The following is a 116,092-nucleotide window of genomic DNA, read 5'->3' as shown; positions in this document are numbered from 1 at the left end:
AAATCATTCCTGATCAGGATTGTATTCATTAGAGACCAAACGAAAGAAACCGGACTGAAACGGTAGGACTACCTGGACTCATAACAAATGCAAAAAAAAAAAAACATTGCAAAGTCTTTTCCATTGCGTGCCCTAATGAACATGACCCAGTCATTGCGATTGTATTAATTGCGATTTCATCAATGTATTTTCCCCCCTGCTGGTGTAATAACCTGCATAGGCTACAATTATGTTAACAAACCACCTTCTCTCCTCTCCTTCAGGGCCCATTGTAAAACAGCAGCAATCATACAAGTTATGACCCAATGATCTTTATTAAAAGAACGAAATGCTAGAAAAACAAAAACAATTAAATAGATGATCCTTAGAGTGTCTATTACAAAGCGTATAACCCAGGGCTCAGACTCCTCCTTTCTAGGAAACTTCTAAATGTAGGGACACAAGAGTCTAGTGTTGACCAGAGCCCTATGGGCCCGATCAAATGTAGTGCACTACATAGGGACTAAAGGTACCATTAGGGGATGAAATACCCTGTATAGCAGTTCCAGATCTGGGACTAGACTATTTGTATAGTATTTAGGGGCAATTTACCTACTCCCAAGTTTACGTACTCCCACTGTGGGGAATGCACTTGGGATGCAGACAATGCAATCTGATGTCTGGTAAGGGGCTATTTCTACCTCCAGTGACTTGGTTGTTATTCCAGAAGGAGGGAGTCAGGTGTCAGAGGGGATGGAGTCAGAGAGGATCATGGGAGATCCTAGCTGTAGTTCCTGCTGTAGCGATTCCAGGTCAGCCGGAGTCATGCGGTGCACCTCCAGCCAATCAGAGAGCAGGGAGGCCGAGAGGGGGCCTGAGTCATTGTAACTGATGGAGGAGAAAAGAGAGTAAGGGTTTGATAAACGTTCCCTTGCTGGTGCTAATTATCTTTTTGACTGACAGTACACCAACTCCAAATGTATGTATGGTATAACATTTGCATCTACAGTGGTTTCTGGGGTATTCTTGTTTAAACTGTGTTTAACATAAGCAAATGAATTATGTTTTCATAGCGCACTGATACACAAATGTGTTAGACTTGTTAGGGTACCTGTAAATACACAGTCAAATCTATACCCTTTTACACAATAGTGCCGACCTGAAACTGTACTATGCTGGCTGATCATTTATTTTCAGTCTTTCGCAGCACTGTTCCAGGAATGATGGTGTAGGTGTAAAGCTTGACTCACCTGTCTCTGAGGTCTGCGTGCTGGAGGTCAGTGAGGGACTGGTTGAAGAGGTCATCCAGGTCAAATCCCACTCCGTACCCTGCCCCACTGCCCTTAGGGGTGACAGAGAACACCGGAGGCAGCACATCTTCCACCTGAGAGAGGCAACGAGACATTAAAACCTGGCATCACCAACATCTATGTTGTTGATGTAAAGAATATTTGTTGGTCTGTGGTGTGTAATGAGGAGCAACCAGATGCTACACTTGACACTTATGAAATTGCTTATTCCAGTTTCTAATAAGCATGCACTGTAAAACTTAAATCCCTGTGGATTGATGAGGAATTGAAAACTTGTATGGTTGAAAGGGATGAGGCAAAAGGAATGGCAAATAGGTCTGGCTGCACAACCGATTGGCAAACGTACTGTAAATTGAGAAATCATGTGACTAAACTGAATAAAAAGAAGAAACTACACTATGAAACAAAGAATGATGGTAAAAATCTTCGGAGCTCCTTAAATTAAATTTGACAAAAAGGCAAAGGTTCCATCATTCAGTGAATCAGATGGCTCACCGATATTGCCAATAACTTTTTTTTTTTTAATTCCATTGGCAAGATTAGCAAACTTAGATATGACATGCCAGCAACAAACGCTGACACTAAACATCCAAGTATAACTGATAAAATTATGAAAGACAAGCGTCGTAATTTTGAATTCCGTAAAGTGAGTGTGGAAAAAGTGAAAAAATTGTCTATCAACAATGACAAGCCACCGGGGTCTGACAACTTGGATAGAAAATTACTGAGGATAATAGCTGACAATATTGCCACTCCTATTTGCCACATCTTCAATCTAAGCCTATTTGAAAGTGTGTGCCCTCAGGCCTGGAGGGAAGCAAAAGTAATTATGCTACCCAAGAATAGTAAAGCCCCCTTTACTGGCAAAAATAGCCGACCAATCAGCCTGTTACCAACCCTTAGTAAACCTTTGGAAAAATGTGTGTTTGACCAGATACAATGCTATTTTACTGTAAACAAATTGAGAAGACTTTCAGCACACTTATAGGGAAGGACATTCAACAAGCACGGCACTTACACAAATGACTGACAATTGGCTCAGAGCAATGTATGATAAAAAGATTGTAGGAGCTGTTTTGTTAGACTTCAGTGTAGCTTTTGACATTGTCCATCATAGTCTGCTGATGTAAAAACTTGTTTTATGGCTTTACACCCCCTGCTATATTGTGGATAAAGAGTTACTTGTCTAACAGAACACAGAGGGTGTTCTTTAATGGAAGCCTCTCCAACATAATCCAGGTAGAATCAGGAATTCCCCAGGGCAGCTGTCTAGGCCCCTTACTTTTTTCAATCTTTACTAATGACATGCCACTGGCCTTGAGTAAAGCCAGTGTGTCTATGTATGCGGATGACTCAACACTATACACATCAGCTACTACAGCGAGTGAAATCACTGCAACACTTAAGAGCTACAGTTAGTTTCAGAATGGGTGGCAAGGAATAAGTTAGTCCTAAATATTCCTAAAACTAAAAGCATTGTATTTGGAACAAAACACCCACTAAACCCTAAACCTCAACTAAATCTTGTAATAAATAATGTGGAAATTGAGCAAGTTGAGGTCACTAAACTGCTTGGAGTAACCCTGGATTGTAAACGGTCATGGTCAAACCATGTTGATACAACAGTAGCTAAGAAGTCTGTCCATAATAAAGCGCTACTCTGCCTTTTTAACAACACTATCAACAAGGCAGGTCCTACAGGCTAGTTGTCACACCTGGACTACTGTTTAGTTGTGTGGTAAGGTGCCACAAAGAGGTACCTCGGAAAAGTACAATTGGCTCAGAACAGGGCAGCATGGCTGGCCCCTTAAATGTACACAGAGCCAACAACATGGAAAATGATACTTTTCAACATCAAAATGATACTTTTAACTATGTTTTCTAGCTATACAGCGTTTACAATTCCATTGTTTACAAAGTGAGGTAAAAACAGTTTATAATTTGGGGTTTTGATAGGGTTTGACAATTTAACTCATAAGGCATTAAAAAGGTATATTCTTTGTATTGTTAATACCTTTAACCCATGCTAAGTCCCACCCAGTTGACTTTCAGTATTTTGCTATCACTATTTTGTCCCAAGTTCCGCCCTCTAGCTTAGTGGTTTAGTTAATCTACTTTTATAACCCCCCCCCCCCCCCCCCTAAACAAATGTTGGGCCCACCAGACAAAATATGGCCAATATTCTGATTAGAATAAAATATGAAAAATACATAACTACAATACTGCTAAGAAAATATATAACAGGGGGAGGGGGGGTCTAGGAGAGGGTGAGATTAGGAAGAAAGGAAGGTCAGAGACCCTCCACTCAGACCCACCTGTGACTTTGAGAGCTGCAGTGTGACCGTGTGGATGTCAGGGGCCACAGTGTGCCCCGGCTGTCCGGTGTCTGTGAACCCTAAGCTGGGCTGAGGAAGGGACGGGGCCCCTAAGGCCCCGCAGAGAGGGCTCTGCGTGTGGGACCCGGGCTTCTCTCTCAGAGCCGAGCACAGCTTCTCCATGGGCCCGGCCCCACTAGTGACTGAGTTAGGGTGAGAGTTGATGTTGTTCTGACCACCCCCTGTTCTCATGTTGCCATTGGTTTCGCTCGATGGTAGTGCTGGGGCTTTCGTCAAGAAAGTCCCCACGGGGTGCGGCTGAGGCTGAGGGAAGCTTGTCTGGCAGGCTTGGGGTGATCTGTTAAGGGGTAGCTGCTGTTGCTGGGAAGTCCCGGCCCCTACCTGCTGCCCGGCCCAATTCCCCAGACAGTTGAAGATCCTTGGCCCTTCATACTCACCCTGCGTCGGTTTTAGCGTGTTGTTTTTAGCTAAGCCACAGGAGGCTCCATCCACCATGTCCATCCCTCTACTCACAGCCACACGCCCCATCTCCTCTCCCTTTGTCTGGCCCAGAGAGAAAGGCAGTGAGCCCTGGGTATTTAGTGGCTGGAACATGCCTGACAGATTGGGCTCTATTTGGTGTACCGTCTGTTTGTGAGTCTGAATCTCCCCTGCTTCCTTATCCGATTTCGTGTGGTTTACAGCCATTGCCGCCTGGGTGTTTTCGCTCGATTTCCCACTGAGGTGGGAACTTACTTTGCAGCCCTTAGTTTTGGCTGCGTCGACATCGGGGTTCTGTGATTTGTCTGCACGGCTGTCCATCATCCTCTTCCAGCGTTCCAATAGGCTCTTGTCATTGTCGCTCAGGAGAACCCCACCCAATGAGTCCCCTTCTCTTCGCTCCTTCTCTTTCATCTTCCTCTCCCGCTCCTTAGCTCGCTCCTGCCTCCTCCGCCTCTTCTCCTCCCTTTCTCTTTGGCGCTCCTGGGCAGTGACGGGCCGCCGTAGCTCCGGAAGAGAGAGGGAGGAAGTTAGGGAGCATGTCAGACCTGCTCCACCTGTATCCATGCTCAGCGCTGTTGGACCTCCATCTGAAGAGAGAACACAAGAAATGTTCTCGTTAAAGGGTAGTGCAGACAATATATATATTTGTTTCCTTACATTGAAAGTAGTCAATGGACAAGGAGAGACTAATATAAAAGTCAATGTTCACCAGTTTCCATGTTTAAAATGCCCATACTGAACTATTCCTTTAAAATGTAACACAGTAAGACGCAAGCACGTCAGCCCTTTTTAAGAGGAGAGGAGACTTGGAAGTGTAGACTTGTACGATTTACCTCTGGCTTTGTTTCTGAGAGCCGACTTCCGCAAGGCCTCCTTGAGCGCTGCTTTGGTGTCCTCCGAAATGGCTCCATCTTTCCTGGTCCCTTCCCCTGCCCCCGCTGTTCCCCTCGCCCCCTTGGACAATGACTGAGTGAGGGACTGCGAAAGCGACTGAGCTTGGGCCTGGGAAAGCATGAGAGAAGGCACAGAGTTGGGCAGAGGGGCCATGGTGTTGTGTGCTAAAGTGGAGGACACGGAAGACGCAGTCTGACCCTGAGACATTGGCTGACTCTGGGTGACTTGGGTCAGAGGTCCCCCCTGGCTGGTGGGTACTAGCTCCTCCACCTTCGAGCTTTCCCTCAGAGCTTCAGATGGTGAGGTGCCCTGGGAAGAGACTGGCGTGATCAGGTCTATGATCTCAGGCTGCCCGCTGTCCGAGTTGGCGCTGGGCATGTCCACGTCCTGGCAACTCTCTGTCTGGGTCAGGGGAGGCAACGTGTGGGTCAGACGTTGGGATGGGGTCACCTCTAAAAGGGACGGGGCTTGTTTACTAAAGGACGGCAGCTGATTGGCAAAAGTTTGGCTCCCTCCTGTCGTTATATGATGCTGATTGGCTTGACTCTTTGACACTGGTTGCGGCTGCATCGGCGATACCGGTGTCGGTCGTGACATGGAAGCCAATGAGTTATTGGTCAGGTTGACGGTGGAGGTTTGAGCAGACCGTTGGTCACCACCACCACCCTGCCTCTGTAAGGGCCTGAATTGGATCCTCTGCCGGTTGTTCTGCTTCCGCCGGTGGAAGTCCTGGATCTCCACCAGGATGGCCTCTTTGATCTGCTCCCGGCTCATGGGCGCCTTGTCGAACTCAAAGTCGAAGGCGGGCACGCAGATGGGCTCATCGTCCTGGTCGTGGTACTTGGACAGGTAGGGGTGCTCCAGTGCCTGGCTCACATCAATCCGCTCGCGAGGATCGAAGCGCAGCATGGTGGCCAGCAGGTCCAGGGCAGCAGGCTCGGCCTGCGGGTACAACTTGGCCAAGGGCACAGGTGCGTGCGACGGCAGGCTCCGCACATACGAGCGCACCCGATCGGCCCCGATGGCCCCGATCACGCCCTCTGGTGGTGTGCCCAACACAGACAGGATAAGCTGCAGCTGGTGGACATAGTGCTTCCCGGGAAACAGCTGCTTGCGGCCCAGCATCTCGGCAAAGATGCAGCCCACGGACCACAGGTCGATGGCCAGGCTGTAGTGGTGCAGCGAGAGCATTAGTTCAGGGGCGCGGTACCAGCGCGTGGCCACGTACTCGGTCATGAAGGAGTGGGACTCCTCGGGATGTGAGCTAAGGCCCCGGGCCATGCCAAAGTCACCGATCTTCAGCTCGCAGTTCTCGTTGACCAGCAGGTTGGAGGGCTTGAGGTCACGGTGGATGACATTGGCTGAGTGCACGTACTTGAGACCGCGGAGGAGCTGGTACAGGAAGTAGCGTGTGTGCTCTGGAGTCAGCGGCTGCCGGGAGTGGATGATCTGGTGGAGATCACTCTCCATCAGGTCCAGAACCACATATCTGGAAGAGGAGAGACGAGGACAAAACAGAAAAGATGGAGAAATTTGTTGTATCTAGTCATTTGTAAGTTATGTTTTTTTCCCTCGACTTTACAACAACAAAAAAGTACTTTCAAATAAGGAGCATCCAGAAATCTAATTAGGAATAAGAGTTACTTACACAGACTTGAAGTGAGGGAGGCTAGGCTGGAGGATGTCTTTGATGGCGATAATGTTGTCATGTTTGAAATGCTTGAGAATCTTCAGCTCTCGTAATGTACGCTTAGCGTTTTGCACCACCTCAAAAGCATTGGGAATCTTCTTAATTGCCACTTGTTGACCTGTAGATAAGTTACCCAGATGAAAAAAATATACTGAACAAAAATAAAACGCAACAATTTCAAAGATTTTGTTACTGAGAAGGAAATTAGTCAATTTAAATAAATTCATTAGGCCCTAATCTATGGATTTCACATGACTGGGCAGGGGCACAGCCATGGGGGGGGCCTGAGAGGGCATAGACCCACCCACTTGGAGCAAGGTCCACCCACTGCGTAGCCAGGCACAGCCAATCAGAATGAGTTTTTCCCCACAAAATGACTTCAGACAGCATTGTGATGTAGGAATGGTCATTTTCTTGTCCCTAAAAACATAAATCAATAGGGGAGCTTTTCAAGCTGGGCACTGGGAGCGCTGCCTGGGGAAAGGACAGCAGGCTACACCCGTCATCTGCTAACTTGTTTTCATGACAGGACAACTCGCTGCAGTAGTAGGCCTACATACTATTTTATAAAGATTTTGCAAAATATCTTAAATAAACACATCCTCTGTAGGGTAATGCAAAGACAACGTATCAAATAAATTGCTGGGAAAAGTTTGGGAGGAGAGAGAGAGCGAGCGATGGTGTGATCACATTGGATGGTGATGTTCAATTGATACATTGTTGCACAGGACAGGCAGAGAGATAAGCACAGTGAACAATAAGATCCAAATGAGTTCACAACCATTCGAAAAATCACTTGGCATGCAACGATTAACTTTGACATGCTGATGTGCCGGCTAAACAGTGTTGTTACATTTAAATACACGTTTCTATAGTATTCTTCATTACATGTACATTTTAGTATTATTTGCATTTGCCACTATGACAATAAACTCACCATGAAGGCACTGAATGATCTGTAAACACATTATACAGCGAGCAGTAGAATGTGTTAAATGCTGTGATCATTTAGTTGATTGACAGGTGTATAACAATAAACACTCAACTATGTTTGCCATCGATTCATAGTTAATTGTTAGAATTATCGTACACAGGCCCTTAAAGGGACATTTACATTTTTAAACTTCATCTCCAGCACCACTTCAACATCAACATGTGAAAATGGCAAGTTTCTATGTTTTGTAGTAAAAATAATCGTGGAAGATAAGTGTTTCAGATGACATCATCCACGACATAATTATATATATATATATATACAATTTTTTTTTACTTTTATTAAACAAGGCAAGTCAGTTGAGAACAAATTATTATTTACAATGACGGCCTACACCATCCAAACCCGGACGATGCTGGGCCAATTGTGCGCTGCCCTATGGGACTCCTAATCACAGCCGGTTGTGATACAGCCTGGAATCAAACCAGGGTGTTTGTAGTGACGCCTCAAGCACTGAGATGCAGTGCCTTAGACCGCTGCGCCACTGGGGAGCCCATTATTGGTGTGGAGAATCGATACAGTTACATATTGGGATATTATTTTTCACGATATATCATATCGTTTTGACAAAATCGCAATATTATTTTTTAGCTAGTTTGCTGTACCTGCACCAAAACTACACTATTTTCCTTCATAGCTTGTTCTACTTATTTATAAGAGGGAGTCAATTTGTATTCATGAATTTTATTTCCATGACCGGTCAAAACTCATCTTATGGCTCTCTCTTGTCCCTCTGCAGCAGACATATGGTGTGTTACATTTGGAACATCGAATCGCAATAAAATCACAGTATCAAATCACAACACAAATGCAAATGCATAGTGATAATATCAATAAGTATCATGATAATATCGTATCATGAGCTTTCTGGCAATTCCCAACCCTAATAGAAACATGCTGTTTTCACCTATGTTGGTGTGGTGATGGAGATTATGAATATGAAGTACAAACATTTTGAAATGTCCCCTTAATTGATTATTTTAGATGGGTAATTTCAATCAAGAAACATGTTTTTTTTTTTGTTTTTTTTTTTAAATGTATTGGGCTGGCAATATTTTAAGGTAGGCCTATAGGAAAAGTGGATGGGCCCAGGCCCCTAGGCCCAAGAACCCACAAGCCAATGGGAGAAGAGGATCCAAGGTTCTCCCTCCATTGGACCTGCTCCTACAACGAGTTTGCGAGGATTTGATACAACAGGGATGGAGCAAGCAAGGATATGACAACTAGTATTGTTTTCAGTCACAACCCAAAACTTCAAAGCAGCCTCTCACCATTGTCCCGCCTCCTGGCGGAGGACACGACGCCATAGGCCCCTGTGCCGATGGTCTCTATGATGTCATACTCCTCGCCAACCTCAAAATTCACATCCAGGGAGTGGGCTTTGAGCAAAGCCAAGTTCTTGGCTGCTGTGCTGGTGTCTGCCGTACTGCCTGTTTCGTTGCTTGGTTCCACGTGCAACCTCCCTACTTCATCATGATGGTTCTTGTGGTTGTTGTCCCTGCCATTGTTGATGACCATTGAACTCTGTGTTGCCATAGCCCCAGATTCAGCAGTTTCGCCTTTTCCCCCCTCCTTGGATGACATGATCCTAGAGGGAAGAGAAGAGGAAACGGAAGGGACATGATTAACCAGTCAGAAGCTACATCTATTTTTGAATCAGGCTGTGCAGCTGAGCTCCAACTCATTTCTTTACATTGAAAGCAGTTGATTCAAAGCTCATTTCATTTGATTAAAATCTCATTCCTCCGGCAGGTAGGCATATCAGTGTCCAGATATAGTGCCTTAGCAAAGGGATCTGAATACTTTACTTTTTCCACTTTGTTACATTACAGCCTTATTCTAAAATTGATCACCCCCCCCCCACCACAATTTACACACAATACCCCATAATGACAAAGCAAAAACATTTTTATTTTTTTTATGTTTGCACTTAATTATTTTTTTTAAACAATGTAAATATCACATTTACATAAGTATTCAGATCCTGTACTCAGTACTTTGTTGAAACATCTCTGACAGTGATTACAGACTTGAGTATTCTTGGGTATGATGCTACAAGCTTGACACACCTATATTTGTGGAGTTTCTCTCATTCTTCTCTGCAGATCCTTTCAAGCTCTGTCAGGTTGGATGGGGAGCGTTGCAGCACAGCTATTTTCAGGTATCTCCAGAGATGTTTGATCGGGTACAAGTCCAGGCCACTCAAGGACATTCAGAGACTTGTCCCAAAGCCACTCCTGCGTTGTCTTGGCTGTGTGCTTAGGGTCGTTGTCCTGTTGGAAGGTGAACCTTTGCCCCAGTCTGAGGTCCTGAGCACTCTGGAGCAGGTTTTCATCAAAGATCTCTCTGTACTTTGCTCGGTTCATCTTTGCCTTGATCCTGACTGGTCTCCCAGTCCCTGCCGCTGAAAATCATCCCCACAGCATGATGCTGCCATTACCATGCTTTACCGTAGGGATGGTGACAGGTTTACTCCATACGTCTTGGTTTCATCAGACCAGAAACCATGTTTCTTATGGTCTGAGAGTCTTTAGGTGCATTTCCAAATCATGTCCAATCAATTGAATTTACCACAGGTGTACTCCAACCAAGTTGTAGAAACATCTCAAGGATCATCAACTGAAACAGGATGCACCTGAGCTCAATTTCGAGTCGCATAGCAAAGGGTCTGAATACTTATTTAAATAAGGTATTTCTGTTTTAGATTTGTAATAAATTTGCAAAAAGTATGTTTTTGCTTTGTCATTATGGGGTATTGTGTGTAGATTGCTGAGAAAATATAAATATTTAATCCATTTTAGAATAAGGTTTTAACTTAACAAAATGGGGAAAAAGTCAAGGGGTCTGAATACTTTCCAAAAGCACTTTTTCCTCATTGAGGAAACCAGTGGTCGTTAGAAAATTGAAATTGAAATCTCAATGCCATACAACTGCAATGACTGCAACATGGGTTGGAGGTTAAATAAAATATAACGTTTCTTTAAGCTATGTCTATATAATACCTGTGCAAGGAAAAGGCCTTGACTATCCTAATCAATAGCCCTATTCATAGGAGGTTGGTGGCACCTTAATTGGGGAGGACGGGCTCGTGGTAATGGCTGGAGTGGAATGATATCAAACACAAACACATGGTTTCCATGTGTCTGATGCCATTCCATTCGCTCTGTTCCCGGCCATTATTATGAGCCGTTCTCCTCTCAGCAGCCTCCTGTGGTATGGCATAGCCTAAAGCACATATTGAAAACTGCCGCATGAAAAAGAATAAGGCCTATGTTATATGAAATATTCGCAATATCTCTAACATTTGAAATTGCATAATCATATCAAAATAAGCAGATCTTTATTATGTTATAGATGAATCATTGGCTGATTAGTCAAATATCACACAATCAGCTCTGAGATATTATAGCCTAGTGGATTGCATTTTGGGGTAATCCAATAAATCATCTCATCACGAGATCAGCTGTTACAATAGGACTCTGATACCCACGTAATCCTTTTTATGCACGGACAATGAGGAACAGTGTACTCTCTTGCATGGGCGTATCGGTATTAGCCTACCTGCGTCTTCAGAAAAGAAAGCTAGCCCCACAACAATGGCCAACAAAACGACTGCTTCCATGAGTTGAGCTGAAGCCTTTATCAAATATGCCTGCCAAATGCCAATCCTGTTTTTAATGTTCACCTGAAAATAAACTACAATAGCAGTACGCTACATTGCATGGCAATTTGTTGTTATCGCGACTGTAAATACACTTCCTTGTAATCTTCCGTTTTCTTCTTCTTCTTTGGGATTTGGTTGGCGGATCGCATCCAAGTTTTAGGTGCGTAGACCGCCACCTACTGTACTGGAGTGTGAGGCCAGCCATGTTGTGCGGTCCAAACACCAAAAAAAAACACCCTATCCCCTCAGCCGTCAAATTAAGTGGACACTTCTGATGACGTATCATGACGTCTGACGAGTTTACACTTGCAGGGCGAGGGAGGAAGGAATGATTTTTAATTGGACCACCTGGGCGGGAAATTCGTCACTCGTTCATCCTGCGCAAATATGAGTGTATGTCTACTTATATTAAATATATCATTATTAATATACGCCTACTATATGATAACTAGCAAATTAATTAGCTAACTAATGTTAGCCTGCCTAGCTGGAACTTCTGAAGGAAAATGTTTTATTTCTACAATTTCCAAAAGATACCCAAACAAAAACATATTTACTTTTTACGAGACGCATTTATGCAGTCATGTACGTTAGTAGCACAATTTCTAACTTAATTGCATTCATTTTCACTTACACTTGTATGCTGACTTCTCTATAGATGTTGTTTTTAAGTTTTCACTGACTTTTCTTAGCGGATGAACAATCGCCACGAATTGAATTATGGGGAGTTTCAGGTCCCGGAGTGAACATAATTGTACACTCGCAAAGCCGACTAAAAACGAGGGCTGAGGGGCTTATGTTGTAAACTTCCCTTACTTGGCTAATCATTTGGATCACCCTCCAAGATGGCGACAGGGATTCCCCCAAGGGCATAAGGCGAGGGTAAGTAGACGAGGGTGTGTCTTTTAAGTGTTTGGACCGCAGCCATGGCCTACATACATAAAAGTATCTTCATTAGTCCTGTTCCTCTAAGAAAGTGAAATGTAGCCCTAGACACAACCACATAAACTCATTAAAAACTCACTACCCCATTCCAGTACTTTGACTCTATCTGCTCCTGCACCATGCCAATGGCCTGGGAGGGCGGGACACCATCACTCAACACCTCCTGTAAACTCTTCTGAAAACAAATCTTGTTTATCCAAATACATCTCTGCAGCTGCCACCACAACATCTATTTTCTGTGATTTACATTCCATTTCTGAGGTGCAGTTGATAACCATTGTTATGAACGCTAAGAAGATAAACTTATTGAAGCATAAATCACTCGTTGGCCTATCCCTCTGTGCAAGCACAAATCTACTACTCACTGGAATCCTCTCAGGATCGCTCACCCTTTACCCATACTACTCTACTCTCTTCACTGCCTCAGCATACGACACCCTCTGCACTACTCTGATTCTTGCCAGTTCAACCTGCCTCTCTCGCACCGAACACTTCCGATCCCTAGCAACATGGGCACCCCTACAGTTAACACACACAACTTTATCCACTGAAACCACACAATCCTCTGTCTCATGCCCTCCTGCACACTTCCCACATCTTGGAATCTCCTTCCTACACACTGCTGCAACATGACCATAAACGTGGCACCTGAAACACTGCAGTGGATTCGGCACAAAAGCTCTAACAGGATAACTGATACATCCTAACATGTCAGGTAGAGACTCTGACTCAAAAGGACTGATAGTGACTCCTCTGTTTCACCACGCTCCCCACCGGGTCTGCGACGCACTTCCGTGTTCTTTTCTGAGTGACAGGAGGAAAACCAACCAGATTTTGAGCCTCTTCTTCTTCTTTAAATTTCTATTGGCGGATCGCACCCAACGTTCAGTGCCGACGTCGCCAACTACTGTATTGGAATATGAGGCCTTCATCTATTTCTCTTATCTAGCGCTGTGTTTCTGCCTACTGTTCTGGAGAGTGAATTCATTACACTTAGTAACCACCAACCATTTCATGCGGATGAATTACCTGACGCATGAAAAAAGTCACGACTGGGCTAATGGAAACATGAAATGCTGGTACATTTTTATAAATGCCGACGGACAATTTGTTCAGTTCGACATGGTGGGATGTTTATGTGTCGGTAAAATTAATTATGCAAGAAATGGCGGTGGAAACACATTTATGCTTAAATATTTATATATAATAACCATCATATTGAAGTAAACTTGGAGTCACACGATGATATGTTGTGTGGTCCTCCCACTACGACTCAGGAAAGCATTAACTTTATTAGGATACAGACTAAATAAATGATGATGAACTTCACAGGCTGGTGAATGTGCAAGGTGATGAGCTTGATGCTCCATTCCAATAAATACCGAGGGTCTTATTCTGGTGACATGATGATCGATGCCTGGCTGCCGTTTGACAAATACAAATAATCTCATAATTTTCTATTTAACTAGGCAAGTCAGTTAAGAACAAATTCTTATTTTCAATGACAGCCTAGGATCAGTGGGTTAACTGCCTTGTTCAGGGGCAGAACAGCAGATTTGTACCTTGTCAGCTTGGGGATTTGATCTTGTCAACTTTTCGGTTACTAGTTCAACGCTCGAACCACTAGGCTACGCTGCCACCTCTATATAGGTAACCTACCTGCACTGTATTTGCGAGCTATTGGCTAGAGCACAGGTGCCAAAACCAGAGCACATTTGCTATAAAACACAACAGTTTTTGTGACAGTAGAGCTGAAAATGCGATGGAAACACATTTAACTTGTATTTTTAATTTGGTACATGGGAATTGAACCAGCAAAAGTTATTTTTATGTGCACTGCGTCATGACGTACAGCCTTTTATCAGTAAAAAGTCTGTTTGATGGAAACACATCGCTGGTGGGAAAATGCGCATATTGTTTTTTGCAGATTTTAGAATATTTGCATGAAAATCTGTTGCGAATTGGATGGAAACCTAGCTAGTGACACAAAAGGGAAGGGAAAAGGTAAGAAAAATCCTACACCCATTAAAATCTAACCACTATTCCACTACTTGGCCCTACAGTGCCTTCAGGAAGTACTCACACCCCTTGACTTTTTCCACATTTTGTTGTGTTACAAAGTCAGCAATCTATACATTTGTAAAGATTAAATAAAAAATAAAACACTAAAATACAGTATCTTGATTATGTAAGTATTCAACCCCCTGAGTCAACACATGTTAGAATCACCTTTGGCAGCGATCACAGCTGTGACTCTTTCTGGGTAAGTATCTAAGTGTTTTGCACACCAAACTCTATCAAGTTGGTTGTTGATCATTGCTAGACAGCCATTTTCAAGTCTTGCTATATATTTTCAAGCTGATTTAATAAGTGAAAACTGTAACTAGGCCACCCAGGAACATTCAATGTTGTCTTGGTAAGCAATTCCAGTGTATATTTGGCCTTGTTTTAGGTTATTGTCCTGCTCAAAGCTGAATTTGTCTTCCAGTGTCTGTTAGAAAGCAGACTGAACTAGGTTTTCCTCTAGGATATTTCCATAGTCCTTGCTGATGACAAGCAGACCCATAACATGATGCAGCCACCACCATGCTTGAAAATATGAAGTGTGATACTCAGTGATGTGTTTTGATGGATTTGCCCCATTTTTTGACACATTTTTTGCAGTATTACTTTAGTGCCTTATTGTAAACAGGATGCATGCTTTGGATTTTTTTTATTCTGTACAATTCTTTTCACTCTGTCGATTAGGTTAGTATTGTAGAGTAACTACAAGGTTGTTGATCCATCCTCAGTTTTCTCCTATCACAGCCATTAAACTCTGTAACTGTTTTAAAGTCACCATTGGGCTCATGGTGAAATCCCTGAGTGGTTTCCTTCCTCTCCAGCAACTGAGTTAGGAAGGACGCCCGTATCTTTGTAGTGACTGGGTGTATTGATACACCATCCAAAGTGCAATTAATAACTTCACCATGCTCAAAGGGATATTCAATGTGTTTTTTTTAAATTCATACCCATCTACCAATAGATGTTGCATGGTCGAGAACGGACCTGCTGTGTATCCCCTGCATACAACTAATACAACTTGAAATGAAAACACTGTAATTGATTCGGGACAAAAAGTCTCACGGGATAACTGACAAATCCTAACTTGACGTTGTCAGGTAAAGACTTTGCATCAAAACTTAGCAGACAGTATCTTCTGTGTTTCACCACGCTCTCCACTGGGTCTGAGTCGCAGCAAACGGCGGCCGTCACAGACACCAGGAATCTTCCATTTCAGTTTGTCCTCCTCAACACTTAACGCCACTCCAGTTATCAATCCTTTCAATGGCGCTCTGCTCCGGAGAGCAAAGCAAGTCACATGTCTTGTCCTGAGGCGCGTGGTGCGGAGTGCCCGCTCCTTCTGGAAGGAAGAAACACAAAAAGTTACTTTCACCAATTAAACATTCCCCAACCTCTTCTCCACCAACCTTGACACCACATATAGATCAGCCAGAAGGCAAGGATCCGTTCTCTCCAAAACATCTCACTCCCATTGGACCAGAATCATCCTTGTCGTCATCATGACGGGGCCCAAACTCAGTGGTCTTCACCGCACCTGCCACCTCAGGTCCTCACTCTTGTCAGGTTCAATTATCTGAGCTACGAGAGTACGTTTTTTTTAATCTGGGTACCCTGTTCTGGCCAACAGCGAAATCGGCTCAAAACAACAGTGATGTAGGTGAACCAGGTGGAGTAACAAACAGGATTCAGTGTTTTTTTTAAGTGTTTGCTCTCGTGATAAAAATGCATATGCCAGGGACTCCTGAGTGGGGCAGCGGTCTAGAGGCATCACTAAAGACCCGGGTTCAATCCTGGTTTGGATCACATCTGGCTGTGATCGGGACTCCCGTAGGGCGGCGCACAATTGGTGCACACTGCCAACCCTACAGGACACATACAATGCCAGTTGTTGCAGGAAGGCCAAGAAGACCCCCAGCGTCATTCGGGTTTGGTCGGGGGGACTTTACTTGGCTTATCGCCCTCTTGTGGTGGGTTGGGCACCTGCAGGTTGACTTTTGTTGTCAGTTGAACCGTGTTTCCTCCGACACATTGGTGTGGCTGGCTTCCAGGTTAAGCTGGTGGGTGTTAAGAAGTGCGGCTTGGCGGGTCATGTTTCAGAGGACGCATGACTCGACCTTTGCCTCCTGAGCCTGTTTGGGAGGTGCAGCAATGAGACAATACAACAACAAAAAAACTGCATAGGCCTACGTGCTTTATTTGCCTTCCCAAGTATAACTTGTTTGAAAATTCGACCATACACTTTATGGAAAAGACATGTTGTGTGTTTCTGAACGAAGAACCATGTTGACTAAATGACTGGGTTGCACAGATTACTGTTGGATTTGAAAAGGGTGCTCCTCCCTCACCGTTTATACTTCTATTGGTCCATTTATAAACTAGGACCAAGAGGCCAGGTTTCTGGTTGGAAGTACGCCATCCCATGTACCCAGAGGAGACTGGCGGTACTGCAGTTTAACTAACACCGAGCCCTGAAAGACAATTCCAATAGATGCCCCCATAGAGAAGTCAATTTTCACAATTCATAAAAAGACCGTTTCGTTATCACATTTGTGGCAAAAATATCAGTTGAATTTTTCAATTAATTGTCTTCCATGTCAATTTTTTTCGTTTCTATGGTTTATTTCGTTGTGTCGCAAATCACACGCTTTACGGCAATATTTTCCGTCAAATGGACGACTCTACGTGCAGTGTGGAAGGAAATTTGCAACACAAACAAACATGGAGGAGAGTGCACGTGACATAATGCACGGAGACACGGAGCTCGTACCTAAAAGAGGGGCTACTTCGGTCGCATGGATGTGGTTTGCATATGAAAAGAATGACACGGACTAGAAAACAGTCCTCTGCAAAATATGCCGCAGGCCGGTCCCAACAACAGGCTCAGACACCACTAACCTCTTACCACCTTGCAAGAATCATGTGAAACAGTACAGAGAGAGTCTACGGATGAGACCCCAAAAAGTACAGTCGAGTGCTCAAAACAAACCCCCGACTCAGGCGATGCAAGAGGCTTTTACCCGCGGCATACCATATGGCAAAGAATCACGAAGATGGAAGGAGGTAACAGCTGCCGTTACAACTTACATCTGGAAAGACATGGCCCCGATTTGCACGGTCGAGAAACGGGGGTTTCGTGAGTGAATCACGCCAACCCGGCCTCGACCCAAGGTACCAAGTGCAAATTGATATGTGACACGTATTAATGCCTAAATAACATGCAAAACAGACCTATTGACAGATTAGGAATCACTGGCCACTTTAAGGACATGAAACGCTAGCCACATTAATAATGTCGACGTATCTTGCATTACTCATCTCACATATATATAAACTGTACTCTATACTATTCTACGGTATCTTAGTCACTTTAATTGTGTAAATATTGCATCACCCATCCCATATGTATATACTGTACTCTATACTATGCCACTATCTTAGTCCAATGCCGCTCTGACATGTGTATATATATATATTCTTAATCCATACATTACTTAGATTTGTGTATTTTGGGGTATATGTTGTGAAGCTGTTAGATATTACTGCACTGTCGGGGAGCTAAACTCAGCAAAAAAAGAAACGTCCTCCCACTGTCAACTGCGTTTATTTTCAGCTTACTTCACATGTGTAAATATTTGTATGAACATAAGATTCAACAACTGAGACAAACTGAACAAGTCCCACAGACATCTGGCTAACAGAAATGGAATAATGTGTCCCTGAACAAAGGGGGGGGGGGGGTCAAAATCAAAAGTAACAGTCAGTATCTGGTGTGGCCACCAGCTGCATTAAGTATTGCAGTGCATCTCCTCCTCATGGACTGCATCGGATTTGCAAGTTCTTGCTGTGAGATGTTACCCCGCACTTCCACCAAGGTACCTGCAAGTTCCCGGAGATTTCTGGGGGGAATTAAATGTTCCGTGTTGTAGTGTCCCTGTGTGTCTGCTCCTACTGTCACAATGAGGTCACTGAGCTGCTGGTGAGAAACGGGGCATTGGTCAACATAGCTGACCTGTGGAATTTCAACCCTCTCTTTGAGGCTGCAGCCAAGGGCAAATAGCCAAAAGATCTGCTGATGCTCAAGGTTAGTCTTCCTTCCTGTGCCTTTCATATTAGCCCTAGAAAGATTATTGTTTGATTGACTGAAGGCAACTAGGTTGCTTCTTTTTTTTCTTCTTCTAGTCAGTACCGTGCAATATGTGTAACGGTAACTTTTTACGTAAAATGCTTTACATACATCTTCTATCTCTGTGTATCCCCACCAAGAAGAACTATGATGATAGCTTGTCTTTGGACACGGGCAGCCAGGTCCTGCTGGAAGGAGATGCTGCCCTCCTAAAGCACAGGGCTGATGACAACAATCAGGCCTCATCTCCCTGCACAACACAGCCTCATACAGCGTGAGTCACTACAACGATTACATCAGGCCTCTGAAGACGTTTTACATGCTGTATGGTGTGCAATAAAGTTTTTACATAGACAAAATGCAAACAAAACATATACGCTGTGACATTGTGGCCTATGTAATAGCTTGGATGTCAGCAGGCTTTAGAATACATTGTATGCATTGTTTTTAGGTTACAGAACCTTCCAGAAAACCATCCGTCACATAAAATAGCGTCACCCATACTGTGATGAAAGAGCTAGTGGAAAGTCTTCATATTTATTAGTGTGGATGTCATTGGGCAAGTCATGAGGATGTTAAATCATGTCCTCGGGTCTCTCTCGCTCCTCTCCTGTCTCTTCTTTCCTCTGTCACGTCTCTCCTCTACAGCACACGCATATTGTGGCCCTCCTGATCAAGTTCAATGCCCGTGTGAACGCCACTGACAGGTAAGCCTATAACCCCCTACACAAAGCAGTTCAGTAGGTAAACATAGGGAATGTGTTATCTCTCTAGTTGCACAAGTGTTTGACTTACAATGACGTAGTCTAGTCACAATAATTCCCATCTAATATATTTTGACACACATGGCTAGGGAAACCCCTTATCACCCTGCCCCTCTCCCTCTGACCATATCCTCCTCCTTTCTCAGGCTGATGGTATCTCTGCCCTGTTGATGGAAACTATGCCCCCAGATGCAGAGGAGGAATCACCAGCTCAGCTCATCAGTGTCCAATCTCTGGAGGGGACAACAGACATTGCTTAATCTGCGCTTGATTCGGCCCATGGGCCACCCAGCAAAACTGACTAATTCATAAATCCTTTAGCTATTGTATTTTAACTTTTTGTGTGTATTTCATAAAGCTTGCAGGTTTTTACAATATTATTTATTTGTAACTCAGACAAATCTGTAATCGTTTCCTGTAATTGTGTCCCTCAGGGCTACAATGTTAAAGGACAGTGGACCAGCAGCAATCAGTATGTAGCCTGACACCACTGGAGGTGTTGATGGTATTTGTGTAGAACAAGAAAGAAAACAACTAGTTAACAGCAACATGAATAAGTAGCTCAGACAGCTCCATCCCAACATACTCTGTGGACTCCCATCCCACTCCTCCTGTATGTCATGCTCGCCCATCAGGAGGTCCCGCTGAAGCTCACTAGTCTTCTCCTGCGTCAACCCAGGGTGCTGGTGGAGGGAAAATAGACAAAGCAATGTGCTTTTCACATTTGTTTTTCAGGGTTTGGGGGAGCACTGGGTAAGCCATCCTCACATAAAACATAATAGCCCTGGCCTATTTCTGTGTTTATTTCACCCCTTGGGGCAGTTATTTTTTCACAATGTCATTGGCTATACATAATGTGAGTGTCTTATAGAATCCTGGTGAAGTTGAGAAACCAATAGTACAAAAATCTTTTATCAAATATTGTGTATGTCTACATTTTTGCTAATTATGTGATACAAGGTGACAGTATTGATTGCTAAACTGATTAATTGGGACACAACTCAAATTACGAGCTTGGTTTGTAAAATGGACATTTCATAACTGCATAAGTTTTTAATAACGTTTTCAAAAACGTAATTGCGTTGTGTCAAACAGAATATCATACAATGGTCTCCTGACGTGCACATATAGAGCAAGCTACAACACTGTCCTGTTAGTCCCCAATAACTTACTTGCATACACAAAATGTTGTTCATGTTTCCAGTGGTTGTGTGCGTGGTGCTTTGTGCCACCATATTTCCCCTCCCCCAGTAATCCAGATCCACGACCCTGCTGTTAGCTCATGCTGGAATGCACGTTCACGCTTGTTGTGCTGCAGTGCTAGTGCCCATGTACTAATTGGCTCCTCAAACCTGAACTAGCAAGATGTCAGCGCCCACGAATCCGGTATATGCAACCGTCAGTAGATTACATTGAAAAAAAACATCCGACCATCTTGGAGGCTGTCTAGTTCTTATTATAGCTCAATGGTTTTGAATCTGAATTTAAAGAACTGGACTTGAAAACGGAATCTCAATGCATCTGAGAAGTTGAATATGTGAAATTTTGATCAACTTAAAATTATAGTTTGTAAACTTGATACACAGACAATGAATGCAATATCTACCATACTGAAACTGAATACATACATATTGAATTAAATTGAATTTTAAAACGGAATACAATATTCACTCAATTCCATTTCAAATCATGAATTCTAATAAAATGAAAAATTATGAAATTCAAACACGTTGGCACTGAAATCGCTCCATAGTAGAGTTTTGTTGAGTCAGAACGGAATGTATATATTTTAAATAACATTCTTAGCACGTTCTCTGAATGTTACTAATGTTTTCTTGTTTTTTTTTATGGAAAGTTTTCCTAATGTTCTGAGAACATGACTTTAAATAGAACCATGAGGAAACCTGCAGAAAATGTTATGAAGTACTGAAATTCCCACAGAAGAATGTTGTTTCTGAACGTTCTGAGAACATGACTTTAAATAGAACCATTAGGAAACCTGCAGAAAACGTTATGATGACGTACTGAAATTACCACAGAAGAATGTTAACGTTCTCTGAACGTTCTGAGAACATGACTTTAAATAGACCCATCAGGAAACCTGTAGAAAACATTATGCTGAAAAACATTGTTTCTGAACGTTCTGAGAACATGACTTTAAATAGAACCATGAGGAAACTTGTAAAAAACGTTATGCTGAATTACTGAAATTCACACAGAAAAACGTTTAACGTTTTCCGGACTATTTGAGTACAATCCCAATGGCAAACCAGTTAGAGAACATTGCAAGAACATTAACTTAAATGTAATCATGTCGAAGACGCTTGGCCCTACTTTTTAAAATATTTTCTGTGGTATTGAACACGCACCCATAAAGAAAATGAGAATTAAAAACAGGTTCAGACCCTGGTTTGACCGTGATCTTGTAGCGTTACTCCACCTCAAGAATTGCATTTGGCGAAAGGCACACGCATACTCAGGCTGACTGGCTATCGTTCAGGCAAATGAGAAATAAGCCCACTCAGGCTATCCGGAAGGCCAAAGTTCGTTACTTTAAGGAGCACTTCTCTCTCTCTGGGTCTAACCCCAAGAAGTTCTGGAAAATGGATAAAGACCTGGAGAATAAACCCTCTTCACAGCTGCCCTTGTCCCTTAATGTTGATGATGTGATTGTAACTGACAAGAAGCACATGGCTGAGCTCTTTAATCACCACTTCATTAAGTCAGGATTCCTATTTGACTCAGCCATGCCTCCTTGCCCATCCAACATTTCCTCATCTCCCACCCCTTCTAATGCGACTATCCCTGATGCTTCTCCCTCTTTTACCCCTGCCCCGCTACAAAGTTTCTCCCTGCAGGCAGTCACTGAGTCCGAGGTGCTAAAGGAGCTCTTTAAATTTGACCCCCAAAAAACATCTGGGTCAGATGGTTTAGACCCTTTCTTCTTTAAGGTTGCTGCCCCCATCATCGCAAAGCCTAACTCCGACCTTTTAAACCTGTCTCCTTTCTGGGGAGGTTTCCATTGCTTGGAAGGCAGCGACAGTTTGTCCTTTATTTAAAGGGGGAGATCAAGCTGATCCTAACTGTTATAGGCCTATTTCTATTTTGCCCTGTTTATCAAAAGTGTTGGGAAAACGAGTATTCTCTTGGGTATGCAATCTGGTTTCTGCTCAGGTTATGGATGTGGCAACGCAACCTTATAGGTCTTCAATGATGTCACAATTGCCCTTGTATCGAAGCAATATTGTGCTGCTATTTCTATTGACTTGGCCAAAGCTTTTGATATGGTAGACCATTCAAATTATTGTGGGCTGGCTAAGGAGTATTGGTGTCTCTGAGGGGTCTTTGGCCTGGTTTGCTAACTATCTCAGAAAATCTGCTGTCTCAGCTACTGCCTGTCACCAAGGAAGTAACCCAAGGCTCAATCCTAGGCCCCACGCTCTTCTCAATTTACATCAACAACATAGCTCAGGCAGTAGGAAGCTCTCTCATCCATTTATATGCAGATGATACAGTCTTATACTCAGCTGGCCCCTCCCTGGATTTTGTGTTAAATGCTCTACAACAAAGCATTCTTAGTGTCCAACAAGCTTTCTCTACCCTTAACCTTGTTCTGAACACCTCCAAAACAAAGGTCATGTGGTTTGGTAAGAAGAATGCCCCTCTTCCCACAGGTGTTTTTACTACCTCTGAGGGTTTAGAGCTTGAGGTAGTCACCGCATACAAGTACTTGGGAGTATGGCTAGATGGTGCACTGTCCTTCTCTCTGCACATATCAAAGCTGCAGGCTAAAGTTACTACATCTAGACTTGGTTTCCTCTATCGTAATCGCTCCTCTTTCAGCCCAGCTGCCAAACTAACCGTGATTTCAGATGACCATCCTACCCATGCTAGATTACGGAGACATCATTTATAGATTGTTAGGTAAGGGTGCTCTCGAGCGGCTAGATGTTTTTTTACCATTCGGCCATCAGATTTGCCACCAATGCTCCTTATAGGACACATCACTGCACTCTACTCCACTGTAAACTGGTCATCTCTGTATACCCGTCGCAAGACCCACTGATTGATGCTTATTTATAAAACCCTCTTAGGCCTCACTCCCCTCTATCTGAGATATCTACTACAACCCTGATCCTCCACATACAACACCCGTTCTGCCAGTCACATTCTGTTAAAAGTCCCCAAAGCACACATCCCTGGGTCGCTCCTCTTCTCAGTTCGCTGCAGCTAGCGACTGGAACGAGCTGCAACAAACACTCAAACTGGACAGTTTTATCTCAATCTCTTCATTCAAAGACTCAATCATGGACACTTACTGACAGTTGTGGCTGCTTTGTATGATGTATTGTCTCTACCTTGACCTTAGTACTGTTGACTGTGCCCAATAAGGTTTGTACCATGTTGATAGCATGTTGTGTTGCTACCTTGTTATGTTGTCTTAAGTCTCTCTTGATGTAGTGTTGTCTCTCTTGTTGTGATGTGTGTTTTGTCCTATATTTATATTGTATTTATATTTTTAATCCCAGGCCCCCGTCCCCGCATGTGGCCTTTTGGTAGGCGGTCATTGTAAATAAGAATTTGTTCTTAACTGACTTGCCTTGTTAAATTAAAAACATTATAAAATGTTTGAACTTTTAGGAAACGTTCTGTTAAAGTAATGAAATACCAAGAAAATATAGTTTTTTTTTCGTCAAGTTCTTTAAATGTGCTGAGAATTTTTCAAAGCCAAACAACTATCCTGCACCAGTCCGAGAAAGTTGTGGGAATGTTGTACGAAAAATAACCATAGGACAACCACTCACCAAGCTCTAAGAAACATGTGTTTTTCAGAACGTTATGTGCTAGCTGGGCAGATAGCCTACATCGAATTCCCTGCACCAGTTTTGCTGTTGCATAAAGTAGACCTATGCACCTTTTTATTTATCTTAACTGTTCGTTTGGAAGTATGATCCAGCCCATATTCTACACTTGTGAAATACGTTTTTGTGTGGAAAAATAGAGGTAGATGAGGCCAACTGTTTACAGCAGTCGTCATATTCATCCACAGCCTGCAGATGGCAGTGTTGGACTGAAAACTTAAGGCTGAATTACCTGGAAGTAGCTGTGCTTCTATATGTAGCCCTGGATGAAGTTGGGCTCAATGCTTACCTCAGTTTATTTATGCCATGACATGTTACCTGCTAGTTTATTTACACATTCTTAAAGTTGTGCTAGTGTTATGACGTCACCTTGATTGCTTAGCAAGTACCACTTCCCCCTCGATTCGGCTCATACCTGGCTCGAACAAGTCACTAGGTTCTATAGCCACAAAGTTATAATTATGGCTAAACCAACCTATTTCTACAATTTCTCTTCATAAAATGGGATTTTAAACCTGACGCCAACCTTGAACCTAACCATAACCACACTGCTAACTTTATACCTAACCCTAACCTTAAATTAAGACCAAAAAGCATATTTGGGGTTTTCATTAATTTTTACATTATTGACAATTTTGACTTTGTGGGTCAAGAATTTAGTAGAAAACAACTCCTACTTGGGACCTCTGTTTTGCTAACACACGTGACTGCCCTCCTTGACAACATTCCAACGGTTTGAGCCACCTAAAAAGTACTAATTGGATGGCTACATCCGTGCGTGGCCGGCCCGCTCATTAGGCAGGATTAGGCGGCCGCCTATGTCGGCAGATTGATGATGGCAGCATTTTCTGAGCTAAACTGATTAAGACACACACCTCCAACAACAACACATACAACCTCACATAATTCTGCCCCAAAACAATGACAATTTCTTTCACAACCAGTGTATATGCATATGGGCGTTTTAGGTGAGAGCTGATGCTGCCCTGTGATAAACAGTGCCCACTTTGTCAAAGGCATGGGGCACAAAATATTTTTGCTTGTCCATTCCCAGCTCGCCTCTCCAGGGTGCTGTTGGAGAGACGCATCGCTGCAGCGCTACACCAACATTCTGTCCCAAAAAATGAGGAATCATAAATCATGTAGCAGATATAGGATATGGTAGAAAGAGTATGTGGCCTTTTCTGTAGCCTACAGGCTGGGGATAAAATGTATGACAATGTAATGAGACTGACATTTTTTACATCATGCAGGTTTCTATGATCAAATGGCCTAACCTAAATGGCGTTCAATCTAATAAAAAATGCGCTGTCATGTTAACAAACAACAAATCCTAAAAACCAGACAGGTCAAAGTAAAATGGACAATATGGAACAGATAATCACAACTGTTGTCCAGGAGTTTTACCCCCATTGTCATGATCAGTTGTTTCAAGTTTTTATCCATACATTTTTGCACATTGCAAATAGGCTCACGATAAGTCCTGATAAAGTTGGGTAGCTGATAATCAAACTTAAATAGACAAATTGATTAGTCACAGGAATCAGGACTAATAAAGCCAATGCAACGGCCTGTTTTACAAATGGTGGGCCTACCACATGGATGAGCATTCATATAATTCCATTGAGGCTGACATGGTAGGCTACACCTCAGTAATACGAGCCGTTTTTTGTGTTTTACAAACGGTAGGTTTAACATAGATTCATACAATTCTGACGTCAAGTTGCTTGCTTAACGAGTACCACTTAACCCCCAATTTGGCTCATACCTGGCTCGAACTCGGGACCTCTGCTTTGCTAACACTCCTTGACAATGTTCCAATGGTACAATTGGATGGCTCCATCCGCAACATGTCAAGCTATCTGTGGAGTGAGCTTGCAGTACGTCCTTAACGCCGTTACACAAACTGCAACCAGGTAGTCTACAACAGTACATACATAGTACTGTACTATCTATGTAACAATATGTAGGCTACCCACTGTGACTACACTGTACCAACTTCTGTAACCATATAACTACATAGGTTTTAGGTCACTTAGTGTATAGTGGGACCACACCTCTCATTGTCTCAACCACCTTAATAATAAGCTCTGGTTTGAGAAGACTACAGGTGAGTGCAAAAAGTAATACAATGGAAACCCATCTAATCCTTTCAGTGGTCATGAGTGGAAGAAGACAATGAGGCTCTGAGTCAAAGGATTCTATAGATTATATTATGGACGCAAGGATGCCTCTGATAACTCTGAGGCAGTGTTATCATGCATTTCTCTCTCACACACAGACACAAGGTGTCTGCTCTGTACTCATATCACTTTGAAAAAACTACAACTGAATGGATTGCACTGTTCTGGTCATGATGTGTATACCCTAGACAAGTACACTGAAGCTTTCAATTAAAACCTGTAATGATACAGGGAGAAAAACAATTATTTCCATTAAGAGAACTCAGGGATCAGGCAGTTGTACTCAGCATTGATAGACATTTGTCACACAGCCCTATATAAAATACACCAACGAAAGCATAAAGGTTCTTTGTGGTTGAGGTTTGTTGTTTTCTATCAGTTCTCCTGAAAATCTATTATAGTAAAGTCAAATTGAAATGCCTATTTGCTAATTACATCATAACTCATAAGGGCAGTGCATGTTGTGGATGGATAAACAACAAGTTTCCCCCTCCATCCGCTTTCTACTCTTTGGGGGCCTTCTTCTGACACACGTGGAGTCTGTTGCTCATAACATGAAACCTACTATGAGAAATGACTAATGTCACTGAACTTCAATTCATCATCACAGAGATTTGTCAATAGGATCCATAGACGTTTCAACTTGATTGCCTGAAGATCAAAATAAAATTCAATAGGGCGGTGGAGCTGTACATACATCGAGATTAGGGGAAAACCTCAGGAGACAACTCTTGCTTTTATTCTATTGATTTAAAAAACTGAGGCTGAACACGTATAGGCTAAACTATATGTGCTACTGTATACACACACACATTGTTTACCAGACATGTTACACATGTATGCCATTTCACATACAGTAACAAACACAAACAATGCATTATGATACTATTCAATATTCTGCCATATTTGCAGCATACAACATTGAAGATATTTGAAGATGTATTTAGTTCAATTTACTTTAGACTACTTAGGTTATTAGAACATTACTAACATGGGTTAACACATGCAAATATAACATGGTACGAAAAAACATATTCATACTTTTTCAAATGTATTTTTAAAGTAGGTCAAAATACAGTGCACTTGCACATGAGTTGTGTGTGGTGTGTGTAGATTATAAATCCCTTTCCTACCAGGGCTGGGATTTCGGGTTAAATATTCAAAATGGCGGACGGAGGAGCAGCGAGTCAAGATGAGAGTTCAGGACCAGGTAATCATTACAGCATTTTACATATTCATACTTATATTCAAAAACTATTTATCTGAAACCGTTTAGCACAGAAGAAAGGCGACAACAAAATAATTTGGCACAATGTTGCTGTTGTCCGCATCATTTCAATTAATTCACCGCTAGCGGATATTTGACAGGGGGAAACAGGCTATAGTATTGCAGTGCGACGGCGAAAAATAAATATATATAAAAAGACATGCCTACCTTTGTGATTAGACCGCTGTACGCCGCTACATATTCATACCACTGTCTCCAAATACGATTTAGCATATTTTATTAGTAATCGGCGACGTGACTGTTTTTATACATGCCATATTCAGATATTGCTCAAATACTGTAGCTGTGCTAGCTTGATACGATGGTTAGCTTGGCTGCTATAGCTAGGCGATAGGCTTTGTGTTGATGCTTATTATTGTGGTGTGAACCTTCTTGGAGGATGTTTGCATATTCATTTTTTTTCCCACCAACAGTCAGCGGCTGCGCGTACTACACGTTACAGTAACATAATAGAAAGCCGAGAAGCTAACTTGCTTGATGTCGCTTTTATATGCCTATTATCCCCAGCCTTTGTGTTCGGTGCAGTCGTTGTAGCTGTTGTGTTATTCATGTGGGCCTGTCCGACCACAGAGAGAATGCGGAGTTCAGCATATTTCATTAACTATTCGACATATCGCGTTCGACGCAAAATATGTCAACCTTTTTTAGCTTGCCAGTTATAGACAATGCCAATTTCTCATGTTTTTAGATTAAAAGTAGGCTAAACCATATATTTTTTCATCCATGGTAGGCAGCTACAATCTGCCCATTTTCAGCACCTAGTGCGTGAGCTAGTTTCACTGACATCAACAACAGCATTACTTTTCTTTAGCATAAAAGCCCAAACCCTTTATGAAATGTTGAGCATATATTGTAGTTTTTAGGACGTATTGATCAAACCCTTTGAAATGTTTAGCATATATTGTCGTTTTTAGGACGTATTGGTTGTGCTGCCTACCTCCTGGGTGTTTTAGCCTTAGTGATGAATAAACGAGTGTCACTATTTATTTTTATCCAAAATATAGCTAGCTAAAATAGTTACATAAAGGCTGTTCCTGAATGTTATTAGCTGTTAAATACAACTAATAACATTCACGGTCGACATGAGAGAATTTGACCAGGGGACCTGCCCTGCTCCAAATAACCGAGAACAACTGATACAATTGTATCTTTTGTTGCCGCCATTGTCTCGACTTTCGCTCTGTGGTTGTCAGAGTTTGGATGAAATATTTGAAGTTTCGCCCCAAACGCCCGACTCTTGTCTTGATTTATCTTGTGTGTGCGTCTGTATGGGTGGCGTTTGTTTACGCAGTCTGAATATATTAAAAACTTCATTAGAATGCCTAATTCGGGGAGGTTTCCTATATTTAAAAACAGCCAGTCGATCTCTCCGCCTCTCTCGTTTAGAATGATTCCCGTCTTCGGTATAGGTTTTGAATGCCGGTTTTTTTCTCAGCAATCCATGTCCGAGAGGCTTAGTTTACCTGTGCCATTTTTTTCCTGGGGAGAGGTAGCGAGGCCCACTTCCGTGACAGTGAGGGGCAGAAGAGAGGCACAACCCATTAATGTTCTCGGTCTCATTTTGATGAAAGGGCAGCCAACGGCTCCCACCCATTTTCTTTTCACATTCCGCTGTTTCACCGTGATAATAAACACTCCAGATTAACACACAGAGTTGCCGAAGTAACCTACAAATTGTTTTGCTCTCGATGTGATGTATTTTATGATGACTTTGATTCACTTTTATGAACATTCTATCTGGCCAGCAAACACATTTTCCAAAAGATTCGTGAACTAGGCCATTTTCTGCTTAGGCTAATGTTTGTGTGTGTCAACATTTTAGTTGTTGGTTACATTCCTCTTATTAAACAGAAGCTTATTCATATCGCTGTGTTGTGAAACCATGCTGTCCTTGTCACTGTAAAACATCACTTGGGGGGGTCAATTAATTTTTTTGTTGCTTTGGAAAGGATAGTGTGTTTTTTTCCCCTGGTTTACATTCACTTTAACAGGTTTGACTATATAATTTCTTCCATCCTAGCCAAAGTTCCTCATCTACTTGTATGCGCCTCCCCTATATCGAGGTATTTTGGTACTCTGTCTATCCTACACTCTATCACCATTCATAGTGCCAATAGTGGTAGGTGGATTGTTTGTCCAGATCTGCAATAGGGTAACTAGCAATCATACCACACATAAAAATATTCAAAGCTGCTTTAATTTTCAATATGAATCCACAAGAACAAATAGGAATAGCGGATAGGCAGCGGAGAGGCCAGGTGCATCATTGCGCATGAAATCATTAAAAAAAGCACTCCTATTGATCTTGTTTAGGGACAATACAATTATCCTTCCTAGGCTAGCCTACAACACTACAATACAATTAATAATTGCATTATTGTTTTCAGGTGAGTACAAAATTGTGGGCCTCCACTCCCAACCTTCCATTCCCCCAACTTTCCATTCCCCCAACTTTCCATTCCCCCAACCCCATTCTTCCATTCCCCCAATCTTCCATTCCCCCAACCTTCCATTCCCCCCCCAACCACCCATTCCCCCAACCTTCCATTCCCCCAACCCCACCCAGCCATCCAAAGATGAAAATAGTTATATATAGTGCTGCCTGACAGCAATAATTGTCTCTGATTGATTGAGAGATTCACAGAGCTATCACCATTAAGTAACATAATAGATACAAAGCATTTAATATTTACATTCATGCACTTCAAAATTAATTTTGTAACTTTTCCCCAGAAGTCTTTATCCGCAGGGCATTCCAACATCACATGTGCCTACCTGATTTAGAGGACACAGTGAAGAGTTGGGGGAAATTTCATTGTGAAACGTTTCCTTGGTGTTAAATACAGTCTATGAACAAACTTAAATTGTATAAATTGACGGTTCGGATTACGGAATACCATAGTCATATTTTTCCATATTCTGTTCCAGTTAATGGGTTGTTCAGATTCAATTACATCTGTGGACCATACTTTTTTTAATGGCTAGCTTAGAGCATGAGCTTTCCAAAAGTTGTTTATACATTATAGAGATCAGTCCTTTCAGGAGCCCAGATATATTTTTTAAATAAATCCCATCATTGGATGGTTCGGTAGTTGGGTTTCCCAAGGGACTCCACAAGCCAACATAGATTACCTAAATTGTAAATATAGAAAAACTAGTAATGTGTATGTATCTTTAAAATCTTTTTAATGTTCTCAAACCATTACTGTCCATGATATCTGCAAGCGCACGGATTCCACATTTGGACCATTGGGGGAATGCAAAAGGAAATTGTGTTAGCAATAATAGGACCAAAGCAAAGTTTACATTGTTTAAGGGATATATCAGTGAAGACCACCTCTTCCAGGGCAGTAGGAGACACCATATTTCTTTCTATACTCAGCCAGGGGGCAGAAAAATAATGTCTGAAATACAACTCTGATGGGAAAATGTACATATTGTTTGTTGTAAATATATTTTAGAATATTTGCATGAAATTCGGTCGCCAATTGGATGCAAACCTAGCTATAGACTCCCTAAAGACTGGCAATTGCACTAGTCCGGTGTCACTTTGATTATGCCTGCACATGAATGGTTCACCAGCAACCGCAAACATCTGAAGAATAAGCTACAGATCAGCCAAAACAAGCTTGTAAGAATTGTACTTAAACTCATCTGGATGTTGAGCATTTTAAGCAGCTAGGCTGGCTATCTGTGGAAAAAAGACTAGTATTAATTTACCTTGGCCTGGTCCACAGAATTATCACGGACTCAGCCCCCAGGTAACTATCCAACTATTTTTCCTTTGTTAGAGATGTCTACCAGCATAATACTGGAGCCAGAGACTTTAATATTCCCTGTTTTAAATAGAAGAGTTTATCTGGTAAGAACACATTTTTATATTCCAATGCTGTTACGTGAAACAAACTACCACAGCAACTCAAAGCCATACCAACCATAACCACTTTTAAAAAATAATGTCAAAAGCTGGCTGATGGAGCCTTTTTTGAATGTGTCTGTATCTATGTAGGGAAAGGGGACACCTAGTCAGTTGTACAACTGAATGCATTCAATTGAAATATGTCTTCCACATTTAACCCAACCACTCTGAATCAGCGAGGTGCGGGGGGCTGGCATAATATACATCCTCAGCACCCGGGGAACAGTGGGTTAACTGCCTTGCTCAGGGGAAGAACAACAGATTTTTACCTTGTCAGCTCGGGGAATCGATCCAGCAACCTTTCGGTTACTGGCCCAACGCTCTAAACACTAGGCTACTACCGGTAGGTATCTCTGTATTGTAAATGTATTTAAGTCCCCACCTTATTGTGCTATCCCGGTCACTTAAAAAAATCTTTGTACTGTGTATATATACAGTACCAGTCAAAAGTTTGGACACACCAACTCATTCCAGGGTTTTTCTTTATTTTCATTATTTCTTACATTGTAAAATAATAGTGAAGACCTCAAAACTATGAAATAACACATATGGAATCATGTTGTAACCCAAAAAGTATTAAACAAATCAAAATAATTGTATATTTGAGATTCTTCAAAGTAGCCACCCTTTGCCTTCATGACAGCTTTGCACATTCTTGGCATTCTCTCAACCAGCTTCATGAGGTCATCACCTGGAATGCATTTCAATGAACAGGTGTGCCTTGTTAATTTGTGGAATTTCTTTCCTTCTTAATGCGTTTTAGCCAATCAGTTATGTTGTGACAAGGTAGGGCTGGTATACAGAAGATAGCCCTATTTGGTAAAAGACCAAGTCCATATTATGGCAAGAACAGCTCACATAAGCAAAGAGAAACGACAGTCCATCATTACTTTAAGACATGAAGGTCAGTCAATACCGGATCATAAAAAGAACTTTGAAAGTTTCTTTAAGTGCAGTCACAAAAACCATCAAGCGCTATGATGAAACTGGCTTTCACGAGGACCGTCACAGGAAAAGAAGACCCAGAGTTACCTCTGATATAAAGGATAAGTTCATTATAGTTACCAGCCTCAGAAATTGCAGCCCATATAAATGCTTTACAGAGTTCAAGTAACTGAAAAATCTCACCATCAACTGTTCAGAGGAGACTGCGTAAATCAGGCCTTCATGGTCAAACTGCTGCAAAGAAACCACTACTAAAGGACACCAATAAGAAGAAGACACTTGCTTGGGCCAAGAAACACGAGCAATGGACATTAGACTGGTGGAAATCTGTCCTTTGGTCTGATGAGTCCAAATTTGAGATTTTTGGTTCCAACCGTCATGTCTTTGTGAGACCCAGAGTAGGGGAACGGATGATCTCCGCATGTGTGGTTCCACCGTGAAGCATGGAGGTGTGATGGTCTGGGTGTGCTTTGCTGGTGACACTGTCAGTGACTTATTTAGAATTCAAGGCACGCTTAACCAGCATGGCTACCACAGCATTCTGCAGCAATACGCCATCCCATCTGGTTTGCGCTTAGTTGGACTATCATTTGTTTTTCAACATGACAATGATCCAACACACTTCCAGGTTGCGTAAGGTCTGCGTGGAGGCCAGATGATCTGGCCTCCACAATCACCAGACCTCAACCCAATTGAGATGGTTTGGGATGAGTTGGACCACAGAGTGAAGGAAAAGCAGCTGACAAGTGCTCAGCATATATGGGAACCCCTTCAAGACTGTTGGAAAAGCATTCCAGGTGAAGCTGGTTGAGAGAATGCCAAGAGTGTGCAAAGCTGTCATCAAGGCAAAGGGTGGCTACTTTGAAGAATCTCAAATATAAAATATATTTTGATTTGTTTAACACTTTTAATGGTTACTACATGATTCTGGGCGGCAGGTAGCCTAGTGGTTAGAGCGTTGGACTAGTAACCGAAAGGTTGCAAGATCAAATCCCTGAGCTCACAAAGTAAAAATCTGTCATTCTGCTCCTGAACAAAGCAGTTAACCCACTGTTCCTAGGCCGTCATTGAAAATAAGAATTTGTTCTTAACTGACTTGCCTAGTTAAATAAAGGTAAAAGAAATTCCATATGTGTTATTTCATAGTGTTGATGTCTTCACTATTATTCAACAATGTAGAAAATAGTAAAAATAAAGAAAAACCCTTGAATGAGTAGGTGTGTCCACACTTTTGACTGGTACTGTATGCATTTTTTAAACTGACAAATAAAATCAATCGATCAAATCAATCTAAACTGTGCAGCTGCCATTTGATGAGTGGAAATAGACATCTGTTACAAAATACAAAAAAGTTTAATGATATTCGGAGATGGTCAAGCCAAGCCTTCAAAGCTGGGTAGGCTTACAAGGTAGGGAGGGATGTATTTTCTGTTTGTCCAGATTGACATGGTCTATTTATTGTGGTGTTGAAAATGCAAACCTTTATATTGTGTGCTTGAAGTTTGTTAAATTGGTTGTGTGGTGCATTGGCATAGAAACCTGTAGGTGTATTTTATAACATCAAAATGTTGAAAATCAGATTTCCCCCTAGCTGATCATTGTATGCTGCCGACTCTGTTTGTAGTGTAGGCCTAATGAAACGGGGAGGTAGAGTAGGCTTGTCTGTGATGATCGGCGAACCCTCCAACCTTCTGGCTCATAGCCCTGCGTCGCATCGAATGTGTGACAAAAACATGCTGAAGGGGTGAAGACGATATCCACGTTTATAAACACAGGGTTGCTACAATAGTTATTTGTTGTCGTAAACATTATTTTGAGTTCATTCTATGAGGGGGAAGGTGAGCAATTATTTTACAGTGCAAAGGGGAGGTCATGAAAATGTTTTTTGTTGGGGAGGGGGGCGCCTTTTTTTCCGAACAACTTAAATTGTGGGCCCTCCCCCCCAATAAATGTCTATCTGTCCCTTATTTTCTTCCTTGGGAAGCATTATATGTCCTTTGTAAAAAAAAAAAATGTTGTTCTAAAATACCCTAATTATGAACTAAGCTACTTTTGGGGGGGGGGGGGGGGGGGGGGGTGAGAAATGATTTTATCATTTTCACATTCACCCTCCTTACTTCCTCACAGTTTTACATCTCCACCACCCCCATTCCATCCCAAGAGTTCTGAACATGAATATTCATGAATGTAAACATAGTAATCGTGAATAATGCATTATGTTCAGTAATAGATGCAGGGCATCAGAAAGGTGTGCATGAAGTACATACAGACAAGCTGTTCTAGAGTGGGAGTTAGAGAGGAGCATGTCATGTGCAGATAGAGATGTTCTGTAAATGACTCGAATCAGAAAGGGCATTTCCATGTAAATGCACCCATGAGCACCAACATGTGAAGTTCATAGGTGCATATTAAATTGGGTGTCAAATGAAAGCTAAGAGTCTATATTTTGGGGAAATGAAGGCATATATACATTTTCCAACCATTTTCCATCCTAAAAATTAGGCATAAGTAAAGGCTTTGATATCTGGATAAACAGATGGAAAAGGGTCTTAGAAAACATCTACCTGAAAAAGTCTTAAACGGTATCAGAAATACATCCAAACATAATGATGTTGACGTTAAGATCCCTGCCAACTAATACTTATATTTTGTTTTGGAGAAATAGTTTACATTCTGTAAGTTTAAGAAATATTGACTTGTGACTTGTAATTCCGTTACCAAAAACTCACATATCTTAAGAGATATTTTCTAATTCCTCTCCATAATAAGGAGGTAGGTTAATACAATTTCACAGAAGTAACAAGTAATGGTAGACCTACCAATTAGTTATAGTGATTTTACTGATTCCAATTTTGTTTATGAATTATTAAGTGATTAAAACTCGTAATTCTAATGGAATTACAAAAAAAATCGAACAGAATTACTGCTACAGAATTGGCTACAATAATCACAAATAGGGCTGTATCGGTCATGATTTTTTTTTTCTGCCGGTAATAGTCATGCAAATAACTGCCGGTCTCAAGGTAATTGACCGTTAATTAACATAAACACGTTTAGCATCTCCAGGCCTCCACACATACAAGCCACATACAAGCCCCGCCGCTTATGCTCACCTTTGGAACATCTACATTTAAAAAAAAGTCTAATAAACACCATCACAATAAATTCACGATTTATTTTAGTCAGGTCTAAAGAAACATGATATGAAGAAAATGTATTTCACTTGAATAGAATGTGAGTTGGCCTACTGTATGTTATCTGGCTATGCGCCATGTCATAGGCTGTAATCTAATTTATTTAGCAGGCAAGATATGCTTATAAGTGCAGTGCCATTATTTTATATTAAATAATTTTTTTAGTAAGAAGAATAAAATAGAAAGGATATTTTTCCCATTCCACAGTGAGTGTTATTATAAAGTTGCCACGTTGAGCGTAAAAGTGATCATTTGAAACAGGTCCTATATGCTAGATTTAGAGTTATTTGGCAGCTTTAGTTTTGAATGATACAAACCTTAGAATGTCTTAGAAATCAAAACATATATGGGCTGCATGATGCGACTAAAGGATATTGATGATTTGACACTGTTCTCTCATCAAGTGATCATATTTTCACCCATCAGACTATTCCAATTTAATCTGGTCTTTACTAATATGTAAAATTAGTTTAGATTTAGAATAGCCCATTATCAAATGAGCAAGGGCAGGGGGAAGAAGACGTCATCCCTATGCACTCTAATAACGAATGGAGGCCGCTATCCCGCAGTTAGTTTTTCTATCATGCTGGGTAGGCTACTCAAGTTTTATAGCGGAGCATGTGCTTAATATGAACAGCTGATAAATAAATATAGCAGCAGGTGGGATCCTCTTCTTTTTAGTGGCAAACATCAAACTCTGCTTTCACATTGCATATAGAAATGTCTGGGCTTATAGGAACACTTTCACTCCACGCATCAACCACTGTTTGAGGAGCATGTAGCCTCTTGCTGCGTAACAGGTGATATTCCACCCAAACTCTGTATGCCATGGGCTCTCCAACTCTGTTCCTGCAGCTACCCAATGCTTCATTTGGGAAACCAAGTGAAATATCTTTTGAGAAATCGATAGTAACATGTTTTTACAACAAAACATATTTCATTAAACTGTTGACAGCCCCTCTCTCTGTGCGCTCAAGAAAGCAGAGAGAGGAGGTTCTGGAAACGCACGGTGGTGAGACATTCTGTAGCTACAGGTAACGTGTCAGCCTATTAATTATAACAAATATAAAAAAATGCGCTATTTACTAGGCTATTCAAAATCAAATACAAATGCACTATGATTGTAGACTAACTCCGTAAGCCGCCCTGCACAATCAATGAACCAACATCATCGCCTAGGCCTCTACGTTCTCTCCCAGACTCATGGATAAAAAGTTTTGTGCGTAGCATAAGGTAACCAGTCCATTCAGTAAGCATAATACTGAGTCCACACTCAGAGGTGATTACTAGAATGTGTTTAATTTTGCAGTATAGGCTAGCTATACCAATTATGTACCAAAGGCATCTTAAATCTTTTATCATTATTTTTAAAATGTTTTTTTCCCCCCCGTGTGCGTAATATGCGGAAGGCGATAAGGCTATGTATTGTATAACAGCACAGTCATTATTTTAATTCAGTTTTTTTCCCCTGGGCTTGGGCTCATATACATATGCATAAGCTCTAATATGCATATGGGTGTTTTGAATGAATCATCACCTTAGAAAGCGCTGTCCATTTCGTTGTTAGGCTTTGAAACAACATCCACAGCGATCATGTTTTACACTCAGTTTCAGCCTGTTGTTCAACTTCTTTCTTCAAGTTGATCGATCACAGTGTGGTGAGTTATAAAAGCATGATACTGTTTTGATGATAAGTGTTTGATGTGATTTCTGATCGCATTTGATGTCCACTGGCATACTGTTATGTTCAGCTCATAACTGTTTTCTTTGTGTTTCTGTCATCTGGTGGTCAAACCAAGTGTTAAAACAGTTTGTCTGCTCTTTCTTTCTTTCTTTCTTTCTTTCTTTCTTTCTTTCTTTCTTTCTTTCTTTCTTTCTTTCTTTCTTTCTTTCTTCTTTCTTTCTTTCTTTCTTTCTTTCTTTCTTTCTTTTTTTCTTTCTTTCTTTCTTTCTTTCTTTCTTTCTTTCTTTCTTTCTTTCTTTCTTTCTTTTTTTCTTTCTTTCTTTCTTTCTTTCTTTCTTTCTCTCTTTCTTTCTTTCTTTCTTCCCCCCTCTGGTTAACGTCACCTCTCCCAGCTGTTTCTAACACCTACCCGTGAGACCCCTCACTTTCCATTTACTGTAACCAGTATCCTCACCCACTGAGCACCGGACGTCCATGGACATTGAAAAGGTGAAGACATTTGGTCAGTTCACCCTGCCCTTGATGTTATCGTCCGCGACCGAACTGGACCAAATCTGAACCTATCAAATCAAAATCACATTTTATTGGTCACATACACATGGTTAGCAGACGTTATTGCGAGTGTAGCGAAATGCTTATACTTATAGACTTGTGTTTCACACGTTTGGATAGTACAGTGAGTAGAGTACAGTCCAATACAATACAGTAGTACAGTAAAGAAAAGTATAGTACAGTAGAGTATATTGTACTGTACTGAATTATACTCTGCTTTACAGAATTCCACTGTACTGTACTCTACTCTGCTGTACTGCACTGTACTCTACAGCGCTCTGCTGCGAAACTTGTGAAACATGAGGAGAATAACATTCAAATCCAGAATTATGTATTTCTGTGTTGTACAAATAGGGACCCATCATGTAATTCCGTTACCGTAATTCCGTTCCGGTTGTAAATCCATTTCATTTACTGTAGTTCAATAACCAAAATTGATTTTTTCAAACTCAAGGTGCCATGTCATAGCTGACACCCCATTCTTTCTGCAGACATCTTTGAATTTTAATTCAGAGCAAATATTTAACAACGTGCTCGTATTAAAACCTGAGGGGGATTTTACTGTAATTCTGTTATCAAAGTTGGCATTGGCACAGTTCTTCCACTAAATTCGTTTTTTTGTACAAATAACAAATATAGCATAGCTAGAGAAAATATATAGCGTAGTTCAGGTATCTTTTAGAATGTACTTTAATCAGGGTTGCCAGTAGACCTGCTTGAAATGGGCTAGCCTACTCAAAAGTGAGGACAGAAATACATGATAGATAGGATCAGACACATCCTTACTCAGGCCTCTGCTTTTTCCACACATTCTATAGCTCCCCATTTCCTGTCTTTTTTTTTGGGGGGGGGGGGGGGGTAACAACTCTCGTTACTTGTGAGTTACACCAGCCTACCAACAACTAGCCTACCTGTGACAAATGGAGAAACATTTGGTCACCGTAGTTGTAGAACAGTGAAATGCCTTAACGCAGACACTGTAACATGCTAAGTACTGTTCTAACAAAGTAGTTTAGGCCCATAGGCTCAACTCGACTATGATATTAATGGGAACTTAGCTTGTAGTGTTGCCGTGACTTACATACCATGGGTGAAGTTAAATGTCAGTGGAATTTGAATATATACTTATTATTCTGCGCTCGCTATGCCTCATGTCACGTTGAATGTCTCCGTTCACATTAACTGTTCCGTTATATTCACTCTCAATAAAACCGCGCTAATGAGTTACCTATTTAAAATTCTCTCTGCTAAAATATTTGCATAATGCATTGTTCACGCTCCACATTTGGGTTTTGCAAGACACTAGCAACTGCGTTTGAAATAAAGTGTCTTTCTCCTTACTTCTAATGTGTGTTTTGATATTTGCCTTTTTGTTTCTGAACGCTTCTGTTTTCTCTTTTTGTTTGGCTTTAAGAGAGGTAGAGTAGTGAACCGGTTTGGAAGGAGGAAGATGGGGTCTCTGTAGCTTGGTTTTCTCTAAGATCATTTTTTAGGCCTACATGTTGTATTGATTGGTAATATTATATTCTGCAAGGCCTGCTTATTCAGAGGCAAAGCACCAATATTCCACCCTAATTGAACCAGTATTTGAATTGAACCAGTTTCTGAGAACCCATGCAGGACATTTGAGTCATTAGCAACAACGACCTGATATGGCCTTTTTGGTTGAGAAAAACATTGGAGAGTTTAAGTGTTGTAACCTGGCCTAAATCTGCCTTCTGAAGAGAATGTTTAGCCATAAGTTTCCTTGGCTGAAAAAGTACTCAAACAAACTAGGCTAATGCCCTACTGGCTACTGTTTGACTCAGTCCTGGCCAGGCCCCAGCATGGCTACTGTTTGACTCAGTCCTGGCCAGGCCCCAGCATGGCTACTGTTTGGTTAGTCCTGGACAGGCCCCAGCATGGCTACTGTTTGGTTAGTCCTGGACAGGCCCCAGCATGGCTACTGTTTGACTCAGTCCTGGCCAGGCCCCAGCATGGCTACTGTTTGGTTAGTCCTGGACAGGCCCCAGCATGGCTACTGTTTGGTTAGTCCTGGACAGGCCCCAGCATGGCTACTGTTTGGTTAGTCCTGGCCAGGCCCCAGCATGGCTACTGTTTGGTTAGTCCTGGACAGGCCCCAGCATGGCTACTGTTTGGTTAGTCCTGGACAGGCCCCAGCATGGCTACTGTTTGGTTAGTCCTGGACAGGCCCCAGCATGGCTACTGTTTGGTTAGTCCTGGACAGGCCCCAGCATGGCTACTGTTTGGTTAGTCCTGGACAGGCCCCAGCATGGCTACTGTTTGGTTAGTCCTGGACAGGCCCCAGCATGGCTACTGTTTGGTTAGTCCTGGACAGGCCCCAGCATGGCTACTGTTTGGTTAGTCCTGGACAGGCCCCAGCATGGCTACTGTTTGGTTAGTCCTGGACAGGCCCCAGCATGGCTACTGTTTGGTTAGTCCTGGACAGGCCCCAGCATGGCTACTGTTTGGTTAGTCCTGGACAGGCCCCAGCATGGCTACTGTTTGGTTAGTCCTGGACAGGCCCCAGCATGGCTACTGTTTGGTTAGTCCTGGACAGGCCCCAGCATGGCTACTGTTTGGTTAGTCCTGGACAGGCCCCAGCATGGCTACTGTTTGGTTAGTCCTGGACAGGCCCCAGCATGGCTACTGTTTGGTTAGTCCTGGACAGGCCCCAGCATGGCTACTGTTTGGTTAGTCCTGGACAGGCCCCAGCATGGCTACTGTTTGGTTAGTCCTGGACAGGCCCCAGCATGGCTACTGTTTGGTTAGTCTACTGTCCTCAGGTCTGCTTTGTCATGTCCCTTGTTCAGTCTCTGTTTGTCCTGGTCAATGGTGTGAAGTATTTTGTGAAGGAGTGGTTGGAATAGTTGTAGTTGGGGAGCCGAGGAAAGAGAAGAAGGTTTAGTTTTCTGTTGAGGATTCTCTGAGCAAGGCTATGCCACACGTTGGCTCCCCCTTTTTCAGAGATCTATCCACCCAAAACTGTAGGAGATTTGGTGGTTGAGACATGCTGTGGCTTTGAGAAAGACGGTTTAAGTGTTGTAACCTGGCCTAAATCGGCCTTCTGAAGAAAATGGAGATTTAATTCTAACATTGCTTTGACACCTCACTCTGTCAGTCGGGTGCCTGCTTGCATGCCACGTTATGTTCCAAGGCATGTTATTCTACGCTGAATTAAAAAGAGAGAGGGGGAAAAAAGCCAGCTGAACACGAAAAACGAATCTAATGGAATTTAAAGCTAATCGAAATATGCTAATCTTCCCACGCTTCATAAACAGCCGATAGTACCCGTTGCCCCCCTTCTCTCTCTCTCTCGTCTCTCTCTGTCTCTCTCTCTGTCTCTCTCTCTGTCTCTCTCTCTCTGTCTCTCTCTCTCTGTCTCTCTCTCTCTGTCTCTCTCTCTCTGTCTCTCTCTCTCTGTCTCTCTCTCTCTCGTCTCTCTCTCTCTGTCTCTCTCTCTCTGTCTCTCTCCCTCTCTCTGTCTCTCTCTCTCTCTGTCTCTCTGTCTCTGTCTCTCTGTCTGTCTGTCTCTCTGTCTCTGTCTCTCTGTCTGTCTCTCTGTCTCTCTCTCTCTCACTCTCTCACTCTTTCTCTCAGTAGTTGTGCAGAGTGGAATGCCATAGCCACGAGGGGTCCGTCAGTAATGACAGACCCCTCATTAATAGCCAGGCCTGGTCTCTGTGTCTCCTGGGGGAGTTTGGGACCAGCGGTCCGAGACATTCTATTAGTTCTATTCGCGCCCTCCACCTGTCCATGCCAACGTTCCCAGACCACCGCCCGAAAATCCTCACACTGAATTCTGGGAAGTTGTTTCTCATCCTTTTTACCAGGCCCTCTTAGCTAATTAATCTGCTGCTTGTATTCTGCTGGTAATTGTTTTTTTTCTGTTCCCCTCCCCCTCCCGCCTACGCTGTATGCCTGTTTTGAGCCCATCTCTCTTTTTTTTCTTCTCCTATTCCCCTGTTTTTTTATCATCCTCCAAAAAGCCATCCAATTAATATGCTAATGAGATAATACATATTTATGGTGGTTTTAAATTATGCAGACAGCTTTCAGAGCCCGGTGTGAAACGAGTCACTCGCAGAACTTCAAAGCCTTGCATCGCTAACGAGGCAGGGCTTGATTTGCATACTGCTTTAATCAGATGAATACTGATTATACTTCATTATAGAGTGGGGGGAGAGAGAGGAGAGGGGGAGAGAGCTGCCAGCTGCAATCGTTTATTTTTCCTTTCGACAGAGAGAGAGAGAGAGAACTTTTCCAGTAGTCGTGACACTCCTGGCGCGCACAGGAGACAGAGAGAGTCGGAGAAGAAGAGGGAGTCCATTGGAAAGGAAAGAGAGAGAGAAAAAGAGCTGTTGGTTCCCGTGGAGTACTGAGGCTGTATCTCAGTGTTGTGCGTTGGACTGCAGTGGTCTGTGTGTTTGTGGTTGTACTGTACACTGCTCGCTGACCAGTGGAAAGCAGAGAGGGAGGAGTGGGAGGGGCAGTGTGCCGACTGGACAGCCTGACGGAGGGTCTGTCCGGCGGAACCAAGCCTATCTGCTGCCTCTAGCTTATGCAACCATGCTGGAAAATAAAGGGGCACCAGAAGTGGGTGAGTCGTGGGGTCCGATGTAGTGTGTGTTTGTATGCGGATGTGTGTATGTGAGAGAGAGATCATCAAGGACCAAGTCAAAAGGGGGGAAAATGTACTCTTGCTGGGCTTTTATGGATGTAAACACATGCTCCAGGGTCTCTGTTATTTGCCGTTTGCTTGGTTGAGGATGTTGATTATCACTGTATTTAATGGTGCTTTCTAATAAGTTGGAAAATGTAGGCGCACACGAAAACATTTAGGAGCACAATGGATAATATTGGAGGTGTTTTCAAGGGGCACTGGTGCTCCTACATTAAAATTCCAGGTCCCACAGCTAAATATTTAGGAGCAATTGCAAGTCAAATGGTTGCGTTGTAGAGCTCTATTACTGTGTGTGTTTAGCCTATTAAAAAACATTATGCTCTGTTGAAGGAGTGGGATGTGTCTAGTGTCATTATAGTAGGATAGAAGACATCCGATCTTTAGAAGATGTCGGCTTTAGGGTCTGTTTTGGGATGGTGGGGGCGTTGCTTTTAGAGGGTCAATGACCGTTGAGTAAAATTCTCTCTGTCTGCCTCTTCCAGATTCTAGAATGAGTAATGCGTCGGAAACGAGTAAATGTGGAATGGAGAGTCAGAGTGGGGACGGAAACACAGGTGAGTTACCTGCTGTAACCTGCTGCTGCTTTGCTCTGCCTGTCTGTAACTCCTTCAACTGGTCACAAATGAAAAGGACCTTGACCATTAGACTATAAATTCAGGTAATGGTCTTCTGTTTGAAAACCTTTGGTCCTGTTTGTTGCCCTCTGAACACACGCCGGGGTCTGCACTCTGCACACAGCCATGCCCATCCCACTGTGTGTCTGTGTGTGTGTATGTGGAGAAACCTAATGGCGTGAGAGGTTCAGTGAGTTGTTGTTGTGCTGTAATTAGAGGCTACTTTTTCCCACCTTTATTTAACCAGGTAGGCTAGTTGAGAACAAGTTCTCATTTACAACTGCGACCTGGCCAAGATAAAGCAAAGCAGTTCGACACAAACAACAACACAGAGTTACACATGGAATAAACAAACATGCACTCAATAATACAATAGAAAAAGTCTATATACAGTGTGTGCAAATGAGGTAAGATAAGGGAGGTAAGGCAATAAATAGGCCATAGTGGCGAAATAATTACAATTTAGCAATTAAACACTGGAGTGATAGATGTGCAGAAGATGAATGAAGTAGAGATACTGGGGTGCAAAGGAGCAAAATAAATAAATAACAGTATGGGGATGAGGTAGTTGGATGGGCTATTTACAGATGGGCTATGTACAGGTGCAGTGATCTGTGTGCTGCTCTGACAGCTGGTGCTTAAAGTTAGAGAGGGAGGTATGAGTCTCCAGCTTCAGTGATTTTTGTAGTTCGCTCCAGTCATTGGCAGCAGAGAACTGGAAGGACAGGCGTTGCTTGTGTTACTTCACTGCTTGTGTTATGTCAGTGTGTGCATTATTTTCCACACGTGTTGATTTGTGAGTGCTATGTGAAACTGGGGGGGGGGGGGTGAGAGAGTGCTATGTGAAACTGGGGGGGGGGGGGGTGAGAGAGTGCTATGTGAAACTGGGTGAGAGAGAGTGCTATGTGAAACTGGGTGAGAGAGAGAGAGTGCTATGTGAAACTGGGGGGGTAGTGAGAGTGCTATGTGAAACTGGGGGGGGTAGTGAGAGTGCTATGTGAAACTGGGGGGGGGTAGTGAGAGTGCTATGTGAAACTGGGGGGGGTGAGAGGGAGAGTGCTATGTGAAACTGGGGGGGGTGAGAGGGAGAGTGCTATGTGAAACTGGGGGGGGGGGGGGGGTGAGAGAGAGTGCTATGTGAAACTGGGGGGGGGGTGAGAGGGAGAGTGCTATGTGAAACTGGGGGGGGGGTGAGAGGGAGAGTGCTATGTGAAACTGGGGGGGTGAGAGAGAGAGTGCTATGTGAAACTGGGGGGGTGAGAGAGAGAGTGCTATGTGAAACTGGGGGGGGTGAGAGAGAGAGTGCTATGTGAAACTAGGGGGGTGAGAGAGAGAGTGCTATGTGAAACTGGGGGGGGAGAGAGAGAGTGCTATGTGAAACTGGGGGGGGTGTTGTGTGAGTGCTATGTGAAGGAGGGTGAGAGTGCTATGTGAAACTGGGGGGGGTGTTGTGTGAGAGTGCTATGTGAAGGGGGGGTGAGAGTGCTATGTGAAACTGGGGGTGGGGGGTGAGAGTGCTGTGTGAAACTGGGGGGGTGAGAGTGCTAAGTGAAACGGGGGGGTGAGACAGTGCTATGTGAAGGGTGGTGTGAGTGCTATGTGAAGGGGGGGTGAGAGTGCTATGTGAAACTAGGGGTGGGGGGTGAGAGTGTGCTATGTGAAACTAGGGGTGGGGGGTGAGAGTGTGCTATGTGAAACTGGGGGGGTGAGAGTGCTATGTGAGGGGAGGTGAGAGTGCTATGTGAAGGGGGGGTGAGAGTGCTATGTGAAGGGGGGGTGAGAGTGCTATGTGAAGGGGGGGTGAGAGTGCTATGTGAAGGGGGGGTGAGAGTGCTATGTGAAGGGGTGAGAGTGCTATGTGAGGGGGGGTGAGAGTGCTATGTGAGGGGGGGGTGAGAGTGCTATGTGAGGGGGGGTGAGAGTGCTATGTGAGGGGGGGGTGAGAGTGCTATGTGAGGGGGGGGGTGAGAGTGCTATGTGAGGGGGGGTGAGAGTGCTATGTGAAGGGGGGGTGAGAGTGCTATGTGAGGGGGGGGAGAGAGTGCTATGTGAAGGGGGGTGAGAGTGCTATGTGAAGGGGGGGTGAGAGTGCTATGTGAAGGGGGGTGAGAGTGCTATGTGAAGGGGGGGTGAGAGTGCTATGTGAAGGGGGGGTGAGAGTGCTATGTGAAGGGGGGGTGAGAGTGCTATGTGAGGGGGGGTGAGAGTGCTATGTGAGGGGGGGGTGAGAGTGCTATGTGAGGGGGGGTGAGAGTGCTATGTGAGGGGGGGGTGAGAGTGCTATGTGAGGGGGGGGTGAGAGTGCTATGTGAGTGGGGGGTGAGAGTGCTATGTGAAGGGGGGGTGAGAGTGCTATGTGAAGGGGGGGTGAGAGTGCTATGTGAAGGGGGGTGAGAGTGCTATGTGAAGGGGGGGTGAGAGTGCTATGTGAAGGGGGGGTGAGAGTGCTATGTGAGGGGGGGGTGAGAGTGCTATGTGAAGGGGGGGTGAGAGTGCTATGTGAAGGGGGGGTGAGAGTGCTATGTGAGGGGGGGGTGAGAGTGCTATGTGAGGGGGGGGTGAGAGTGCTATGTGAGGGGGGGTGAGAGTGCTATGTGAAGGGGGGGTGAGAGTGCTATGTGAGGGGGGGTGAGAGTGCTATGTGAGGGGGGGTGAGAGTGCTATGTGAAGGGGGGGTGAGAGTGCTATGTGAAGGGGGGGTGAGAGTGCTATGTGAGGGGGGGGTGAGAGTGCTATGTGAGGGGGGGGTGAGAGTGCTATGTGAGGGGGGGGTGAGAGTGCTATGTGAGGGGGGGGTGAGAGTGCTATGTGAGGGGGGGGTGAGAGTGCTATGTGAGGGGGGGGTGAGAGTGCTATGTGAGGGGGGGGTGAGTTTTTAAAATGTTCTTATTTTGTTCGTCTGATGACTTGATTGCTTTTCTGTTCTCAGAAATCCAAACGAATGGACTGGACTTTCAGAGGCAGACGGTTCAGACCACAAGCGCAATCACCAACGCACACACACAGGCTCTCCTCCAACAGGTAACAGCGACACACACACACAGGCTCTCCTCCAACAGGTAACAGCGACACACAAACACACACACAGGCTCTCCTCCAACAGGTAACAGCGACACACAAACACACACACAGGCTCTCCTCCAACAGGTAACAGCGACACACAAACACACACACAGGCTCTCCTCCAACAGGTAACAGCGACACACAAACACACACACAGGCTCTCCTCCAACAGGTAACAGCGACACACAAACACACACACAGGCTCTCCTCCAACAGGTAACAGCGACACACAAACACACACACAGGCTCTCCTCCAACAGGTAACAGCGACACACAAACACACACACAGGCTCTCCTCCAACAGGTAACAGCGACACACAAACACACACACAGGAACAGTGCATTTAAATGAGTTAGGCGCTTTCGGTATCGGCTAGGAACAAGGCAGATTAATCAACCCTGTATGCTAATTAGCTGCTCTGCCGTTGCTCGGAAACAGATGGCGGAGAATATGCAAATCTATGCAGAATTCACATGCACTGCATACATTTTTATTTTTTATTAACTTCTTCACTCACCCTCTCCCTTCTTCCTTCCCTCTCTCCTTCCTCTCGCTGTTCTCTGTGGATCATTTTCTGTTAAGACAATACCTTCAATAGGTTACCTAGTATTGAAACCCTGTGTTTGTGGATATCTGTCAGTGGGAGTGTGTTTTGTCTTGGTGTGTTAATGTTTTTCCACTTCTTCTACACTCCAAGGGTGAAAAGTAAAGTATGGGTCTTTCTCTAATCAATAATCTGACCACTAGATATTTGGCGTCTGTATACAATAAGTAGCAGTCAACATCCTTATTTACTTAAAAACATACCGATATGGTGTACAGAGAACAGACGACTTGTGATAAATGCAACGTCTCGAGACTGGACTAAACCTCAACATGCAGTTGTAAAAGAATGCAGATATATTGGGACTGGAAAACAGTATTGCACTCAGTTTACACTCAGAGTTTACACTTATCAGGAGTTGACTGTACTATGGGTCTGTTTCTATATGACATGTCTTCTGGGAAGGTCATCTTATCTGTAGGAGGTTCATCTTATCTGTAGGAGGTTCATCTTATCTGTAGGAGGTTCATCTTATCTAGAGGAGGTTCATCTTATCTAGCGGAGGTTCATCTTATCTGGAGGAGGTTCATCTTATCTGGAGGAGGTTCATCTTATCTAGAGGAGGTTCATCTTATCTAGAGGAGGTTCATCTTATCTGGAGGAGGTTCATCTTATCTGGAGGAGGTTCATCTTATCTAGAGGAGGTTCATCTTATCTGGAGGAGGTTCATCTTATCTGGAGGAGGTTCATCTTATCTGGAGGAGGTTCATCTTATCTGGAGGAGGTCCATCTTATCTGGAGGAGGTTCATCTTATCTGGAGGAGGTTCATCTTATCTGGAGGAGGTTCATCTTATCTGGAGGAGGTTCATCTTATCTGGAGGAGGTTCATCTTATCTGGAGGAGGTTCATCTTATCTGGGGGAGGTTCATCTTATCTATGGGGAGGTTCATCTTATCTATGGGGAGGTTCATCTTATCTATGGGGAGGTTCATCTTATCTATGGGGAGGTTCATCTTATCTATGGGGAGGTTCATCTTATCTAGGGGAGGTTCATCTTATCTAGAGGAGGTTCATCTTATCTATGGGGAGGTTCATCTTATCTTGGGGAGGTTCATCTTATCTATGGGGAGGTTCATCTTATCTATGGGGAGGTTCATCTTATCTGGAGGAGGTTCATCTTATCTATGGGGAGGTTCATCTTATCTATGGGGAGGTTCATCTTATCTATGGGGAGGTTCATCTTATCTATGGGGAGGTTAAATAAATAAAACATGAGGTTATCCTGTGTAAGGTTATCCTATATAAGGTTATGCTATGTACTCTGCTTCTAGTCCAAGTCAGAAGACTCGGGTGCAATTCCAACCTCCGTCCAGCAGGGCGTGCTGCCTCAGGCCCAGCTCATGCTGGCTGGGGGACAGATAGCTGGAGTAAGTGGCATGCTGTCTGCCTGCCTGCTTGCCTGTCAGTTCATCTGTCTGTCTGTCTGTAATGTGATGGATCTCTATGGCCTTCTCGTCTCCTCTCCCTCATCTGCACTGATCTGAAAGAACAGCAAATGCCCAGTAGGCATCGTCCACCATGATTGTTTCACTGTTCTTGGATCAGGGCTGATAAAGAGAAGAACACACACACACAGAGAGAGAGAGGGTGTTATGTCCAAATACTATTTTCCTTGTTTCCTTTCCTTAGTGACTAGTGATTCATATAAAGATTGGATGGGAATTGATCTAGTCGCTCTGGATAAGAGCGTCTGCTAAATGACTTAAATGTAAATGTAAATCTACCTATCATATGCATTCCATTAATTCCTGCTATGATCAGTGTGGAAGGGAGGAACTGTTTTAAGAGTATTGGGATGTAACCTGCTTGTGCATGCAGATCATGCCAACTCCCCAGACACGCATCACCCTGGTACCGTGTGTGTGTGTGTGTGTGTGTGTGTGTGTGTGTGTGTGTGTGTGTGTGTGTGTGTGTGTGTGTGTGTGTGTGTGTGTGTGTGTGTGTGTGTGTGTGTGTGTGCGTGCCCAGGCATCATGCTGATCTGTGATCATTCTGTCGCTGTCACATTGCCAGCATGCCCTCACATGTGAACTGAGGGTCAGACAGCCAGTGGCTGTGACGTCTTCATCCAGTAAGGCTTCACAGCAAAGTCATCTTCTGTCCAAAAGCATGAGTCCTTTCCTCTCTCCATCTCTTGGCCCCTGGACACGCTGTCACTGCATCACATGTACTGCTTGATGTTGTATTCATTTGAAACATGAAAATCCTTTGACTTTTGAAAAGAATAGTTAGGACAACCTACTGTTTCTCTTCTTCCCTGCTGTCTCTCTTTATTTCTCACACCGCTCTACCCTCTCGCTCTACCCTCTCTCCACAATACGTCATCTTTCGCTTTCTATCTCCCTCTTTCTCTCTGCCCCCTCCTTTCCTCCTCCTCTCCTCTCCCACTCTACCATGTCCTCCTCCTCTCCTCTCCCCCCTCCCCCTCTCCTCTCCCCGCTCCTCCTCTCCTCTCCCCGCTCCTCCTCTCCTCTCCCCGCTCCTCCTCTCCTCTCCCCGCTCCTCCTCTTCTCTCCCCCCTCCTCCTCTCCCCCCTCCTCTCTCTAGTTGACCCTGTCTCCAGCGCAGCAGCAGATGTTGTTGCAGCAGGCCCAGGCCCAGCTCCTAGCAGCAGCCATGCAGCAGCAGTCAGCCAGCCAGCAGAGCAGCACTACGGGGGCAAGCATCTCTGCCTCTGCAGCCACCCCTATCACACAACTGCCCCTGTCCCAGCCCATCCAGATCACCTCTGTAAGAGATACACACACACACACACACACACACACACACACACACACGAGAACCCGCATGTGCGCAAACACACACACACACACACACACACACACACACACACACACACACACACACACACACACACACACACACACACACACACACAGAGAGAGACAAATAGACACACACACACACACCACATCATCACTAGGGCTAGACGGAATCTGCAGGGGGCAGAGTATCCTGCTACCTCTAGAATGGGGTGTGAAATCAATAAAAAACGATGTAATGATGTCAAACCCAATACTGTCCCACTATATATCATATACCAACCACAGTGTCATCATTAATTGAATATGCAGGAACCATTGAGCTCTGGAGGTAATGTTAACATCGTTCCCCCTCAGATTCCCTCTGGTTCTACCCATCTTCCAGGCCAGCTAAGCCAGCTGGGATACCCCTATGAGATGGCGACCTTCAGCAGTTACCTACCTGTAGTACACCTTTATATCACTGTTACATGAATGACTGGACCTGTATAATGTAACTGTAGTGGTACATCTGTAAGACAGTGTGGTAGGAATGAGTGTGGTTTTACCTGAAGTACATTAGAACCCGATCTCCTTGTGGACACTTGATGAGAACCTTCCTCTGTTTATCTCTGCAGTATGAAGCTAGAAGGCAGACCTTTGGAACCCTGTACCACTGTTACCTGTAGGACTATAGCCTGCTTGTTAATACTGTTTTACCTCTAGATACGAGGGCTCCATGTTTGTGTGAGATGAACAAGAACAGCATGAAGTGATTGTGTATACCTGTAGTAATGTGTGCTCCTCTCCTGGTGTGTATGTGTGTGAGGACTTTCAGCAGTTACAACAGCTGCAGCAGCAGAACCTGACCATGCCCCAGTTTGTCCTGGTTCAGCCCGGCCACCACATCGCTACCCAGCTGCAGCCTGGCCAGTTCATCATCTCACAGTCGCCGCAGGGCCAGCAGAGTATGTACTACACACACACACACACACACACACGAACACACACACACACACACACACGAACACACACACACACACACACACACACACACACACACACGAACACACACACACACACACGAACACAGGCACGCAGACATATAATCTCACCCTCCCTTTATGCCTCTTAAAAGTTCTCCATGATTCCCTCAACAGGTCTCCTGCAAGGCCAGAGTCTTCTAACTCAACTACCTCAAAGCCAAGCCAACCTCCTGCAGACGCATCCCAGCATCACGCTCGCCACACAGGTCAGACACTAAAGATACAGCTACCATGTTTCAAACCTTTCAAGTTGAAACCATGTTTAGTTTGTCTAACCCCATACGCACCCCATCTCCCGTCTTGTAGCCAGCGACTCCGACCCGTACGATAGCAGCCACGCCCATCCAGCCTCTGTCCCACAGCCAGACCTCGCCCCCTAAACGCCTGGCCACGCCCAGTCTGGAGGAGCCCAGTGACCTGGAGGAGCTGGAACAGTTTGCCAAGACCTTCAAACAGAGACGCATCAAACTGGGCTTCACACAGGTGGGTGTGTGGTTGGGGTTGTCAGGGAGCTGTAGGAAGGTGTGTGTGTGTGTGTGTGTGTGTGTGTGTGTGTGTGTGTGTGTGTGTGTGGTTGGGGTTGTCAGGGAGCTGTAGGAAGGTGTGTGTGTGTGTGTGGTTGGGGTTGTCAGGGAGCTGTAGGAAGGTGTGTGTGTTTGTGTGTGGTTGGGGTTGTCAGGGAGCTGTAGGAAGGTGTGTGTGTGTGTGTGTGGTTGGGGTTGTCAGGGAGCTGTAGGAAGGTGTGTGTGTGTGTGTGGTTGGGGTTGTCAGGGAGCTGTAGGAAGGTGTGTGTGTGTGTGGTTGGGGTTGTCAGGGAGCTGTAGGAAGGTGTGTGTGTGGTTGGGGTTGTCAGGGAGCTGTAGGAAGGTGTGTGTGTGTGTGTGTGTGTGTGTGTGTGTGTGTGGTTGGGGTTGTCAGGGAGCTGTAGGAAGGTGTGTGTGTGTGTGTGTGGTTGGGGTTGTCAGGGAGCTGTAGGAAGGTGTGTGTGTGTGTGTGGTTGGGGTTGTCAGGGAGCTGTAGGAAGGTGTGTGTGTGTGTGGTTGGGGTTGTCAGGGAGCTGTAGGAAGGTGTGTGTGTGTGTGTGGTTGGGGTTGTCAGGGAGCTGTAGGAAGGTGTGTGTGTGTGTGTGTGTGTGGTTGGGGTTGTCAGGGAGCTGTAGGAAGGTGTGTGTGTGTGTGTGGTTGGGGTTGTCAGGGAGCTGTAGGAAGGTGTGTGTGTGTGTGTGGTTGGGGTTGTCAGGGAGCTGTAGGAAGGTGTGTGTGTGTGTGTGGTTGGGGTTGTCAGGGAGCTGTAGGAAGGTGTGTGTGTGTGTGGTTGGGGTTGTCAGGGAGCTGTAGGAAGGTGTGTGTGTGTGTGTGTGTGTGTGTGTGTGTGTGGTTGGGGTTGTCAGGGAGCTGTAGGAAGGTGTGTGTGTGTGTGTGTGTGGTTGGGGTTGTCAGGGAGCTGTAGGAAGGTGTGTGTGTGTGGTTGGGGTTGTCAGGGAGCTGTAGGAAGGTGTGTGTGTGTGTGTGTGGTTGGGGTTGTCAGGGAGCTGTAGGAAGGTGTGTGTGTGTGTGTGTGTGGTTGGGGTTGTCAGGGAGCTGTAGGAAGGTGTGTGTGTGGTTGGGGTTGTCAGGGAGCTGTAGGAAGGTGTGTGTGTGGTTGGGGTTGTCAGGGAGCTGTAGGAAGGTGTGTGTGTATGTTTGTATGATAACAGCAGAGCTGTCTCTGTCTCCCCCAGGGAGATGTTGGCCTGGCCATGGGCAAGCTGTACGGTAACGACTTCAGCCAGACCACCATCTCCCGCTTCGAGGCCTTGAACCTCAGCTTTAAGAACATGTGCAAGCTGAAGCCACTGCTGGAGAAGTGGCTCAACGATGCAGGTTTGTCCCTGAGCTGACCGCCAGCCCTGTGTGTGTACTGGATTGTGTACTGTATTGTGTACGTAAACGTACCTGGTCTTTACCTTTGTCCCTGTCCTTTGTCGCGGTGCTGTTTATGCAGACAACCTGTCGTCTGACCAGGCCCTGTCCAGCCCCAGCGCCCTGGGCTCCCCTGGCCTGGGTATGGAGGGGCTGAACCGCCGACGCAAGAAGAGGACCAGCATCGAGACCAACATCCGCTTGGCCTTAGAAAAGAGATTTCTGGAAGTGAGTGACATTTCATATTCTAGATTATCTCTCAGGAACTGCCCCATACTGAAAGGGAATCCCTGGGGTTTTGCCCTCTTCAAGCAGAACCAAAAACCTACCTCTGAGGAGATCACCATGATCGCCGACCAGCTCAACATGGAGAAGGAGGTGATCCGGGTTTGGTTCTGTAACCGCCGGCAGAAAGAGAAGAGGATCAACCCCCCCAGCGGTGGATACAGCAACACAGGGACAGGCAGCAGCCCCATCAAAACCATCTTCACCCCTACGATCCCCCTGGTATGGACAACACACACTGGCATGTACCACACACACACACACACGCACACACACACACACACACACACACACACACACACACGCAAAGTGTTTTTTCCTATTCCGTGTTCAACCCCTCTCCTTCCCTGTTGCAGGTGGCCAGTACGGCCAGCCTTGTGACCAGTAACACACCGACTACACTGACTGTAAACCCAGTGATGCCTCTCAGCAGCAGCAGCGTGTCTGGCCTGACCTTCACAGGTGCACAGGGGCAGGGGCAGGACAGGATCATATTTAGCTAGGAATCAAGCAATCTTCTGGTCCTGAAATACTAAACACCAGCCTTCCGTTCTGTCCCAGGCACGACCATAGGAGCGACCACAAACACGGCATCCGTCATCTCCACGGCACCCATGGTTACTGCGGTGACCAGCTCCCCATCGCTAAGCCCCTCCCCCACGGCCCTCCAGGCCACGGCGGCGGAGACGGGCGGAACCCAGGAGCACACGGTGGTCACGCAGGCACCGTCGTCCCTAGCGACCACTCTGGGGACGGGTCAGGTGATGGTGGCTGGACTGGGCCTGTCGGCCGCCCTGCAAGGCGCCGCCCAGTTACCCACCAGCACTAGTTTCGCTGCCATGGCCGGGCTTAACCAAGGACTTATGGCGTCATCGCAGTTCACTCCTGGGTGAGTAGGATGGGGAGAGGATATCGGCGCAGGGTCTGATCACAGCACATATCAAACTACAGGAAGGGCTGTCCTCATGCTATATCTGGAATGCAGAATTATATAATGAAATATAATCTTCCAATAGTATTTGTGAATAGTCAAAACGTTTTGAATAATCATAGAATTAATAGTAGCATATGATCATCACAATCTCAGGCATTGAAGGAGGAATCAGAATGATTTTTAATCTCTCCTGCTTTCTTACTCTGTGTGTAGGGGGGCCTTGCTGAGCTTGGCTCCAGGGGGGCTGGGAGGGGCTCTGAACCCCGCCATGTTGAGCAACAGCACCCTAGCCACCATCCAAGGTCTGTGGAGCGGCAAGTACACCTGTTTAATTACCTCATTTATTTACATAGCCTGTTCTCATATTATACTGAATAAAAATAGAAACGCAACATGCAACAATTTCAAAGATTTTACTGAGTTACAGTTCATGTAAGGAAATCAGTCAATTGAAATGAATGAATTAGGCCCTAGTATATGGATTTCATGTGACTGGGCAGGGGCACAGCCTGGGAGGGCATAGGCTTACTCACTGGAGAGTCAGGCCCAGCCAATCAGAATGAGTTTTCCCCCACAAAAGGGCTATATTACAGACAGAAATAGCCCACAGGTGAAGAAGCTGGATGTGGAGGTCATGGGATGGTGGTCTGCGGCTGTGAGGCCGGATGGACGTACTGCCAAATTCTCTAAAAACAACTTGGAGGCAACTTATGGTAGAGAAATGAACATTCAATTCTCTGGCAGAAACTCTGGGGGACATTCCTGCAGTCAGCATGTCAATTGCACACTCCCTCAATTTGAGACATATGTGGCATTGTGTTGAGTGACAAAACTGCAAATTTTAAAGTGGCCTTTTATTGTCCCCAACTGTGTAATGATCATGCTGTTAAATCCGTTTCTTGAGATGCCACACCTGTCAGGTGGATGGATTATATTGGCAAAGGATAAATTATCATGAATAGGGATGTAAACAAATTTGTGCACAAAATTTGAGAGAAAGAATGGAAAATATCTGGGATCTATTATTACAGCTCATGAAACATGGGCACAACACTTTATATGCTGTGTTTATACATTTGTTCAGTGTAGTTTTATACTGTTTGTCCAACCTCAATATATTTAAGACTACCTTTCTCATTGCTCTGAACCTTCCACTTATACACCTGTAGAACAGTGGAGGCTGCTGAGGGGAGAGCGGCTCATAATAATGGCCGGAACAGAGCAAGTGAAATGGCATCAAACACCTGGAAACAATGTGTTTGATGTATTTGATACCATTCCACTGATTCCACTCCAGTCATTACCACAAGCTCGTTCTCCCCACCAACCTCCTGTGCTGTATAACTAGTCTGTACCGGACACTGTCCTCCTGGTCTTCACCACACGTCACACCGTTCTGTACAAGACGTAATGAGAACTCCTTGCTAGCAACGTTACCCTTCATATCCATCCACAGTTAGCTGTAACTCCTCCAACTGAGGATGTCTAGATATCTAGGTAACCCCTCTGTCCCTCCTCTCCTCCCCCTGCAGCCCTGGCATCAGGCGGCGCTCTCCCCATCACCTCGCTGGACGGGAGCGGTAACCTGCTGTTCGCCAATACCTCTGCTGGCAGCACCCCCAACCTGATGCAACCCCTCTTCCTGAACCCCCAGAACCTGTCCCTGCTCACCACCAACCCTGTCAACCTGGTGTCAGCCGGAGCTGCTGGGGGAGGGGCCCTGCAGGTCTCAGCTGACCACCAGGTCACCACGGCGACTGTACCAGTTCCCGCCTCCACCATCACCACTGCCTCCAGGGCCCAGTGAAGCTGGAGGCCTCAAATGGAACCCTATGCCCTATTTAGTGCACTACTCTTGGTTAAATGTAGCGTACGATATGTCTGGCTCTGGCCATATTAGGGCACTATATGGGGGAATAGGGCTGTTGTTTGGGATTTGGCCTTAGACTAATGGCTCTACCCACCTGTTCCTCCTCTTCCTTCTCTCTGTCACCTGTCATTATTTAAATATTTTGCTGCCACCAAAAAGAAACCCTCTGTGGAGCGGGTTGGAATTTATTTAAAAAACAATGTTGGTCTTTTTTTCATTCTCTTCCCCAGTACTCCAAAAATGAGATGCAACTCACGGATGTTTTTGTCGTTGGACGCGGCAGGTCACACAGGAGGACTGGGGCGGCCATTTTCTGAGGCAGGATCGTCTTGAACTCTATGGTTTGTGCTCCTTGTGTGACCCCTGACCAACGTCTTGGGAGAGTAAATAACAGAGAAGACCCACCTAGCGTTCCCTTTTCTACTCCGTCACCTTTTTCACAAGTAGAGATCTTTCTCTTCCCTGTTCAGAACTTCTTCTGAAGTACTTCTAACCAAAAATGTGTGATTTTACTTTTAAAATTTTTATTCTAACAAAAATGATTTACTACTAAGTTCACAATCTACATCATCACTAAAAGGGGGGTTTGTGCGTCTCCCCTGTCTAGGTTGAGTTTATTTAGTGTCGGAGGCTCTGTTGGAAAGGCCTCAGCACGAATATCAAAGTTTTATTTTAGAGGCGTTCTCGTTTTAGTTTGTTTTCTCTTGTTTTTATGTGAGTGGACATTTTCAGAACTATACGTCTAACATTAAGTTTTAACTGCTATATATATAATTAGTTTTATCGTGGTTATAAGGCTTTAAAAATCTAGTAATAATAAGTGGCTGATATAACGGTTATCGTTGCTTTAAGGAACAGGGCTGGCTGCGTGGTCTCTCACTGGTCCTCTCTGTCTGGTAACACTGAGCTAGACATTTCGCAGTAGCCCAGTGGCCATGGAGCGTTTGTAAATGGTAGTCTAGGTGCAGACCATAGACACCGATATAAGAAATGATAACGCTTAGAGCTTTAACCCGGGTTACATATGGACCCATATCTGTGGGTTGTCGGGGTGGTGGTTGTGTGTTGTTGGGATCATGGCGGGGGAGTTCAGGGTTCACAGTTCATAGGTCAGGCAGTATAGGGGCTAAGTGGTTTTCTTGTGACCTTTATAGCTCAGGCAAATACAGACGCCTCAGTTAGCTGTATGATACATGGAGTTCTGTGACTGAGTGTTCTCTGACGGTCTGTCTGTATGGTTGCCATGCCAACTGGATGGCGTTGGTGTGCGGTAGATGGGGACGTTGTGTATTTTTGCTCAGATATTTTTCATTTTTTTAATACCATTGTTTTTTTAATGCCACCAATGAACTACAGTCTGCCTGTTTTTGAAAGACTTAAACATTCTGTCACGTTTTTTAACAGGTTTTAAGGTCCTTTATTTCTGCAGTCTTTCGACTGGCTTACTTCAAGATATACCAAAAATATTTGTTAAACCTTGTGCTGTTTATTGTCAGTGTAGCTTAGCCTAGTCCTAATATTTATGAGTACAAACTCTCTCTTCACAACAGGAGATGAAAATGCAATATGTTGATGATCACTTTCCAAAGACAAACTTATTTTTAAATTTGACTATGGCTCTCCTGCTCAGCTTTAAAGTAGCAGGGCAAATAACCAAAAAGAAAGGTATGGGAAGACGGGAGGTCAGGTGTAGTGTCTCCCTGTATAAAGTTCATATATTTGAGGGGTGTTTAGGTTTGAATGGTAGTGGTTATATGATATCAATGGGTGCGTATCCTCAAGGCTCGGTCCAGTTTCTCTACATGTTTCCCCCTATGATGATATGGCAGACTGTCCTGATCCTTTCTAGACTGGCATATCCGCTTGGGCAACAGTTTGGACTGCAGTCAGGCTTTCAATAGTCGGGTAAGGGCTGTCCATTTTACTTTTTCTACTAATCCTCAGCCATGAAATAAAAAGCTTGAACCAAAGTCGTTTTCTCACTAGCTGCTGTGCCTGTGTGAGCCAGCAAGTGCTGTTCACAAGATCACTATCTTACATAATACTACTACTGACAAGTTTTCTCCTCTTAAACCCACCTGTGTGCATCCCCCACTAACCCCCTTCTAAAGAACAAGGATATTTTAGCTTTAATGACCAGCTGCTTTAACTTAGAATGGAGGCAAACGTTCTACGTGTTTTCTTCTTCTAGTTTTGTGACCATATCCTGTTAGCAGGTCTCGGTTTCCTGTGGTTGAAACCTTCTCTCCTTCCTCTCAATGCCCAACTTGCTTTACTATGGGGAGCTCATCCACTGGCAGCACCAGTAAAGACGTTTCGGACCTACCAAGATCCTGACCTGTAACCAAGCAGCGTAGCCTCTGTGCTGCCCTTATCGAACTGCCCCTTTTCGTAACAACAACACCACACAACAATAGTGTTGACCCTAACATTGACCCTAACATAACCAGATTAATGACTGCCTAGTTTGAAAGCAGAGAATTTGCTCCACGCTGTTTTTATGTGCAGTTTTTATGTGCTCCTTTTCACCCGTGAATTACTTTGACTAAATACCTCAGCAGCACTTAAACATTAGGTTCTCTAAGAAATCTGACACCCTCTGAATATTGTAGAATGTACAAGAACTGTATGGCTGAATTGTACAAGATGGCATAAAAGAGTCATCGTTATCTCAAACTAGGACAAACTACTACTGCTATTTTCTAGTACTACTACTTATGGGTATTTCCAGGTTTTAACAGTTTAACATTATTTTGTGATCCTTCTTGCCAAAGCAAAGCGAAAGCCTTTCTCTCTGCGGCTGGGTTGATGTTTCCATGCTGCTCACTTGGCTGGTGTTCTTTCCGAATGGGACTTGTCGTTCTATTTGTAGTCCTGTTTGTAGTCACTCACCAGTCGTGAAGTGCGGTAGCTAGGTGAACCAGTGTCCATTGGCACCATTGGAAGTTAATGAAATATTTATCTGCGGAACGACTAAAGGATAAGAGAAAAAAAGCTTTTTTCTCTTCTTAATTCTATACATATATATACACAACACATGTAAGATATTCATATTTTATATTTGAACTAGTATGTTATCAAGACTGAATGTAGTGTTTTGTCATGCTTATATTCAAAAGACAAAAAAAAAAAACATTTTTATTAATCATAGCAATTTTGAAAAACTTTCAAGACCAAAAACTTAGACCCCTTGGTGCATGAATCGCAGACACCTGTAGCCAACACACGTGGGTGTGGTCTGTTGAGTGGGAGGGGCTTGCTCTGGTGCTCCTATTGGACAGTCCCTGTTTGTGCTGTTGCTAGGGAAACAGACTCTGAAGCGCCTAATCTTAATCTTTCATTGTCTTTTTTGTCTGTGTGTTTTGGTTTACTCTGGACTTGATTTGCTGTGCTGTTTTTAACAATCGTTAGAATTTTTTTTAATTACGTATGCCTTTAATTGTTTTGTATAGCACGAGAGGGCAAGATCACTGGCTTCCTTAGTTTGACAAAATATGAAAATTATCATTTACGCCTTATTGTTATTTAGAAGACAAAAGCATTGTAGCATATGTTGTTTGTGTGAGAGTAATCTAGTGAGAGAGGCTGCCTCCTCGCTATCTTTTGTGTTTAGCTAACCGACTCAGTGCATAGGTCTTGGACTTGTGCTGTTCTGGCGCAGTTATGTTGCTACCTATGACTTTAGGGGTGACTCAGACAGGTGGGAATACCTGTAGGAAAAGCTTTACTAATAACTGAACTCCAGCAGAGGTGTGTGTGTGTGTGTGTGTGTGTGTGTGTGTGTGTGTGTGTGTGTGTGTGTGTGTGAGGAAGGAAGGAAGGAAGGAAGGAAGGAAGGAAGGAAGGAAGGAAGGAAGGAAGGAAGGAAGGAAGGAAGGAAGGAAGGAAGGAAGGAAGGAAGGAAGGAAGGAAGGAAGGAAGGAAGGGAGAGCTGACTGCAGACCACAACGGTGCATTAGTTCTCAGCTTACAGATAAAGTATAATGATAAGAGCATTCATGGAAGATGGGAATGAGAATATGGAACAGTAACTGAAGTATCTCAGTGATCCATTGCCTGTGATGGAGGCTGATCCAGGATCTTTGTTGGTATGCGGTGGTGCACCAGTGACTCCTCTGGTTTGCTATATTTAAATATAACCTGTTGCTCAGTCAGTGGATCCTTCAAACATACAGGTTCTTTGTGCATTAGAGGGGATCCCCTTTGATACAGTTTTATTGTGTTTGGTGCAGTTGTGGATCTGGATGTCTCTCTCAGGTTTGTCTGATGCTCTAGAAGTGGTTCTCTGTTGATGCATGTGGCGCAGTGGTTCTGTGTGGTGGGTGTAAAGGTTTTGTAAAGGGAGAGGGCAGCAAGACACCAGGAAGTCTGGGGTAACTAGCTTGGTTAAGGGAGCTGCTGTATACCTCATTTCTTTCTCGAGACTGAGTGAAACTTGCTTTAATCTACTTTAGTAAAGAAAAATATAAAACGTAAGAAAAAAACATAAACAACACCAAAAACACATGGTCCTATCAGAGAAGCTCACAAATGTCTGTTTTAAGAGTACAGAGTGTCATGACAGCTGCTGCCACCGGGGGGAGACATGACACACTCCAGCACTCAAGAATGTCTGCTTCTCTTTATTTTTTACAAGAGCATCATCATCATCGCTCACGCTAAACACACAGCGACCTCTCACACCTCCACCTCCTATTATAATGCTGAAAGTATACTCACATTTCAGTTTTTAGTAGTATGTACTTGATTTATCCCACTCCTATTCTGTTTTCTATGATTTGACAATCCTGTCCTTTTTATATTCTTATTTAGATTGTAAATGAAGATGTTGGTGTGTGTCTACTCACCTGGTGGCGCACTGCCTCGCTGCACTCTCTTTCCTGTGGTATTGTTAACCAAAGACTTCCGAAGTGATTGTATATGGACTACACCATCTCTCACCCCTCTCCGCCTCATCATCCCACGAGAAAAGACATGCAGCTGTGCTCACACACGCTCTTCCCTGAGCACCTGTAATGTCGATACGCCTATATGGCAGAGCTGTGTGTGTGTGTGTGTGCACGCCGCGGACACAACAGGCACCTGTAGCAGGGCCTGTGGGTGAGGATAGGTAGAGTTTGGAGGGGCAAAGTAAGGTTCTCTGATAGACAGATCAATTATCCAATCCCGTGATTGCTGGGTGATGTTTGTTAATACACATTGAGGGTGCATCCTGTGCATACTGTAAAGGCTCAGGAGTCACTGTTTCTGTCCCTCTGTCTGTCTCCGGGACTGTTGCTAGGACACACCTTTTCCGTCTCAGACTGTCACAAAAATACACTGTTTCTGCTTCTTGGATACAGTGCTTCTGTCTGGCTCCCTATCTGTTTATTGTAGTTGCCAGGATACATTGTCTCTAGGATACAAATTCTCTGGTTCTTTCTCTCTGTCTCACCACTGTTTTCTTTCTTTATTTCTCTGTGTCTCTCTCTTGCTTCTCTCTCCCGCTGTGACACTATACATCATGGTCCTTCACTCTACATGGCCTGTGTCTGATTGGCTAAGCTCTTTGGTCAATGGAGTCCCAGGGAAACGTTGTAGGATGCTTTATTCCAAGTGGGGGAGTTGTAGGATCTCACAAGCGCTATCCCAAAGCAAAAAATATCCAAATATTTAATGTTTGACAAACGCAGATACCAAAGATAACTCTCTCTGTCCTGTCACACACACACACTCTCTCTCGCGCTCTCTCTCTCTCTCTCTCTCTCTCTCTCTCTCTCTCTCTCTCTCTCTCTCTCTCTCTCTCTCTTTCTCTTTCTCTTTCTCTCACCCTGCAGCTTGTGTATTAAGAGATAAACCCAGCACTGGCTTTAGCCCTTGCCCCAGTAATTCCAAAGCTTAGATGTATATTTTGGTATATTTCTGAGAAATCTAAATGGGAAAAAAAGTCTGTTGTTTTAAAACAACAATCTTGTCTGTTTGGTGTATCGATCTTTTTCTGCCACAGCATGGAACTAATTGCAGAATTGTCTTACTCTTAGTAGATTAAAGATATAGTATTTTTGTATGTTTTGGGGTGTGTAAAAAAATTCTGTGTGATTATATCAGTTAACACGGACCAAGTGTCCATGGTTAAAAAAAAAAGAAAAACAAGCAGAAAAAATACAATAAAAACAAAAGGTCAACTTGTAAATATTACTTCTGTTTGTGGATTTTTGAGAAATGCATTCTGTAAAATCCTTGATAATTCTCCCTCTGTAAACCAAGCTTGGGCTAAACTAAAGGAATGTGTCCCCTTTATTTTCTGACTAGTTTTCCCTCTCAATACTTCCTGTCTGTCACTCTAGAACTCTGGGAGCCATGCTGTCATTGTGACTCGCGGTTCCACTGTTACACCATGGACTAGAATACTGCTCACTGTTGCCACGGGGACACATGCCTCATATCCGACTAAGAACCCCCCCCCCCCCCAGACATGGCGGTTGGCAGCATATAGAACTGAAAGATTGTGTAGAACATTAAGTATGTGAATCAAGATACATGGTAGATTTGATGCATTTGTCTGCTGTATTTTTGTTTTAGTTTTTTATATATATATATATATATATATATAAAGATAATCTTTTACTGTAACTGTACAGTTCTCTTTTGTTGTAAACGTCATTAAACCATTTTCCAAGTGTTTTAACATTGGAACGTTCCAGTCTTTTATTACGGTCATAATGTTGACATTACCACATACAGCCATAGATGGACTTAACAAATGACATGATAATACACATTGACAAGACACATGCACACTTTTCTGCTGAGTTGTAATATGCAATAACAGGCCAGGGAGTTGAGCTCAGGGGTAGAAGACTGCTATGCACATAGAGGTTGGAAAATAATCTAAAGGTACTCTTAAGAGATTGAATCAGTGCAGGGCAGGGCTGCAAGTGGAGTCGGCTGCTGCCACCGTGCCCAGAGGTGACTGGGTCAGATCAGTGTGGAGGTAGTGGTGGGGCAGTGGCCCGGGTCTGGGTCTTTGCACTGAGAGGCTGGGGGACTTGGGCCTTCTTGTTCTTCTTTTTGCGAGCATGTGAGGAGAGAACCCACAGGAAGAAAGTGTAGGTAGGTTAATATCCTTTAGAGTTATTCTACAGACGGACAACATGTCACATTGAGTTGCCCTAGTTTTGTCTTCCTTTACTCATGTAAGTTTGATAGCAGCGTTATGACACCCTGATGACTATCCACACGCCACGGAGTGGATATTTCCTCTTTCCATCTCTCCAATGTATATAAATAACATATGCATACACTACCCTGACTATTTCAATCTTCTATGTCACATGTTGATACATAGTTGAGATGGACAGTTATTTCCTAAATGTCATGTTCCATGTGAGCGACCTGATGGACTCTTACCCTCCCCTTGGACATGATCACCTGGTAGTCATCATTCCCATCATCTTTTATCTGGAGGGCCTAGAGAACAAAATACAAGTTCAATATTAGGAGCTTGTGGAAGTGGATGAACCTATCCAAAACACTGGCTGCATTCAGGGTCTCAGTGTTCTGCAACATCTCAGCACGCTAATAAACTTGTGGTATAAAGAGAAGTCTTTACCTGGTATGTGTCGCTACTAGTTTCCTGTTTGCGCTTCTGAGACGGACAACCACAAACATAAACACATTAGCAAGACTATACGGATCACGAATATCTGTACACGGAATTAGAACAAGGCCTCTCTCACACACCAGCCATAATAGTCCCCCCACTCCCTCACCCGTCTAGTAGCTGCAGACTGTTGGTCGTCAGCATTAGCACCTGGCTTGAGTTCCTTAAAAAAACATATATTCAGAATGTCAGTACCACGTCATGTCCATGATGACACACACACACACACACACACACACTTGAAAGGTATGGGACGTTTTAGGGAACTCACTGCATGGGTGGGGTCCTCTTTGGGTTCAGGTGAAGACTTGCACCACTACAGACAAAGACAGATAGAGATGAGGGAGAGCGATAATGAGAGAGATGATGAGAGAGGGGAAAGCAGAGATAATGAGAGCGAGATAATGAGCGAGATGAGGGAGAGAGATAATGAGAAAGAGATGAGAGATCATGAGAGCGAGATAATGAGAGAGGGGAAAGCAGAGACAGAAGAGATAATGATACTCTTCTATATCCATGTACAGTATCTATAATACATCCTCTCACAATATTTAATTGTACGGGAACATGCCTCTGTAATTACCTGTGTACAAACTCACCCCCACTGTATACACTTGAATAACTAGTACCTGACAAGTGGTAGACAGTCTGTATTGTGACCCACCTTGGCTCTGAAGAAGAGCAAGGTGGTGATGAGGCAGTAGAAGAGCAGGATTCCATCCAGTATGTAGCAGATGGCTGGATCAGTCATTGAAGCCTCTACAGGCCACACAGAAGACCAAGAACCATTAAAACACAGACAGGGCACACAGACGAGCACAGAGTCAGTCATTCAAACACAAGACGAGTGCAGAGGAAGAGGGGGGTAAAATATATCATTCTAAACTAGGTGGTTTGAGCACTAAATGCTGATTGGCTAACAACCATGGTATATCAGACCGTATACCATAGGTATGACAAAACATGTATTTTTACTGCTCTAATTACATTGGTAACCAGTTTATAATAGCAATAAGGCACCTCAGGGGTTTGTGGTATATGGCCAATATACCACGGCTAAGGGCTGTATCCAGGCACTCCGCGTTGCATCGTGTGTAAGAACAGCCCTTAGCCTGTTGTATATTGGCCAGATACCACACCCCCTCGTGCCTTATTGCTGAAATAAACACAGTCAGTTGAACAGGTGCATGGATACTGAACTAGAAGAACAGGTGCATGGATACTGAACTAGAAGAACAGGTGCATGGATACTGAACTAGAAGAACAGGTGCATGGATAATGAACTAGAAGAACAGGTGCATGGATACTGAACTAGAAGAACAGGTGCATGGATACTGAACTAGAAGAACAGGTGCATGGATACTGAACTAGAAGAACAGGTGCATGGATACTGAACTAGAAGAACAGGTGCATGGATACTGAACTAGAAGAACAGGTGCATGGATACTGAACTAGAAGAACAGGTGCATGGATACTGAACTAGAAGAACAGGTGCATGGATACTGAACTAGAAGAACAGGTGCATGGATACTGAACTAGAAGAACAGGTGCATGGATACTGAACTAGAAGAACAGGTGCATGGATACTGAACTAGAAGAACAGGTGCATGGATAATGAACTAGAAGAACAGGTGCATGGATACTGAACTAGAAGAACAGGTGCATGGATACTGAACTAGAAGAACAGGTGCATGGATACTGAACTAGAAGAACAGGTGCATGGATACTGAACTAGAAGAACAGGTGCATGGATACTGAACTAGAAGAACAGGTGCATGGATACTGAACTAGAAGAACAGGTGCATGGATAATGAACTAGAAGAACAGGTGCATGGATACTGAACTAGAAGAACAGGTGCATGGATACTGAACTAGAAGAACAGGTGCATGGATAATGAACTAGAAGAACAGGTGCATGGATACTGAACTAGAAGAACAGGTGCATGGATAATGAACTAGAAGAACAGGTGCATGGATAATGAACTAGAAGAACAGGTGCATGGATACTGAACTAGAAGAACAGGTGCATGGATACTGAACTAGAAGAACAGGTGCATGGATAATGAACTAGAAGAACAGGTGCATGGATAATGAACTAGAAGGGAGAATAGGGTAGTACTGAGCACAGGGCTATACCCTTACGCAGGTAGACATTTTAGTAGAGTAACTAAGAAACAGACACCCTGTCATCGCAAAGACAAAATGACCCTGTAGATAACTGTCTTCCTCTCAGCGCTCTCTATCTATCTCTCTCTCTATCTATCTCTCTCTCTATCTCTCTCCCTCTTTGTGGTTTGTGTCTGTGCAACTCAGTATGTAGTTCAGTGGTTTCTACAGAAGCTGTATTGTGACAAATTGAGTCTTTGGTGGTGTAACTGCTTGGGGGGGGGGGGGGGGGGCATTTAGTTGTGCCCAGCTGGTGATCATCTACACATCTGCATCAAGGACAAATTCACTATTGAGTCCACACACTACTCAGGAGCAACATTGTCTCAGAATAATCACTCACCACTTCCACTTCAATTCTCATTCACCAACAGGTGTTACTGTCTCTCATCCGTCTGTGACTCTCTGTCTTTGTGGTAACGTTGAAATGAACAAAGCTTTCATGTTCTACACAGACGCAAAAATAGATGTGTAGAAACGTAGCAACTCAATCACAAACACGAACAGTTAGCACAGAGCAATAGAGCTCCTGGAACCTTCTCTCTCAACCTGACCAGGGGGAGGACACTTTTCATACCCAGGGCAGAGCGCCTCTGGGTCACAGGTTGGTGATGGGATAATGGATGGAACGGAGTGAATGGAATGGTATCAAACACTTGGAAACCATGGAAACCGTGCAATTGATGTGTTTGATACCATTCCATTCAGTAGTGGTGTGGGGTAAAATCACTGGGGAAGCTAAGCCAGAAAAAAGGTGTGAGGGAAAATTGTATTGTCTGAAGAGATAGCCTTGAATTGTACACAGCATCTCCTCTCACTCTATCTTGGTTCGTGCCATTATAATCATTGGCCAGTAAGGAGAATTAAGTAAAACCAGTCCAAGTCCAAATCCCTATCTCCATCCATGGCTAATTTAGGAAAGTGACATTTTTAGCTAGCTAGCTAGGACAACAACACAACACGAGTTTCTGTTAGTGACGTATGCTCTTGATGCGATGTGATTGGAGTGAAGACAAATCCAAACACTTTTGGATTTGTATTTCCCTTGACACTTTTTTTGGTGCACCAGGATCATTCACAGTTGAGCTTTTTTTTTTTATCAAGGGAGGCCAAATGCTCTCTGTCTTCCCTTCAATGATATGGGCGGCAACGATCTCATACTATTTTAGACCAGACAGCATCAGATATATGGCCTACACAAACAGAGACAGAGGGGCGCTGTTTTGCTCGCTCGGATGCCTTCTCTGGTGAGATATATTCAGCCTCTTGTGAATTGAAATACTTTTTTGGGGTAGCCTGGCTTCCCTTGGCATCCACGAACACACACCACTGATTCTATTTATTCCGTTCCAGTCATTACTATGAGCCCATCCTCCCAAATTAAGGTGCCACCAGCCACCTGTGCTCTGGGTAGGAAACAAGGTGAAGGCGGTGATGGTGGGAGAGTAAAAATCTAGGGTGTTGGACAGAAAATAATGCACTGTAGTACAGGAAACTTACTATCTGGCCACACTAAAAAGTACAGAAGTCAAAAGTTTCTAACCAAACAGACACTTTAACAAACTTTAACGAAACATTGCCCTAACCTTAACCCTGACACTAAATTCAGGTCAAACACCTCTGTTTTGATGGTATCGCCATTTCTGTCTGTTCCACCATGGCTAGTACGTGACTCCCATGGTACAGCTGGAATGGTACTTACCTGCAGAAGACACAAGCTTCAGTATCACCACAACACCTGTCCACCATGGAGCAGTCATTCTCCCTTTTTTCCTCTCTTTCCCTCCGAGGAAACAAGTGATGATCTCTCTCTTTCTGTCCTGGGGTGAATGATGGCGGTGGCTCTAGAGGGTTCTCTTGGTTAATTGCTTTCTAGCCCTCCCTCCCTCCCTCTCTCTTTCTCTCTCTTGCACACTCTCTCTCTATCGCTGATGACAGGAAGTGGCTGCACTGACACCAATATCTCTGCCCCCTGTGTCACTTCCTTGCTCAAACCATCATTCTCTGACAGGTAGCCTAGCGGTTAAGAGCGGTGAGCCAATAACTGAAAAGTTGCTGGTTTGAATCCTGAAGCCAACTAGGTGGAAAAATCTGTCTGTGCTCTTGAGCAAGGCATTTAACCAGGGGCAGAAATCCCGGGGGGGCTGGGGGGGACACGACCCCCCCATCCTTGGAAAAATATGATTTGTCCCCCCCAATATATCACTGAAACATAACTATGTAATTTAAATAATATTAATAATACGCAATGAAAGCAATTGTGCTGATTATAGACACTTAATAGCGTGTTTTTAAGTTTCAAAAGATTGCGACCCCCCCACACTTTGCCTCACAATGTTTTAATCCACTGCCAGTTCCTTAGTTGGCAAGGTAACAGAGGGGTCGTATCTACTGTCTGAAAGGCACTCAATGCACATAACTGAAGTGAGGTTAATCCAGTCAATCGCGCACACACACTAGCTGAATATGCAGAGCTAGTGCGCAAATATTAACTATTAAGCTAGCTAGTACCTATTCCATTTATGTGGCCTCGTCAAAGATGGAATCTTTGCTATCGTCAATTTATTCCAAGATCAGCATGCAGATGATGTAAGTTAGTGCTTCAAAGTCCCTGCGATAAGGTTAGCGATAAACTGAAGTCCAAACTGAACAGAACTACACTCTCTTCTACCATTGTCTTAAATATATTTAATGGTCTCGTTGCAAAAGCTAAATTGTCGCAAGGGAACTTTTATTTATTTATTTTATTTCACCTTTATTTAACCCGGGTAGCAAAGATTATAGCAAACACCACTGAAACGGAATTGGTGCTCGCTAGCTTTGCAAATTCAGCTATTGTTGGAAGCCAGCCAATATGAAACAAACTATTAAAATTACAAAAGGTTGCAGCATATGTTGTGTAAATGGTGAACTCATACAGCTGTCAACTCTTGTCATTTTAATCCGTTTCACATTTGCTAGCTACCTTTTAGATCGAAGCCCAAATAGAATGATAAAAGATAAGATGATAGAAGCCCATCTCCTACTGTAAATAACCTACACACTGTGTGTGTGTGTGTAGCCAGCCAGCCAGCCAGGTAGAAAAATGGCAGAAAAATAAAAGACGGACATCAGAGTATTTTTCAGTACACCAAAACGCAAAGTAAGAACCCTAGTAGCCTAATATCTCAAAGACTAATTGATAAAATGTTCATAAGAAAGAAATGAAATTCTAATGGAAATGTTTCACAATGATGTCATTAGGCAGAGCTGGCAACAGATGGCACACAGACAGCAGAGTTGGGGACAGATATGCAGGGACAGACTGGCAGAGACAGGGAGTCTCAGGTAAGTTTGTTGAGTCTTTGTTTGGCAACATTATGAAAGGTTCTCCATTTTTTTTACTTGTAAAATAGGAACATAATTGGAAAATGCCATGGATACCCCCACTCTCAAATTAAACTTGTGACTGAACTAAGATTTGTTAAAGGCAATGGTATTGCTGTTGTGATTAGTTGTAACGGCTGTCTTCAGAAATGAACCAAGGTGCAGCAGGTATGTGAATACTCATATTTAATTACCCAACAAAAGGAGTAAAGCATCCACAGGAAACAATAAACACGACAGCAGCAACAGTTTGCAGGCTAAAAAACGCAGTGCAAAACAACCACCCACAACCCCAAAGAAAAACACACACACCTATATGGGACTTCCAATCAAAGGCAACTCAACACACCTGCCTTCAATTGGAAGTCCCAATCAACAACACAAACATTTAACAAACACAAACCACCTGCCACATCCTGACCAAGACTAACACAATTACGCCCTCTGCTGGTCAGGACGTGACAGTACCCCCCCCTCAAGGTGCAGACCCCGGATGCACCTAAAAAAAGAAAACACAAGAAAATCCCCAATACCCCAACAAAACCAACAAACAATAACCCCTAAACAATAAGGGAGGGAAGGGAGGGTGGCTGCCGTCACCGACGGCACTGTGCTACACCCTCCCTCCCCAACCCACCTATCCTGGAGGTGGCTCAGGTGCAGGACGTGGACCTCGCTCCACCTTCGGCGTCGCCCACTTTGGTGGCGCCGATAGCTGCGCCGGGCAGACGGGCCACTCGGGCTGACCCTGGCAGACGGACCACTCGGGCTGGGTCGGAAGGCATGAGGGCCACTCGGACTGGGCCGGAGGGCAGGAGGGCCACTCGGGCTGGGCCGGAGGGCAGGAGGGCCACTCGGGCTGGGCCGGAGGGCAGGAGGGCCACTCGGGCTGACCCTGGCAGACGGACCACTCGGGCTGGGTCGGAAGGCATGCGGGCCACTCGGGCTGGGCTGGAGGACAGGAGGGCCACTCGGGCTGGGCCGGAGGGCAGGCAGGGAACCCTGGCAGATCCGGGCAGGCGGGCACCTCCGGCAGTTCCGGGCAGTCTGGCCACTCTGGCAGTTCCGGGCAGTCTGGCCACTCTGGCAGTTCCGGGCAGTCTGGCTACTCTGGCAGTTCCGGGCAGCCGGGCCCCTCTGGCGGCTCCTGACTAGCGGGCGGCTCTGGTGGCTCCTGACTAGCGGGCGGCTCTGGTGGCTCCTGACTGGCGGGCAGCTCTGGCGACTTACGACTGGCGGGCAGCTCTGGTGACTTACGACTGGCGGGCAGCTCTGGTGACTGTTGACTGGCGGGCAGCTCTGGTGACTGTTGACTGGCGGGCAGCTCTGGTGACTGTTGACTGGCGGGCAGCTCTGGTGACTGTTGACTGGCGGGCAGCTCTGGTGACTGTTGACTGGCGGGCAGCTCTGGTGACTGTTGACTGGCGGGCAGCTCTGGTGACTGTTGACTGGCGAGGCTGGGCTGACACACTAGACTCCTGATGCGTGGGGCTGGTATTGGACGTGCCAGCCTGGAGACACGCACCTCCATGCTAGTGTCGTCTAGCGGGAAACACCGGACCGAAAGGGCGCGCTGGCGGTCTTGATTGCAGGGTTGGCATCACCCCTTCTGGCTCGATGCTCACCTTGCCCTGGCACCTGCGGGGCACTGGTACTGGGCGAACTGGGCTGTGCGTCCGTATAGGCGAGATGGTGCGTACCTCAGTGTAACATGGCGCCCTCCACCTCATACGCACCTCCCTGTAGTCACGGGTAGCTGGCTTACGGCTCTTCCCTGGCCTGGCCAAGCTACCCGTGTGCCCCCACCAAAATATTTTATTTGGGGTGCCTCTCGTGTTTCCTTAGCTCCCTTAACTTGTCCTCCCAGAATTGTCTTTCGTCCTGCCAGGTCCATTCCTCCATTTTCTTTTCCTGTGGCTTCCTCCTCTTCTGCTGCTTGGTCCTGGTTTGGTGGGTGGTTCTGTAACGGCTGTCTTCAGAAATGAACCAAGGAGCAGCAGGTATGTGAATACTCCTTATTTGTAATTAAATATGAGTATTCACATACCTGCTGCGCCTTGGTTCATTTCTGAAGACAGCCGTTACATTAGTTGTGTAGTTTTGGGTACCGGTAGTTAGGAGTACGGCAAACACCTTATTTCTTTGGTTCCTCAATATACATTTACCATATTACAATGTAGGCTATGTGTTACAGCACTACTTTTGGTGTCCCCCTCAGGAATTGCTCTTGAGAAAATGTAATGTAATTGTCCCCTCCAAAGTTGATATCAGATTTTCGCCCCTGCACTTAACCCTAATTGCGCGAGAGTCTAATAAAATACTAAAATGTAAATGTATCTATCCCCTTAGGATTTGTTTATCCAGAGTGTAGGTTCACTAGGCTGTCTCTCCATTTGTTACAGTTGGCATGCTTTAACAACAGACTGTCTATGAATCTAAAATCAGAGATGAGAAATGACATTAGTTCAAAGGCCATGGTCTCTGCTCTTTTACGGTGTCATGAGTAATTTTCTAAAGAAACTGTATGCTTCCTCCAGCAATAGTAAAGAAGAAGGTAAGCATTACTGTGCTTATTGGCGCAACCTGATGGTTAGACCTGCAGGAGCCTAGATTTGGCTCATGTTGTTACAGCCCACAGGTCACGTCAGGAAGACGTGTAATCTCCCCCACCACGACAAAGTGCCAGCTCCAGTATTGTGGACAGTGAGCAAGGATATCAACTTATCATCACGTTTCAAAGATATGGTTCAGAATAACTTAAACTCTCTAGGGTGTTTTTAAATATTATTGACCAGAATGGAGGTTTGTGGACTCGTCAATAGGCTTAATTAAGGTGAAGGACGGGGTAAATAGCATGGGGACGAGAAAGCCTTTTGACATCCCTGTGTGAAATGCCCCCCTGGCATCATCTGACGATGGAAGGTGGATTGCTACTGGTCTGAATGATGAGGGGAAATGCTCTTCAAATGTGACATGATGATAGTGAAGAGAGAGAGAGAGAGAGAGAGAGAGAGAGAGAGAGAGAGAGAGAGAGAGAGTGATGAAGTAGACCTGGGCATACACCTGCTTTCAAAACGAATAAGATGTTATTTGTTCTTTACCTTTTGTATATCGAGAAAACTATATCATTGTTATTACAACGAGGCTACTTCCTCGACCAAAAATACCAAATACAGAATGTGCCACTTGTAATCTTAAGTGCAACATTGTATCCAACTTTACTGTAACTCCACAGCTGTTATATATACACACACAGTTGAAGTCGGAAGTTTACATACACCTTAGCCAAATACATTTAAACTCAGTTTTTCACAATTCCTGACATTTAATCCTAGTAAGAATTCCCTGTCTTAGGTCAGTTAGGATCACCACTTTATTTTAAGAATGTGAAATGTCAGAATAATAGTCGAGAGAATGATTTATTTCAGCTTTTATTTCTTTCATCACATTCCGAGTAGGTCAGAAGTTTACATACACTCAATTAGTATTTGGTAGCATTGCCTTTAAATTGTTTAACTTGGGTCAAACGTTTTGGGTAGCTTTCCACAAGCTTCCCACAATAAGATGGGTGAATTTTGGCCCATTCCTCCTGACAGAGCTGGTGTAACTGAGTCAGGTTTGTAGGCCTCCTTGCTTGCACACGCTTTTTCAGTTCTGCCCATACATTTTTTTGGAAGTATGCTTGGGGTCATAGTCCATTTGGAAGACCCATTTGCGACCAAGCTTTAACTTCCTGACTGATGTCTTGAGATGTTGCTTCAATATATCCACACAATGTTCTTCGGCTTGCAAGCCTCCCCCTTTTTCCTCCAAACATAACGATGGTCATTATGGCCAAAAAGTTATATTTTTGTTTCATCAGACCAGAGGACATTTCTCCAAAAAGTACAATCTTTGTCCCCATGTGCAGTTGCAAACCGTAGTCTGGCTTTTTTATGGTGGTTTTGGAGCAGTGGCTTCTTCCTTGCTGAGCGGCCTTTCGGGTTATGTCTATATAGCACTCCTTTTATTGTGGATATAGATACTTTTGTACATGTTTCCTCCAGCTTTGCTGTTGTTTTGGGATTGAATTGCACTTTTCGCATCAAAGTATGTTCATCTCTAGGAGACAGAACGCGTCTCCTTCCTGAGAGGTATGACTGCTGCGTGGTCCCATGGTGTTTATTCTTGCGTACTACTGTTTGTACAGATGAACGTGGTACCTTCAGGCATTTGGAAATTGCTCCCAAGGATGAACCAGACTTGTGGAGGTTTACAATGTTTTTCTGAGTTCTTGGCTGATTTCTTTTGATTTTCCCATGATGTCAAGCAAAGAGGCAATGAGTTTGAAGGTAGGCCTTGAAATACATCCACAGGTACACCTCCAATTGACTCAAATGATGGCAATTAGCCTATCAGAAGCTTCTAAAGCCATGCCATCATTTTCTGGAATTTTCCAAGCTGTTTAAAGGCACAGTCAACTTGGTGTATGTAAACTTTTGACCCACTGGAATTGTGATACAGTGAATTATAAGTGAAATAATCTGTCTGTAAACAATTGTTGGAAGAATTACTTGTGTCATGCACAAAGTAGATGTCCTAACCGACTTGCCAAAACTATAGTTTGTTAGCAAGAAATTTGTGGAGTGGTTGAAGAACGAGTTTTAATGACTCCAACCTAAGTGTATGTAAACTTCCGACTTAAACTGTATATATATATATATAATTTTTTTATTGTACAAAACACCACAGGAAATACACAAACAAACAAACAAGAACAACATATACGCTATATGCTAGAGGGTACAACAAATTACAGATTATGCAAAGGCCTTAAAGGGATACTTCAGGATTTTGGCAATGAAGCCCTTTATCTACTTCCCTAGAGTCAGATGAATTTGTGGATACAATTGTTAAGTCTCTTCGTGCAGTTTGAAGGAAGTTGCTAACTAGCGTTTGTTTTTGTATTTATTATGGATCCCCATTAGCTGCTGCCAAGGCAGCGGCTACTCTTCCTGTGGTCCAGCAAAATTAAGGCAGTTATATACAAGTAAATCTATGGTAACTGCTAGCATGCTAGTAGATACCATAGACTTCGAGTCATTGTGCTAACGCTAGTAAGCGTTGGTTCACATTGTTTACCTCTAACTTCCTTCATACTGGATGCAGAGAAATAAAAATGGTATCCATGAGTTCATCTTACTCTGGGGAAGTAGATAAAGGGCTGATGTAACCAATGTGAAATGGCTAGTTAGTTAGCGGTGGTGCGCGCTAATAGCATTTCAATCAGTGACGTCACTCGCTCTGAGACTTGAAGTAGGGTTTCCCCTTGCGTTGCAAGGGCCGCAGCTTTTGTGGCGCGATGGGTAACGATGCTTCGTGGGGTGTCAGTTGTTGATGTGTGCAAGGGTCCCTGGTTCGAGCCCAGGTTGGGGCGAAGAGAGGGACGGAACCTACACTGTTACATTGGTGCCGTGACCCGGATCATTGGTTGCTGCGGAAAAAGGAGGAGGTCAAAGGGGGGGTGAGTGTAACCGATGTGAAATGGCTAGTTAGTTAGCGGTGGTGCGCGCTAATAGCATTTCAATCAGTGACGTCACTCGCTCTGAGACTTGAAGTAGGGTTTCCCCTTGCGTTGCAAGGGCCGCGGCCTTTGTGGCTCGATGGGTAACGATGCTTCGTGGGGTGTCAGTTGTTGACAGTTTTTACAGCTTTCTTATTTGAAGAATAGAATGATCTTAATGTACTGTTCGAACTCCCAATAAAAAAAACGGTGAATTATTAGTGAATTTACATGTATGAATATGAAATGATCCCATTAGCACAATTACATTTTGGAGGTAAAATTGTTTTTCTTTATCCTTAAACCCAGCAGTACATTCTCCCATAATGAACAAAAGTCATCAATACTATTTATCAATAATAAACGTACAAATATCTTGCCATAATCTCTTAACATGTAGGAAATGTTAAAATAAATGCAAAACTGTTTCTGTATCCTCATCACAAAAAGTACAGTTAAGTAATAAGGCACAAGGAGGTGTGGTATATGGCCAATATACCACGGCTAAGGGATGTCCTTATTAACGACGTGAACGACGCAACGCGGAGTGCTTGGATACAGCCCTTAGCCGTGGTATATTTGCCATATACCACAAACTCCCGAGGTGCCTTATTTCTATTAGAAACTGGTTACCAACGTAATTTTGAGCAGTAAAAATAAATGTTTTTCCATACCTGTGGTATACCACGGCTGTCAGCCAATCGGTATTCGGTGCTCGAACCCCCCAGTTTGTAATTCATGTTAATGTTGTTATCTGTCGCCCTACAGCTGTTCAACGATCCCCACCCATGTGACTCTTCTGGGCGGTACTTAAACTCTACATCACATGACCGTTGTCACTTCTTCCTGGTGCAGAAATCATCCGTGGTATGTGACGATCCAGACACTCAACGAAGACCAATTTAATTAGCACCAACTAAACCAAAAAGAGAAAACAACACTGAAGGAAAAGGGCACATTTCCAAAGATTTGTTTCGTGAGGATTCTAGCTTGCGGCAGCAGAGAGAGCACGAGCCGTGAGCTTGCGTTGTTGCTAGTAAAGCTTGCTTACTGTCCTTCGTTCCCATCGCTGGACCGTGTGCATGTTGTTGTGATTCGCCCCTTCCTTGGCAAACAACTTAACAGAAATATGACACAACAACATAGCCGCAAGCAACCTTTGTCCATTGCATTCATCGCGCTTTTAGGTGAGTATGTTGATGCTGGATGGACGCAGTAAATACAACACCTACATATAGAAATAGTAGCTCATACACCATAATTCGGTATTCAACCTATTGTTTTTACCTTGCATGATGGTTATTTACCGTGCATGATGGTTAAACATGGTTCTACGTTTTCCAGATGACTTGCATTTCTGCCTTAGATTATGTATTACAGGTCGATGCGAGACCAGACCGAGTTGTTTTTCGTGCTTAGTGGCTGGCTGACAGCTCGATCGGTAGGTCAAGAGGTGCAGGTGGGCTGTTGTGCAATGGGACCCTCACGTGATATCAAAAGCGCTGTGCCTAGTGATAAAAAAAACAACAGGCTATGTTTTTTTTTCATTTATTGATGACATTGCACTCATTCGTTTTGTTTACACTCTCTGCTTGTTTCTTGGAAAGTGACCTTTTTAGCTTTGGGCTAGAAGCTGGTGGTCATGTACTGAGTAGCCCAAGGCTTAACCAAAGGCCAGCAGATGGTGCTATTGAGTCGTTTAATTTTACAGTCCAAAGGGAATCCATGCAGCTGGCTATACACTCGTATCGCCCATGGACGGGTTCATACATAAAACATTTTCCATCCAGTCTACAAATGCGTTGATTTCCTCAACTTGATTTAATGTCGAAGGTGGGGAAAAAAATGAAAGAATGCCTGCTTTCTTTATGGAACACCCCTTTTCACCACCATGTTAGATTGGACAAAGGGATTTTCCAAGAGTGGGAAAAACCAAGCCCCGCCTGATGCCTGGGCGGGCATGGAAGCAAGTGCATCCATAACTACCAGGACCAGCACACACACCGCTCATAGCATGACCTACCAGGACCCGCTCACAGCATGACCTACCAGGACCCGCTCACAGCATGACCTACCAGGACCCGCTCACAGCATGACCTACCAGGACCCACCCTCACCTCTGATTGGAGGACTTCAAACATTTTACACTGTACATTTTGTGTATATAATTATTCCAACACTCATCAATTCCACCTTTCAGACACCCACAGATCAACTCATCTTTCCCAATAAAACATAATTCTACCATTTCCTCTCCCAATACATCCCTCCATTCTCCCATGGTGTCTCACGAGGGACTTGAACCTCCCCATCTGCAACACTTCTGCCGAAATTGCCTCCGAAGATAAACATATTACCCAAGAGCACAATGATATTTCCTATTGACTGCCTGTGGTCCTTCAACCCCTCCAGTAATACAATTTGCAGGTCTAACTGACCCTGATAATATGGCATAATAACCATTCCTGGACCTGACTCCAAAAACGAGCCACCGATGGACAGTACCAGAAGGGATACTCTATTGGTTCTGTTTCTGTAGGGCAAAGTCTGCACCGGTCTGACTTGAATACCCCATAAACTGAACATTCTTTTTGTAGTGAGAATTTTAAATAAAAGCTTAAATTGAAAAGAATGAATTGATGCATCAATTGTTTAGTATATCAGTCCGCTGTTAGCAGAGTTACCAACAACTGAATGCATCCGGTTTTCAGGAATACAGCTAATTCAACTTAGCTACCTTTTCTGATGATAAACCGTCTGTGGGAACTCGCTCAGGCGTTTATTTGACACTTTTTACGTTAGGTTACCCTTGGTCTGAACACTATACGATGTCAGGAAGTAGCATTAGCCACCATAGCATAGTGGTGGAAAATGGTGTTTCATAAAGTATGCATATCCCACCCCACTTTCTTGCCATTAAATCGAGTTAAGGAGGAAGTCGATGCCTTTGCAGCCTGAATGTTTTATGCACGAACCGGTCCACAAGCATTTTGCTTCATCCGCAGTAACATCTGCTAAATATGTGTATGTGACCAAAAACATTTGATTTGAAGGGATACAAGTGTATAGCCAGTTGCATGGATTCCCTTTGGGTGGTAAGATGAAATGACTCCATAGCACCGTCTGCCGTCCTTTGGGCTAGGCCAAGGCAAGCTATTGGATATCAATCACATTTGCACAACCTGTCTTTGTAATATTCTCTTTTGTAGGACAAACTGGGCCTAAATGTAGCCTAAACGTCAAGATATCAGGGAGAGTGATAGTCAAACAGATAAGAGAGAGCAGAAGGCGTCAACAGATCAATGATACAGGGGAACTGAGTGTGTTACAAACCCTGATGACGATGGCTGTTAAAACGCCGTGGTTTGATCATGAAGATGTATTAACAAACTTTCCTCAGTTGCTAAATATTTGACATTTCAGGTTTCCTCATATTCATACACCTTGGTTCAAAATCAAATTGTATGTGTCACATGCGCCAAATACTACGGGTCTAGACTTTATCGCGAAATGCTTGCTTACGAGCCCTTCCCAACAATGCATAGTTAATATATTTGTTTAACACGAGGAATAAAATACACAAGAATGGAGCTGTATACAGGAAGTACCAGATCAATGTGCAGGGGTATGAGGTAGATATGTACATGAAGGCATGGTAAGGTGACTAGGCAACAAAATGAATAAGAATAGTGGTGTAATAAAAGTGTTTGTCGGTATGGATGTTTCTTGTGTGTGTGTGGTCCTCTGTAGCTCAGTTGGTAGAGCATGGCGTTTTGCGATGCCAGAGTAGTAGGTTCGATTCTCGGAAGTACCTATCCATAAAATGTATGCACGCACGCCTGCAAGTAGTCCATCATTGTAAATAAGAATTTGTTCTTAACTGACTTGCCTGGTTAAATATAAATGTATGTGTGTATTTTTTGTTGTTGTAGTGTTGCTTTGGATTTAGCGTCTGCTAAATGGCATTTATAATAATATTGTGTGTGTGTGCATAGAGCCAGTGCAAGAAAGGGTCAGATAGTCCCGGTTACCATTTTAATGAACTATTTAGCAGTCTTATGGCTTGGGGATAGAAGCTGGTCTCTGAGCCTGTTGATCCGAGAGCTGATGCACCGGTACCGTTTGCCAGACAGTAGCGAAGTGATGTCTTTGGCTTAGGTGGCTGGAGTCTAGCAATTTTTCAGGCCTTCCTCTGACACCCCCTGATATAGAGGTCCTGGATGGCAGGGAGCTCGACCCCTAGTGATGTACTTGGCTGTCCGCACCACCCTCTGCAGCGGTTTGCAGTCGAGGGCGGTGCATTCGCCATACCAAGCGGTGATGAAGCCAGTCAAGATGCTCTCGATGGTGCAGCTGTATAACATTTTGAGGATCCGAGGGCTCATACCAAATCTTGTCAGCCTCCTGAGAGGGAAAATAAGCCGTCATGCTCTCTTTACGACTGTCCGGGTGTGTGTGGACCATGCTAAGTCCTTAGTGATGTGGATGCCAAGGAAGCTCTCGACCTGCTCCACTACAGCCCCGTGGATGGGCGTGCTGTCCCCTCTTTCACCTGTAGTCCACAATCAGCTGCTTGGTCTTTCTAACTTTGAGGGAGAGGTTGTTGTTGTTCTGGCACCACACAGCCAAGTGTCTGACCTCCTTGTAGGCTGTCTCATCGCTGTCGTTGATCAGGCCTACCACCGTTGTTTTGTCAAAGCAAGGCACTCAGTAGTATTTTTAATCTGCACAAACAGGTAAGACAGACATCAGCTGAAGACGATGTGATTGACATCAGTAGTGATGTCTCCTCGTAAGCCACGTGAGACTAGTATTGTAGAAATGAGCCAAGTAGCACACCTGCCTCTTCATTCCAATGGTTCTTTTGTGGTGTGACCCACTAAAGCTTTTGGAATTTATGTGGACTGCCATATCAATGGAATCAGCAGTTACTTTTTTTAATTTTTTTTTAATTTTTTTTTGCACAATCCAGTCTGCCACCACATAACAGGAATTCGCCACAACATTACTCCAAAGTTACTGACCTAGTCAGTGGTTGTATCGCTATAGTCTGAAATGGCTCCTCCGCTCCAGCTCTTCTCCTTCATCTGCACGTATCTAATATCTTATCTAACCCACATGATGGGTGAAAGCAACATTATGGCGGTGAATGCATTTCACATCTGTGCAGATACAGGTGAGGAGAGGAGGCCTCTTAAAGACTATTGAGAAGACTTTACCAGCCGCCAGCTGAGGATCAAACCGTGCTGTGTCTATTTGTCCATCTGTGGTTGTTTTGTTACGTCATTACAGCGGTCACGTTGCATCAGAGCTTTGCTGCCACTGACGCCCCGCCCACGGCTGCCCCTCAAACCACGTCTCCCCCTCCAGCACCCCCGGCTCGGCCCGAGAGAGGCGACTACACTGTAACCAACGGCAATGGGACCGCCTGTCTGATGGCCCGCATGGGACTGCAGCTCAATGTCAGCTTCAGCTCTGCCTCTCTCAATAAGGTACACACACACACACACACACACACACACACACACACACAGACTTGCACATACTTTGAATCCCAGCGCCTCTCACACACAGTCTTGTTTTACTAACCTTGTGGGGGGAACAGTTAATTCCCATTCAAAATCCTATTTTTCTTAACCCCTAAACTGAACCTTTAACCCTAAACCCCCTAGGAATAGCCATTTTTTTCCCCTTGTGGGGACTGGCAAAATGTCCCCAGTTGGTCAAATGTTTGTAAACTATTCTTGTGGAGACTTCTGGTCCCTACAATTCTAGTTAAACATGTCCACACACTGCCCTGTGTCTTGTTGTCCTGTGTGCAGACTGTGCTGGAAGTGGTGAACCTGCAGCCCAACGTGACTAAGAGCTCAGGGTCATGTGACTCTGATAGCGCCACCCTATTGCTGAAGGCTGACGAGAAAACAACCAACCTCACCCTCGTCTTCTCCCTGGTCAGAACTCTCGTTTGACCTTTTTCTTTCTCTTTACTTTTCTCTGTCTGCCACTTAGTGCTCGCTCTTTATCTTTATTTCTTCTTGCATCCATTAATACATTAGTACATGCAGTAAGGTTTTCTGTATCAGTAGTAGAAGGCTTTTGGCACTAACACCTGACTGCCACAAGATGGCGCCTCATGAACAAGTTGAGGACAGGCATTCGTGATCTATTGTTCCAGTCCTGTGTGTGGCGTAGATACTGTGTGGCGTTACTGGTTCTCTTGTGTCTGCAGAATGCCACGTCCAGTAAGTACCACCTCAGTGGAGTGACCCTGTCGGCAGCCTGGCCAGACATGCGTGGTGAGTCTGGATCCAACAATCACTAGATCATCTAGTGAATAGTACATGCATATAATGAATCTGTCTATCCTCTTACAACCCCAATCTGCAGTGTTGAAACCCCTCTATAATCTTCCTTTGCCACACTCTTCCATCCCTGTCATTACTGTAACGTCTTCTTCCATCCTTTCTTTATCCTGTTTCACATCCCAACCATTACCTCCCCCCGAGCTGACAAGGTAAACATCTGTCGTTCTACACCTGAGCAAGTCAGTTAACCCACTGTTCCCCGGGCACCGATGACGTGGATGTTGATTATGGCAGCCCCCCGTACCTCTCTGATTCAGAGGGGTTGGGTTAAATGTGGAAGACATAGTTCAGTTGTACAACTATGTATCCCCCTTTCCCTCTATCTTCCCTTTCTTACCCCACTCATAACCTCTCTCCCTCCTTCCCACCATTATCTCTCACTCTCCCTGTCGTCCCTCCAGTGCCCTTCTCAGCCAGTAACAGTAGTCTGGACTACCTGCGTGGTACCCTGGGGCGTAGTTACATGTGTCGTGAGGAGCAGACTCTGGCTGTGACTGTGAACTTCTCTCTCAACACCTTCCAGCTGCAGGTGCAGCCCTTCGGCCTCACCGGGGACCAGTTTGGAGCAGGTACTGTGGGTTACCACTTCATGTGGTACTATGGGTTACCATTCAATGTTTCAGGAGAAGATTTATTCCAATCTCAGAAATGTGGATAACATAGATTCTGGTGATTATCATTCCATCACTCTATCATTTTTATTTGTTTTTCTCCACTTTCCCTTGCCTGCTCTTCGGTCTCTATAATTCCCCCTCTCTCACTGCCTCTCTCTCCCTCTCCAGCGGAGGAGTGTCAGCTGGATGAGGATGACATGTTGATCCCCATCATCGTGGGCGCTGCGCTGGCTGGCCTGGTCCTCGTCGTTCTCGTGGCCTACCTCATCGGCAGGAAGAGGAGCCACGCTGGCTATCAGACCATTTAAAATCACTTCCTGTCAACTGACCCCCCCTCCCCCCAAGAGCCAGAGAGTGCAAGCCCTCCCCATCTCACCCTCCAGCTACTAACCATCACCTGGATTGACTGAACCTCACTGCGACCCGTAAACTGAACTTCCTTACCCCCATTCAGTTGGTCTTATCTTACAATCCTTGCTGCCCCATCATCCCCTCCCCTCTGAACTCTCTCACTAGCCCCATGTTGGGTTGATATGCGCTTTCAGGACTGAACTGCTCCTTCATATGGAGAAAAAAGTGTGAATCTGCTGAGAGATTTGTATTTACATAACGAAACACTCTTGACAGTAGAGCTTTTCACGGATCCACCTATACCCGAGACCTGATCCAGAATTCTAAATAATGTCACGGGTCGAATCTGAACTGATTATCACGGGTAGGCCCACATGTAACTTTAATTTACTTGTCCGGAAGAGCCCGTACAGATCTAAACGCGACTGCTACAGTACAGAGAAATGTAGTAATTTATGCTGCTGCTCTTGATTTCACGAGAGTGGCGTTTGTTGTTGTTGGCCAATCATAAGTTATCAAAGCCACAATAGGCAAGTCATAGAGCCTTCCTGTGTGGCAAAAGTTAGGAGATATCTAATAAATATAATTAAAAGTTAAAGGAGAAGGATGGGCTACAACAACCATAGTCTGAATGGAGTTGTAAGTGTAGGATGAGAAAGCGTATGCACTGAAGCCGCAGTTAGCCTAGCTAGCTAATATTAGCTAGCTTAATTAGCTTCTCCCGGTTTGATGCAGTCAAGCCCAGTACTACGTAATCATATTTGATAAATAATTTAGCTATTAATCTACTATAGCACGAGTCGGCTTGGTTGGTTGCTGTCTCATCTCTCCCTCACTCGCTCACAGTACGGCCCCTCCCCCACCTGCTGGTGCGACACCTCCATCTCGCGTTTTATCGGCTCCAGTTAAAGTAGCTGTAAAAAATATATATTTTGTTGCTTCCCTCACTCGGATCGGACCGGGTCTGGATCTGACCAGGTCTATACGGAACGGGTCTAGCTGTCTCTGGGTCCGTTCGGAATGCGTCTGACTAAATTCAAAAAATGTATTTATACATATCGGGTTCGAGTAGGGAAAGCCCAGGTCCATTATGGAACAGGTCCAGCTTTTTGGACCCGTGAAGACCTCTACTTGAGAGACACCATCACTCAACATGGCGGGGGGTGGGGTGGAGTTCTCATGTAACCATATGCTGAATAATAATCCACTCTATTTGTAGCCTAGGGTCTCATATCATGCTTACATTTTACTGGTGTCTGACAGGAATTCTGAGGGATTGTTTGTGTACAACCATTGCTGCTCTGTTTAATGGCTACTTCTCTGTTTTGGTTGGTGGCCATTTTGTCAGTCACATCATAATAGGAGGCCGTTGTTACTCCTGTGTAAAGGGAATATTATGACTGTCGCTGGCTGCTCCAACCAAACTTGTTGCTTAAGGTTTTCAACATCATTAAACATAATGAAGTTTTAACTCTGAATATAATATGGAGTTGATGGAAGTCGCCCCCTAACCCGAGTTCGAGGGTCAGATATTTTTTGCATCCACCTAATGGTTGGGGCTGGGAAATCTGATCCCAGATCTGTGGTTAGGGGCTAAGCTAGGTACCAGCGGCAGTTTTGAGAATGGTGGTGTTTCTTAATCCATCTCTTAGAGGTCCCCTAGGTGGACATTTTTGTGCACCTTCTTGGGTTCCTCTTGGACTGGGTTGAGGAACAAGGGTAATTTGATGGTGAAGCAGTTGAGGTCTGCATACCACCGCTTATAGTTACATTTATTAAACGGCACTGCATGGTCAATCCGACATCTGCATTGTCTGTGCAGCATTTACGGTGATACGGCCTCTGCAGAAGTCAGGGCATTCATACTTGTTGTGCTTCATGGAGCAAAGCAGAGCTGTTAAGGAAGTGAAGCTATACGGAGCCCTCCACATTGTACAACATTTGATGGGCCCGCTCATGTGGTACAGAGCTTGATTTGGCCTCTGCATGCCTCAAGAGGCTCCGCATTTGGTTCACACCCTCCATACGAAGCCTCCGATTCACATTTGTTGACTAAGCATAAATTGGCTTTAAGACGGATTTTTTTAATTTAATTTTTTTTTTCCTTTTCTGGGGGGGTTGTACAGATGGTACGTCGAGTGATACACTAAGGGGAGGGTTGTTACAGTTGAATTACATGGTGCTTACAAATGGCTGAACACTAACTCAAAATGCACCTGTGTAACTTGGGACACTTTAGTGAATAGTCACATTTATTTGGTGGTTCTCAAGTTAGAATTCCAGATATTATAGTTTAAATTGTTCTGTTGGCGTTACTGTCAAAAGAACAGCACAATTTTAGGGAGGACATAATTTCTCCACCCCAAAATAATGTTAAGCCAAATGGAATCTGTGCCTCCCCACTTACAAGAAGGATGGGATCTATGCTAATGTTCTAGAGTTACTCGCACTCTAATCTGTCTCAAATGACACCCTATTCCCCATGTAGTGCATATCTTAGTTGGGTGTCATTTGAGTCATAGCCTTTTGTCTCTACACGGCGTTACCATAGAACAATGACATATTTCACCGGATGTATAAATGGCTGTGGTCTCTTGGTTTAGTTATAAAGATCTTTGGCGTCTTTCTTAGATTTTGCCTTGCCTTGCCTGTTGAACGATCAGAGAATGCATCATTTGGAGTAATGAAACTGCATTTTTGTTCCACCCCTCATCTAGAAGTGTTAACATCCATAGGTAGTGATTTAATATGGCTTTAAGAATGTTTTAATTGTTTTCTTAAGTGTAGTGGTCAATAAAAATAAACTGAAGGAATGAGCTCTGTTGTCTTTAATTTGTCGGTCTGGCGTTTGCCAAAACCTTTCGCTCTATTCTAGAGGACTTGTATTTGGGAACCGATCACAATGCTTGGAGAACAAAGCAGGGCCGTAATTATAATATAGATTGGGGGGGACACACATTTCCCCCCCCATATTTCAATGTCCCCAATATATAAAACATTTGCTATGCTACCTCGCACCGCCATCCAAAATAATTAGCAAATGGCCATTATTATTATAGTTCCGCATGTGGTTTGTCCAAGTGGTGTTGCCGTTGCTCAACTGCTGTGTCTTCATTTTATTACTATTTAACTAGGTAAGTCGGGTAAGAACAAATTCTTATTTACAATGACGGCCAACAGTGTTCAGGGGCAGAACAACTGATATTTAACTTGTTAGCTTGGAGATTTGCTTCAGCAACCTCCCGGTTACCAGGCCAACACTCTAACCACTAGGCTACCTGCCACCCTTGCAGGTAGGTACAATCAATGTCTCTTTCATTACTTTCAAATGTATTAAAGTGGAAAACTAGAATGTAATGAGTTTTAGGCTATATCACTGTCAATAGTTTTAACGTCAAAACGTCATTTTGCACAAACTGTAATTGTGGAAATAAATATTTTCCTAAAGTGTCAGTAATTGCATGCAGTGGGAATATGTAACAAACGTTTTTGGTGGAAACAGGACGATTTGCGAGTGCTAATCAACCATCACTAACGTTAGCTATCATAGCGAAGTTACCTGGAAAGTTAATTAGCCACACATTCACCCAGCGACCAACAATGGCGCTCACGGGCGTATTCAACTAACAATGTCTTTACTATGTTATAAACTCAGCAAAAATAAATGTCCTCTCACTGTCAACTGTTTCTTTTCAGCAAACTTAACATGTAAATATTTGTATGAACATAAGATTCAACAACTGGGACATAAACCGAACAAGTTCCACAGACGTGACTAACAGAAATGGAATAATGTGTCCCTGAACAAAGCAGGGGTCAAAAGTAACAGTATCTGGTGTGGCCACCAGCTGCACCGAGAACTGCAGTGCATCTCCTCATGGATTGCACCAGATTTGTCAGTTCTTGCTGTGAGATGTTACCCCACTCTTTCCACCTGGCTACCCCGGTCAACTGCCCTGCACCCCCCCACAGCAACTCGCCCAAGCCTCCCCCATTTCTCCTTCACCCAAATCCAGATAGATGATGTTCTGAAAGAGCTGCAAAATCTGGACCCCTACAAATCAGCCGGGCTAGAGAATCTGGACCCTCTTTCTAAAATTATCTGCCGAAATTGTTGCAACCCCTATTATTAGCCTGTTCAACCTCTTTTGTATCATCTGAGATCCCCAAAGATTGGAAAGCTGCCGTGGTCATCCCCCTCTTCAAAGGGGGAGACAATCTAGACCCAAACTACTACAGACCTATATCTATCCTACCCTGCCTTTCTAAGGTCTTCGAAAGCCAAGTTCACAAACAGATCACCGACCATTTCGAATCCCACCGTACCTTCTCCACTCAGCAATCTGGTTTCCGAGCTGGTCATGGGTGCACCTCAGCCACGCTCAAGGTCCTAAACGATATAACTGCCATCGATAAGAGACAATACTGTGCAGCTGTCTTCATTGACCTGGCCAAGGCTTTCGACTCTGTCAATCACCACATTCTTATCGGCAGACTCAACAGCCTTGGTTTCTCAAATGATTGCCTCGCCTGGTTCACCAACTACTTCTCTGATAGAGTTCAGTGTGTCAAATCGGAGGGCCTGTTGTCCGGACCTCTAGCAGTCTCTATGGGGGTGCCACAGGGTTCAATTCTCTGGCCGACTCTTCTCTGTATACATCAATGATGTCGCTCTTGCTGCTGGTGATTCTCTGATCCTCCTCTACGTAGACAACACCATTCTGTATACTTCTGGCCCTTCTTTGGACACTGTGCTAACTAACCTCCAGACGAGCTTCAATGCCATACAACTCTCCTTCCGTAGCCTCCAACTGCTCTTAAATGCAAGTAAAACTAAATGCATGCTCTTCAACCTATCGTCATCTACAAGTCTTTGCTAGGTAAAGCCCCGCCTTATCTCAGTTCACTGGTCACCATAGCAGCACCCACCTGCAGCACGCGCTCCCAGCAGGTATATCTCACTGGTCACCCCCAAAGCCAATTCCTCATTCGGCCGCCTTTCCTTCCAGTTCTCTGCTGCCAATGACTGGAACGAACTGCAAAAATCACTGAAGCTGGAGACTCATATCTCATCCTCATCATGCATTTTTTTTTTGTACTGGCCCCCCGTGGGAATCAAAACCATAACCCTGGCGTTGCACACACCATGCTCTACCAACTGAGCCACAAGGAAGGCACCTATGACGGTGCCACAATCATGGCTGGACGATTGCAGGGGGTGCATGCCATTTTAAGGAAAGAACTAGCCCTGGCTATGTATTGTCACTGTGGTCCACACTGCGTGAACTTAGTTACGCAGGCTGCCTGTGTAGCCTCTCCACTAGGAAGAGATTCAATGGGTCTGGTGCATGAATTGGGGGGCTTCTTTAATCAATTTGGCAAGTTCAAGGTGATTTTCCAGGAAATCGCCAAATCAAAGCATTGTTTCACCTCGTTGAAACCTCTCTGTCCTACCAGGTGGACTGTTGGCCCCTTGCCATCTGCTCAAGGCTAATGGTCTTCATGGAACATTTCTAAAAGGGAACACTGTGCTCGGCCTTGTAATGGCTGAAGACCCGATGGGGGATTTGGAGTGCCTGAACACCTTCCTACAGCTTAGGAAACAGACCGTTTCAGGCATGTTGGAGGCTGTGGACCACGTCAAATCAAGCATGCAGGACCAGCAAACGGAGGAGCACTTTGATGTCTTGTTCACAAAAGCAACTGCTATGGCAACGAAGTTGGACCTACAACCTATTCAGATGCTTCATATCCGCAAACCTACAAAGTGTTACACCGGTCAGGCTGCAGCCCATATCCATCCGGATGCCCAGTCTTTGTACAGAGCCCAATTCTACAATGCCTTGGACACAATGAATACTCAATTCATAGAGGTTTGATCAAGCCGGATTCCACAAGCTGCAGCAGCTTGAAAATGTGCTGCTACGCGGAGACATGGACAAGGTGGTAGACGAGTATTCTGAATTGAGTTCAAGACTACTGCAGGTGCAGCTGGCCATGTTTGGGGCTAATTACACATCAAACGAGCTCAGATGTTGCTAGCATTATTCAGGAAATGGTGCCAGGGGTGAGAGGTCTCTTCAGTCAGGTGGAAGCTTTAGTAAGGCTTCTGCTGGTCGTCCCTGCCTCCTCTGTAGAGGCTGAGAGGAGTTTTAGTGCCCTGGGGAGGCTGAAGACATAGGAGAGCAGAGGAAAGGAGAAGAGATGACTGGAGAGCAGGGGAGAGGAGAGAAGAAATGACTGGAGAGGAGAATATAGGACCATCTACTATAGCCAATTTATTGCCTTACGCCATTTGCACACACTGTATATAGACTTTTTCTATTGTGTTATTGACTGTACGTTTGTTTATTCCATGTGTAACTCTGTTGTTGTTTGTGTCGCACTGCTTTACTTTATCTTGGCCAGGTCGCAGTTGTAAATGAGAACTTGTTCTCAACTAGCCTACCTGGTTAAATAAAGGTGAAATAAAATAAGATTTGGTAAAAAATAAACAAATGTAATACAATAGACCTTATTGTAAAAATATAAAAAGTTAATCCATGTGTTAGTGAATTTTTTTATGTATTTTAGAATGGCAGGAAATGAGTTTTCAAATTTAGATTTTTTCCTGGGGGGGGGGGGGGGCAGCAGATTTGGTCCCCCCTATGTTGACTTCCATGGCTACAGGCCTTGGAACAAAGCAATACATTGATTAAATCGACAAAGGTAATTATGAGAGAGCAGTCCTTTATTGTGGCAAAACAGTAAAAAGGTCTAATTCCAAAACCGTATACCCTAAAGTCAAAATCTATAGAGGTATGATTGCACAAGCATGAATTCATGCATGTGCAATGGAAGATTAGCGCAGAAACATACATGCACAGATCAAGTTAAGATTTGGGCCTAAGTATGCACTTGTTCATGGATTTAAAGCATTTGGATGGTGTAAGTATAGGCTGGAATTTATTTCCCAGACGATTCCTGGGTGGGAGTGAATGATGGTACACTTCGTGGAGGAGTGGACTACAGCCCGTGACTTCATTTCAGAGTTGACACCTCATTATCTTCAACTCAACAAGCCTATGCTTACGTATTGGGGCGGCCTAGTGGTTAGAGCATTGGGACAGTAACCGAAAGGTTGCTGGATCGAATCCCTAAGCTGACAAGGTAAAAATCTGTCATTCTGCCCTTGAACAAGGCAGTTAACCCACTGTTCCGCGGTAGGCTGTCATTATAAAATAAGAATTTGTTCTTAATGGACTAAATAAAGGTTAAAATATTTACAAAAAAACTCCACTTTGACAAACCACAACCCATTGTTCCCAAGATCCTACCACAGGAAAATTACAGTTAGCTTTTTACAATGCAAAGAATCGCTACCTGAGAAAAAAATAAATCATCTTGAGTTAGATGGGGTACTACAATCGCTCAGACCATTTTAGCACCTCATATCATATGGTTCCTGAGATATTACACATTTCCCCAGGGATTGTGAGATCTAATAATCTGTTTAGCGTCAGGGCAACAAAAATGACATGGAACACGGCCAGGTGAACCGCAAGGCGATTGCTTTAGGGAGGTTATTGGTAGTGGAGTGGTGGTCAGGGGCAGAGTCTGGTCTCCTCTGCCACGATACGCTCTCTGTACGTCTCCCGCAGCTTAGTTATGGTTGCCATGGAGAGACTTCCTGGTTCCCTGAAGATTTCCTGTCAATATCAGGAAGAAGAGAAAGGAGGATTTCCTATCAATATCAGGTAGAAGAGAAAGGAGGACTTCCTATCAATATCAGGAAGAAGAGAAAGGAGGATTTCCTATCAATATCAGGTAGAAGAGAAAGGAGGACTTCCTATCAATATCAGGAAGAAGAGAAAGGAGTTAGTAAACTGTTTGTTGGACAGATTAAGTTACCAATATACACTGATCACAGACCCTAGATCTGTGCCTAAGGTTACTTCTCTCTTTTGGAGTACCTTACCTGCATGAAGGTGTGGCAGTCGTATGTAAAGGCTCCCTGGGTGATCAGTTTGAAGCGCTCACACACCTCAACCATGGAGCGGGCCTGCAGGATCTCAGCCTGGTGGTGGCGAATCAGAGTCAAGGCCACGCGGAATAGGATCTTAGAACCCTCGTAAAACAGGCAATCCCAGATCCGCAGAACTGTCTAGGGAAGACGAGAGATGTGAGAAAGACAAAGAGAATCATTATCTTACAGAGGGTGGTGATGACAGTATTTCAGTCTGGGCCCTGTGTCAACAAGCACACGGAACCCCCCCAGACCCCACTGCCCCTCACCTCTACAGGCAGGACATCGATGTAGAGGCAGATGAACCATTGGGAGACCACCAAGGTCCACATGACGTTGTGTTGGACCATGGCCTGCCACACGGCTGGGGCTTTGACCCTTACCAGCTCCCCCAACACCTCCTGGTCCGTCTTCAACCCCAGCATGGCCGGGCTGTAGTAGTCTACAACATGGACAGCTCAGGTTAACCTGTCTGGGCTAGGGGGCAGTATTTTCACGGCCGGATGAAAAACGTACCTAATTTAAACAGGTTACTACTCTGGCCCAGAAACTAGAATATGCATATTATTAGTAGATTTGGATAGATTTCTAAAACTGTTTGAATGGTGTCTGTGAGTATAACAGAACTCATATGGCAGGCAAAAACCTGAGAAAAATACAACCAGGAAATGAAAAATCTGGTGCCTGTAGGTTTTTCAAGTCATTGCCAATCGAACACACAGTGACTAAGGATTCATTTTGCACTTCCTAAGGCTTCCACTAGATGTCAACAGTCTTTAGAAAGTTGTTTGAGGCGTCTATGATGAACAGAGACTGAATGAGAAGGCTGGGAAGTTGGTGACCCAGGGAAGGATGTCAGTTCATTGGCGCACATTCGCACGAGAGGTAGCTCTGTTCCAAAACGTTTTTCAAGACAATGCATGAGTCCGGTTGGAATATTACTGAAGTTTCACGTTATAAAGGCCCTAAAGATTGATGCTATACAACGTTTGACATGTTTGAACGAACGTAAATAGATTTTATTTGTTGACTTTTCATTGTGACATTTTCCTCGCGCATCCTACATTTTGAGTAGCTTACTGAACGCGCAAACAACATGGAGTTATTTGGACATAAATGATGAACTTTATCGAACAAAACAAGTTTTGTTGTGGACCTGGGATTCCTGGAAGTGGCTTCTGATGAAGATTATTAAAAGGTAAATGAATATTTCTAATGCTATTTATGCATTTAGATGACTCCAAAATGGCAGCCATCTGTATTGCGCAAGTTATTTTGAAATCTGTCAATGCGGTTGCATTCAGGAGATGTTAATCTATAATTCTTTGAATAACAGTTTAATATTTTATCTACATTTATGACGAGTATTTTTGTAAATTGTAGTGCTGATCCACCGGCAGTTTTGGGGGAAATACATTTTCTGAACGTCACGCGCCAATGTAAAATGCTGTTTTTGGATATAAATATGAACTTGATAGAACAAAAAATGCATGTATTGTCTAACAATGTCCTAGGAGTGTCATCTGATGAAGATTGTCAGAGGTTAGTGCATAATTTTAGCTGGTTTTCTGCTTTTGGTGACGCCTGTCCTTGCATTGAAAATGGCTGTGTGTAATTTTTTGTCTATGTACTGTCCTAACATAATCTAACTTTATGCTTTCGCCGTAAAGCCTCTTTGAAATCGGACAATGTGATTGGATTAAGGAGATTTTTATCTTTCAAAATGGTGTAAAATAGTTGATTGTTTGAGAAATTGAAATTATTAGATTTTTGCTGTTTTGAATTTCGCACCATGCTATCTTGTCAAGCAATCCCGTTACCGGGATGAGAACGGGAAGGGGTCCCATAGAGGTTCATTCAGTTCTGTGTGTGTGAGATGAGGTTGTGTGCGTGTGTGTAAAATCTCATTTTATTTGTCACATGCGCTGAATACAATGGGTGTACACTATATAGCCCTTCCCAACGATAGAGTTAAATCAATATAATAAAAATAAATATATTAAAATGAGGAATAAAATACACAAGAATGGAGCTGTATACAGGAAGTACCAGATCAATGTGCAGGAGTATAAGGTATTTGAGGTAGATATGTACATGAAGGCAGGGTAAAATGACTAGGCATCAGGATAGATAAGAGTAAAATAAAAACAGTAGCAGCAGCATATGATGAGTGTAAAGGTGTGTGTGTGTGGTACATTCAAATTCATTTATATAGCCCTTCTTACATCAGCTGATATCTCAAAGTGCTATACAGAAACCCAGCCTAAAATCCCAAACAGCAAGCAATGCAGGTGTAGAAGCACGGTGGCTAGGAAAAACTCCCTAGAAAGGCCAAAACCTAGGAAGAAACCTAGAGACGAACCAGGCTATGAGGGGTACATAAATGGTATATATCCTGAGAAACATCCTGTGGTTATTAATCTTGTAATGGGAGCCTGACAAACCAACAACAAACAGTGTCTTACCACAAGCCACGTGATCATGGTGCTATTGCAAAGAAGCACACAGCAATAGAGCCTTCCACAAACAAATAGGTCTACAACTACAGTATGTACAGTGGCTTCTGGAAGTAGTTACACCTTTTGACTTGTTCCACATTTTGTTGTGTTACAGGCTGAATGTAACATTTTGTGATTTTTGTGTCACTGGCCTACACACAATACCCCCATAATGTCAAACTAGAATTATGAATTTTGAAATGTTTAAAAATTAATTAAAAAAAATTAAAGCTGAAATATCTTAAGTCAATAAGTATTCAAAACTCCTTTTATGGCAAGCCTAAATAAGTTCAGGAGTAAAAATTTGCTTAAGAAGAAGTCGCATGGACTATAATAGTGTTAACCAGATTTTTGAACGACTACAATACCTAATTTCTGTACCCCACACATACAATTATCTGTAAGGTCCCTCAGTCAAGCAGTGAATTTCAAACCCAGATTTAACCACAAAGAGCAGGGAGGTTTTCCAATGGCTTGCAAAGAAGGGCCCCTATTGGTAGATGGGTACTGGGAGATGGGAGAACCTGCCAGAAGGACAACAGTCTCTACAGCACTTAACCAATCTGGGCTTTATGGGAGAGTGACCAGACGGAAGCCACTCCTGAGAACAAGGCACATGACAGCACACCTGGAGTTTGTAAAAAGGCACGTGAAAGACAGATCATAAGACACAAGATTCTGTTGTCTGAGATAAAAATTTAACTCTTTGGCCTGAATGCAAAGTGCTATGTCTGGAGAAAACCATACACAGCTCATCACCCATCTAACACCATCCCTACCGTGAAGCATGGTGGTGGCAGCATCATGATATAAGGATGCTTTTCAGCGACAGGGAGACTGGTAAGGATAGAGGGAACAATGAATGGAGCCAAATACAGGCAAATCCCTGATGAGAACCTGCTTCAGAGTGCAAACGACTTTAGACTGGGGGCGAAGATGTATGCTCCAACAGGACAAAGATCTTAAGCATACAGCTAAAGCAACGTTGGAATGGCTTCAGAACAAGAGTGAGAAAGTCCTTGTGTGGCCCAGCCAAAGCCCAGACTTGAATACAATTTTTTCCCAAATCCAGATGACTCAAATCTGATAGACATACCCAAGATGACTCAAAGCTGATGCAGACATACCCAAGATGACTCAAATCTGATACAGACATACCAAAGATGACTCAAAGCTGTAATTGTCACCAAAGGTGCTTCTACAAAGTATTGACTCAGGGGTGTGAATACTGATGTACATTTGATATTTCTGTATTTTATTGTGACTAAATTAGCAAAAATGTCTAAATACATGTTTTCACTTTGTCATTATAGGGTATTGTGTGTAGATTGGTGAGAAGAAAAAATAATATTTAATCCATTTTGAATTCAGGCTGTAACAACAAAATGTGGAATAAGTCAAGGGTTATGAATACTTTCTGAAGGCTCTGTACATGCACACCTCACCACACACATCCTCACACAACCACGCATTCACACAGGCATACAAACACAGACGAGCAGACAGACACAACAGGAGTGTGTGGTACTAACCGGGGAGTATTCTTCCCAATAAAGCATCCATCAGCCAGAAGGACTTCTCTTCATCCTTAGTGATGATGATGAGGTAGCCTGCAATGAAATTCATACCCTAGAATAGAGAGAGAGAAACTATAACTCCCTTCACACACACGGTATGCACACAACAGAGAACAGGTGAGATATAAGCGGTTATGGCTGGGGACAGAACAGGTAAACAGAAGAGGCGACAGTAGACGTACAATACACACAAGGTAAGTCAGACACAGGAGACAAGTGAAATCCACTCAGTTAACAGATTATTTATACCAGGAGCGGGCTCTCCAACCATTTTCCTGGAAAGTTACCGTCCTGTAGGTTTTCACTCCAACCCTAATCGAGTGCACCTGATTCTAATAATTTGCTGGTTGATAAGCTGAATTAGGTTAGTTACAACTGGGGTTAGTGTTAAAACCTACAGGAGGGTAGCTCTCCAGGAACAGGGTTGGAGAACCCTGGTTTATAGTATAGTGTTGCCATCACTAGCACATAGTCTGCTGCCTATATACATAGACTTGAAATCACTGGCCACTTTAATAAACGGAACACTAGTCACTTTAATGATGTCTACATATTTTGCATTACCCATCTCATATACTGTATCTTAGTCTATGCCGCTCTGCCATCGCTCATCCAAATATTTAAATATTCTTAATTCTAGTCCTTTACTAGATTTGTGTGTATTGTGGATGACATATCAGTGTGGATGACGGATCACCATTTCAAGCTGAACCTCGGCAAGACGGAGCTGCTCTTCCTCCCGGGGAAGGACTGCCCGTTCCATGATCTCGCCCACACGGTTGACAACTCCATTGTGTCCTCCTCCCAGAGTGCTAAGAGCCTTGGCGTGACCCTGGACAACACCCTGTCGTTCTCCGCTAACATCAAGGCGGTGACCCAATCCTGTAGGTTCATGCTCTACAACATTCGTAGAGTACGACCCTGCCTTACACATGAAGCGGCGCAGGTCCTAATCCAGGCACTTCTCATCTCCCGTCTGGATTACTGCAACTCGCTGTTGGCTGGGCTCCCTGCCTGTGCCATTAAACCCCTACAACTCATCCAGAACGCCGCAGCCCGTCTGGTGTTCAACCTTCCCAAGTTCTCTCACGTCACCCCGCTCCTCCGCACACTCCACTGGCTTCCAGTTGAAGCTCGCATCTGCTACAAGACCATGGTACTTGGCTACGGAGCTGTGAGGGGAACGGCAACTCCGTACCTTCAGGCTCTGATCAGTCCCTACACCCAAACAAGGGCACTGCGTTCATCCACCTCTGGCCTGCTGGCCCCCCTACCTCTGCGGAAGCACAGTTCCCGCTCAGCCCAGTCAAAACTGTTCGCTGCTCTGGCACCCCAATGGTGGAACAAGCTCCCTCACGACGCCAGGACAGCGGAGTCAATCACCACCTTCCGGAGACACCTGAAACCCCACCTCTTTAAGGAATACCTGGGATAGGATAAAGTAATCCTTCTAACCCACCTCCCCCCCAAAAAGATATAGATGTACTATTGTAAAGTGGTTGATCCACTGGTTATCATAAGGTGAATGCACCAATTTGTAAGTCGCTCTGGATAAGAGCGTCTGCTAAATGACGTAAATGTAAATGTATTGGGTGTAAGTTGTGTAATTGTTAGACATGACTTGTTAGATATTACTGCATTGTCGGAGCTAGAAAAACATGCATTTCACTACACCCACAATAACATCTGCTAAACACGTGTATGAGACCAATAAAATTTGATATAAGGCCCAGTACCTGGCAGTATCCCACAACCTGGTTGTGGTGTCCGTACGCCAGCAGCACATTGTACAGGGCCTTCTGCAGACAGGGCTCAGAGCTCTTCCGGAACTGCACGTTTTCGGGGAATGTCCTGTGCATGTCTATCAACACAGGACACTCAACCATCAACCAATCATAAAGAAATCATTAGGGTCTTGATCATCAGGGAACAAAACTGAAGAAAATTGACAGTAACAGGGACCTCAAAAGCACTAATTTCTGTTTTCTGTTGCAAAACACTATAAAACATTTTATATTGCGTGCCCTAATGAACATGTTCCAGATGCATCCACGGCAGGTGAGCTGAGTTAAGTCGAGGTGATTACAATCATGTGAATATAGTTACACTACCTATGCGGACTGTCTCCTCCAGCTTGGCGTCGTGGTGCTGCTCGGTGCCCAGCAGAGAGTGGTAGTACCCTGGGTTCTTCTCCAGGTGCTCCTGGGCCCCGCTGGCTGCCATCCAGATCTGGGCTCGGTGCTCGTTGGGCACACCCTTACGCACGTACCGCTTCACTAAGGGAACCGAAACCATGACTAAAGCCCAAAAATGTTTATTTTTTATTTTTAAATGTATGCACTCACTACTGTAAGTTGTGCTGGATAAGAGTGTCTGCTAACTAAAATGTAAACGTGTGTTTCTCCCACTCACTCACTCGGTGTGTGTGTGTGTGTGTCTCTCTCTCTCACCCTTCAGGTTATTTTCCACGTTGACTTTCCCCTGCAGGAGTTTGGACCACTTGGCAGACTGCCTGGTGAGAACAGCTACATATTGAGCCATCATCTCCTCATAGGATTCATAACCCTCAGGCTTCTCAAACCCATAGGTGTCAACCCTATAGAGACAGGGTCAGTCCGGGAAGAGACACACACATAAATAACTATGGATCATTCACATCTATATGACCCACATTTTAGACCCAGCAGACTGTATTGATCACAGCCTGTAATAGCACAGTGAGTCAGATGACCTGACATTGGCCAAGCCTTAGCAACAATAACCCAGACTAGGTGGTTGGTAAGGATTTATGTGACAGGTAGCTAGCTAGCTATAGGATCAGATAACATGCTGTTGAATCAACCCGTGTGAAATTACAACCCGAGAGACAAGCTGATTAGAGAAAAAAACAAGCCAAACGAGGAAAAATCCCGAGAGTTCAAACATCCTTAAAAGATAAATATGTCATTTATTGTTTTGATCATTAAAACGTTCATCATACATAGGCTGTTATTAAAACATTTACAAGACACACGGAAATATAAGCGTTACCTGTCATTCGCGTTAATGCTGTTGTTCAGGTGAAGCTGGGAAGAGATGTTTCCGTTCGTTTCACTCTCCATAGCGTGAACTCCTCCAAATTGACCGTAACATGTGAAAACGCACCCCATTAGTAGATTGTCTGATCCACCAACTTTAATAGTGCGCAGTTACATTAGAAATCAATGTAACTTTCAGTCCGCATAGGGGGAGAGACACTGCGGTATCTGGCTCGGAGGTATCAAATGCAGGCCACTATTGAACGTTTCTAGCGCTGCGGGAACCGTGTTTACTTTGCTTTGTTCCGGGTCAATGTGGACCGCGCAGACTTTCAATGTAGCAACTGCTTGCTTGTTGAGGACTACAGGAGCGAAGTGGCTACTCCTAACAAGCAAGTAGCAAACATACACACGCTACTGGGGAACGCACGCCTGCCTAGTTTTTATTTTTCTTCCAACCCAGTTGCCGAGCGCGGTGGAGGGTTCGCCACCGTGTCTGCTCTCTACAGCCGACTGGCCGGTGCTCTGCAGGGTTCCATCCCCGACGGGGTCTCCCCCTTCCCTGGAAAACGGAGCCGTTCGACCCAACCAACCAGCCATGGATGTACGTCACTCGCCGTGGAAGTCGAAGAGAGTGTCCTTTGCCAACGGGGGTGTCCATGGAGATGTTGAACCCGGATCTGACACAGACCAGAAACAGCTTTGCCATCCTGGATCCAGAGGTTCCGGCGCCTTCTTCCTTGGGGGCTTCACATTCAAGATCGGATCCGGAGGTACCTGCGTCTTTGTGCTCGGTTCTGTCTCCCTCTCCGGTGGCTTCTACCTCGGGTTCAGATCCTCGGATCTCCCACCCTCATCAGACCGTGAGGCTGCATGAGAGACCGGTGTCGTACCGAAAATCTCCCCCTGCCAGAATTCCCCCCCTTCGCGTGAACTAGCACACACTCAATTCTTCATTGCTGCGACTTGCTTGCTAGTTGAGATTTCTGCTCTTCACGCCGTTGTCAGTTTAGCCACTGATCTTAGAAGCAGAAAGCAATTTGTGTGTCCTTCAAGGCAGCTGTCAATGATCACACTAGGCTGCGTTTCATGTTTTTTTTTTATTTTACGGCGGTTTGATCACGGGGGAAGCACTAGTAATATCTGCAGTTTTCGGTTTGGCTATTTGTTTCAAGTGTATTAGTCTATAAATAAATCTATTTGCCAAAATTCGTAATCTCTCCCATGTCTTATTCGACTAGTAGTTGTTCTGAAATGTTTATTGCTTGCCTACATTTACCTCCCTCTATATTTAATATAACACACATACATTAATTATTCATTTCGGTTGCCTATCCTGACATGAAGTTTGTTCTATAGGAAGTATTTAACTCTGTGTGCCACAGAAAGTAATTGACTCTAGTGACAAAATTAAGGAAATTAGAAGGGGGTGATTTAGGCAAGACCATTTTCTTGCCTGCCGAAATTCTCGCCCCCTTCTAATTTCCATAATTTTGTCACTAGAGTCAAATACTTTTTTTTCTTCAATTTTTGCCTAAAATGACATACCCAAATCTAACTGCCTGTAGCTCAGGACCTGAAGCAAGGATATGCATATTCATCAAATTTTATTGGTCACATACACATGGTTAGCAGATGTTATTCGATTCCCACGGGAGACAGTACAAAAACAAATGTATGAAATGTATGCATTCACTACTGTAAGTCCCTCTGGATAAGAGCGTCTGCTAAATGACTAAAATGTCAAATGTAAATTGCAAGTGCAGCGAAATACTTCATTTAATTTAATTACACATTTCATTTGAAAGGAAACACTTTGAAGTTTGTGGAAATGTGAAACGAATGTAGGAGAATATAACACATTAGATCTGGTAAATGATAATACATGATGTACCATCATCTTTGAAATGCAAGAGAAAGGCCATAATGTATTATTCCAGCCCAGGCGCAAGCAGTGTATGTGCAAAGTTTTAGACTGATCCAATGAACCATTGCATTTCTGTTCAAACTTTTGGATCAAGACTTCCCAAATGAGCCTAATTGGTTTCTTAATAACTTTTAAAGTTCATAACTGCACTCTCATCAAACAATAGCATGGTATTATTTCACTAATAGCTACTGTAAATTGGACAGTGCAGTTAGATTAATACAAATTTAAGCTTTCTGCCAAAATCAGATAAGGTTGAAGTCGGAAGTTTACATGTACCTTAGCCAAATACATTGAAACTCAGTTTTTCACAATTCCTGACATTTAATCCTAGTAAAAATTCTCTGTCTTAGGTCAGTTAGGATCACCACTTTATTTTATGAATGTGAAATGTCAAAATAGAGAATTATTTATTTCAGCTTTTATTTCTTTCATCACATTCCCGTGGGTCATACATTTACATACACTCAATTAGTGTTTGGTAGCAATGCCTTTAAATTGTTTAACTTGGGTCAAACGTTTTGGGTAGCCTTCCAGAAGCTTCCCACAATAAGTTGGGTGAATTTTGGCTCATTCTTCCTGACAGAGCTGGTGTAACTGAGTCAGGTTTGTAGGCCTCCTTGCTTGCGCACACTTTTTCAGTTCTGCCCACAAATTTTCTATAGGATTGAGGTCAGGGCTTTGTGATGGCCACTCCAATACATTGACTTTGTTGTCCTTAAGCCACTTTGCCACAACTTTGGAAGTATGCTTGGGGTCATTGTCCATTTGGAAGACCCATTTGCGACCAAGCTTTAACTTCCTGACTGATGTCTTGAGATGTTGCTTCAATATATCCACATAATTTCCCTTGCTCATGATGCCATCTATTTTGTGAAGTGCACCAGTCCCTCCTGCAGCAAAGCACCCCCACAACATGATGCTGCCACCCTCATGCTTCACAGTTGGGATGGTGTTCTTCGGCTTGCAAGCCTCCCCCTTTTTCCTCCAAACATAACGATGGTCATTATGGCCAAACAGTTGTATTTTTGTTTCTCCAAAAAGTACGATCTTTGTCCCCATGTGCAGTTGTAAACATGGGGACAAAGGTTTTGGAGCAGAGGCTTCTTCCTTGCTGAACGGCCTTTCAGGTTATGTCGATATAGGACTCGTTTTACAGTGGATATAGATAGTTTGTACCTGTTTCCTCCAGCATCTTCACAAGATCCTTTGCAGTTATTCTGGGATTGATTTGCACTTTTCGCACCGAAGTACGTTCATCTCTAGGACACAGAACGCGTCTCCTTCCTGAGCGGTATGACGGCTGCGTGGTTCCATGGTGTTTATACTTGCGTACTATTGTTTGTACAGATGAACGTGGTACCTTCAGGCATTTGGAAATTGCTCCCAAGGATGAACCAGACTTGTGGAGGTCTACCATTTGTTTTCTGTGGTCTTGGCTGATTTCTTTTGATTTTCCCATGATGACAAGCAAAGAGGCACTGAGTTTGAAGGTAGACCTTGAAATACATCCACAGGTACGCCTCCAATTGACTCAAATTATGTAAATTAGCCTATGAGAAGCTTCTAAAGCCATGACATCATTTTCTGGAATTTTCCAAGCTGTTTAAAGGCACAGTCAACTTAGTGTATGTAAACTTCTGACCCACTGGAATTGTGATACAGTGAATTATAAGTAAAATAATCTGTCTGTAAACAATTGTTGGAAAAATTACTTGTGTCATCCACAAAGTAGATGCCCTAACCGACTTGCCAAAACTATAATTTGTTAACAAGAAATTTGTAGAGTGGTTGAAGAACGAGTTTTAATGACTCCAACCTAAGTGTATGTAAACTTCCCACTTCAACTGTATGTCTATGTCCTGGGAAATGTTCTTGTTACTTACAAACTCATTAGCCTACGTTAGCTCAACTGTCCGCGGGGGACCCACCGATCCTGTAGAGGTTAACCTTTATTTAACCAGGTAGGCAAGTGTGAGAACAAGTTCTCATTTACAATTGCGACCTGGCCAAGATAAAGCAAAGCAGTTTGACACATACAACAACACAGAGTTACACACAGAGTAAAACAAACATACAGTCAATAATGTTGTAGAAAAATAAGTCTATATACAAAGTGAGCAAATGAGGTGAGATAAGGGAGGTAAAGGCAAAAAAGGCCATGGTGGCGAAGTAAATACAATATAGCAAGTAAAACACTGGAATAGTAGATTTGCAGTGGAAGAAAGTGCAAAATAGAAATATAAATAATGGGGTGCAAAGGAGCAAAATAAATAAATACAGTAGGGGAAGAGGTAGTTGTTTGGGCTAAATTATAGATGGGCTATGTACAGGTGCAGTAATCTGTGAGCTGCTCTGACAGCTGGTGCTTAAAGCTAATGAGGGAGATAAGTGTTTCCAGTTTTAGAGATTTTTGTAGTTCATTCCAGTCATTGGCAGCAGAGAACTGGAAGGAGAGGCGGCCGAAGGAGGAATTGGCTTTGGGGGTGACCATAGACCTGCTGGAGCGCATGCTACAGGTGGTGCTGCTTTGGTGACCAGCGAGCTGAGATAAGGGGAACTTTACCTAGCGGGGTCTTGTAGATGACCTGGAGCCAGTGGGTTTGGCGACGAGTATGAAGCGAGGGCCAGCCAACGAGTGCGTACAGGTCGCAGTGGTGGGTAGTATATGGGGCTTTGGATACAAAACGGATGGCACTGTGATAGACTGCATCCAATTTATTGAGTAGGGTATTGGAGGCTATTTTGTAAATGACTTCGCCGAAGTTGAGGATCGGTAGGATGGTCAGTTTTACGAGGGTATGTTTGGTAGCATGAGTGAAAGATGCTTTGTTGCGAAATAGGAAGCCAATTCTAGATTTAACTTTGGATTGGAGATGTTTGATGTGAGTCTGGAAGGAGAGTTTACAGTCTTACCAGACACCTAGGTATTTGTAGTTGTCCACATATTCTAAGTCAGAACCGTCCAGAGTAGTGATGCTGGACGGGCGGGCAGGTGCAGGCAGCGATCGGTTGAGCATGCGCTTCGTTTTACTAGCATTTAAGAGCAGTTGGAGGCCACGGAAGGAGTGTTGTATGGCGTTGAAGCTCGTTTGGAGGTTTGTTAACACAGTGTCCAAAGAAGGGCCAGATGTATACAGAATGGTGTCGTCTGCGTAGAGGTGGATCAAAGAATCCCCTACAACAAGAGCGACATCATTGATGTATACAGAGAAAAGAGTCAGCCCGAGAATTGAACGCTGTGGTACCCCCATAGAGACTGCCAGAGGTCCGGACAACAGGCCCTCCGATTTGACACACCGAACTCTATCTGAGAGGTAGTTAGTGAACCAGGCGAGACAGTCATTAGAGAAACCAAGGCTGTGGAGTCTACCGATAAGAATACGGTGATTGACAGAGTCGAAAGCCTTGGCCAGGTCGATGAAGATGGCGGCACAGTACTGTCTTTTATCGATGGCGGTTATGATATCGTTAAGGAGGAGCATCCAGACGCTGCACTTGACACATTCATGAAATTGCTTATTCCAGTTACTAATAAGCACACACCCATTAAGACAATAACTGTAAAAACTGTTAAATCCCCTTGGATTGATGAGGAATTGAAAAATTGCATGGTTGAGAGGGATGAGGCAAAAGGTATGGCAATTAAATCTTGCAGATGGCTCATTCATCACAAAGCCCACTGATATTGCCAACTACTTTAATTACTTTTTCATTGGCAAGATGAGCAAACTTTGGGATGACATCACTACTTTTATTTATGAGAGGTATTGACATGTTGAATGCACTGAGCTGTCTGTCTAAACTACTGGCACACAGCTCGGACACCCATGCATACCCCACAAGACATGCCACAGTCCCAAAGTCCAGAACAGACTATGGGAGGCACACAGTACTACATAGAGCCATGACTACATGGAACTCTATTCCACATCAAGTAACTGACGCAAGCAGTAAAATTATATTTAAAAAACAGATTAAAAAAAAACACCTTATGGAACAGCGGGGACTGTGAAGCAACAATGACATTGGCACAGACACATGTGTACACACACACACACACAATAAATACACATGGATTTAGTACTGTAGATATGTGGTAGTGGTCGAGTAGGGGCCTGAGGACACACAGTGTGTTGTGAAATCTGTGAATGTATTGTAATGTTTTTAAAATTGTATAAACTGCCTTAATTTTGCTGGACCCCAGGAAGAGTAGCTGCTGCTTTGGCAGGAACTAATGGGGATCCATAAAATACAAATACCTCAGGTAAATGGATAACTTCAGTAAATTCTACATTCAACCTATACTGTAGGCCTAAAGTCTACTGCTGTAATTCACTACTCTAGGCCTATCTATTGTATGATCTCGAGGGAGTTTGAACATCACAAGCTTTAAAGTGGTAACTGTGATCAGGTGAGACTTTTTGTTGTTGTCTAAATAGAGTGCTTGTTTCGCTTTCCATCCTCAATGGTCTTTTTTGTTTTATCAAACCTGGTAACAACCGATGCCAGTGTTGAGCCTTTATGTTAATGTTATGGATTTTGCACACAAAAGACTGGCCTACTTTCCACGCTCCCATAGAGCCCCACAGTGTGTAGGTGTCATAATACCCATAAAACCTAGCAGTCAAATAGGAAAATGGTTCCAATCGTTTTTCCACCGTTACATTTTCCCATAGGGGATTTTAGAAACACTTAAAATAAGGGCTGTGTTTCATGTAGGCTTACACTGGCGTGACATTTTGATAACCATCTCTCGGACCAGGTGACTTATCAATATATTCAGCCCTATTTACTCTGATTCAAAAATGCTAATTAGCATCAAAGTAGACATCATGCAAAACTGTAAATCCCTGCAAGCTCCTGCATGTCATCTCTAACTGACACCTTTGCTAACAGGTTTTGTGTCCATTTAAAACTTGCACAAGACAGTTCACAGAATTTTCCATTTAAAGAAATTTAGCAAATTTATTAATTACTGCATTTAGCAAACATTAGATAATTAATCCAGCGATTCTTACCTTTGCCTCGGTTCGGCAGTCTCGTCCAGATCATCATGGAATTTGTAGTTCTTTATGATAGCCATATTAGCAGCTAATTAGCGCTTCATTTTTGGGGGTAAATACAGGCGAATATATTGATAAGTCACCTTGTCCTAGAGAGATTTACACGGTTATCAAAACGTCACGCCAGGGTAAGCCTACGTGAGAAACAGCCGTTAATTTAAGTGGAAAAACGATTGAAACCATTTCCCTGTTTGACCACTAGGTTTTATGGGTATTATGACTCATTTGGTGGTACTCTGTAGCAGCTTTCCCAAACTCGGTCCTGTGCCCACTGGGTGCACGTAGATTTTTTTTGCCCTAGCACTACACAAATAACCAACTCATCATCAAGCTTTGATTAATTGAATCAGTTGTGTAGTGCTAGGGCAAAAAAAAACTGATCTGGCGGACTCACTAAACACACATGCTTCATTTGTAAATAATGTCTGAGTGTTGTTGTGTGCCCGACTACCCGTAAATTAAAAAAAAATAATAATAAATTGTGCCGTCTGGTTTGCCTAATATAATAAGAAATTTGATTTTTTTTTTAAACTTTTGATACTTAAGTATATTTTATCAATTACATTTACTTTTGATAGTTAAGTAGATTTAAAACCATATACATTTAGTTTTTTACTCAAGTAGTATTTTACTGGGTGACTTTCACTTTTACTTGAGTCATTTTCTATTAAGGTATCTTTACTTTTACTCAAGTATTACAATTGGGTACTTTTTCCACCACATTGTGTTCAGTAGGGTGAAACGTTAAAAAAACATGTTCGTAATAGCAATAGAGACTGTTCACTAAAACGTATAGGAGACTGAGTCATCACATTACAGCAAAACATGGTTTATTCAACATTCCTTTCCAAACTAACCATACCTCTATGATTGGTGAATGTCAAAGCGTAAATATTGCTTGTTCACAAAGGCATTAATACTGAATGGATTGCGCTCTCTCGCTCTCAACATGAGGACACACAGCGCCCCCTAGTATTGCTTGGTGGTTTTGTCTTTGGAGTGTTGAAATGATGTAATGTAGAAGTACACAACTCACAGTCCTTGAGGGCCACAGTCCATAGCTGCAGAAAGTAGTTTGGGGGTGGGGATGCCGCAATTTTTTTTGGGGGGGGGGAAATTGCCGTGCTAAAGATGTCTAGATTGGTCCGCTAATACAGGACTAGTAAAGGCCCAGTACTCTACTTTTGTGAACATTTTTTAACTAAATGTATGAGTGTTTACCAGCATTTGTAACTTCAGTCTGACAATTCTGTACAAAACAGTTAATCTGAATATAAAAGTACTTGCTTGATATGTTTTCCCAGTTTCTTGAAATACTTTACAAATGCAACTTATTTCTATGTGAACACTAAAATGGTCTATTCATTCCTTTTCCATAGACACTCTTATCCAGAGCAACTTACCATAGTGAGTGCATACATTTTCATACTTTTTTTGTACTGGTCCCCCATGGGAATCCAACCCACAACCCTAGCATTCTCTACAACTGAGCCACATCACATCCTCACAAACCACTTGATGTCTCCATGTACTCAGTTACTGTATTGGTCATTGTTTTTCTTCATGGTGATGGAAAGTCTACAGGTACAAACCTAGATGACCAGCCTATGTACAATACAGTAATGTACATTTACATTAAGTGGTTTGTAAATTAATACTGCACAAAAACTGGTTGTTTTCCATGTCATTTGATCAAGAAAAATATTTAATGTGATGTGGATGTTTTGTGTCTTTGCCCATAACTCTTCACCTTTTGATGTAAATGTTTGAGGACAGGGTTTTGTTCTTTCTGGATTCCATTAGAATGACAATCATAGAAAAAGGCACAAGGCAACAACTTACAATTCCAACTATTGAATCCTGCAAGATACTGTTCTTAATGACCCAACTACATTTTATGCCAAAGCAGAGATACTGAATTTTTTTGTTGTTGCCCATGCTACAGACGTCTATATCGGTCCGCTGATACTAGTAAAGGCCCAGTGCACTACTTTTTAAAAATGTATTATTAAAATATATTTTATTACAAAAAAATTGTATTCTGATTTTTCAGGGGGGTGCTCCAGCACCCTCAGCAACCCTACTTCCTGCGGCAATGCCACAGTCCTGCTTTTAATTCATGCCTTGCATTTAATTTATCAGTTCGTGTCATTCATTGGCAAGGACAATGCAGCCCTTGAAGACCTGATTTTTGTTATTTTATATAATCCCCCCAACACGACCAGGTAGAAAATAATAGTATTTCTGCCCTTTGTGGTCCAGAATGAGCAGCCCTGCCCTACTGTGCATGTCATATGTGACTAGCATTTAGAGAAACCATGGTCCATTTACTTCAATGGCTAAAATGTAGTGAACAAAAGACAGTAGTGGAAAAAAAAGAAGATTTGTAAACACAGAATGTTGCTATTTTCAAACCCAAACTGTCCAATAAAATGATGACTTGGTACATCAGACCTAAAAATCAAAATCAATCCAATTATATTGAGGCATCATATACCTGCATTTTTAAAATGTATTTACGCAAACATTTCTCTCATATTTATAAATGTAACATATTTATATTATTCTTAATATAATTAACAGTGCATACTCTTTTAGAAGACAGTATATAACAACTAACAGTTTTGTTGGCGCTTGTGTCGTGAGCAAATGTTGCATGATTCTCTGTCTGTTCCAAAGTGTTTCGGTTAGAAACAAGCCTGTTCTGAATGGTCTTCGCAGAGCCCTGCTTGCCACAAAAAACAAACTAACAAGAATCAACCCCAAACACACACACACAGCAGTCTTTGTCTTTTAAATCTGAATTCCCAGAGGTGGTTCCCTGCTCTCAATGTTTCGTCATTCCTCCAAGAGAGAAAGAGAGAGAGAGACCATGGCTGTGCCAGGGGATGATGTAGCTCTCTCCTTTTCTCTTATTCTGTCCTGGAATACTGATTTCCAAAGGGAGCGTTGTCTGGAACACTGATATTCACAAGGCCTCTTCCCAGCTAGCCCTCAGGCTGGGACATATACTGCCGGAGTCACCAGCTAGCAACGTGCACATGGCGATTGCCATCAAGCAAGGACAGAAATAAAACTCAGAGTTAATTTCCTGTGTTTTCCTCCCACTCATTCCTGATAGGTGGTTACCTGATAATTGTGCAGTGTCACGGGTTTCAAGTGTTTCACTGTTTTCTCTTCAAGTATTTTAAAAATCCTACAAAGTTCTACCCTTCTTCCAAGAGCTGGGTTGTTATTAGTGGGTTTTGCATTTGGATCCCGTTACGATCGGCCCGGCGAATTCCACAAAGTTGTCTATGAGAACTGGCCACGCCCCTGACAGGAAGGAAACATATGATTAGAGGGCAATTTACTGACTGTCTTGCTCCAGGTAGAAGTTGCCCTAAGCACAGATCTGAGAACAGCAGGCTCTCTCTACAACTTAACTGTCAGCATTGGGGGAAAAGGCAAAACTGACGTTAAATCAGTGTCTAGGAGCAACTTCATTCCGGATCAACTCCTCATCTAGAGCAGTGGTCACCAAACCTGGTCCAGGAGAGCTGCAGGGTCTGCAGGCTTTTGTTTCGGCCAAGTACTGAATCACCTGATTCATCTAATTTACAGCTCATCAGAACCTTGATTAGCTGAATCAGGTGTATTGGTGCTGAGCTAGAACAAAAGCCTGCCCACTCAGTAGCTTTCCAGGTTCAGGGTTGATGACTACTGAATTCTGCCATTGTGTATATTCAGTTGAGAGCAACGTTTGTTGCACTGCACTTTTGCAGACAGCAACGAACCATGACTACTCTGAGCCCTACTTTGACATGTCGTCTGCGATTATGTTGCCAAAATCCAAGAGTAAGTTCCACGTGTCTTTGGAACTCGACCGTTTGTGGTGTTCCTACGTAAAACACGAGAAAACGAAAGTGGGAAAAGTGTGATGGAAACTTTATAGATGTGCTTTTCTTTAAAATAATTTCTGTGTCTTCCTATGAACCAATTTCTGTGTTCATGCAAGTGAATGACTGAACAAATCGTCACTATCAGTAGCTGCAATTTGGCAGTACGCCCAGACATTGTTTTGAGAACGAAAGAGCTCAGTTTCAAGGATATCAGCTTAGAGAAAAGAAGCCTCGTGAGGTATTGGTCTGTTACATGTTATTACCCAGTATTGGTCGGTCACATGAATGAAACAAATAGTAATGATTCATTCATTATGCTAAATCATGCAAATATAACTTGTCTGTGTATAGCCGTATATAAGACAACTGCTGGGACTGCCCCAGCAGAGCTCCTGACAGACATTCACTATGGTGCATTAAGTTTGTTGGAACCTCTCCAGTGCGCTGACAAAAAACAATGATTCGTTAAGATTGCCTTCGAGTGTCCCTGTGTAAGAATTTCCACAACAAATGCACAAGAGAAAACAAGACACAGGCTGTACCTAACAAATAGCATCAAATGTAATGTTAGATAGGGATGCATAGCATTACTCCCTCACCAATAGGAACCTGTTTCAGAGGCCCAGGAACTTAAAATGGTCTGTCAGTACCAGATTCCAGTAGGCCACAGCCATCTCTAGATCTGAAACACAGCAAGAATCACACCTTGCTATCTCACTGTAGTTGAATCAGGTGTGTTCTCACTTGGTTGAAACAAAAGCCTGGACACCATCCTTCGGTGTCCTCAGGACCAGAGTTGAGAAACACTGATGCAACTTCAGTACAGTAACTCTTGTGAACACCGATGTAACCAACTCATCTGTGCTTACCTAAACCCTTCTGTCCAGGGTTCTTGGCAAAGTTGAACGTGAACTGGTAGAAGTCCTTGAACTTGCCGCTGTCTTTCAGCTCCTGTTCTAATCTGGGAAGAAGAGCCTTCAGCTTCTCTGGGCTGTCTCACCTGGAGAGAAGAGAAACAGAGTGGGCAAGTCAGTGGATATCTCTATCAAAAGCACACCACAAACAAACCTCATCTAATCCAGGAGGTTCCTAAACTGTTCTTGTGCTACGATCTACTACCCATCATTTGGATTCCCCAGGGCCATGTTCTGTGGGTACAAACAGGATAACATTTTGTAGTGAACGTTGTCCAATAAGAACACTCATTTTCGATATCCATTTAAAAACAAGTTCCCGTAGGACTCAGAGGTAACCTATGCTGACTTGGCTTCACACCAAACATGAAGACACAGCATTAATGCCAAAGTTGACTGAGTCGAAATATAGTACCTCACCCCACCATGGGAATACACACCAACAAGAAACCACAAAAACATGCTCCGGCTATAACCATTATCACACTGTCATGCCCCCAAACTGAGCTGTGTCGCAGAGTAATGACATCACCACTCGCTCACCCCAGTTCAGACATGCCGTCAAGGAACTCCTTCTTGCTGAACTCGCACTGGGTGGTGGCCCGGAACTTCCATGCCACCACCAGGACTCTGATGCAGGCCGGGTCCAGGGTGAGGTCATCGCAGAACTGCTGGATGCTGTCGATGCCAATCTTATTCTCATCCTGTGGATCTGTGGAAATACATGTGTATATAAACGCTTAATAAACACACACAGTCCAGAAATCACTATCGTAGGGATCTGAGAGAACACAAACACACATTTCTTCTTCTGGTGAACAAAATAAGCAATACAATGCATAACACCACAAATACATAATTCACACACACTTACGAAACCATAACAGACACACAATCTTTGGCACACACAATCTCTACGTGCTCTATTCCTCCAGAACTTCACCCACTTGCCTTTGTAACAGTTGTAGAGCTGTTCCAGCTTCTTCTCCACAGGAGATTGCATGGATTCCTTGTAGTAGAGGTCTGGGTTCTGGAAGTAGTTGTCTGTGACCACCTCTAGTTTCCAGTCATTCTGGGTCAGGCAGTAAGAGGCAGTCTTCTCCCCCGCCTGCGTGAAGGACCATGAACTGCCGGACCTTGTCTCTCTGCAAAGACTTCAGCTTATGCTGCACGGGGACAGGACTGTCAGACACAGACAGGCAAGGCAGCACCGAAAACAGGATGCACACACACACAGAGACGCACACCAGGATACACAGGGACACACACATCCATAGACATTCAGGCCGAGGTCATGCAGAAACAAGGGTAGATGGTCACAGACAGACACTCACTTTGTATGATCGTGAGATATAGGTTGACAAACAGCAGCCAACAGACAAGCAAACAAGCTGTGGGCAATACTTTGGGCATCCAGTCAGCAAGCAAGGCAGACTTAGAACTATTCTGAGAGTGGAGAACGTTGGTTAAGCACGGAGCATGTGCTGTGCATCCCAGAAGGTCCCCAGCATTTGGGGGGTCTGGTGGAATGTAATGTAACATGAGTAGGAGGATGCCATCAACTAGTCCAGGGTGTCCAATGGTCCCAAACGCATCATACTAATAATTCCAGATATACAGGTGTTATGTCCACCTTTGCAGAGTAAGCAGATTCTGTAATGATGTGACTAGGTGTATTTCAAACTGCGTGCATGAACAATGAAACATGCAATGCAGTCCTGCAGTCCTTCAGGAGACTGAAAAGATTTTGCATGGGTCCTCAGATCCTCAAACGGTTTTACAGCTGCTCCATCGAGAGCATCCTGACTGGTTGCATCACTGCCTGGTATGGCAACTGCTCGGCCTCCGACCGCAAGGCACTACAGAGGGTAGTGCGTATGGCCCAGTATATTACTGGGGCCAAGCTTCCTGCCATCCAGGACCTCTATACCAGGCAGTGTCAGAGGAAGGCCCTAAAAATTGTCAAAGACTCCAGCCACCCAAGTCATAGACTGTTCTCTCTGCTACCGCATGGCAAGCAGTACCGGAGGGCCAAGTGTAGGTCCAAGAGGCTTCTAAACAGCTTCTACCCCCAAGCCATAAGACTCCCCCAAGCCCCCCCCCCCCTTTTACACCGCTGCTACTCTGTTGTTATCATCTATGCATAGTCACGTTAATAACTCTACCTACATGTACATATTACCTCGACTAACCAGTGCCCCCGGACATTGACTCTGTAGCCCCATTTATATAGTCTCGCTATTGTTATTTTACTGCTGCTCTTTAATTTCTTATTCGTATATATATATATGTATATATTCATTAAACTGCATTGTTGGTTAGGGGCTAATAAATAAGCATTTCACTGTAAGGTCTACCTACACCTGTTGTATTCGGCGCATGTGACTAATACAATTTGATTTGATTTGCTTGAGTTTTAAAAGTTAGCCAAATTTCCATAGCCTCGAGACACTCGCATTAACATTTACTAACCATGTATGTGGCCAATACAATTTTTATTTGATTTGTAAACGATACTACCCCATGATCCCGGGTGTCTGATAACTGATCTTGATCAGGATTAGGCTGATAACTCTATTGAGAGTGTGAGCGAAAAGCCTCAACTATTATGTTGTTGAACAAACAAATGACCTCGAACGGCAACGTAATCAACAAAAACAAGTGTCAGATTGGGCATCCATATGATATGTCACGGATGTGTGAGAAAACCGTACACGTCCTGCCCGCTCACTGGTCTGGCTCGGACACCACCTATGGGGGGTGATATGTGCCAGAATTAAGCCTAGGCAAACGTACCGCCATGTGGCTGTTGCCTACCATTGAACGTCTGGCTGACATGACATGATACCAATGCCTTACTAACGTTTGCGTGACACCTGCGTGTAACTAATATGTTGTCATTAGCAACACCTTACTAATGTCTGCGTGTTAATGAAAGTCATAAAAGGTGCATATTTGATATTTATATTATTTAAATCTCAACCATAAATGTTAGAAATGTACAGTTTTTCCCGCGCAAGCCGACATTCCGAAGTAGCCAGCTATAGTGTAACCTACGGCTTGTGTATTTCCTGTTATCGCTAACTGCCTAGGAAAGATTATGTCCAATCTATAGGTAATCTGTCTTTCTCTCAACACCTCATGGCATGGTATGTTATCTTATCTCGCTGTATACAGATCTAAAATGTTGTTTACATCAGCCTACATCAGACAACCAATAAGAGTTGTGTCCATGGCTTTCAGTCGAATGGAGGAGTTCATAGGCTTTCCCAGAGGGTCCATGCTATTCGGAATCCTTGGGATGTCCCTACCTCAATCAAGTATGAATGTAAAATGGTTAAGTTTAGTGTTAGTTAACCTCTATGGGCTAGGTGGGACGCTTGCGTCCCACCTACTCAACAGCCAGTGTAATCCCGTGGCGCGTTATTCAAATTCCTCAAAAATGCAAAAACTTCAATTTCTCAAACATATGACTATTTTACACCATTTTAAAGATAAGACTCTCGTTAATCTAACCACACTGTCCGATTTCAAAAAGGCTTTACAACGAAAGCAAAACATTAGATTATGTCAGCAGAGTACCCAGCCAGAAATAATCAGACACCCATTTTTCAAGCTAGCATATAATGTCACATAAACCCAAACCACAGCTAAATGTAGCACTAACCTTTGATGATCTTCATCAGATGACAACCCTAGGACATGATGTTATACAATACATGCATGTTTTGTTCAATCAAGTTCATATTTATATCAAAAACCAGCTTTTTACATTAGCATGTGACTAGCATGTGACTAGCATTCCCACCGAACACTGCCGGTGAATTTACTAAATTACTCACGATAAACGTTCACAAAAAGCATAACAATTATTTTAAGAATTATAGATACAGAACTCCTCTATGCACTCGATATGTCCGATTTTAAAATAGCTTTTCGGTGAAAGCACATTTTGCAATATTCTCAGTAGATAGCCCGGCATCACAGGGCTAGCTATTTAGACACCCAGCAAGTTTAGCACTCACCAAAGTCAGATTTACTATAAGAGAAATGTTATTACCTTTGCTGTCTTCGTCAGAATGCACTTCCATGGACTTCTACTTCAATAACAAATGTTGGTTTGGTTCAAAATAATCCATTGTTATATCCAAATAGCGGCGTTTTGTTCGTGCGTTCAAGACACTATCCGAAAGGGTAAATAAGGCTGACGAGCATGGCGCAATTCGTGACAAATAATTTCTAAATATTCCATTACCGTACTTCAAAGCATGTCAACCGCTGTTTAAAATCAATTTTTATGCCATTTTTCTCATAAAAAAGCGATAATATTCCGACCGGGAATCTGCGTTTAGGTAAACAGACGAAAGAAAATAAAGCATGGGGTCGACTCGGGCACGCGCCTAAGCCCATAGTACTCTGATCGGCCACTTGCCAAAAGCGATAATGTGTTTCAGCCAGAGGCTGCCTCGATATCGTTCAGCTTTTTCCCGGGCTCTGAGAGCCTATGGGAGCCGTAGGAAGTGTCACGTTATAGCAAAGATCCTCAGTCTTCAATAAAAAGAGCCAAGATGAAACACAACTTGTCAGACAGGCCACTTCCTGCATGGAATCTTCTCAGGTTTTGGCCTGCCATATGAGTTCTGTTATACTCACAGACACCATTCAAACAGTTTTAGAAACTTTAGGGTGTTTTCTATCCAAAGCCAATAATTATATGCATATTCTAGTTACTGGGTAGGAGTGGTAACCAGATTAAATCGGGTACGTTTTTTATCCGGCCGTGTCAATACTGCCCCCTAGCCCTAACAGGTTAACCTGTTAGGGCTAGGGGGCAGTATTGACACGGCTGGATAAAAAAACATACCCGATTTAATCTGGTTACCACTCCTACCCAGTAACTAGAATATGCATATACTTATTACATATGGATAGAAAACACCCTAAATTTTCTAAAACTGTTTGAATGGTGTCTGTGAGTATAACAGAACTCATTTGGCAGGCAAAACCCTGAGACATTTTCTGACAGGAAGTGGATACCTGATGTGTTGTATTACCTTTAAACCTATCCCATTGAAAAACACAGGGGCTGAGGAATATTTTGGCACTTCCTATTGCTTCCACTAGATGTCACCAGCCTTTACAAAGTGTTTTGAGTCTTCTGGAGGGAGATCTGACCAAACAAGAGCCATGGAACGATGATGGCCCATTAGACACCTGGCGCGCAAGTTCATGTTGGGTACCCTCGTTCCAATACATTATAAAAGAGTATGCATTCGTCCACCTTGAATATTATTCATGTTCTGGTTAAAAAAGGCCCTAATGATTTATGCTATACAACGTTTGACATGTTTGAACGAACGTAAATATATTTTTTCCCCTCGTTCATGACGAGAAGTCCGGCTGGCTTACATCATGTGCTAACGAGACGGAGATTTTTGGACATAAATGATGAGCTTTTTTGAACAAAACTACATTCGTTATGGACCTGTGATACCTGGAAGTGACATCTGATGAAGAGAATCAAAGGTAATGGATTATTTACATAGTATTTTCGATTTTAGATCTCCCCAACATGACGTCTAGTCTGTATCGCAACGCGTATTTTTCTGGGCGCAGTGCTCAGATTATTGCAAAGTGTGATTTCCCAGTAAGGTTATTTTTAAATCTGGCAAGTTGATTGCGTTCAAGAGATGTAAATCTATAATTCTTTAAATGACAATATAATATTTTACCAATGTTTTCTAATTTTAATTATTTAATTTGTGACGCTGACTTGACTGCCGGTTATTGGAGGGAAACGATTTCCTCAACATCAATGCCATAGTAAAACGCTGTTTTTGGATATAAATATGAACTTGATAGAACTAAAAATGCATGCATTGTCTAACATAATGTCCTAGGAGTGTCATCTGATGGAGATTGTAAAAGGTTAGTGCATCATTTTAGCTCGTTTTATGGTTTTGGTGACCCTGTCTTTGAATTGACAAAACATTACACACAACTCTTGTAAATGTACTGTCCTAACATACTCTAAATGTATGCTTTCGCCGTAAAACCTTTTTGAAATCGTAAAACGTGGTTAGATTAAGGAGATGTTTATCTTTCAAAGGGTGTAAAATAGTTGTATGTTTGAAAAATTTGAATTTTGACATTTATTTGGATTCAAATTTGCCGCTCTTGAAATGCACCTGCTGTTGATGGAGTGCACCACGGGTGGCACGCTAGCGTCCCACCTAGCCCATAGAGGTTAAGGGTTATAGTTTAGGGTTTATGGTTCAGGGTAGGGACGTCCCAAGTTATCCGGATAGCAGTGACCGTTCATAGAGTGAGAGACGGACACGGTATCTGAGAGCTCGGTGGCGACGCAGATATTAAATATACTGCTCAAAAAAATAAAGGGAACACTAAAATAACACATCCTAGATCTGAATGAATAAAATAATCTTATTAAATACTTTTTTCTTTACATAGTTGAATGTGCTGACAACAAAATCACACAAAAATAATCAATGGAAATCCAATTTATCAACCCATGGAGGTCTGGATTTGGAGTCACACTCAAAATTAAAGTGGAAAACCACACTACAGGCTGATCCAACTTTGATGTAATGTCCTTAAAACAAGTCAAAATGAGACTCAGTAGTGTGTGTGGCCTCCACGTGCCTGTATGACCTCCCTACAACGCCTGGGCATGCTCCTGATGAGGTGGCGGATGGTCTCCTGAGGGATCTCCTCCCACACCTGGACTAAAGCATCCGCCAACTCCTGGACAGGCTGTGGTGCAACGTGGCATTGGTGGATGGAGCGAGACATGATGTCCCAGATGTGCTCAATTGGATTCAGGTCTGGGGAACGGGCGGGCCAGTGCATAGCATCAATGCCTTCCTCTTGCAGGAACTGCTGACACACTCCAGCCACATGAGGTCTAGCATTGTCTTGCATTAGGAGGAACCCAGGGCCAACCGCACCAGCATATGGTCTCACAAGGGGTCTGAGGATCTCATCTCGGTACCTAATGGCAGTCAGCTTACCTCTGGCGAGCACATGGAGGGCTGTGCGGCCCCCCAAAGAAATGCCACCCCACACCATGACTGACCCACCGCCAAACCGGTCATGCTGGAGGATGTTGCAGGCAGCAGAACGTTCTCCACGGCGTCTCCAGACTCTGTCACGTCTGTCACATGTGCTCAGTGTGAACCTGCTTTCATTTGTGAAGAGCACAGGGCGCCAGTGGCGAATTTGCCAATCTTGGTGTTCTCTGGCAAATGCCAAACGTCCTGCACGGTGTTGGGCTGTAAGCACAACCCCCACCTGTGGACGTCGGGCCCTCATACCACCCTCATGGAGTCTGTTTCTGACCGTTTGAGCAGACACATGCACATTTGTGGCCTGCTGGAGGTCATTTTGCAGGGCTCTGGCAGTGCTCCTCCTGCTCTTCCTTGCACAAAGGCGGAGGTAGCGGTCCTGCTGCTGGGTTATTGCCCTCCTACGGCCTCCTCCACGTCTCCTGATGTACTGGCCTGTCTCCTGGTAGCGCCTCCATG

The 116,092-nt window shown here is 43.8% G+C and overlaps 5 protein-coding genes, 2 long non-coding RNA genes and 1 pseudogene across 15 annotated transcripts; 3 read left to right on the top strand and 5 right to left on the bottom strand.

Moving 5' to 3' along the window:
• Window positions 1-291: 291 nt before the first annotated feature.
• On the bottom strand, window positions 292-11,484 carry mapk7 (mitogen-activated protein kinase 7). Of its 2 annotated transcripts, none has more exons than XM_014174339.3 (7): window positions 11,248-11,484; window positions 8,958-9,274; window positions 6,651-6,810; window positions 4,942-6,491; window positions 3,605-4,695; window positions 1,230-1,363; window positions 292-867 (listed from the first exon to the last, which is right to left on the bottom strand). In XM_014174339.3, exons 2-7 carry the CDS (start codon window positions 9,268-9,270, stop codon window positions 717-719), a joined length of 3,399 nt encoding a protein of 1,132 aa, XP_014029814.1. In that variant the 5' UTR covers window positions 9,271-9,274; window positions 11,248-11,484; the 3' UTR covers window positions 292-716. The 2 variants fall into 2 exon arrangements, with proteins under 2 accessions (XP_014029814.1, XP_014029815.1); XM_014174340.3 differs by lacking the exon at window positions 11,248-11,484 and adding an exon at window positions 9,756-11,236.
• A 2,580-nt stretch (window positions 11,485-14,064) lies between these two features.
• On the bottom strand, window positions 14,065-28,127 carry LOC106586759 (uncharacterized). The gene is made up of 2 exons (XR_001324249.3): window positions 27,727-28,127; window positions 14,065-15,698 (listed from the first exon to the last, which is right to left on the bottom strand). It is a non-coding gene; the product is annotated as an uncharacterized LOC106586759 (long non-coding RNA).
• On the top strand, window positions 17,029-20,972 carry LOC106586758 (uncharacterized). Of its 2 annotated transcripts, none has more exons than XR_001324247.3 (4): window positions 17,029-18,440; window positions 18,626-18,756; window positions 19,131-19,189; window positions 19,393-20,972. It is a non-coding gene; the product is annotated as an uncharacterized LOC106586758 (long non-coding RNA). The 2 variants fall into 2 exon arrangements; XR_001324246.3 differs by having other exon boundaries at window positions 18,623-18,756.
• LOC106586756 (POU domain, class 2, transcription factor 1) lies at window positions 27,422-62,154 on the top strand. Of its 4 annotated transcripts, none has more exons than XM_014174349.3 (16): window positions 27,422-27,501; window positions 43,040-43,111; window positions 46,101-46,192; window positions 48,112-48,207; window positions 49,388-49,570; window positions 49,960-50,046; window positions 50,420-50,549; window positions 50,742-50,833; window positions 50,934-51,110; window positions 52,348-52,489; window positions 52,611-52,756; window positions 52,844-53,035; window positions 53,170-53,275; window positions 53,375-53,702; window positions 53,961-54,049; window positions 55,280-62,154. In XM_014174349.3, exons 1-16 carry the CDS (start codon window positions 27,456-27,458, stop codon window positions 55,552-55,554), a joined length of 2,253 nt encoding a protein of 750 aa, XP_014029824.1. In that variant the 5' UTR covers window positions 27,422-27,455; the 3' UTR covers window positions 55,555-62,154. The 4 variants fall into 4 exon arrangements, with proteins under 4 accessions (XP_014029824.1, XP_014029822.1, XP_014029820.1 ...); XM_014174347.3 differs by having other exon boundaries at window positions 53,961-54,061; XM_014174345.3 differs by having other exon boundaries at window positions 52,841-53,035; window positions 53,961-54,061.
• Window positions 62,155-62,172: 18 nt separating this feature from the next.
• Window positions 62,173-75,142, bottom strand: LOC106586761 (uncharacterized). Of its 3 annotated transcripts, none has more exons than XM_014174367.3 (7): window positions 75,008-75,142; window positions 63,924-64,018; window positions 63,531-63,575; window positions 63,369-63,422; window positions 63,209-63,244; window positions 63,007-63,066; window positions 62,173-62,663 (listed from the first exon to the last, which is right to left on the bottom strand). In XM_014174367.3, the coding sequence occupies exons 2-7, from the start codon at window positions 64,008-64,010 to the stop codon at window positions 62,580-62,582; spliced, it is 366 nt and encodes a 121-aa protein (XP_014029842.1). In that variant the 5' UTR covers window positions 64,011-64,018; window positions 75,008-75,142; the 3' UTR covers window positions 62,173-62,579. The 3 variants fall into 3 exon arrangements, with proteins under 3 accessions (XP_014029842.1, XP_014029836.1, XP_014029837.1); XM_014174361.3 differs by lacking the exon at window positions 75,008-75,142 and adding an exon at window positions 67,128-67,286; XM_014174362.3 differs by lacking the exon at window positions 75,008-75,142 and adding an exon at window positions 67,128-67,286 and having other exon boundaries at window positions 62,173-62,660.
• Window positions 75,143-75,171: 29 nt separating this feature from the next.
• On the top strand, window positions 75,172-84,479 carry LOC106586760 (lysosome-associated membrane glycoprotein 1). Its single transcript, XM_014174360.3, has 6 exons — window positions 75,172-75,520; window positions 79,626-79,825; window positions 80,156-80,284; window positions 80,563-80,629; window positions 81,100-81,267; window positions 81,481-84,479. The coding sequence occupies exons 1-6, from the start codon at window positions 75,463-75,465 to the stop codon at window positions 81,618-81,620; spliced, it is 762 nt and encodes a 253-aa protein (XP_014029835.1). The 5' UTR covers window positions 75,172-75,462; the 3' UTR covers window positions 81,621-84,479.
• A 4,012-nt stretch (window positions 84,480-88,491) lies between these two features.
• Window positions 88,492-97,782, bottom strand: LOC106586762 (growth hormone-regulated TBC protein 1-A). The gene is made up of 8 exons (XM_014174368.3): window positions 96,774-97,782; window positions 96,194-96,339; window positions 95,855-96,019; window positions 95,480-95,604; window positions 93,699-93,795; window positions 89,938-90,110; window positions 89,621-89,806; window positions 88,492-89,351 (listed from the first exon to the last, which is right to left on the bottom strand). Exons 1-8 carry the CDS (start codon window positions 96,890-96,892, stop codon window positions 89,247-89,249), a joined length of 1,116 nt encoding a protein of 371 aa, XP_014029843.1. The 5' UTR covers window positions 96,893-97,782; the 3' UTR covers window positions 88,492-89,246.
• Window positions 97,783-104,566: 6,784 nt separating this feature from the next.
• LOC106586765 (DCN1-like protein 2) lies at window positions 104,567-111,350 on the bottom strand (annotated as a pseudogene). The gene is made up of 5 exons (XR_014382677.1): window positions 111,345-111,350; window positions 109,500-109,656; window positions 109,092-109,287; window positions 108,504-108,634; window positions 104,567-107,068 (listed from the first exon to the last, which is right to left on the bottom strand). The product of XR_014382677.1 is annotated as a DCN1-like protein 2 (transcript).
• Between the last annotated feature and the right edge of the window lie 4,742 nt (window positions 111,351-116,092).

The sequence above is a fragment of the Salmo salar genome, chromosome 25 (assembly GCF_965601325.2).
Source record: "Salmo salar chromosome 25, fSalSal1, whole genome shotgun sequence".
NCBI lineage: Eukaryota > Metazoa > Chordata > Actinopteri > Salmoniformes > Salmonidae > Salmo > Salmo salar.
Note: the sequence above shows the minus strand (reverse complement) of the source record. Positions and strands in the feature narration are given on the sequence as shown.

Coding starts and splice junctions, on each gene's coding strand:
- mapk7 (XM_014174339.3), bottom strand. CDS start 9,270: ATGTCATCCAAGGAGGGGGGAAAAGGCGAAACTGCTGAATCTGGGGCT. Junction 6,811..8,957: donor CGCCAGGAGGCGGGACAATG/GTGAGAGGCTGC, acceptor ACTTATCTACAG/GTCAACAAGTGGCAATTAAG. Junction 6,492..6,650: donor CTCCCTCACTTCAAGTCTGT/GTAAGTAACTCT, acceptor CTCCTCTTCCAG/ATATGTGGTTCTGGACCTGA.
- LOC106586756 (XM_014174345.3), top strand. CDS start 27,456: ATGGCGGACGGAGGAGCAGCGAGTCAAGATGAGAGTTCAGGACCAG. Junction 46,193..48,111: donor CACAGGCTCTCCTCCAACAG/GTAACAGCGACA, acceptor CTCTGCTTCTAG/TCCAAGTCAGAAGACTCGGG. Junction 51,111..52,347: donor TCAAACTGGGCTTCACACAG/GTGGGTGTGTGG, acceptor TGTCTCCCCCAG/GGAGATGTTGGCCTGGCCAT.
- LOC106586761 (XM_014174361.3), bottom strand. CDS start 67,185: ATGACTGCTCCATGGTGGACAGGTGTTGTGGTGATACTGAAGCTTGTG. Junction 64,019..67,127: donor GAAGCTTGTGTCTTCTGCAG/GTAAGTACCATT, acceptor TGTGGCCTGTAG/AGGCTTCAATGACTGATCCA. Junction 63,245..63,368: donor AGTCTGCAGCTACTAGACGG/GTGAGGGAGTGG, acceptor TGTCCGTCTCAG/AAGCGCAAACAGGAAACTAG.
- LOC106586760 (XM_014174360.3), top strand. CDS start 75,463: ATGACACAACAACATAGCCGCAAGCAACCTTTGTCCATTGCATTCATC. Junction 80,285..80,562: donor TCACCCTCGTCTTCTCCCTG/GTCAGAACTCTC, acceptor TTGTGTCTGCAG/AATGCCACGTCCAGTAAGTA. Junction 80,630..81,099: donor AGCCTGGCCAGACATGCGTG/GTGAGTCTGGAT, acceptor TCGTCCCTCCAG/TGCCCTTCTCAGCCAGTAAC.
- LOC106586762 (XM_014174368.3), bottom strand. CDS start 96,892: ATGGGGTGCGTTTTCACATGTTACGGTCAATTTGGAGGAGTTCACGCT. Junction 95,605..95,854: donor GGAGGAGACAGTCCGCATAG/GTAGTGTAACTA, acceptor CTGTGTTGATAG/ACATGCACAGGACATTCCCC. Junction 93,796..95,479: donor AGGTTGTGGGATACTGCCAG/GTACTGGGCCTT, acceptor TCTCTATTCTAG/GGTATGAATTTCATTGCAGG.